Source organism: Lagenorhynchus albirostris, chromosome 8 (genome assembly GCF_949774975.1).
Source record: "Lagenorhynchus albirostris chromosome 8, mLagAlb1.1, whole genome shotgun sequence".
In the NCBI taxonomy this organism is placed as follows: Eukaryota; Metazoa; Chordata; class Mammalia; order Artiodactyla; family Delphinidae; genus Lagenorhynchus; species Lagenorhynchus albirostris.
In genome coordinates this window covers 32,829,915-32,974,093 of record NC_083102.1, presented here as the reverse complement: position 1 = coordinate 32,974,093, position 144,179 = coordinate 32,829,915, and the positions used below count along the sequence as shown (strand labels likewise).

At 38.0% G+C, this 144,179-nt stretch overlaps 2 protein-coding genes, 1 long non-coding RNA gene and 1 pseudogene across 4 annotated transcripts; 3 read left to right on the top strand and 1 right to left on the bottom strand.

The window, feature by feature from the left end:
* Positions 1 to 58,553: 58,553 nt before the first annotated feature.
* On the top strand, positions 58,554 to 75,202 carry LOC132524172 (uncharacterized). Its single transcript, XR_009541809.1, has 3 exons — positions 58,554 to 58,918; positions 68,891 to 68,990; positions 74,780 to 75,202. It is a non-coding gene; the product is annotated as an uncharacterized LOC132524172 (long non-coding RNA).
* A 7,980-nt stretch (positions 75,203 to 83,182) lies between these two features.
* On the top strand, positions 83,183 to 97,391 carry CAV2 (caveolin 2). 2 transcript variants are annotated; one of them, XM_060156813.1, is made up of 3 exons: positions 83,183 to 83,482; positions 83,820 to 84,007; positions 94,596 to 97,391. In XM_060156813.1, coding segments are annotated over exons 1-3 (339 nt in total). In that variant the 5' UTR covers positions 83,183 to 83,332; the 3' UTR covers positions 94,597 to 97,391. The 2 variants fall into 2 exon arrangements, with proteins under 2 accessions (XP_060012796.1, XP_060012795.1); XM_060156812.1 differs by lacking the exon at positions 94,596 to 97,391 and adding an exon at positions 88,445 to 90,406 and having other exon boundaries at positions 83,191 to 83,482.
* Positions 97,392 to 97,627: 236 nt separating this feature from the next.
* On the bottom strand, positions 97,628 to 98,781 carry LOC132524618 (mitochondrial carrier homolog 2-like; annotated as a pseudogene).
* An 8,685-nt stretch (positions 98,782 to 107,466) lies between these two features.
* CAV1 (caveolin 1) lies at positions 107,467 to 141,327 on the top strand. The gene is made up of 3 exons (XM_060156811.1): positions 107,467 to 107,566; positions 108,956 to 109,120; positions 139,114 to 141,327. The coding sequence occupies exons 1-3, from the start codon at positions 107,537 to 107,539 to the stop codon at positions 139,453 to 139,455; spliced, it is 537 nt and encodes a 178-aa protein (XP_060012794.1). The 5' UTR covers positions 107,467 to 107,536; the 3' UTR covers positions 139,456 to 141,327.
* Positions 141,328 to 144,179: the final 2,852 nt, after the last annotated feature.

Here is a 144,179-nt window from a genome sequence, read left to right as displayed (position 1 = left end):
CATGTAGGATATATATCTGCATGATATTATATTACAGCTTATCGGCAACACATACACAAAAACACACACAACCATACACACAATGTGAGTCTTGAATTCTATAAAGTAACATGCTATTTTATGATATAAATTCAAGTGAAGAATGCTCAGTTAATAACAGAAGTAAATAAGATCACATATTTATCACACATTTCTATGATTCTTCAATAAGAGAAAAGCATTCTTTTATAAATAGACATTATTCCCACATGATCAATATGAATGGCATCTAATATACTCATTCAGAGTATAACATTTACTGGTGAAAAAAAAAAAGGTTAGTACCTAAATTGGTAGATAGAGGTAAAACCATTGACTGAAAAACAGAATAAGCATATTTAAATTAATAATGATAGCAAATATTAAGTATGAATAATTATAACAGCTACTATTTTTAAACACCTACTAGTACTACTGTGCTTATCATGCATTATTGCTCATTTATATTTTGACATTGCAAAAATGATGTCATTTAGTTCAGAGTGATTAAAGAAAATTTCAAGATATTGCATCTGGAACTCAAACTCAGATTATCTAAATCCAAAGCTCTCAAACCTGTGCTTACTGTCTATGGGAAGAACTCAAAATATTTTATTTTAAAATATAGTAGTGATTCCAAGAAATAAAATAGAACTTTTGTTTTGCTTTGTTTTTTGCTTTCCTACACTTGCTTGGAAAATAGTTTTTAATCCTAGTTCACCTAGAATTAGGAGCCCATTCTAGCCCTTATAAATTTTAAATAGAATTTCATGGTAGGGAGCACTTTGGATGTACCCTCACTAGATGACAGGTTCAATGTAAATACTTGTGAACGATGGAGCTATGCTAGCTGTCAATCTCTGGGTAATGAAGACACACCAAAATCATCGTTTAACTGCTTAAATTTTCCTCCTAGCATATCACTAAGTTAATACTCCTTACAAAGAAAGCTATTTAAATTATGGGAGTTTTTTCATTCTATTTTAGGATCATAGGCCACTGGCAACAACAGCCAAAGTCAGAGACTATTGTTAATGTACTTGTTATCTACAAGCCAATTCACTCCCTAGATCCCTGAATCACCATAACGTGTACACACACACAAAGTCATGTAACCTCTGTGGGGTTCAGTTTTGTCATCTGGAAAATGGGAATAATGGTTTTGGTTTAACATATTAAAAGTAATTTTTAAAATAACTGAGAAGATATCACACTTATGCCAAGTTTTAGGTGAAGAAAAGACAAGTTGATGATACGTATTTCATTGTATCAAGCACTTATTCAACAAATACTTAAGAAACATCTTTTAGATGTAAGAACCCTTGAAGGAAAAAAGAATGAGACGGAAAGAGTGAGGAATATATAAAGGTGAAACAAAAGGAGACTCTGTGACATAGCTTTCTTAAGTGGAAGATGCTAAACTCATGAATTACTCCAAATAAAAGAACATAGGTAAGTCAAATACATTCTGGAACACATTACAATATCTGATTTTTAATTAAAATTAAGATCGTCTATTAACTATTTTTTTTTATAATTGATGTCATGATGTAATTTTATATTCACTTTGCACAACAACAAGATCCAAAGCCTTGGCAAGATAAACGTTCTGACTATTTAAAAGAATCATCATACTCAGTGTGTTTTAGCTTTTTTCGGTGACTGGGATATGAGGGGCCAAGGAAGGATATGTGTTCCCAACACTATTAGTAACCGCCCCTTCTTTCTCTTCTCCCTAACAAGGTCAGGGAGATTCGTGCAGACTGAGTAGGTTTGAAAAATGTCCTTATCACTGCCTGGTGATCACTGTTCCAGCTGGGACAATGAGGGTTCATCCAAAAGCACTGCTTCCTCTTGCCTATTGACAGGAAACCCTGCCTGTGACTAGCTGCACAAGCCTTGCTCAATGCTGGCAGGGCAGCAGCTAGAGACTTGGGAAGAAAAACAACTTCTAAACCTGGTTTTTGTGCAGTAAAGTATCAGGTGGTGGTGACATGGGAAGGCTAATTGGGGATTTTTTTAAAATACTCATATCACCATAGGCTTCCCCAGATTGTAGAGAGAATTATGATATTCACAAAAGAACTTATTAAAAGTACAAAATAAAATAATTTTCAGTCTAAGACAGCTAGGAACTTAGAAACTTTACATGTAAAGAGATGTGGTGAGGCTCCATAATAGAATGATAAAAGTATTAGGATGGAGTAGCTTTTCTACAGGACCTTCTAGAAATGGGTTTCAAATGCTTGAATTCTTATGTTCAGTTTAGAAGAGTGTGTTGGACCACTTTTTGAAAATTGTCCTTAAAAATGTGTACCAGACTGCCTTAAAAACTTTACCAGGGGAACACTTAAAATGAAAAGCACCAGCAACTGAAGATCTGAATATCTTGTTTTCATGTATCATTTTTCATCTATATTCCTTGAAAAAAATGCATTAATTATAAGACTTTTTTTATACATCTGATTGGAGGCATCAGAGGAAGAAAGTGAACCGCATCTTTGATGTGCTAAACTGAGAAGCTGATGAGAGAACATGGATGGAAACATCTACCAGGTAGTTGGGGATTTGGACCGAGAGTTTGAGAGAAAGATCATTGGAGCTACTGACACAAGAAAAAAATGCCAAAGGAGAGGAAAGATAAGAAGGTTGAAAACAAAGTCTCAAAAAAGGCCTATATTTGGAAAATGAAGAGAGAAGAAAACAAATAATTTTATTAATATCTATATAAATAAAATGATAAGCCAAGAGAATATAATAAACCTAGAGGTGACCAGGACATGATGCAGGTCATCAAAACTGGCAAATAGGTTTTGACAAAGAGAAAACAATTTCAGTAGACTGCTGAGGACAGAAACTAGACTGCTAGAAGAACTGGACTGCAAATGAGTAAGTGGTTAGGCAATGGAGGAAACATGAATAGATAATTCATTCAAAAAAATAAGGGGGAAAAGGAAAAGACACAACCTTCGAGAGGGGAGAAAGCTGGAGGGCAGCTTCCTGCATTTGAAAAAAAAAAAGCTCTAGTGGTGAAATTTGAACAGAGATGAGAAGGATAGGAATCCTTTATCCTCAAGGAAATAAAAAGTCTATTTAAAAAAATTAAAATTCCAAAGAACCAAAAATTAAGGTTTGGGCTGTTCCTGCACACACTCATGCAGGCCACATCCGTCAGCATTTAGGAATTCCCTCCCCTTCTGTTACAGGCGTGGGCTTAAGCCCACGATGCAGGCAGTCTGCTATTTGTTTGCTTTTCCTTTGGTGAGAGCGTCTGAACATCCTGTGGTGAACCAAAGGCATCCCTGACCTCTCCTGACCTCTCCTGCCCTCTCTTCCCTCCAGCACCCCACACCCTCACTCCACCTCTCCCATTTTTTTTCCCTCAAGCTGAATTTGTCTTGCAAATTTGAACCTAGCAAATTGAGATTATTAAACAAGCTAGGCAAATATCTCTGGCAATCAAGGAGGGATTCGTTCTACTGGAAACAACAGCCAAATTTTTAAAAAGAGAGAGAGAGGGAAGGAAGGAAAGTTACATAGGAAATAGAGATAAAACTTGATTACCAGGTGCCTGCCTGGTGGCCCAGTTTCCTGAGTCAACAAGTTGGTCGAAACTTGCAGAGCTGGCTGAACTATAGAAAGCAGCAGAGCCAATCAGCTAGATCACTGGAGGAGAGAATGCTTCCCAACTTTAGGCAAAGCCCTGTGAGTTTAATGCCCCTTACTCAAAATTGGAACCCAATTGGCGTGAAATAGGGTCTGATGAATGGGAGAAATAATGTACTTTTTCAGAAATAACACACACATTAGGATCTTTGCGCCTATGTATATTTTCATCTCAAGTCTGTAATACCTTTCCCTGCCACCCCTTCCTGCTGAAATCTTCCTCAACTTTAAAATCCAAACACTACCTCCTCATCAAATTTTGCAAAATTCACAAAGTGGAATCCTTTCCTAAGTGACAGGAACTTAACTCAATATCAGGAACTGTACACTGATGCTGGGGATAGTCTCCTTTGCATCTCCCTCCCGTCAGTCATGTTCTGACTTTTTCTTTTTTAACTGTATAATATTTTTCATTAATTGATATTATCTTTATCCATTTATATATTTATTCTATGTCTCTTCCTACCACAATATAAGATCCATGAGCACTGGGAATTTATTTATTTCATGTGCAAATATGTTCCCAGAACTTTGAATAGGGTCCAGCACATAGTAGGCACTAAGCATATATTTGTTAAATTAATCAGTAAACCAACCAATCAATCCTGTCATTTAATCCTCACAGCCATCTGTGAAGTAGAAATTAATTTGCACATTTTTTCAGATAAAAATTAATACGAGGAAATCAAGGGTAACAGAAAACTAGTAAGTGAAATAAATCATCCAGGTCCTTCTGATGGCAAAGCCTTATTCTTTCCATTTAATATCACCTACAGCACTTGTCACACACTGCCTTGTTTGCTTACTTATGACCTTATCTGTCATACCCATAGCACTGTGAGCTCCCTGGGTATAGACTTCATTCTTCCTATTTCCTCTCGTATAATCCCTATGACTTGAAGATAATGGCTGTTCACCAAATGTTTATGAGTTGAATTTCCTCATCCCTACTTTAGGCAGTAACTACATTTGAGACTCATTTACGCTTACAATCTTTGCTCACAAAAGGAGTGTGCAGTTTTCCACAGCTAAACCAAGAAAAGTGATTATTCTCTCAGCTAAATGACGGTAATGCAGGACAAAGAGACAGCAGTATATCTATAAAAACAAGCGAACCTGTGGCTGGAAAATAGTCTGTACAGAATAACAAGAGGATAGTTCAGGAGGAGGGGCAGTGAGAACATCAGCAAAGAGGCAGGAAGACTTGGAGAACACGCTTGGAGATTAGGGAATAGATCCAGTTTGGCTGGGAACATTGACAGCCACTGGAGTGGCAATAGATGCTGGATGCTTCTTCTATATTCACCAGAGTAAGTGAATTCTAAACTCTGAGTTCTCAATAGTGCAGTTCATGAACTGTTTCCTATATGTATTAGATTTCTATTGTTGCTGTAACAAATTACCACAGATTTAAAGACTTAAAGCAACGTAAATTTATTATCTTACACTTCTGGAGGACAGAAGTCCAAAATAGTTTTTTTATAAGGCTAAAATTAAAGTGCCAAGAGGGCTATGTTCCTTCTGCAGGTTCTAAGAGAGAATCCTTTTGTTGTTATCTTTTCCAGCCTCTAAAGGCCAGCTGCATTCTGTGGTTAGTGACCCCCTTCCATCTTCAAGTCCTTTTCTGTATCTAGGCAAGCAATCACATCACTCCAACCTCTGCTTCCGTCCTTCACATTTCCTTCTCTGAGTCTGATTCTCCCACCTCCCTCTCCTATTTATAAGGACCCTTGTGATTACACCCAGGTAATCCAGGATAATCATCCCATCTCAAGATCTTTAACTTCCATTTCCATTCATTTAAATCACATCTGCAATCAAATGTTCTACTCCTGAGCTGTACCTTCACAACTGTTAGGATGTGTATCATCAAAAAGACAAGCAATAACAAATGCTGGTGAGGCTGTGGAGAAAAGGAAACCCTTGTGCACTGTTGTGGGAATGTAAAGCTGTGCAGCCACTACAGAAAACAGTATGGAGTTTCCTTAAGAAATTTAAAATAGAACTACCATATAATCCAGCAATCCCCCTTCTGGGTATGTATCCAAAGGAAACTCACTATCTCCAAGAGTTATCTATACTTCTATGTTCATTGCAGCATTATTCATAATAGCTAAGGTATGGAACAACCTAGGTGTCCATCAATGGGTGAATGGATAAAGAAAATTTTATACATTATCTTTATACAATAACTTTACTGTGTGTGTATGTGTGTGTGTGTGTGTGTGTGTGTGTGTGTGTGTATAGAGAGAGAGAGAGACAGAGAGACAGAGAGAATGGAATACTATTCAAGCCTAAAAAAGAAGGAAATTCTGCCATTTGTAACTTGGTTGAACCTGGAGGGCATTATGCTAAGTGAAATAAACCAGACATACCAGACTCTATAGACTAGCCTCCCTCTGTACCTTCTCACCAAAAAGAAAGGAGGATCTGAAAGATACTATTCTGAAGAATAATAACACTGTATTTCTAGCAAGTAAAACTTTAAATAAAATAATACATATGATGCTGTATTTTCCCTTTGCCCCAAATGTATCATTTCTATAACACAGAATGAAACAGGCCCTGAAAATTCTGAGACTCAACTAGTTTGACAAAAGCTGTATGGGGGCTTCAAGTCTTTATGTCAACAGTGCTGTTTATAGAGGTTTGCAAACCTAATTAAATGTACATCTTAGACAAAACTACTTAAAAAATAGATCTGGGCTTCCCTGGTGGCGCAGTGGTTGAGAGTCCGCCTGCCGATGCAGGGGACGTGGATTCGTGCCCCGGTCCGGGAGGATCCTGCGTGCCACGGAGCGGCTGGGCCCATGAGCCATGGCAGCTGAAGCCTGCGCGTCCGGAGCCCGTGCTCCACGACGGGAGAGGCCACAACAGTGAGAGGCCCGCGTACCGCTAAAAAAAAAAAAGATCTAATGACTACTATAAGGAAAATGCTATAGCCACATAACAAAATTGCAGCTGTTCCATTTACTATATAATTTTCACTTTTATCCTTAGGAGAATTATTTGAACATTACAGAAAGTGAAAAGAATTCATTTTAAATAAAACATAATTTTGTAGGAGAGCACCTTTTGCTTCAGGTAATGATAAGGAACCTGGAAATTTTCTCTCCATCAATGGTGATTCTAATTTTTCCCCATCTTTTCAAATTTCTCAGTAGAAAGTGGAAAATCTCTGATCTACACCATCTGTTTGTCTCATCTGGTGGTGCATGCATTCCAATTTCTGCAACAGGAGGCTCAAGACAACCTGCCAGTAAAATTCCCTGAGATTGTCAAGACACAGAATACCTGTGAAAAAGATTAAGATAAGCTTTTTTCATGGTTAAATTCTTCTCACACAACCTCTCTCTCAGGGCACCTCTGGCTTCAGCAACAGATTTTAAGTAAAACTAGAAAATGCCACACAGAGAGAGCTTTCAATGATTTATTACATAAACAGGCAGTTTGCTGGGTTGGAATCCCTGACTCACTCATCTGTGGGACAGAAGTCTGGGCTTTCATTTGCATTCATTTAAATGGCAATAGGCTGATGGCAGGTCACATCGAACTTACTACATTCCATAAAGAATGGAGATCCAGGCCTGCCAAAGAACACTATCTAAGTTAAACCCACAGTGATCACCCTTTGTATTGAACCCAAACAGGGTCACAAAAACAATGTGCACAATCCTTTGAGTTCCACAACCATCATGGAGGTTGAGAAGCTGCTTTCTAAAACAAGAGACTGGGTGTAGTAACATTTTCTAAGCATTTACTAACGTGCCAGAAGCTACATTAAGAACTTTAAATGTATCACCTCAGTTAATCCTTTCAACTACCCAATGAATTATATAATACTATCTGATCTACTTCTCAGATGGAGCAATTGAGGCAGAGGGTTAAGTAATTTGCCTAGAGTTGAATGTCTAGTAATCCTGAAGCCAGGATATTACACTCAGATAGCTTGTCTAGAAAGTCCATATGCTCAACCACTGGGCTTTGCAGCATTTGTACCAAGAAGCTGCTGTTTTTCTATGAAGAAACTGAAATCAAGCAGGACCCTGTGGGGCTCCTGGGCACAGAAGCCTTTCTGGGTCCCCCATTCATTGCTTGTAAGGAACAGACTCCAGCCTCCATGACCTTCCCTGAGTTCCAAAGGGCAGATTTGAACAGTTTGTAATCAGGGAAGGGAGGGGATGCAGAGACAAGGGAGGAGCAGCCAAGAAACAATAGTGCAGCCTTGGGGCAGGGTCCTGGTTCTGCCTCAAGGGATACACATAACAATATCTTTGAGCTCTTTAGGAACTAAACTCCCCAACAAATGGAAAGTGTTAGCATTCTTCATTCCAGAAAAGATCAAAGGCCAGATTAAAAGAACCAGAGAAGCTTTATCAAGAGACCACCTGAGGCCAGATTAAAGGAACCAGAGAAGCTCATCAAGAGATTTCCTGAGCCCAGATTAAAAGAGTGCAGGCCCTGCACACACCCTAATCTTATCAGCAACCCTGTCCTTGAACCATTTCTATAAAACTCCTCACCAAATTTTCCCAGGTGGGGACACACAGTTTTTGAGGGGCATGAGCCCACTGTGTCCCTCTTTGCCTAGCAAAGCAATAAAGCTATTACTTTCTACTTCACCCAAAACTCTGTCTCTGAGATTCGATTCGGCACAAGTGCACAGAGGCTGAGTTTTTGGGTTCTAATTCATTCTTCATACACATTGGGTATGAGTGGATTTTCCAGGAGGTGGTGAGAATTGCACTAATCCATCTACCCATACTCAACCAGTCTCAAGAAACAATTCTGCAAGATTGGCTGGCTGAATCTGGGTGGAGTTGTTGGTTCTAAGCCAGAGTAAATTTATTGGCTTACCTGGGGGTGAATCTGAAACTTGGACTCATTAACATGATGCCTAAATGAAATAAACTAGTAAGCCATAGACATTGTAACAATTTATTTGATTGCCTGAAGCCATATACTTCAAAAGGAAATTAAAAACAGAAATGTTCTCTTCTTTATGGTATATAAGATAAAACAACCTCTTAGTTATTTTTTCCATTTTTTTCCCCTGGAGCCATCAAATTTCCAATGTTGCTAAATACACTGAGCTCCCAAAATTCACAATATATTGCCTTCTAGTGGCTCTAATTCCTTTGAAATGCCTCTTAAAAAGTTCCATAGTTTGTTGTGAGATTAGCCTTAAAGATTAGGAGGAGGTTGCCACAAATTTTGAGCTCTCCTAAGTAATACCATTTCCTACAGAAACCTCACAAACTGTTCTCTCAAATCAATGAATTTACTCTCCAAATCAAAGCACTTGATTAGATAACAATGTGATACTCCTTTAAAAAGTCCTGACAGATTCTTATAGATAAGAAAAAACCAAAGGTGTGAGCAATGATGTACCTACGGGAATAGACTACTCAGAAGGAAATGCAGCCACCTGAAGCCTGTGTGTTTCACACTTCCTGAATGCAGAGGCCGTCTCTTGCTGAGACTCTGATATCTGCAGAACCTTTGCATTTGACTTTGCAGAAGTAGACCATTTATTTACATCAAATAGAGGCCAAATAAGTCTGATTCCTGTGAAAGACGACACTGTTTTAGGAGCGAGGGAAACAACAGAAAGAATGTCATTTATCAAATATAATGGAGGCGTTATCGAAATGACACAGCCATACTTTCAGGATTAGAGACAGAAGTGAGAAGAACTAAATCCATTTTTTCTTTTCGTTTCTACTTAGTACTATGCCAATGAACCATACAACTTAAAAGAGGGGGGTTTTTTCATCATAAAAGTAACAATTGTTCTGTGTACAAAAATGGAAATATAGAAGCTTATAAAGAAGACGGTTAAAATCATGCATAATTACACTATCAAGAGAATTATAATCACTCATATTTGTACAAATAATATTTCAGTATATCCTCGTCCCTTTCTTTCTATGTATTTTTTATATGGCAGAATATATTTACAATTGCAGAATATATTTGCATTGCAACCTTTGCGGTGAGATTTTTTGATGTCATTAGTCATTTATGATATCCCTTTATTGGACATACAACAGTCTAGATGGATATACCATCATTTACTCAAGTAGTTCCAGGGCTATTGTGTTGCACAATTCCACAGGGAATTTGCACTGTATTTGTGCATTTGCATTTCATTTTTAATTATATTTTGAATTTACATTTGCATTGTATCATGCACATGAAGCACCATTATATGGTCAAGCACTTGTGCAATGAGGCAACTCAACCATGACCTATCCCCTATTATTGAACTTCTAAATTGTGTACAATTTTTTTCTATTATAATTATTCCATAATAATCATTCTTATACATATACAATAGTTTAATCTTAAAAGAGTTTTTAAACATTTTCTTCCAGAATTTTTATCCTATACCCACAAACATGCTTATAAAAGTGCATTTATGCCATTCTTATTTACCATCTTTTTTTGTTGTCTTTTTTCAGCTTGGTCTCTTGCAACCGATTTTTATTCCTTATTCAATCTCCTACCTTAAGATACCAGTGCTTATGATTTTGTTGCCTTGCCACTTATATGTATTAGGATATTTTTAGCAACAATTAACAAAGGGCCCAACTCACAATAACTTTGAGAATATACTAAAATATTATTTCACCCAGGAAACAATAGCAGAGAAGATTTAAGATTGTCTGAATCTGAGGCCAGTCACAGAGAGCACTCCACTACCGTAAAATGAAAGGCCAACATCCAAGTGCAATGCCTTCAAGAGGCAGTTTCTGAAACCAAATACTGCAAAGACATCAACACAGGGGAAGTGATTAACTTGAGCAAGCAACCCATGAAAGGAATACAAATTGAAATGGATTTTCACACTTACCCAGCTACATTGGTAGGAGGCTTTATCTTCTTTCTTGGTACTACATATAATCATGAGCTTTATTTGTTATCTTTTCTTATTGAGAAGCAAACTGAAATAGCACCTAGGAAAGCTACATTTACTAAAAATAAAAAGCTGGTATGTCATTGTTTCTTTTTCAAGGGAGCTGTTTTATTTCATGTATATAACTTCTTTTCATCTATATTTCAAATACCAAAAAGAGACTGATAAGTTTTCCAAAACTGAAGATAAAAACACGATTACCAAACATTTATTCATCCATTGTAATTCATATTCTTTTGATGGTGATTGCTCTTGCAAAGAAAAGAGAAACACAGTAAAACATAATAATAAATTTTGAAGGAATTATGAGAGTCTAAAGGCAAGAATTTAAAAATGGTTCTCCTCCAGGATAGAGTCTAAGTGGGTTCCAGGTGGCTGACATTCAGGCTCCACCTGACCCAATGAAGGCAGCAGTAATTTTGAAGTCAGAAAAGTTGGATTCTTATACTAAATTACATATGGACTTTTATAAAGGCCATGCCATGCTTTTAAGACTCTTTGCAGAGAGATCCAGCATGCACACACCTAGGTCAACAAAAATGACCTCTGAAAATAGCCAGCATTCAGTGTTTATCTAAGGACTCTAATGAGTCCCTTGTTTGTCTTATGATACCTGACTACACAGTTTGGTAGAGCCCGGGATGCAAAAGCTAAAGTACAAGTAATCCTGTTTGAACTAGCAAAGACTTATTCAACATCTTGCATTTGAATGGGTCATAAATATTAAAAGTGGGAGCATGCAGACATGTACACATACTGTTCTGGGAAAAGCAAGCCTTTGGAGGATGAAGCACTTTGCAGGCACATGGAAGTGAGAGGGTATATAAAGGACATCAGTTTAGAAAGAACGCACCCACATGCAAACTTTACAATCTACACGATTTTGCCATGGATCAGTTCTACTCAGAGAATAATCATGGGAATATCAACTTGTTTGCAAAAAATAAAATATTCAAATTAAAATTTTTTCAACAATAGGAATTTATTTTCTCACTTCAAAAAGTAATCAGGGGCTTCCCTGGTGGCGCAGTGGTTGAGAGTCCGCCTGCCAATGCAGGGTACACGGGGTCGTGCCCCGGTCCGGGAAGATCCCACATACCGCGGAGCGGCTGGGCCCATGAGCCATGGCCGCTGAGCCTGCGCGTCCGGAGCTTGTGCTCCGCAATGGCAGAGGCCGCAACAGCGAGAGGCCCGCGTAACGCCAAAAAAAAAGTAATCAGTAAGTACAGTTCAAGACATAGCCACTTCAGGGATTCAATGATGTTATCAAGGATCTCTTCTCTATAATTTCCATTCTTCTTTTTTCAGGGTGTTGCCAATGTTTCCCCTCATAGCTCCAAAATGGCTGCAGCAATTTCACAGACTCTTACTGTTTTCACCAATTTCGTAGATTTTATTGAACGAATATTTCTCCATTTGCTTTATCCTCTTAGGACAATTTCCAGAAACGTAAAAAAACTGTTTTTTTTTTTAAATTTTCACCAGTTAAATTGTCATTTTGCTGGGGATAGAGTCCATCTAGACACTCTGTTATTCTGGAAGTCCCACCTTTCAAGGTTTCTTGAGACTAGGTTTCAAAATGGTGCACCATCACTTCTGTTATATTTTGTTGCCAAAACTAGGTCACAAGATCAACCTAAACTTAGGAAGTGAGGAAATAGGCTCCATCTCTAGCTAAGGAGAACCACAAAGTTCTATTGCGAAGGATCTGGATACAAGGAAGTTTAGATAGCTGAGACCACAGTCAGTTCACGATCAGGAGGAACACCTTTCTGAGACTTCCCCAGAAGATTTTTCCTGTGGCTCACTGGACAGGATTAAAGGATTAAATCACATGTCCACACCCTAGCTGCATGAAAGACTGGATAGCCAGAGTCTGACCTTTTCAGGTCCATAATGACAAACAGACTTTTCCACTGTTAAGGGGAAGGGAGAAAAAGGTTGTTTGGTAGGCAACCTACATGTCTTCCAAAATGTCCAATCTTTTACCTCAATTTGAGAAGGCAGTTCTCAGTACTTAGTCAAGAACAGAAGGACCACCCAATGTCAAATATAATAAAAATAAAATATTCAAAAAACAGGAATAAATATTGAGTGTGATATATACTTTGGAAGGTTTGTGATAGATAAGATGCTGGGTTTTAAGACAAGAAAATTTCATATAAAAATGTATATCAAACTATTAGAAGATAAGGAAAAAGCAGGAGAAAAGTACTTCATTTGAATATGATATTTTCAACAAATTACTATCCAGTTAGAATAACTGGACTTGCTACATGGTATCAAAAATAACAACTGACATCTCTCCATCATTTGCAGTATTTTTTAAGCCCCTTCTATGTGCTAGACAATTTGCTAAGTGTATTCCATATGAAATTTCATTTGGTCTTCATAATAAACATATGAAGTGGATCATTATTTTCCTCAGTTTTCAAAAAGAAAAGAAATTTATCTTCATATAAGTTGATAAATTGGGATTTAAGTTAGCCCAGCTAATAAATGACAAAAATCCATATTCAAACCTATACCAATCAGTTTTCACAGTGTGAAATCTTTCTGCCGTGTTATGGTCTCATTACCAAACATATGTGGCTTTAGAAGGGAAAAGAAAAAGAAGGAAAGTTTGCGAAAGTAGTAATTATAACATCACTGAGATGATATCATTTCAGAAGTTTTGCTCTGTCAGCTTTCTATAACTAAAGGATCTTCATAAGTCATGGTGACCATGTGAACAATGATAACATTTGTGCCAAAAGTACTGTTTGTAATACATGCTTTTCACTCAATACATCAAGAACACCTTATCATTGCATTCAGTATTAAAAAATTTTTTTTCTTAACTGCTCAGTGTTCTACTATATGGATATAATTTATTTTAAAGTGTATCTACAATTAAAATTTGTAATTATTACATGTTCACCAAAATCTATTTCTTCTGTTGTCTAAGAACAAAGCTGGAGTACATTTCCCAGCCTCCCATACTGTTGGATAACCATAGACTGTGTCTAGCCAATGAAAAGGAAGCAGAAGTGATCTATGCCACTTGCACACTCAGCATAAAGCATCTTCCATGTGACTTCCATATTCTTGTGATCACATAGATCAGCCAAAGGCAGAGGATCTCCTTCAGAGGAGGAAGGCATCAGGAATCACAAGGTGGAAGGGGTTTGAGTCTTTGAATAATTATATGGATGTGCACTCCCTAAGGACATCCATTTTGGAATTTGTATGAACACGAAATATGCTTTTCTGTATGTCCAGTCATAAAATTTTTGGATTTCTTTTACAGCAGCTGGTGTTACTGTTACTTAATCTAAATAATATATGAACAATGCTGCAGAAGACCACTTTGTAGCTAACTCTTTGTGCAAACGTTGATTATTTACTTAGAATATATTCTTAGAAGTAGAATTTCTGGGTCCACAAAAATGTGTATCAAATTGCCTTCCAGAAAGCATTTAAAATACTTAGCAGCAAATCAATGAGAATTTCTTAAATAATTCACTTTACAACTCAACAATGTTTTCTAACACAGGCAGATAACTTCTGTAAAGAATTTACTAGGATCTTGTACTGGCTCTTCTACTTATGTTGTAAACTAAATCTGTGTAACATACCTATCCTTCCATTTATTTCAAGGATCAAACGTCATAGAATAGTATATATTTTAAATGTTATAAAATATAAGACAATGCAAATTTGACAAGAATCTAAAGAGGCATGGACATATATACACTACCAAACGTAAGGTAAATAGCTAGTGGGAAGCAGCCGCATAGCACAGGGAGATCAGCTCAGTGCTTTGTGACCGCCTGGAGGGGTGGGATAGGGAGGGTGGGAGGGAGGGAGACGCAAGCGGGAAGAGATATGGGAATATATGTATGTATATAACTGATTCATTTTGTTGTGAAGCTGAAGCTAACATACCATTGTAAAGCAACTATACTCCAATAAAGATGTTAAAAAAAAAAAAGAATCTAATTTCATATGTGAAATTAATCGTTGTAGTGTCAATTTTTTTCTGCCTTGAAAACATCATCCACTGAAACCTTGTCCATATGATCTTTAATTAAATTTTCACTTTGCTGTACTATCACAGTAGCATTAGTTACTTAACAGTACAGATATTTCCTTCTTGTAATTTTTATTGGCTCAAAGTGAACTCAAGCTTTAGTTCAAACAAAGGTGAGAGAGTGAAATTTAAATGAGGTGGTGATAGAATATGTACTAGAAGAGAAAAAGAGATAGATGTATCAGCTGTTTGTTTTGTTTTCCTTTGAAAACTGCTGTGTCTCTGCTCCTGATTTGACACTTGGAGGCTAGAAACTTTCCAGCTGTGTTGAACAGAACCTCTGTCTCCCCTTGGGAGCAGCAGCAAGCCATGGTAGACCACAGGAACCAATGAAAATACCTCATGCTATTTACAACGGATCACATTTCACCATTTCTGACAGATGGAACCTTTGGAGAAGAATATTAATGACCATTGGGAGATGACACTAGTCATTTAGGGAAACACTCAATAAATAAGTAAGTGATACTTGACACAGAGACTCCCTGGATTTGTAAAATACTTAGAAGCCAAAGGAAGCTTTTCCTGGGGCTTTGATCATTTTTTTAAGGATAATAAAGCTTAATTCTGAACTCCCTGATGTAGTAAAATAGCCCACTAGTACCATACTACATTTCTTTAAATCTTGAAGAGCTCTGTTACTTTATTTTTTCTTATAAATTCTGGAGTTATATAACTTAGGAGTTATTCAAAAATATATGCTCTGTTTTCACCAATTATAAACCAAATAAGTTAGTATATTACAAAGAATCATGAGAAAGATGCCTTTCTTATAAAGAAGATGCCTAGGATCAAGAAGTTGTGGGTGATATGTTCAATGGAGCCTCCGAAGCCCCTCACAGTTGGTAGCAGCCACTGTGCTAACCATAGGCCTAGAAGGCACCCCTTGGACAGAGGCACAATCATCTCTTACTCGTCCTGGCTGGAAGGCTCATTCACCAAACTGGTGGACTGAGGAGAAGAGGGGTAACAAACACCTGCAAAGAAAACTAAGTCTATGTTTCCTGAAGTGAATAAGTCCTGTTTTACCTCAATCTTTTTTTCTCCCCAAATCTCATGACTGTCAACCTGAAACACTGAAGAACAAGACTAAAATTATTCTGACTAGAACAAGAAGAGATCACATGTAGCCGTAAGTTTTATTCAAACCCCTTGCCCATGACACTATTACTGCCAAACTCCCTTTAAAATGAGTCACAATATTTCTCAATACAACTGATGATGGAAGGGATTCCCCTCTGGCCATTTTGGGAGCCCCATATTTTCTCTGATAAATTATCTAATATATCAAACACTGGAGTCTCCTATCAGAGATTAGTCACTAGAGCAAACAGTCAAAATCTTCCTCCAACAGAGGTTTTTCTGGTGTACGAGACTCTTGCAGTCATCTGTAAAGAAGAATAACAAGTACTCTCCAAAGAACTTCCCCAGGATTATCCCTAATAATCCCAAGAGGAAATCTCAGAAATACTGTGCCTGCAACAGACTGAAATATGTCAAAAATGCTAAGGGTACAGGGTATGTTCACTTTGCTGTTTTGTAAACAGAAAACACACACCACACAATGTTAAATGAACATTTCAGACTTTCATTGGGGGGAAATGAGGTATTTTAAAAGAACGTAAAGGCAAATTATTTGGTTCAGAGGGAATTCCATTGAAAGAAATTATTTAAGAAAAAATGTTGATGAACTTAAATACAAATCCATGGTTAAATACAATAGTGGAAAATCATATGGAATGCTAGATTTTATCATTGTAGTACAATTTCCTTAAAATTAAAACTCTCTAGATAATGCTGGTGACACTGTTACATTCATATCTGGTATTTTAAAGACAGAGGCATATTGAAAGAAATGTTTAATGATCATTGAAATGTTGTTGAAGGAATTAAGCTATGAATGAAGATTAAGAAAATGTATAATTTGGCAGGATAGCAACTAATCAGGAAATAGAAGAGCAAAAATGCCATTAAAATGAGAAATCACTTAAGGCAGTCCATAGAGGAATATTAACAAGGAATGATGACTGGAAAATATGAAAAGGAAAACTGAAGAATAAACACAAGAAAAGTTTCCTGAGAGTCAAACCTTGTCAGCCTCTAGGGAGTCAATGGACAAATCCATCAATTAGGTCATATATAACTACATTGTTCAGAATATTAACCAAGCCTTGTATTTCGACTTCTCAACCTTTCACTCTGAGAAACTATGTGTGCTGCCCACAACAGCAGAGTTCTTTAGGTTTTGGGCTTATTTTCTTTATAAACTCCTCCTTCATCAAAAGTCAATGACAACCAGAAGAACTAGTAAAGATGACAGGTAGCCAAAGTGGAAATGAGAAGTACTCAATACTAACTCCCAGTATCAGTGGATATATGAATCTACTTAATTTTAATCAGAAAAGGGTACTGTTGGTTAATAAACGATTTGTAAGTCTTTCCCAAAATACCACTGAAGCTATCATTTCTATGGCATAAAGATTCATATCTGTAATTGTCTCAGTTCTCTAGAATATATAGGTTAGTTTCAAATTTTCATAATTAATAGAGGAAATCTGATCTCCAGTTCAGATCACAAGAACTCTTAAATTCTCTACAAGTGAAGTGACATTTCCTTCATGATTAAAAATGTTCACCGCAAATGTGTTTGAGTTAAATGAAGTAAATCAGATTTTCCATATTAATATCATTAGATACCATCTTATTTCAGCACAAATAATATATCAGGTTACAATTTAATATTAATATTACTAAATATGAATGGCTTGATACTAAATAGCTCTGATTGTTCTATGATGACAGCAATCTCTGTCACAGATTTCATAATTTTTATTAAGCAATACCTCAGAAGGCTGGGGCAAAGGTTTTCTTACCCCTGTTAAGACTATGTGTGGATGTTACACAGGACAGATGTCTCCAGTGAGTGCTATTTTTCAATCAAATTTATTCTCCCTTTTGCAGGCCAAACTAGTAGTCCAGATACTTTCCATTAGTATCAATATTTGCAAAGTCTCTGACCAATTTGGCAGTTCTACTAATTAGATGCCTCCATGAGTAGACTTTTCCAAAGTGGTTCAGGTTTCACTTGTATACATTTCATCTGCATGACCAGTTACTTTCATTGCTAATATAATCTAAGCAACTGGAAGAGAAAATGAGGCCAGAATAACATTTCCACACTTTCTTTTTTGTGAACAGCCCCTAATTTCCACGCAAAATGATTATTCTGTATAAATTTTCTCAACTTTTTTTAATGGATCATTCACTACATTTAAGCCACTCTGTGGCTCATTTAAGTCACCCCAAAGTCTTTCCCTTTACTATTGCTGTTCACAGCAAACCTGGAGTCCCCTCTCTACTGCTGATCTCAAGTTGAGTTTTGCTCTTCGTAGCTGTGGTACTGAACTCCATTCCTGCTTTCCCTGCCTTACTTATTGGGAGTGGAGGAAGCATAGAGATGATTACACACACACACACACACACACACACTCACACCCACAGAGCACAGTTTCTCAGGCACAGAGACCCTGAGCTATTTGTCTTTCTGACTGTCCTGTGGATGAGGAAAGAAGGGAGATGCAGAGGAAGGAACATGCTAGGTTCTAGGACCCTAGTCTGCTTCTGCTCTGAGAACAGAGAGCTTACGTTTCTGGGAACAGTCTTTACCTCTACTCCTTTCAACACATAGGATGCCAGAATGACCTCGGCAAGCTCTTGTGTCTATTTGCCAAGATGCCCTGGGAAGAGACTCTATTTGTTCATGGAAAGAGGATAAGAGACCTGAAGCAAAATAAGTCTCACTTCACTGTGGAATCAGAGTGCATAACGTGGAAGCATTATGAATTTGCTTCTCTGGAAGGTGCATTAGGATGCATTTATCTACAAGAAAGAATAAAACTGGTTATCAGGGGTTTAAACAAATGAGAAATTATTTTTATTAGACAATAAATTTGAAGGTAAATTACTGGTAGCATGGATTCAGTGGCTCAGTGATGTGATGACTGTTGTCTGATTCATTTACCCTTTCCCTCATAGTCACAAGATAACTGCCACAGCCATAGGGAACATGTCCTCATTCAAGCAGAAAGAAGGGGGGGACAAGGGGAATCCCCACCAGATGTCTCTCTAGCTCTCATTAGTCACATGGCCACCCTCAGTTCTAAGAGAGGCTGGGAAAGCAAGTATTTTACTTTCCAGTCTCTATAATTGGGGTTGGAAAGGAAGAAAAAGTTGAGATTACGTGCTGGGCAAGCCAGTCAACAACATCTGCCACAGAAGGGATCCCAGGCTCAAACTTATCCACTTATTTTTATTTTTCTTGGAAATATCCAGGAAGCACATCATCCTTCCTGAGGCTCAGCAATACCCAACTCCCAATAACATTGTCCACTTATAAATGCTAGTTCTCTCTTGCTTCGTAGAATTTGAGCATGTTGTATGTTCTGGAGGCCTGCAGTTTTATCTTTATGTGCCCTTGCCACCCAGTTTGGTATGATCCAGCTATTATAGAGGTTACATACTCTATACTCAGGCTATATACGCTATACTCAAATTCAAATGCAGGAAACTGAATGAAAAATATATATATATGTTCCTTCTTAAATCATTGTGTTCATTCTTTCATTATATTTTGTTCAACAAACACAATATGACTATCCTAATCACATCCCAAGCTCATTTTTTTTTTCCTTTTGCAATTTCAGATGACACCTGCAAGCCTGAATGTCCAGGTAAAAACTATTTGTCCTTGGTTTTTCCTCTTGTCTCAATTCTTCCTCTAATTCCGGCTCTACCCACCCAGTCTTTCATTTTTCTCACAGAACCTTTTGCTTTTCTAGTTATTCACCTCTGTCTTAGAGAAAGAGCTTCCTCCCTTGGAAGATGTATAATCTTTCTCGAGACCACACAATGTGCCTTTTTGTGTGATGATGGGGGACAGATGTGATTTTTCCAATGAGTTCTATTTTGCTTGCTTATTTATGTATTCTTCAGACTTTGGTCTGCAGTCTGGAACAAAATAAATCAGGTCACTCATTTCTCCTAATTTATACTGAGGTGGGTTTTCATTAATTTTAAATGATTTGTTAATTACACAAAGTTCTTAAGCCCCTTTATTAAAAATCATAGAATATACTAGGCAGGGTTTTAAAAGCACATTTTTCTTTAAAAATGTTTTTTAAAAGCAAGGCTGCAGTACTATTTAATAATAGATTATTTTGCCCAGGACAGTTTTCATAATATTTATAGAAAATTAACATAAGTAAATGCTCCACAACCCATGCATCAAAAAATTTCCAATTATATTTCTCTTCCTTGAAACAGCTATTTTATGTTAATAGAGAAATATGTGATCCAGAAGGAAGTCTAAAATTATCTAGCATTAACTCTTATTTTACAGATGAGAATATGGAAGCCACAGAAGGTGAACAACCACCCAACGGTTTACGGTTTGTGAGTGGTAAAGCCAGGATTGTAAACCAGGTTCCTGATGCCCAATTCTGAGCTCTTTCACAATCACCTACATCTCAAGGGTTCACCCCTATGATAAGCAACTACAAATATCATCCCTAGGTCCGGTGGGTCAGGTGGTATAAGGCTCAAACAGCAGAAATGGCTGCATGGCAGGGCTGTATCAAGAACTAAGTACTGGATGACAGGCAAAGAATGAAAAGAAGGTGTAGAGGTAAGACCAGGAATGTGGACCTGTTAAAGTTGAATGATGGAATACTGGCACTATATTCTCCATATTCACTGAGCCAGATTGAGGGTAGCAGAAAAAGGGGGCAGATCCAAAAGAATGAGAGAAGGGATTGCTTCCAAAGACAAGTCTCCCTTGGAATCAGGAAATTAGACAAGCATTGCCTGGGAGAGGTTAGCTGTAGTTAGTACATTGTTTCACTCATTAATCAGTTTAAAACATGTTATCAATTGACTTTCAGGTAATTTTAATAAAAAGAATGGTGAGGTGGAGTAGGGTAAAGGAAAGCATTATTCCTACAGCAACTTCAGCTGAAAAACATACTCAGAGGACTTGTACCAGCAGCATAGCTAACGGCCCTTTTAGAAGCATGCTTACTCTGAAAAAAAATCCTTTTTAGACTTAGTCTGCTCCTTGGTGATTCTAAATTCTTATTCATTTGTTTACTCAGTTATCACACTTAGGAACCACCTACTATATGCCAAATAACTTAATCATTGTCAATATTTACAAAGTAAAGAGGTGGCTTTTCTTTCATGGGATGGAGGGTTAGAAAACATAAAATCCTTCTTTTAAAGTGTTTGTAAATATTCATTCTGCCAGTTTGAAATAAGTTATTGTGTTTGTGTTCAGAGCAGACAATTCCAATGTCTCATACCATAAAAGCAATTTATCTTATCTTTTTGAATGTTAAATTAGCAAACAAGACACTCCTAGAAGAACTGGCCATGAAAGAATAGGGTGTGTTCAGGGTATACCAGTCCAGAAGGTATGCACTTATTTGAACCATGCATCATGTTATATAAAACCTATTCTCAACTAAGTACAGCACTTAAATAAACTGCAGAGTTAAAATGGTAGCATTAACTAAATAGATTTTTTTAAATGTCAGAGTAATTTCCTCACCATGTTGTATAAAGATATTTTATGTACATTAAATATGGGGGAAGGACTTGCCTTTCTCTTCCATCTCTCCAACCCCAATCCCACTCCTGGTCTTCAGTAAAGTAGATTAAAGAGTAAGCGACTTTGTTAGCATAAAACACATACAAAACACACGAACCATATTAAATGTGTGTCTCCATGTATAATAATCATCCCCCTAGTAGCACCAACACCTGAATTACTCCACTCTCCTCTCCTTCTAGGGTCCTAGCTCTATTTTGGAGTAGAATCATATTCTGCAGATTCTGCATATCCCTGAAAGGGACCTGAGGACCACATGATCTTCAGACTGACATGTGGACAAGAAACAGATCATCCTCTTGTAAATATACTGACTTGTAGCATAACTTGGAACTGTTATTTTATTTTGCTAATAAGTTTATATTCCATCCTACCAAATGATGGGGAGTTGTATTAGAGAAGAAAGCCATGTTTGAATATACAGTTACATGTATAATTAGCTCACATGCAAATTACCTGAACAATTAAATTGTATATGCAATTACAAATGCATTCAGCACACAGTTTGGCTATTGTTTTGCCTTCCAGTGTGCCTTCAGCAAAATTTGTTAATGCCTTAAGCCACAACACGTAAGACCAGAGGAAAGTATGTTTTACACAGGCCCCAATGGATTCTATTGCCCAATCCGTTCCCCATCATCTCCCCAAACCACTTTTATAACCTAATACAAAATAAGTTTGTCTACATTATCATTCACAGGAATTTAATCAGAATGCCACTAGAAAGACCATCATCCCAGGAAGTGAATATCCATTAAAAACAACAACAAAAATCTTCCTCCAAATCAGATGCTGCTAACAAGCCCATAGAAAAGACATTGGCAAAGAAAAAATATTCAAAAGGTAAAATATTTCACCCAGTTCCTGGCACACTATAAGTACTGATGCAGAGGAAATACTCCCTGTGTTTAAATGAGAGGACTAACCTGAACTGTCCACATTTTATTATCATCATCAACTATTGCCCAAATAGTTCTCCAAAGTGGGGGGATCCAAAGAGGCCTTGTGAAAATTTCCAAAACAAAATCCACTAAATCATTTAAAAATGTTTAAATATGAAAAGAGGAGGATAAAGAATTGAAAAATCTAATAATAATATCTTATTATTTGGAAAGGTTAGAATAACTGTCAAAACATATTTCACTTCACATTAGAAAGATACTAGACATTTCCTATATTTGTTCATTATCATCCCATTTGCAGAGAAGTTAGTCATCTTTTGGCATATTTGCCAGATTAGTCTAATCAATGATTATTAACATATGTTTTAATGTCCAAAACCTAAGAACTGATGCTTTGCCAAAGAAATCAGGGTGTAGACAAAAGAAATGTAAGGAATTCAGCCTCACCTTTTAAAGTTTTCACTAGAAATCATTTCATGAGGAAAACACTTGTTGCCTTAACATAGGAAGTTCATTTTAACTTAAGAGTGTGGGGTAGTAGATGAAGCAATGCAAGGATATGGAAACAACATAAATGCAAAAGGAGTGAGTGAGCGAATGTGGAACCAAAGCATAGACAAGAATTAACCACCTTCTCGATCCTCTTCTTTCTCCACTCACCACATCTATTCTTAAAATACAACTTTCCACCTGCATGCCTCCCCTCCACAAAAAAAAGTTCCCTTCAGTTTAAAGTAGTGGCTTAGCAGCACAGATAATGGTGTTCCCAATGTCTTTTTCGAGATTGCTTATTTATCTGCACAGATGTTAGCTAGTCTCTTTATTACTTCTTATATCGAGTCTTCCCTCCATGTTTATTCCTCTGGTTTTAAACCAGCGGAGCAGTGTTATTTCTCTAAATAAAGGAAAAGTACCAAAGTGTAATTTTATAGTGGTCTCTGCTAATTTCCTTCTTTGCCCCCTACCATGTCAGGAGGCTCAGTTCTAGGTTTCCCCACAGGCAGTGGGAACTTTTCAAGGATTCTGGATAGTAACTGACATTTTGTGTGTTATACCTGGTACTATGCTGTGTTTTTTATGTGTTATCTTATTTGGTCCCTAAAATAACTCTGTAAGATATGTACTACTGTTATCCCCATTTTTAAGGTGAGGAAACTAAAACTTGGAGAGATTAATTCACTTGCCAAAGTTGAATCACAGAGTTTGGATTTGAGCTCCAAACCAACTCTAAAACCCATACTCTTAATCAGTTCAATATTCCTGCGTTCTTTTAAGAAAATCTGAAAATCTGTCCAAATTGCCTTCTGAAAAATGAAAAGAGAAAACCCAATCAAAATAATAAATATAGCCATACCTCCAAAAGTTTTCCTGTATCCTTTTGTTATCATTCCCTCCTGCCCCACCCCTCCCAGGCCAACACTGACCTGCTTCCTGTTACTATACATTGGTTTTCATTTCATAGACTTTTCTATGAATTATATCATATATAAGTACTCTTTTTTTGTCTGGATTCTTTCACTCAGCATAATTATTTGAGATTCATCCATGCTTTAACATGTAACAATAGTTCCACTATCAAAAACCATTTTTATTGGTTGTGTAGTATTCCATTGCATTGGATATACTATAGTTTGTTTACTCATTACCAGTTGATGAACATTTGAGTTATTTCCAGTTTTTGACTATTACAAGTAAAGCTGCTATCAGTGTCAGTGTACCAGTTTTTGTATAGATACATGCTATCTTTCACTTGGGTATACCTAGGAGTAGAAAGACTGGATCACATGGTAAGTTTGTTTAACTGCCTAAAAAACTGCCAGATAGTTTTCCAAAGTGGTTGTAACATTGTATATTTCCAGCAACAGTGTATGAGAGTTGGGTAGAAGAATAACCTTGTTTTTCTAAAATCATAATCATTAAGATCCAATGGGTAGGGGACTTCCATTGTGGTGCAGTGGTTAAGACTCTGCGCTCCCAATGCAGGGGGCCCAGGTTCGATCCCTGGTCAGGGAACTAGATCCCACATGCATGCCACAACTAAGAGTTTGCATGCCTCAACTAAGGAGCCCACGAGCTGCCACTAAGGAGCCTGCCTGCCGTGACTAAGACCCAGCGCAACCAAATAAATAAATAAATATTTTTTTTAAAAAAGGAAAGGAAATAAAAAGATCCAATGGGTATAAATTCTAAAAAATACATTAGAACACAGATAGAGATCTCCTTTTTTTTCCCCTGGTGTTGAATTCTACTAAAACTTACATGCTTATGAAACTTAAACTAGTATTCCATTTCAGACTTATCTTCAGAGCTCCATATACAAACATATAATTTACAATCCATCCAGTCACCCACTCTAAAAATCTCAGAGTTGTTCTTGAGTCCATATCCTGCCTTAAACCCCACATATAAATGCCAAGTCCTGCTGTTTTAACACCTTAAAAATATCACCGATCTATCCCATTTTTTCCATCCTTAGCTTAGTATCTCATTATCCCTTGTAAGAGCCTTTTCAATGGTTTCCCTGGTTCCAGAATTGGACTTAAAATCCATCCTCTATACATCAAGCTGGGGAAATTTTTAAAATAAAAATATGAACATGTTAGTCCACCTAACTCACACGATAAGGTTAAAGCTACCTTTTCACATACGGCCCTCCATCTTTCCAGTTTATCATTCATCACTTCCTGCCTTCCCTTATTCCTTAGAACTGCTTGTAAATTCCTCACATACCATGCTGTCTTGCCTCTATGCACTAACACATGCAGTCTACTGTCTCTAGAATGGCCTCCTGCCCACTATTCACCTAATTAACTCATCTCTGTTATCATGTCCAGCAGGAAGTCTTCCTCAAGTCCTCAAGTCAGGTGAAGTTCTCCTCATTGGTAGTTCCATATTTCCATTTACTTCTATGATAGCACCATCAGATTGTTTCTAATTATCTGTTTATGATTCCCCCCACCACCCCCAGAATATGAGCTCTTTGGCACAGTGGTGTATCTAACTCATTGTTGCATCCATGGTGCATAGAGCCATGCTTGGCACTTAGCACACCCTCAATAAATCTAGATTAATGAACAGAAATGTCAAGGTCTGAGAGATTTGGAAAAAGAGTACCTGCCATAAAGTTTTGGGATTCTAGGATATATTGGATCATAATTATAATACCAGTAGAGTAGGGACCTGCAAATCTGCTATTAAATGCATTTTGACATAGTATGTGGGTGTTTTAAATTAAAGTATGCCTAGATTATAAAGACTGCCTGCCTGCACTGGATAGGTGTGGTTTTTAGTCATTACCCCTTTGTGTATGTGATATAATTTCACTGAATAGATTTGGTTTTCAAGAGAAGTCAGCACATTGTCACAATAAAGTCATCACATAGCAAGCTTCTGCAGGATTCTTCCACAATCTTGTTGGTAACATCTGGCCCCTCAGGGAATAGAAAGTTGAGGCCTAGATAATAGTTTCTTAAGGACTTCTGAATTGCATTAGAAAATTATGTGATAAATATATCAAGGGGTCCAAAATGAATCTCATAATACTGTACAAAGACAAAAAATACCTTTTGAATAAATTAAATAATTAGTTCATTGTTTTGGATACCTTTGACCAAAACAGGGAAATGCCTCTTCAGAATGGCTCTCATCTTCTGAGGATGCATCTGCATATGAAGCAGGGCAAGGATGTGTGACTCAGAAATTCCATTCACTGGAAGTCAAAGGCACAATTTTTTTCTATCTGGGCTTAAAGCCAATGATACCATAGCCTTAATGGATCCAGTGTAGCTGTGAGTCTTGTGACCTCAGGAGTATAATCATAAAGATAAATTTAGAATAGCATTCCAGGAGATAGCTGACACTCTATTATAAAATGAATAAATATGGATAGGGCATAGAACTGGAAAAATTGCATCACTATATACATGAAATGGCTACAAAAGAGTCTGAAATTTTCACTAACAATTATCGCCCATCTCTCTCTCTCTCTCTCTCTCTCAAACACACACACACACACACACACACACACACACACACACACAAACAAAAAACTGAAGTTATATGCCCTCCTCCTCAGTCTAGCTTGCTGAAAAAAGAGATCTTGTGATTCAGGTTAAATTAAATTCAATTAAAGAAATAGTTACTGTACTTATTAAGTATAAGGCAATTCTCTAGGATACAATAGTGAACCACGTCCCATGGTATACAGTATGAAGAATTAATTTAGAACAAGGATAAAATGGAAAGCAATGTTAAATTAATATATTCCTTATATTATATATTACCTGATATTAATACTGCTACATTTTATTTCAATAGCCATTAACTGATACATATTTTGACCCTCAATTTTTTTCTTTTTTAAAATCTTTTGTCTATTTCTTGGAACCTCCTGTTCTTATTTTATTGATATGCTATCTCTTGAGTGTCTCTGAAGATAGTAATGATTTTTTTAAAAAGTTTTCTGTTTTCTCCATTAATTCCATTTCTTCAATTTGATTTTTCTCAGTTTTTTGGTGGTTCCTGGTGTGTTTGAGAATCCCTTTTTGCTCTCTGTGGTTACAGGCATTTACTATAGGATTTTGCAATCAGTTATCACAGAGGAAGGATGGTCTGTGCTACCAGGCTGAGGGCAGAGCTAGCAATGTATCTTTTAGGTTTTGGGGGCTTCCTGCTGCTCCAAAAACCTCTCTGTCTCCCTCTGTCTCTGTCTCTCTTTGTCTTATATGCTCACATATGCTCATTATCCTTCACTGTGGGGAAAAACATTGCTAAAAAAAAACCCCTCACATTTCAGCAGAAACGCTGGAAAGGAAAATAGATAACTGGCTCAGTTGTGCCAAATACAGTTTTATAAATATGCACTTTAAAAATGCCAGGGTTTAATCTGATTCTGACAGCATTCCTGACATGAATTTCACAAGACCCTTGCTTTCCAGAGTCAATTATTCTGTACACACATACATAACCTGCCATCTTGCTCTGCTGATTATCATTCTATATGTGTGTGTGCATTTTTCTGACACAATGGTCCACAAAATTCTCAGTGTTGTAAAAATAACTTTATTTCCACTAACAATTTTATTATCTATCATAAGCTCCCATATCTACATGATATTAAAAAAAACCCTCAATTTGGTCAACTTCCATATTTCTCAATCCTATCCAGGGATTCCTTTTAACCAATTCCAAGTTTTTAAGGTATATGTGCTCCTGTTTTATCCCTAACCCATACTCCTTGGTCAAGAGGTGGTCATTAGAGAACGGCCACTGTGTCATGGTGGGGGGAACAGGGAGTCTTTCTCTCAGTCTCCCTTTTTCTCTATCCTGTGTTGAGAACTTTTCTAATGATGTAACTTGACTCACAGGGAACTGGACAATGTGTGTGAAGCATATGTTACACTCAGAGGGCAACTGCCCATGGGTGGATCACCTGGCACTTTAGCACTGCCAATCCTTCTTATCTGTCGCTGGGAAAGCACTCACATCTCTGCTTATTGCTTTCCCAGTCCCAAGACCTCTTAGCCAACTTGTCCCTTCTCTCAAATGTGGATACATCATTTCACTGTCCCTACTAGAGCACCCTGGTAAACAGAGTGTACCACATCCATGACGCTGCTGCCTTCTGAGATGTTAGATGAGTAGTGGACCATGAGACCCTTTATCCTCATATTCCTACTTAAAGTTAATTAGATCATTTCCTCCCCACACCACCCCCCCCACACACACACACCAGACTCCTACGTCGGGGAGTGACAGACTCATGGCCCCTGCGATACTTCTAACTTATTTCCTAAACTCTCCACTTCCCGTGAAGTTCCTTTGTCTAGTATGAAGGGCAGAAAGACACACCTATTCTCCCTGCTAGTGGAGCTGCATCAAATCTTCTTGGTCTTAAACTGAGATATCTTTTGACTGTAGAAGCTTAAAATATAGCTTAGAATAGGATGTAGAAGCTCTTTGTTCTCATGAGTGGGGTTTTCCTTCTCTGAGCAGCAGGTGCACCCCTCCCTCATTGCCTAATAGGAAGAAGGTGGCATTACAACAGGGAAAACAAGAAAGCTGACATTAGTTAGTATTTGAACTGTTATCCCACCAGAGATTAATACTTCCTATGCCATCTTGCCATACATTTCTTGTCTTTGCAATGAGACTGAATGGGATTGTCCCAATGGGCTTTTAGCCTGAGTCTGAATCAGGCTGGAATCATAAACTTCAACCTTCATGGTATACTGTAGTTTGTCTTCATGTCAGTCTTTGAGTAGGCCAAGTGTGGTCAGCTCAAGAGAGGTTGAGATGGTCTGTGATGAAACTCATTGATATAATGTTAAACTTTTTCCCTGTTTTTTTCTGGAATGATCTTTCCTTTGTCTCAATATCTTTTTTTTTTGAATTTTATTTATTTGCATTTTTTCCAGATGTATTAGGTATTAACTGACAAACATAACTGCATATATTTCAAGTGTGCAATGTGATGATTTGATATACATGAACTGTGAAATGATTACCACGATCAAGATAATTAACAAATCTGTCACCTAACATAGTTAACTCTTATTTTGTGGTGAGATCCTTAGTCCAATTTTTAGAAACACAGGTGCAGTCTAATGCCTGTTAGTGAAAATTGGCAGTGGCAAATTAAAACAATCATGCCTATCGCACTCTGTTTTTCATTGCCTCATGTTCCACTTTGTACTGCAAGACTGCATTCCTCAGGGCTTGGCAGAGAGAGATAGAAAGAGAGAGAGACCCAAAAGGTCATATCCTAGGTCTCTAACATTCAGGACTAACAAACACAAGGATAAGGATAGCATTTTTTTTATGTTTTGATGGAATATATTCATCCTCTAGGCAAAGAACAAATAATTGTGAAGGGGAAAGAATCAAAACCCTCTTTGTGAGAAAACCATTTACAACAAGGTACTGCTTGAAAATTTGAAAAGAAAGTCCAATCTCACTCCTAAAATTGTTAATTAGAAGGAAGATTAATACACTCCATAGTAACTAAAACTGTTTGAACTAATTCTGAAATATCACCTAACAACTTTTTAATGTGATGCTTTTTTTAATTCTTTTTTTTGATAGGGAAATGACATAAGCTTTTTATACTTTGTGCATGTTTAAAGTAAGAATATTTATAAGCAAAAGTAGCATACTTCATTGATTCAGAATCAGGAATTATGATCTCAAAGTTTGTTCTTCAATGGAATTTTTAAAAAATCACTTAAGTGTACCACAGGTTTCTTTTGTGAAATACATTTTTCAAATTAATAGGTCAGAAAACTTTAGAGTAATTCAAAAACTCTTCTAGTAAAATTTTATAATCTGAAGTCCAAGTTAGAGCCTTAATTCCAAACAAATACGCTTTCATTTCTTTTTAACCTGGAATTTTGCAGTCAATAATATGCAGATAAAAATATGAAAAAATTAAATTAAAAGTTTGTTATATTCAACTACTGAGAGGCATAAGAATTATCTGGGAAGAAAAGAGAGAAACACCAAATATTTTAGTATTGATTGCCATCATCATAAATAGTATGTTGGAATGATAGCAAATCACTCTTGCCCTGTTAGTACATATCTATATAGAGGGAGAAAAAAAAATAACTAGTACACAATCAATTTCTGGCAATGGCAATTCTCATTTTGATACATGTTGGAAAATCACCAAAGCCAAAATAAACATCCAACTGTCCAAAAAGCACATGGATTATTAAAAATAAAACAAAGTCCCTGTGCCATATTTTGGAGCTAAATACCAATTCAGTACCTGGCCTAGAAAAAGTACTCAAAAAATATTTTTAGAAACAATGAAAGAAAATGCTCATTGGTCTACGTATTGGTCAGACTGGTATATCGGTGAATGATAACACTGGGTTCAAAGATCAACACTATCTCATTTCACAAGAGAGATATGCAAAAAAACTACAATGCACTGTATTAAATGGAACAATAATGTCACATCAAGTTTCATGGAAATATAATAAAGGATAAGTAATTCTGCCTAGACAGTTTGCTGAAGTAGCCACAGAATGAGTAATATTTGAGCTAGTTTTTGATGCATGAGTAGAATGTAGGTAGATGGAGAAGAGCAAGAAAGGATCTCCCAGAAAGAAGGGTCAGCATGTACAAAGCCTTAGCATTAAAAATATCTCTATTTGGGCTTCCCTGGTGGCGCAGTGGTTGAGAGTCTGCCTGCCAATGCAGGGGACATGGGTTCGTGCCCCGGTCTGGGAAGATCCTACATGCCACGGAGCAGCTTGGCCCGTGAGCCATGGCCGCTGAGCCTGCGCGTCCGGAGCCTGTGCTCCGCAACAGGAGAGGCCACAACAGTGAGAGGCCTGCGTACCGCAAAACAAACAAACAAACAAACAAATCTCTATTGAAAGCACAGTGAGGAGTTCAGTAGGGCAGGTTTAGGGGTGTATGTGTGAGAAAGCAGCACAAAATGTGGCTTGGGAGTCAGGTCCAGGCTAGCTTGTGAAAACATTTTTAAGACATTCTAGGATTTTGAACATTTTCCTGTTAATTCTCGGGAAACTACTGAAGTTATTTAAGCAGAAACAAAGTATTTTTGAATTTGAGTTTTATAAAGTTTGCTTTGCTGGTAGAATGTAAAAAGGCTCAGTTACATACAGAGGAGCAAATTAGCCTCTCAGGAAAGAAATGCTGAGAATCCACAAAGAATTCAAATACAGCTAACAAGTACTCAACACTCTCTCCCCAAGTGCTTTGCCCTCAATAAATATAGAATTCACTAAATGAAGGAACAGATGAATGCATGTCTATCAGAGTTTGCTTTGATATCAATTTTAAACATGGCAAATACAGTTTTAGTGAAAGAGAACTGAGGTTGCAATGGGCTGATTAACAGATATTCTACAATATATCTTAACCACTTACTATTCAGAGAGTTTTTTTTATCATTTTTAGTTGTATATGGGCTCACAAAAATATTAAAATCAAATATAAAGTAGTAAGCTATGCTGCCGATTGTATTGTACTACATAGTAGTATATTATACTGTTTTTATAATTACAAGGTGTTATACAATATAAAATATATTGTATATATAATGTATATAATCTCTAAATATACAATGAGAATTAGATAATTATCAGTTTTATTTTCATACTGTTTTCTTTTTCATAATTAACTAAAAATTCTAATTTCTTAGAAACCTTGATTATTTCATATTTTATAAAAAGTATTTAGAGATAAATGCTATTTCCCCAGAAGAGTTCCAATAAGACATGATTTTAAAAGTTTCCTTGAAGAGGTTGTTAGAATTTAGATGTTTATAGCACAAAGATAGATGGATTGCTAAGCAACTTTGTGGTAAGTCACCATATCTCTGAGGGTCTACATCCTCAATATGAGAGATGAAGTAAGCACTGGGGTTCCCTACCTACCATCCACTCCCCAGTCTGCTGGTAATAACCAACCTCAGCTTGCTTGTTCACATGTCCCATGAGGAACTTGCATGCTTCAGGGAAAGCTGACTCCATCCTGGATCTAGAAGTGAGGCAGGCAGCTCCGGCATACACCAACCTGGACAAGTCCATCCATTGGCCATTGGTACTGGAGGCTGTATGACCTAATTTCTCTCTATGAGACTAGAAGAGGTATTTGCAGGGGCTTCTATAGTAGAAACTTTCTCTTCTGGGAAACAACTGGAGACAATGTCTCTTCCCTTTTGGATGATGGCACCTAGAACAACCATAGTCAACTCCCTACCAGTTCCTCCATGTAGCTGATGATGAGGCTGACATCTTGAGAAAGGCAGAACCATGAAAATCACAGGGAACCAAACCAGAGCAAGATAGGCTATTCTAGAGTCTTATATATCTCTGGGGATATTGGTTACCTGAGCCAATAAATCCTCTACATAGTTTAAGCCATTGTGAAATGGGTTTTCTGTAACCTACAATGAAAGGATCCCCAGGGGTATAAGTTGTTAACATAGAAATGACTATAAAGACACCACAAAGGAGCAGCTAATGTGGAGACACTGCCTGGGCTGACTCTCAGCTCTATATCCTCTAGCTATGTGACCTTAGGGAAAAACGTAGACTTGCTGTGCCTCAGTTTCATCATCTGTAAAATGCGGATAATAATATATACCTCACAATGTTATCAGTTAGTAACCATAAATTAATAAAAATGAGTTAATGTATATGAAGTGTTTAGTATAGTGCCTAATGCATTGTTGATGTCTCAATAAGAGGTAGCCTTTATTAAAGTCATTCTAGTCTTAAAGAATCTGTGGTTCAATTATTTATAATTACGGTATCTAATGTTATCTATGTTATCTACTCCTCAAGCCCTCAGCCACTCCCAAATTTTCATGCCTTATCTCTCTCTCTGACCCTTTGCCTTATGACTTACGAAAACCCACTGAACCTACCGGAAACAATAATAGTGATTAAAGGCTCCCTACCCATAAATTCAAATGCTTAGTTGTTTTAATAATACTAGCTTACGCTTACATATACCTCCTTCCATAATGACACTTGTTAAAACCAATATCAGTCTTGCTATATACCTCTCACTACTCATGCAAGGTCAGGTCCCATGGCTGGGAGTTTCACCAGTCTCTGTCCTGCTTACTCCTAGCTTATTCCCTTCCCTTACTACTAGAGTTGTTGAAGGTCTAACATGTTTTACACATACCCGAGCTTTTCTGAAATATTAGAATCAAGGACAAAGGCTTGTGGCTATCTTACAGATTTTTTAAATTCTTGTAGTATTTCATTTTAGTTATGACCTGCATTCTTCTTAATTTCTCCTATAACTAATAGTATTATAGCAAAATTCTAGTTCACTTTTGTTAAGTATGGACAAACTTAACAAAACTTACTTAACAAACTTCCCATTTTATAGACACATCATTTATAGAGAAAATAAACATCCAAAGAACTATCTGTAAATAAATGCAGGTTTGGTAACCACAAATAGTGCTACAATACTCTTATTTTAATTGAAGTATAGTTGATTTACAATATTATATTAGTTTCAGGTGTAAGCATAGTGATTCAATATTTTTATAGATTATATTCCATTTAAAGTTATTACAAAATAATGGCTATATTTCCCTGTGCTATATAATATATCCTCATTGCTTATCTATATTATACATAATAGTTTGTATTTCTTAATCCTATATCCCTATCTTACAATACTTTTTAGATGCTTGTGAATGATTTTTGTTTTGGCTCTTAAGCCTGAATTGTCCAATATGGAAACCACTAGCAATACATTGTTATATCAATTTTTATTAATTAAAATTAAATAAATTAAAGATTCAATTCCTCAGTTACCATAGCTACATCGTAGGTGCTCAACAGCTACTAGGCACATGTGACTAGAGTAATAAGCAGCATTATACAGAATGATGTCTCCATCACCACAGAAAGTTATACTGGACAACCTGGACCTAGATGGTGCTAATAATGGTGAAATATATCTGTAAGAGAGAATAATATGCTAACGACCAGACTAAAGTCTTTTAAGTTGTTAAATCCTGTCTTCCTTGCCTTATGAGTAAAATAAGATAGGTAAATGCTTCACTTTCTTGTTCTTTCTTATCACACAAATAACAAATATTATTGACAAAGTTAAAATACAAAGAAGTAAAAAGAAAAGGAAGTAATTCACAAATCACTCTAAATTGGGTGATGCTTTGATGTAGAAATTCATTTCTAAATAGAGTAATGATTGACTCTTCTACTTTTCTGTTTAAGGCACTTTTTCCCTTGACTTTTTCAGTAGGTAATAAATTGACCTGCAGTGAACCTCACAAAAATCTAGTACAACGTTACATATTAATATGCTCATTTGTTAAGTAATTACAAAAAATTCCTTCAAAATAAAAAAAAAAAAAAAAGAGTTTGCAGAAACACAGGTGCTCCATCCAGGGGGGGAAAATGTAACACTTTAATGAGGAGTAACTAATTTCAACTATTAGGAAATGCAGGGAATCCCATCCTTTAACAAAAATATTTTCACATTCCCTTTGAAGAGCAGAGTGGTAAAATGCTGAGGAAATGAGGCCTTCCTGTTTCTGCCACATGTATATAATTATCCAGCTGCATCTCCAAAATAAGTATGGCTGGGAAGTTCTTTCAAAGAGCTCCTTGCAGCTGAATACCAAAGGAAATTTGCATGTTTCTAAAACTATTGTTCTTGTGGTTCATGATGGAATTATGAGGGCTCTCCTGTTTTTTTCTCTAAATAAAAATAAGTAGAGTTAAGTGATTTGAACCTACAGGATCTCGTTGCAGATTTTCCTCTTTTATAAGATGGCTACGGAATAAGCAAAGAACATTTTGATGGGGACAAGTTCACTTCATTTACCAAGTGACCAAAGGCCAGGCCACTATAAAAACTTTGTTCTACTTGTATTTCTAACTATTCAGATTTTTTTAGTGTTTTATAAAAGCTTATTAAGTACTCTTTATTAATATCTTTCTGAACCTTTTAGAGCTTTTTTCTTCTATTCATATCTAAGAAAAAGTATGTCATAATAATTATGTCATGCTTTCCTTTTCTGGGCAAAATATATTTTACAGATGTTACTCTTTTATTACAAATATTCATCTAAATGAGCTTTAAGTGGTCATTTCTGTCTATTCTGTTTCCAAAGAAGGCTGATGAAGCCTGAGCTGGTGACACCACCAAGACACATTTAATGGCAGCAAGAGGGGCATAGTATTTGAGAGATAAAAAACAGAGCAAGAAAGTGGTTCTATGCTCCAGCTTCAGCACTGTGGTCACCATGCTTCCTCTCTTCGATGGATCGTTTCATTAAGAAAGGGAACTTTTACCCCAACATTAAATTAAGAGTCCAAAACCACTAGGACATTTTTCATATAATGTTACTGAGAACAAGGAAGGGTAATGGTGGAGGAGCAATCAATAAATAAATAGAATCAATACATGCTAATAAAAAAGATGAAATCTTCTAAATGAAAAGAAATTAATTTAGCCAAGAAATTCTTTTATGTAAAAGAAAGAAGTTTAAAACATAGAAATGTGTATTTGGTAGGAGATATTAAAATGTTAATCATCTTTAAATAGAAAATAAAAGACAAACAAAACATTATACTGTTAAAAGAGTTTAAAATAGGCTGGAGAGTGATATGGATCAGAATTAGAATGATACTCTGTGATCTAGAAGCTGGTAATTTGAAAGGAAATTTGGCATCTGAGAGAGTGAAAAAGGGAAGGGAATATAAATATTTTCCACAAACAGTCCTAGATCAGGAATTTATGTGACTAAGGAACGATATATAACTGAATTTTTTTACGTTAGTTTAAAAAGATGTGACTAATTTCTGTGTAATCCTTTTGTACTATATTTCTGTTCATAAAAGTAAAACAATGTCATCTCCAAGTTTTGATATTCAGAAAGTTTCCCACATGGAATATAAAATATATATATTCTTTCACTTCCTTTATTCTTCCACAATTAAATCCTGGCTTCACTTCCCACCTATTATGGGACTGTGAGCAAGTTATGTAGCCTCTCTGTCTTGGCTTCCCCACCTGTAAAATGGAGAGACTAACAGCACGTATGACATGAAGTTGTTATAATGGTTCAATGAGATAATGCAGATAAAGTGCTGAGCACAGTGCCTAGAATATAGTTAAGCCATGCAAAGTATCACTGGCTTTAAGTCTACAGAGATATTTCACAGGAACAAGCAGTGATCTACATAGTTGATCAACCCGTGAAAGGAAAAAATAGCAAATGTGACAGAAGAGGGTAAACATCCGTGTCCATCGAGGTATGGCTCTAGTTGGCAATGGACTCTACACCTGTGGATTTCAGATGACCAACTGAACAAATATAATTCCTAGTAAGTATACTTGTCTGCTCACAGAGCAGCACTTTGTTGAACAGTGTTAAACAACAGAACTTTCTCTAATAATGGAAATGTTCTATTCTTCTGTGTCCAATAAAGTAGCCTCTAGCCACGTGGCTATTCAGTAATTAGAATGTGGGTAGTATAAGTGAGGAACTGGACTCTCATTTTACTTTTTAAAAATTTAAGTAGCCACATGTGCTATGGCTACTGTTTTAGATAGCACACCTATAGAATAATATAAATAAACAGCATACTGAAGTCACATATTTAAAACAAACTTCTTTCATCACTCTGCATTACTCCAAAAATAATAATATTTTTTAGAGGTGAGTTCAAGTACTTTGCATCACTCTTAAATTACAGCATGCTACAACACCCAGCACAGATATAGGTAAATGTTTAAATCAACTAATCCTAAAATGTGGTATAGCTACACTTCTTAGATCTATAGCCACAGACCATTTGTGAAGGATTTAGTACTTATAAAAGAGATAAATTGAACACATAGAATTTACTATTTACTTGCTGAGATACAATGCTAATTACAGAAGCAAGTTAACTACTCTAGCTCTATGTATGATAATACAAATTGAGGATTCCCTTTCTGGTAATGGCTGAGGAGCTCCTATTGGATCAATCCTACTGCAGATAACAACTATACACTCTGGACAAAACACAGAAAATAACTGCTTGAAAATACTGATAAACAGGCCAAAGCAGGCAGAATCTGGATGTGGGGGAGAATCTACACAAAGAAGACATCAGCACTAGGTGGATTTCCCATTTTTTATAGCCTTTTATCTGAGGGGAGGACCCAGTGTGGCTCAGTGTTGGATGTCTAGAACTCTGATAGATTCCGATGGTCTTTCTGGTGTAAAGAATGAGAGAACAGAGTTCAGGTAACCACAGCAGCTGGAAAGTGGTGGTAAGACCTGAAAAGGAGAGAGTAAGAGAGGGGCAGCTCCAAATCCTGTTCATAAACTCTACCCAAATTTCTGGCTGAACCCTGTACTATATAAACATAGGGCAGACTGCAAGCAGCCCTGTTAGGGCTAAATAGAAAGAACTAAATAGATACTTTAGCTGTTACCCATTATAGGGGAGACAGGGCTGGAAGTATGAATCTAGACAAGTTTATTGCCTGCTAAAACCGAAAAATGAACACTCTTCTGAGGAATATAAGAAAATCTCAGAGTCTCTAGAACACAGCTTCTGTAAAGTCCAGGATGCAATCCCAAACTCCTAGATTTATTTATAACAGAAAAACATGACCCATGCTCAAGAAAAACGGCAGTCAATGGGAAGAGACTGAGATGACCCAGATATTGGAGTCAGCAGATAAGTATTTTAAAGCAAGTATTGTAACTGTGCTCAATAAAAGAAAATATGTTCATGATGAATGAACAAATGTAACAAATTTCATCTGAGAAACAGAAACTATAAAAATGTATCAAATGAAAATTCTAGGAGTGAAAACTACATATCTAAAATAAAACTTCCAGCAGATTAGAGATGACAGATTAACTTTAATATTTATTTAATACTTCTAAATTACAGAAGTCAGTGAACTTTAATATAAAATAACAGAAATTCTCTAATCTGAAGAAAAGGAAAAATATCTTAACAGAGCCTTAAGAATCTGTGGGAGAATAGCAAAGATTTCCTGTGTGTGTGTGTGTGTGTGTGTGTGTGTGTGTGTGTGTGTGTGTGTGTGTGTGTGTGTGTGTGTGTGTGTGTGTGTGTGTGTGTGTGTGTGTGTGTATTTGTAATCCCAGAAGGGAAGGGAGAAAGATAATGGGGCAGAAAAAATATTTAAAGAGATAATGACAAAATATCCCAAATTTTGTCAAAGATATAAATTTAAAGATTTCAGAAATTCAGCAAATATCAAGCAAGATATATACACAAAAAACTAAAAAATGAAAAAAAACTAATAAAATATAGTAAAATAGATTTCATAGTACATGTATTATGCCACATACATTCACACACATCACATCATGTATCATTTGGTGATAAATATATTGTCACACTGTGTATGTACTGTCACATATGTTGTATTGCAGGGCTCCCCAACCCCTGGGCCGAGGACTGGTGGTGGTCCGCAGCCTGTTAGGAAGCGGGCCGCACAGCAGGAGGTGAGCAGCGGTTAAGCAAGCGAAGCTTCATCTGCATTTACAGCCGCTCCCCATCGCTCTCATTACGCCTGAACCACCCTCCCCACCCCACCCCAGTCCGTGAAAAAACTGTCTTCCACGAAACCGGTTCCTGGTGCCAAAATGGCTGGGGACCGATGTTTTATTGTACTAGCTCTGCCTTCCAAACCAAGCTGTGTGTTTCCCAAGGTAAGGGATTTTATTTGTGTTTCTACTTTAGTTCCTGGTACATGGTACAGGATAAACATGCATGAATTGATGAATAAAGTGTCTTGACAAGTTACAAAGAAATTTAGTGGTAGAACCAGAATTAAATTGAGTTTTTAGTATTTGTCCTGCCTCTACCTCATCTTCTCTCCTTTACCTGGTTAGGGATACAAAAACTTCCCTCTTAGACATTTAGAAATTTGTTTACTATGTCAAGTGAAGGTTAAACAGGTTTTATGAAACTAATGTACATGTTAATTCACTGAAGTCAGCTTTAAAAAAACAGGGATTTAGATATAAATAAGCTATATACAAACTTGACCTCCTAAGTGGGGGAAAAGTTAAAGTTGGACTTAATATTTCTGCCTAGTGCAAGTAATCCCCAAAATAAAAATCATGTCCATAAAGTGAAACAGGAAAAGTTCCTAATATTGAAAAGCTATCCTTAGGATGTATTTTAGGTCCTCAAAAAACTTAAGGGGTACTTCTGTGTGCTCAGACAGATTAATACTTTCAAATAATTACTGTTACTAAGAATAAAAATAACTAACAATTAATGTGTATGTAATAAGTGTGGGCATTTTGCTATGTTTTACATGTATTATTTTATTTTAGACTCTTGGCAGCTCTCTAAGGTAAATATTGTTAATATTCCCATTTCACAAGCTTCAAGGGAGTAAATCAAGTGTCTAAGGTCACCCAGTCAGTAAGATGATGAGCCAGGACTGGCACCCACTGCCTGCTCTCCAAGCCAGGCCCCTTCACCACCAAGCTGCACTGCCTCTCTTTTCTTGAAGTCAGCTTTCCAAAAGATCACCTTCAGTCCAGGATAAAGCTGGTACATCAAGACATGCCCCGAAGCTCACAAAGTGGTAATGAAAATATCCAAGAAGATTGTACTATTAGAGGTCAGTAAGAAAACAGGGAGACGTAAATTTGACATACTTAAAAAAATGAATCATGCAGACATTGCCTTTATTGTAGGCAATGTGTTTCAGGCTAGCTGAATTTTGTGAAACAAAATTATTGGGACTTTAAATTGTGTATAGACTGTAGTTACGTTGCTCTCTTGGTTTTAATTTATGAGTATATTTTATTTGGAATCACAATTGTTTTCATAATACAGCAATAACAAATCTGTTACTCTGAATAAACAGGAATATATGTTTATGTTGTATAGTAACTTGTTCCAAGGAGTTATTGAAACTCTAATCCAGACTTCACAAAAAGCAGAGGCAAGAGGAAAGCATTTTAGTATCTTATCCTGCAGTGCAGATAAAGATATCTAAACAGGTAGTTGCCTGCCAGGTGTATTATAAACTGTAGTTGAAGAAGAATGAAGACTCAAAATATCATGCCAATACTTTAAAAGAAAGGATCTTTGTTTTCAATATATTTGAAGAACGTCAAAGTAAGTAAATAGACAATTAAAATTGATGGTCAGTTTTTTAGGCTTCATTAAATTTTCCAAAGTGTGGATTTGCTTTTCCAATTTGCTTTCTCAGAGTGTTTTGGATTAGAACATTTTCTTCAAAATTTAAAGAAATAATGAAACATTAGACTGCAGAAGTAAAAAGAAAATATGGATAAAATGTTGTTCCAATAGTATATTACTGGAAATATGAACATCTAGCTAAATTATTGCTGGTACAACACTTCGTTGCATATGTATCAGGAAAAAAATTCAAGTAAAAAAGTAGCTTCTGGTGCAAGATGGTAGACTGAGCTCATTTGTTTATCCTCTTTCCTTCTCTAGATCTTATTAAAAGTAAAGAAATAAAGAAGGCATTAAACAAAAAGAACACAAAAACAGAGAAAACCAGAGACAAACCATCAGCAAATAAGAGTTTTCAATGAATTTTCAGGAGACAAAAAGTAAAATGAGATGGGATAACTAGTAGAGTTGGCCAGAAAAAAAAAAAATCACAGCCCAGAATATGTTGATTTTCAAATCAGCCTGAATATACGTCAGAAAGGTGTTAATTATGGGTGCGGAACAGAATACAAATCCTGAAAGGTATAAATAATGTAATTTGGGAGACAGAAATAAGGAAGAGAGTTTAAATCAAGGGTAGGGGCACTAATGTTCTTTTATAAAGTGAGGAGTCTAGAGATACTGTCTGTAATTGGTAGAAAACACAAATAACCAATAGAAGTCATAAACAGTGCTGTAACAAAAAACTGGAAGGTGGTAGTGATGGTGGTGGAGGTGGAGAGGGGATTACCTAGGCTAATTGTCATCTATCAGAAAGTCAATGAATAATGTCTACATGGAAAATTAGGAGATAGTGACATAGTATACACAGTATACATATATATGAAGTTAACTAGGAAAGAAGTTTAAGATGGGAACACTTAAGAGAGAAGAAAACACTTGCCTCTGGAAAACAGAATTCCGTGTAGGAAAAGATGGGGCAGGGGGCTGATTCTTTTAACTATAAATTCTTCTATATGTTATTTTTAAACATGGACATGTATTATGTTTATAAGATTTTTCAATGTATGTAAGAAAAAATAAAATGCTGTGAATATCTATATGTTCAGCTTATCAATTTAAGCCTGATATGCAAGGCGGAAAAGCAAGGCAAATGCATTAAAAATTCAGAATCTTCAAATGCTGCATTAAAGAGTGTAGAAGCTTCTGTTTAGGACTAAGTGTTATGACATAATGGTGTCTGTTTCTATTCTGGCCAATAAAGCCTGGCAGCTTGTCAACTATTATCCCGTTAAAAGGTCTGGAGTGGAAGAATTAATTAAATGTGTTTTTCATAAAAGATTTGCCAGCAAGACCAGAGAGGGGCTCCACTGGCAATTCCATTTCACAGTCTTTGCCTTCTTTGGGCAATACAGACGATGCCAGTGGGCTACCATATGGCCTCTAAAATCTTTTCCTTCTCTCCTCTGGGTACAAATCACTACAGTGTAGGAACACTCTGGATAATTCTGTGGTTCAATTATTAGTACTATTCTTAGACATGTTTAGAATTGTAACAGCAAAAATAGCTTGATTTTTCAGAACGTGGCAGCTTTACCATATAGCATCTACTAATTTCAGAGAAAATGGTTTTTATAGATTCAAAAAGTTAGAAAAGTTCCAATGATGCATGGATTTAATTGGTTAATTATTGCTAATTTGAATTAATGAAAAATATATATACACACACACACCCCACCACCATGACCACCACCACCACCGAAGCAAATATCTGTGTTGTTCAATTTTGTTCCCAAGAGAAATGATAATACCTAAGGCAATGGAGATTGCAATAGCCTGTCAGGATCCTAGGTACGCACTCTGGGCCTGACAGCTTGTGTCACTGGGTTGATATATTAGGAGACAACATGTGATTCTCTAGTTCTTTTCTTCCCCTGTTTTATGAACGTGGAAACCATATGTCTCCAATGCAGTTAACAATATGGCAGCTTTAGTCCCTGAGTATATGTCTGAAGCAGAGCCCTTACTACCTGTTTTAAGTGTACCATGACTGAGAAGTAACCCTTTGATGTGTTAAGCCACTGACATTTTGAGACCTAGCATAATTTAGATTATCCTAAGGTAGATGTTAAAAAGACATCTCAATCTTACTGTAATTAAAACTGAATTTTTTTGATGTTCCTCCTTAAAACTTACTCCACCTGCAGGTTCCCTATGTGAGCTGATGTCAGTTCCATCATTCCTGTTGCTCAGGTCAAATTATTTGAACAACCCTGACCTCTTCACTTCCTCTCACATCCTACATCCAGTCTATTAGGAGATGCTGTTGGCTCTGCCTTGAGAACACATCTACAATTCAAGCACTTCATCCCACTTCCTGTCGTGGCATCTTAGGTGGTTTTCTTTTTTTGAAATTTGTACCAAAGTTTAATAAAATGCTCAATTCTTCAAAACTGCCACAGGCTTTTCAGCTTTGGACACTCAAGTTACACAAAAACCTTGTGGGACTCATTCAACCAGAATCTTCACTAGCACCCTAGGTTGATGTTGGCCTGTTGGCCAACATCATCTCTCTCAGATCCAATAGCCTCCTAATAGTCTCCTTTCATCTACTCTTGCCCTATAATATACTCTCAAGACAGTCGTCAGAATAATCCTTTTAAAATACAATTCAAATCATATCACTCCTCATGAAATCCTCCCAAGTCTTCTCATCTCCCCCTAGAATCAAAGCAAAATCTTAACCATGGCCTACAAGACTTTGTATAATCAACCTGTACCCCAGTCCTCCTTATCTCTCTGATTTCTACTACTCTCCCCCTCACTCCATTTTAGTCACACTGGTCTTCTTGTTCTGCCAACTCACCAAACATGCCTTAGGGCCTTTGCCCTAGTGAGTCTCTTAGCCTGGAATGTTCCCTGATGGTTGCCTCCTTTATGACTTTTGAATTTTTTCTCAGATGCCATCTTCTTTTTTTTTTCTTTTTTTTTTTTGCGGTACTCGGGCCTCTCACTGTTGTGGCCTCTCCCGTTGCGGAGCACAGGCTCCGAACGCGCAGGCTCAGCGGCCATGGCTCACAGGCCCAGCTGCTCCGCGGCATGTGGGATCCTCTCGGACCGGGGCACGAACCCGTGTCCCCTGCATCGGCAGGCGGACTCACAACCACTGCGCCACCAGGGAAGCCCTGCCATCTTCTTAATGAAGCTTACTCTGACAATTCTATTTTAAGTTGCAAGGAACCCACCCCTTCCACCAGGAACTTCCTGCCTTTACACTCTATTTTTTCTACTGCTTCCCATCTTCTAGCCTGTTATATGATTTATTTATTGTGTTTATTGTGTACACCCTTACTCATTTGTTTCTCTTCTGTTATGTAACATAAATGCCTGGAACAGTATATGTCCCATAATAAAAGCTAAATAAATATTTACTGGATTAACCTAGCATGGGTGAGGCAGACATGTTTTTACATTTCATAAGTAAAAATACAAACTCAGAGACAATGTAGCAACTTGCCCCAAATCACTCCAGTTAATAAGTGTATCCCCCCACAAAAAAAGACATAAAAGCACAATTTCCCAGAATCACAGAGGTAAGTGTCTATGTTCTCTAAATTCACTGGATAGTTTAAATCTTGTAGTTTCATCCCAATACTGAGTATGAACCTACCTAATTGGCTTGTTTATACTCTGGATTAATATGCCAGAATGACACTGGCTTTAACAATTAAATTTATCAGAGGATTTTATGTAGATAGAAAACAGTTTCAAGACAAAACTAGTATAGTACATGCATTAAATAAATTTATGTATCTATTTCTTGTACCATAATACAAATTGCTCATTTGGGGGAAAGCTACAATTGGCTCATGATCTAACTTTCTACTCATCAAAGTTTTCACAAGGGATGGAAATCATAGACAAGTTCATATTAGTCATTAGTGATCTGTGCTCATAAACCACATGTGAAGATCATACATCTGTTAAGATTTTGCTTTTATGATGCCTTTCTTATATCCAAGATTAAAGTAAAAAGCAAAAGAAGATTTTAAATATGTTGACCATATGCAAAATGTTTTTCAAATTGCTCATTAAAATTTTTCTTCACCCATATGAAAAAACACTTGATTTAATTAATTTCATACAGTTTTTGTTAGGCAAAATTAAAAATAAGGAAAAAATATTGTCTCTAACGAAAATTAAGCCAATAATAGCAAACAATAAAAATAACATACCAAAACCAAATATCTGAAGTCTAAGAGGATAGAAAAACCAAAAGCTGCATTGGCTTTTTTGGCAAGACATGAGCATTACCCTCTAAAAGTTCAGTAAAAACTGCATAAATATAAACAAGTACCAAAGACTAACTATTACACATGTAAGAAGTTGTTTTGTATACCTTTGCATTTGCATTTCTAATAATGACGTATATTGGATCCATGAAATTCTGGATTTGGTGGGAAGGGAGGCACAGTATAACATTCTAGAGGTTCCAAAGCTGGCTTCCTATAATGTTTATGTTCTATAATAGCTCTGTGTCTGTACTCTTAAACTTTTAGTCTTGGCATAAACTTGACTCATACTTATTAAGTCACATCTTTGAGCCAAACTCTTCATGAGACATCATTAAGCCTTTGCCTCAAAAATGTCAACCTTTTGTGGAAACATGTATAGAAAAAAGAAATTAACTGCAGAGCAAGGCAGTGCAAGCTTAAAGGGGCATTCAGAGCACAAATGAAGAATGGATTATTTCTGACTTCAGGACCAGGGTAAGGAATTAGGAATGAAAAGACTTTTGAGCTAAAACGATTGTTTAATTTCAATCATTAGCATTTCATCAAATGCAGCCTAATTTTCGAGGTGAATATAATTAAGAGGAGTTTTCCTTTAGGGTCATGGGACTTTTTGCCTCAAACAAACTGAAATAGATTTAGAGCCAAATAAATGTGAATACCCTGACAAGTTTTTTTTTCAATATGTAATTACTGGCCCATACAATATTGGAAATAAGATGGTTCCCACATCTTAGCTGTGCTAAACTAGGTGTGAAACTCTCAGTTATGCTACTGTTGGGGAAATGTTGACTAGGGTTACTGCACAGAAGTTGTTTTTCATTTTGCTAAATTACGTAGAATTCATTTTCAGCTCAAGCCCATTTTGGACATTTCTTTAACAGGGGACAGATCTTGAAGAATTTGGAGATTGTACCAAAGAGTTCATGTTTTATTCTAAAGGCAAAAAAAGGACATTAAATAATTTTAAGCAGAAAAGTAAATTTGCTTTTCAGGAAGATCAAACTAGTGGCAGTGTGAAGGACAGGTTGGCAGTGGCAAAAGAGGCCAATTGGAGGCTGGTTTCAGTAATCCAGGAGAGAAATGGTGAGTATCTGGAGGCAATGACAGAGAAGATTCAAAAGAGGAGGTGAACTTGAGGGATTTTCAAGATACAGGATTGGCAAGACTTGGTTATGGATCAAAAATAGAGAATTACAGAGGGGGAGAATCACTTTTTTTGGATAAAATAATGTATGTAAATAAATAAAATGTATGGAGCTGCCAATAACAGAAAATACTGAGAATCAGATGGTAGGGTCTGATGAAAGGGAGGGAAACATTTAAGTTAAACTATTTGTGTAACAACCCATGTGGAAATATCTTGTATCAGATATGAAGGTCATTATGTATAATACAACTAAAGAAATCCTAGATCAAGAGCACAGGGAGCAGGGTGAGATATGGAAAGTGAAGAATTAATTCTTAATGTAAATTTTGAGCAAATACCTTGAAAGAGATTGTGGATTTTCTGCAACTTGCAATAAGGAAAGATAAAATCAATAAGGAAGCAACATCCCAACATTAAACACTTGGGGTGGGAGGTGCGGGAAGCATAGAATCCACAGAAGCTATAAATTGTAATAGAAAATGGCAGAATCTGGGACAGATCAGCAATTGTATTGGGCAAAATAAGATAGCAGATGTCACAATAAACAAACTGTGATATCTCAGTCTCAAAAATTTTCAACAAATATGAGCCAACCAGATGCAGCAAAATAACGATATTAAATTAAGACCAAGTTAATTTTGTCCGGAAATGCAACGTTGACTCAAAATTCAAAGATCAATTAATGTAAATAACCACACTAACAGAATAAAGAAAAAAAGTCATATGATTATTCCAATAGATGAAGAAAAAGCATTTGGCAAAAATTAAACACCATTCATGATTAAAAACTCTCAGCAAACTACTGGAAAAGAATAAAGCTGAAGGACTTACATAACCTGATCTCAAGACTTAAAGCTACATTACTTGAGACAGTGAAGTATGAGGATATACTATAGAGCAATGGAACAGAACAGTGTCCAGAGAGAGACCACACATAGATGAGCAACTATTTTTTAATAAAGTCACCAAGATAATTCAATGGGAAAGGAAATTCTTTTCAACAAATGTTGTTAAACAGTTGCATTTGGGCATGAAAAAATATGAACCTCAGTGCTTATTTCACATAAACAACAATTAACTTGAGATGGATCACAGACTTAAACATAAAAGCTAAAGCTATGAAACTTCTAGGAGAAAATATATGAGAATATATTCAGAATATATTTGGGGTAAACAAAGATTTCTTAGGAAGGATACAAAAGACATGAACCATGAAAGTTGATAAACTGGATAAAATTTAAAACTTCTGCTCTCTGAAAGCTATGATTAAGAAAAAGAAATGACAAGCCATAGACTAGAAGAACATATTCACAATACATATATGACAAGGGACTTGTGTCAAGAAACTCAGTTTAAAAAGTGACAAGTGCTGAGCAGATATTTTACCAAAATAGGTTATGAATTGTGAATAAGGACATAAAAATGTTCAAAATAATTAGTCATCAGGAAAATACAAAACCACAATGAGATACCACTACTCACCCACTAGAATGGCTAAAATTTAAAAGACACAATGCCACGTATTGGTGAGTGTGTGGAGCAACTGGAACTTTTGTACATTGTTTCTGGAAGTGACAAATGGTCCAAATAAGCAGTTTGGCATTTTCATATAAAACTAAACATCTATTTACCATACATCCTTACAATTCATTCCTATGTATTTATATTAGAAAAATGAGGGACTTCCCTGGGAGTCCAGTAGTTAAGACTTCACCTTCCAATGCAGGGGGTGTGGGTTCAATCCCTGATCAGGGATCTAAGATCCCACATGCCTCACAGCCAAAAAGCCAAAACATAAAACAGAAGCAATATTGTAACAAATTCAATAAAGACTTCAAAAAAATGTAAACACATTTAAAAAAAAAGAAAAATGAAAACATATATTCCCAAAATAGGATTTGTACATGAGAGCTCATAGAAATTTTATGCATAACAATCAAATACTGGAAATAGCCTGGATTTCCATCAATAAGTGAATGGATAAACAAATTGTGGTATATTCATGCAATGGCATACTTCTGGGATATGATACAGTTTCCAGGAGCACCTCTGTAAGTTCAGCCTTATTTATTAAATATCTTTCCCACTAGAGTGGGAACAATAAAATATGCTGTGCTTCAAATGATTTAAAAGGAATTTCCATTTTGGTGCTTACAAATTATTTGACATATTCCCTATTTACTTAAGTCTGACCCCAAAGTTTTACTCCAATACGATAGTCTTCTAAATACTTTGCTAAACAATAAATCAAGGAATCAGATAATGTGGTATATATGACCACACCCTCATGTTGCTATGAATATTTTAAGTATTTTAAATAGCTCTTGATTTTCATTACAGTCAGGAACACTGTGGAGATTTCTAGATTTATGCATTATTTTTACTTATGTAACACAGAAGGTTTTCCTCATGTTCTCTTTTTCAATACTTAAGAAAACAACCCTACGTGTCCAAAAACTTTAGAAGCAATGTACATTTTAATGAATATTTCTAAAACAGAGAGACACAAATTCACTCAAATATTACTTGTTAACATGTGTCTCTTTTCCCATGCTCTTCAGCTGTCAGCAGCTAGTACTTCTCTCAGCCTCAATTCCCCACCCTCCCCAGTCACCTGATCTCCCTTTCTATCCATTCATTTCTCCCACCAGTCACTCCATCTCCATTCTGGTCTCATTTTCTTTGATAATTTTCTCTATTAGCCTCCCTCATACAGAATCATTTTACTCCCACTCACCCTCAATCCTGAACTTGAGTATTTCACCCTCTACCTAATACTGCACATTAAGCTGGATCTTTCACTGACCAATACCTCTGGATTTGGAATTTTTTCCTACTTATAAAGAAGCCAAAAACATTGTTGCAGTATGGAGCTATCATTTCCTTCCTTCCTCCCTCCCTTCAATAAGTAATATAGTATAAAAGAAATAAAATATGTGCTATGTGCCTTCATAGGAGATGAGACATGCCTATATAAGTCTAAAGAATTCTAAACAGTTTGTTTACAAAGGACATCTAAAGGAGAAAAAAATGGACTAATTAGAGTCTTGTTTCTGCTGTACTATGAAAAATAACTTGTTATTTAAGACCTTGTGTTTTACTGGAGAATTTTTTTAAGTATTGACTGAGATTGAGTTTTTGATAGGCAAATCAATTGTACAAGTCAAACATAGCTATTCAATTTAAGTGCATTTTTCTTAAAACCATAGAGCAATGCTTATAATCAGGCTTCATAGACCTTGAGTCAAACCAGCAAATAATTCTAGTTCACAACATAAATGCCCATAGACACCAAATAATAAATTTTCTAAAAGCACTATTTTATATATGTTTATGATATAATTGCCTATAAAAAACTAAAGCAAACAAAACATAATAAACTACAAAATAGATACTAGGAATAGAGGAGATGCTAACTATAGGTTAGAAATATTTTCTTGGAGTAAATGGAGTCTAAGAAAGTACTCAAAGGGAATTGTATCAGTCTGGTAGGACTGTCATAACAAAATACCAGACTGGGTGCCTTAAACAGAAATGTACTTTCTCATAGTTCTGAGGGCTAAGAAGTTGAAGATCAAGGTCTGGCAGGGTTGATTTCTCCTGAAGATTCTCTCCTTGGCTTGCAGATGGCCACCTTCTCATCGTGTCCTCACAGGATCTTTTCTCCAAGCATGTGCACTGCTGGTGTGTCTTCTCTTCTTATGAGAACACCAGTCTTATTGGATTAGGTCCCCACCCTTACTACTTCATTTAACCTTAATCACTTCTTTCAAGGTCCTATCTCCAAAAACAGTCACCTTGAGAATTAGGGTTTCAACATACACATTTTGGAGGAATACAGTTTAGTTCACAACACAAATGATAGGCACAAAGATTGAGGTTTAAATGATAGAGGTGAATGTATTTTAAGTATATTAATATATTTTTCTTAGGAAAGACATGCTGTGGTACTCTAACATCATGGTCACTTTTCTTCACCATCTGTATTTGCTGAGAATTAAAAGGACATTCCAGATGAGGGAGTAATATAAGCAAAGGCACAGAGATGGGAACAGGAAAAACAAGCATGAGAAAGGCAAGAAGCCCCATCTAGGGAGATACAAGAGCAAAACGGACAGGGACAGAGTAACAAAAAGCAGAGAGAAAGGACTATACTTTAAAATTCAGCATCAGTTAAAAACAGCAATTTCAGCTTAAAAATCGAAGCTTTTGCCTCCCACTAGTTTTGTGATTTGGGACAGTAATTTCATCTTCCTTGGCCTTAGATATTGGGAAAAGTAATTTCTAGGTGTTTACTGTTCTAAGATTTCGTTACTTAATTATTCCACTATGTCTATGCTTATGTTCACACATTATTTTATTGTTTTAATCCAGATGTTGCAATAGACACTTAAGTTAGAACAGACTACAAAACACAGCACCTGTTTCTAAAATGAGCAAGAATAAGAGTGCCAGGTTAGTTCAAGGTTGTTTTCACTTCCAACCAGAAACAAGCATTAAAAGGATACAAAGTAGCGAGCGGATGCAATTCCTTGCTTGCTATAGTTACATATTTTTGTACCATGTTTCTTACAGTAAACAAGCTTAAAGCAGGCCTGGCCAAGTCTACCACAGGACTCTAAAATGTTTCCACTATTCAGCAAAATAGAAGTAAATTAATTACATTTCTGTTTCATTGATGACATATTTTTTAACATCTTTATTTCACTATAATTGCTTTACAATGGTGTGTTAGTTTCTGCTTTATAACAAAGTGAAACAGCTATTTATATATATATATATCCTCATATCGCCTCCCTCTTGAGTCTCCCTCCCACCCTCCCTATCCCACCCTCTAGGTGGTCACAAAGCACCGAGCTGATCTCCCTATGCTACGTGGCTACTTCCCACTAGCTATCTATTTTACATTGGTAGTGTATATATGTCCATGCCACTCTAACTTTGTCCCAGCTTACTGTTCGCCCTCCCCATGTCCTCAAGTCCATTCTCTACATCTGCATCTTTATTTCTCTCCTGCCCCTAGCTCCTCAGAACATTTTTTTTTATTAGATTCCATATTTATGTGTTAGCGTACAGTATTTCTTTTACTATTTCTGACTTACTTCACTCTGTATGACAGTCTCTAGGTCCATCCACCTCACTACAAATAGCTCAGTTTCATTTCTTTTTATAGCTGAGTAATATTCCATTGTATATATGTACCACATCTTCTTTATCCATTCATCTGTTGATGGACACTTAGGTTGCTTCCATGTTCTGGCTATTGTAAATAGAGCTGCAATGAACACTGTGCTACATGACTCCTTTTGAATTATGGTTTTCTAAGTATATGCCCAGTAGTGGGATTTCTGGGTCGTATGGTAGTTCTATTTTTACTTTTTAAAGGAAACTCCATACTGTTCTCCATAGTGGCTGTATCAATTTACATTCCCACCAACAGTGCAGGAGGGTTCCCTTTTCTCCACACCCTCTCCAGCATTTATTGTTTGTAGATTTTTTTATGATGGCCATTCTGACTGGTGTGAGGTGATACCTCATTGTAGTTCTGATTTGCATTTCTCTAATGATTACTGATGTTGAGCATCCTTTCATGTGTTTGTTAGCAACCTGTATATATTCTTTGGAGAAATGTCTGTTTAGGTCTTCTGCCCATTTTTGGATTGCGTTGTTTGTTGTTTTGATATTGAGCTGCATGAGCTGCTTGTAAATTTTGGAGATTAATCCTTTGTCAGTTGCTTCATTTGCAAATATTTTCTCCCATTCTGACGTTTTTCTTTTCCTCTTGTTTGTGGTTTCCTTTGCTATGCAAAAGTTTTTAACTTTCATTAGGTCCCATTTGTTTACTTTGGTTTTTATTTCCATTTCTCTAGGAGGTGGGTCAAAAAGGATCTTGCTGTGATTTATGTCATAGACTGTTCTGCCTATGTTTTCCTCTAAGAGTTTTATAGTGTCTGGTGTTACATTTAGGTCTTTAATCCATTTTGAGTTTATTTTTGTGTATGGTGTTAGGGAATGTTCTAATTTCATTCTTTTACATGTAGCCGTCCAATTATCTCAGCAGCACTTATTGAAGAGGTTGGCTTTTCTCCATTGTATATCCTTGCCTCCTTTATCAAAAATAAGGTGACCATATGTACGTGGGTTTAACTCTGGGCTTTCTATCCTGTTCCATTGATCTATATTACTGTTTCTGTGCCAGAACCATACTGTCTTGATTAAGGTAGCTTTGTAGTATAGTCTGAAGTCAGGGAGCCTGATTCCGCCAGCTCCATTTTTCTTTCTCAAGATTGCTTTGGCTATTTGGGGTCTGTTGTGTTTCCATACAAATTGTGAAATTTTTTGTTCTAGTTCTGTGAAAAATGCCACTGGTAGTTTGATAGAATTTGCACTGAAGCTGTAGATTGCTTTGGGTAGTATAGTCATTTTCACAATGATGATTCTTCCAATCCAAGAACATAGTATATCTCTCCATCCATTTGTATCATTTCTAATTTCTTTCATCAGTGTCTTATAGTTTTCTGCATACAGGTCTTTTGTCTCCTTAGGTAGGTTTATTCCTAGGTTTTTTATTCTTTTTGTTGCAATGGTAAATAGGAGAGTTTCCTTAATTTCCCTTCCAGATTCTTCATCATTAGTGTATAGGAATGCAAGAGATTTCTGTGCATTAATTTTGTATCCTGCTACTTTACCAAATTCTTCGATTAGCTCTAGTAGTTTTCTGGTAGCATCTTTAGGATTATCTATGTACAGTGTCATGTCATCTGCAAACAGTGACAGTTTTACTTTTTCTTTTCTGATTTGGATTCCTTTTATTTCTTTTTCTTTTCTGATTGCTGTGGCTAAAACTTCCAAAACTATGTTGAATAATAGTGGTGAGTGTGGGCAACCTTCTCTTGTTCCTGATCTTAGTGGAAATGTTTTCCATTTTTCACCATTGAGAATGAGGTTGGCTGTGGGTTTGTCATATATGACCTTTATTATGTGGAGGTATATTCCCTCTATGCCTATTTTCTGGAGAGTTTTTATCATAAATGGGTGTTCAATTTTGTCAAAAGATTTTTCTGCATCTATTGAGATGATCATATGTTTTTTCTCCTTCAATTTGTTAATATGGTGTATCGCATTGACTGGTTTGCATATATTGAAGAATCCCTGCATTCCTGGGATAAACCACACTTGATCATGGTGTATGATCCTTTTAATGTGCTGTTGGATTCTGTTTGCTAGTATTTTGTTGAGGGTATTTGCATCTATGTTCCTCAGTGATATTGGCCTGTAGTTTTCTTTTTTGTTACATCTTTGGTTTTTGTGTCATGGTGATGGTGGTCTCGTAGAATGAGTTTCAGAGAATTTCACCCTCTGTTATATTTTGGAAGAGTTTGAGAAGGATAGGCGTTAATTCTTCTCTAAATGTTTGACAGAATTGCCTATGAAGCGTCTGCTCTTGAGCTTTTGTTTGTTGGAAGATTTTTAATCATGGTTTCAATTTCAGTGCTTGTGGTTGGTCTGTTTATATTTTCTATTTCTTCCTGGTTCAGTCTCGGAAGGTTGTGCTTTTCTAAGAATTTGCCCATTTCTTCAAGGTTGTCCATTTTAGTGGCATATAGTTGCTTGGAGTAATCTCTCATGATCCTTTGCATTTCTGCAGTGTCAGTTGTTACTTCTCTTTTTTCATTTCTAATTCTATTGATCTGAGTCTTCTCTCTTTTTTTCTTGATGAGTCTGGCTAATGGTTTATCAATTTTGTTTATCTTCTCAAAGAACCAGCTTTTAGTTTTATTGATCTTTACTATTGTTTCCTTCATTTGTTTTTCATTTATTTCTGATCTGATCTTTTTGATTTCTTTCCTAAAGAAAGAAATCCTAACTTTGGGGGGTTTTTGTTCTTCTTTCTCTAATTGCTTTAGGTGTAAGGTTAGGTTGTTTATTTGAGATATTTCTTGTTTCTTGAGGTAGGATTGTGTTGCTATAACCTTCCCTCTTAGAACTGCTCTTGCTGCATCCCATAGGGTTTGGGTTGTCATGTTTTCATTGTCATTTGTTTCTAGGTATTTTTTTATTTCCTCTTTGATTTCTTCAGTGACCTCTTGGTTATTTAGTAGTGTATTGTTTAGCCTCCATGTGTTTGGATATTTTACAGATTTTTTCCTGTAATTGATATCTAGTCTCATAGCATTGTGGTTGGAAAAGATACTTGATACGGTTGGTTCAGTGGCTTGTGTAGGCTTCCTGGTGGAGAGGGCTGGTGCCTGTGTTCTGGCGGATGAGGCTGGATCTTGTCTTTCTGGTGGGCAGGTCTGCATCCAGTGGTGCATTTTTGGGGTGTTTGTGACCTTACGATGATTTTAGACAGCCTCTCTGTTAATGGGTGGTGGTGTGTTCCTGTCTTACTAGTTGTTTGGCATAGGGTATCCAGCACTGTAGCTTACTGGTCGTTGAGTGGAGTTGTTTCTTAGCGTTGAGATGGAGATCTCTGGGAAGAGCATTCACTGCTTGATATTACATGTAGCCGGGAGGTCCCTGGTGGTCCAATGTCCTGAACTCGGTTCTCCCACCTCAGATGCTGAGGCCTGACACCCGGCCAGAGCACCGAGATCCTGTCAGCCACATGGCTGCACACCTATGTAAGTCATGTGCAACCAGTGCTTTTGGGTTGTTTTTGGTTTTCTCCCAACAATCACTCTTGGAACACCTTGCCAAGTATGACACTCTGTGCTCTGCTTATGCTCACTCCAGTATGTGGCCTTGGTCCACCTCCAATTTCTGTCCTCACAACTCTCATTTGGGTGCTGAAATCCTGAAAGGACTGTGCTTTTCTAGCTTGAGATGAGTTGCATTCCAGGATGTACTGTTCTGGAGACTAGAAGTCCGAGGTCAGGGTGCCAGCAGTGTCAGTGTCTGGTGAGGCTCTCCCTTTGGGTTGCAGATGGTCTTTCTTCGCAGCACGAGAGTGAGGAGTGAGGGGAGAGAGCTGATGACATATTTTTAATCAACTTTATTAAGATTTACATATATATAAGGTACCCATTTTAAGTATACATTTTAATTGTTTTTAATAAACGTATATACTACACAACCACTACAGTCAAAATATGATATATGTCTGTCATCTCTGAAAGTTCCTGTGTAACTTCTAAATCAATGAACCCCCTACCCTCAAACCTTGTTTCCAGGTAACCATCGACCTGTATTCTGTCACTCTAAATTAGTGTTCTATTTTTTCTGTAATTTCATATAAATGGAAACATATAGTATGTACTCTTTGGAATCTGGTTCCTTTCACTCAGTGTAGTATTTTTGAGATTCATCTGTGTTGTTGCTTGCACCATTACTCTGTTCCCTTTTATTGATGAGTAACATTCTGTGTTATAAATATACCATCATTTGTTTATCAATCACTTATGGATGGACATCTGGGTTATTTTCATTTTCTGGCTATTATGAATAAAGTTGCTATGAATATTCATGTGCAAGTCTATGTGAACTTCATTTCTCTTGGGTACAAACCGAGGAGTGGAATTTCTAAATCACACTGTAAGTGTACACTTAACTTTTAAGAAACTGTCAATCTATTTTCCAAAGTGATTATTTTATTTTTGTTTAATTTATAGTGATTGTTATTGATTTAAGTGATTAATTTAAGTGCCTGTTTAATTTATATTGCCCAAATCAATATATGATAGTTTCAATGGTTCTACATCTGGGCCAGCACTTGGTATGGGCAGTCTTTGTAAATGTAGACAATCTAGCAGGTGTGTAGTGGTATTTCATAGTGGGGTTTTTTTTAAAATAAATTTATCTATTTATTTATTATTTATTTTTGGCTGCATTGGGTCTTTGTTGCTGCGTGCAGCTTTCTCTAGTTGCGGCGAGTGGGGGCTACTCCTCACTGCAGTGTGCAGGTTTCTCACTGCAGTGGCTTCTCTTGTTGTGGAGCTTAGGCTCTAGGTGCACAGGCTTCAGTAGTTGTGGCTTGCAGGCTCTAGAGCTCAGGCTCAGTAGTTGTGGTGCATGGGCTTAGTTGCTCTACAGCATGTGGGATCTTCCCAGACCAGGGCTTGAACAAGTGTCCCCTGCACTGGCAGGCGGATTCCTAACGACTACACCACCAGGGAAGCCCTCGTAGTGGTTTTAATTTACATGTCCCTAATGACTAATGCTTTTGAGCATATTTTCGTGTATGTCTTGGTCATATGCATATCTTCTTTTGCTTCTCCCTCCTCTCCTTTGTGCTATTGTTACTATATATTTTACTTCTATGTATGTTATACACTCCAAAATACATTGTATTATTTTTACTTTAAGCAATTAAATACTTTTAAAAATCACTAAAAATTAAGGGGAAAGGTCTTTATATTTAAGCATATATTTAGCATTACCAGTGCTCTCCATTCCTTTTTATTGATCCATATTTCCATTGGTATCATTTTTTCTTCACACGATAAACTTCCTTTAACTTTTATTGTGGTTCAGCTCTGCTGAAAACAATTTTTTTCAGAAAATTGTCCTTATTTGCCCTTATTTGAGGAGCAATGCCTCTGTTTATAGACTTTTAGATTGAAGGCTTTTTTTTTTTTTTTAGCACTTTAAAAATGTCATTCCAGGACTTCCCTGGTGGCGCAGTGGTTAAGACTCTGCACTCCCAATGCAGGGGGCCCGAGTTTGATCCCTGATCAGGGAACTAGATCCTACACGCATGTCACAAGTAAGAGTTCGCATGCCACAGCTGGAGCCCATGTGCTGCAACCAGGGAGCTGGCAAGCCACAACTAAGACCCGGCACAACCAAATAAATAAATTAAATCAATATTCAAAAAATAAAAATAAATAAATAAATAAAAATGTCATTCCACTGCTCTGGCTTATATAATTACAGATGACAAATCTACTGTAATTTCTATCTTTATTTCTCTTATCTAATGTCTTTTTTCTTTAGTTGCCTTTAAAATATTCTTTTCAAGTGTTTCCAGAAACTTGATTATGGTGTACCTTGATGTAACTATGTTAGCATGAGTGTGTTCATCCTGCTTTCGGTCCATTGTGCTTTTAGAACCAGTGGGTTCATAATTTTCATCAAATTTGGAGCCATCATTTCTTTATTTTTATGTATCACATTTTTATTTCTATAAATTCCATTTGCCTCTTTTTTAATAGTTTACATTTCTCTACTTACTGTGTTCATGTTTTTAACATCTTTGCTAATTCTAATAACACCTTCATTTCGTGCTTTTCCTATTGACTAATTTGCTTCCTGGCTAAAGGTCCCCTTTTCCTTCTTCTTGGCTTATTAATTTTTTTCTTGGATGCTGGATATTGTGAGTGTTATGTTGTTAAGTGTTTGCATTGCATTCTTCCTGTACAGAGTTAAATAACCAGGGCTCGAACAAGTGTCCCTGGCATTCGCAGGCGGATTCCTAACAACTGCGTCACCAGGGAAGCCCTCATAGTGGTTTTAATTTACATTTCCCTAATGACTAATGCTTTTGAGCATATTTTCGTGTTCCATCACCTCTGAGGTCTATTTATACATTTTGCTAGGGTGGGTCAACAACAGCATCCACTCCAATGTTGGTTCATTCTTACTTCTAAGGCAGGAATCCTGGGGTCTGCATTAAATTTCCCAGATGATCATTAAGAACTCTCCATTCTGGATGGCCAGAGCTCAAATGTCTTCTTGCCCTTTGTGAGCTCTGAATATTTCCTCTTACAGACCCATAGTCATTCCTTCTCCATCTTTGTGGAGCTTTATTCTCTATGTGGGTAGCCTAGTACTCAATGAAAACTAGAGGTGACCCCATGCAGATTTATGGACTTCTTTTCTTATAAATGCCCCCTTTCCAAAACTCTGCCCTGTAACTTCCAGCTGTCTCAGCCTCCCCAGACTCTGATCTTCATCTTCTCAAGTTAGCAAGCCTTCCAGGATCTGTTTGAGTTTCCACCCCTGTGTTCCCTCCCTTGGTTTTGACTCCAGGCAGAGAACCAAGAAGATTGTATGGGTCACAGTTGCTTCCTTTCTTACAAGGATCACAATTCTATGCTGTTTTTTCTCCGAACATTAGAAACAGTTGCTTCATTAATTTGTTCAGTTTCTGAATTATTTACTGTGGGAGGTTAGAGCTGCTCTTTGACACTTCGATTTTAGCATACCCCTCGTATAGGATTTATTCCCGGGTGGGACTATATGGGTACAGACTCAGACTAGGTGGAGTTTATATGACAACTTCTTTTATAAATTGCTACCTGAAGCAATGTGTTGTAATTACTACTTGAATATTTCAAAAAAACATTTACTGTCATGTTATAACTGGTTGTAGATAGTCACCTCTGACTAAACATTAAGCTTGGAGATCCAGAGGAGATCTTAAAGATGGTGGAAGAGTAAGATGTAGAGATAACCTTCCTCCCCACACATACATCAGAAATACATCTACATGTGGAACAGCTCCTACAGAACATCTACTGAATGCTGGCAGAAGACCTCAGACTTCCCAAAAGGCAAGAAACTCCCCACATACCTGGGTAGGGCAAAAGAAAAAAGGAAATACAGAGACAAAAGAATAGCGACGGGACCTGCACCACTAGGAGGGAGCTGTGAAGGAGGAAAGGTTTCCACACACTAGGAAGCCCCTTCACTGGCGGAGATGAAGGGTGGGTGGGGGGGAAGCTTCGGAGCCACGGAGAAGAGCGCAGCAACAGGGGTGCAGAGGGCAAAGTGGAGAGATTCCCGCACAGGATCGGCGCCGACCAGCACTCACCAGCCTGAGAGGCTTGTCTGCTCACCCACCGGGGCGGGTTGGGGCTGGGAGCTGAGACTCGGGTTTCGGAGGTCAGATCCCAGGGAGAGGACTGGGGTTGGCTGCGTGAACACCGCCTGAAGGGGGCTAGTGCGCCACAGCTAGCCGGGAGGGAGTCCAGGAAAAAGTTTGGACTTACCTAAGAAGCAAGAGATCATTGATTCAGAGTGTGTGACGAGAGGGGATTCAGAACACAGCCTAAACAAGTTCCACAGATGGGCATGGGCTATCAGTGTGGACACCAGAGACGGGCATGAAGTACTAAGGCTGCTGCTGCAGCCACCAAGAAGCCTGTGTGCAAGAACGGGTCACTATCCACACCTCCCCTCCAGGGAGCCTGTGCAGCCCCCCACTGCCAGGATCCCGTGATGCAGGGACAACTTCCCCGGAAGAACACACGGCACGCATCAGGCTGTTGCAATGTCATGCTGGCCTCTGCCGCCCAGGCTCACCGCATTCCGTACCCCTCCCTCCCCCCAGCCTGAGTGAGCCAGAGCGCCCTAATCAGCTGCTCCTTTAACCCCGATCTGTCTGGGCAGGAACAGACACCCTCAGGCGACCTACACACAGAGACGAGGCCAAATCCAAAGCTGAACCCCAACAGCTGTGCGAACAAAGAAGAGAAAGGGAAATTTCTCCCAGCAGCCTCAGGAGCAGCAGATTAAATGTCCACAAAGAACTTCTCCACAATAAACTTGATGTACCCTGCATCTGTGGAATACGTGAATAGACAACAAATCATCCCAAAATTGAGGCAGTGGAATTTGGGAGCAATGGTAAATATATATTTTTCCTTTTTCTGTTTTTGTGAGTGTGTATGTGTATGCTTCTTTGTGTGATTTTGTCTGTATAGCTTTGCTTTTACCATTTCTCCTAGGATTCTGTCTGTCTGTCTTTTTGTTTGTTGGTTGGTTGGTTTTTTTAGTATAGTTTTTAGCACTTGTTATCATTGGTGGATTTCATTTTTGGTTTGGTTACTCTATTCTTTCTCTCTTCTTTTCTTTTCTAATTACTTTTTAATTTTTTATTTTTAATAATTAGTTTTTATTTTAATAACTTTATTTATTTATTTTTCTTTTTTCTTTGTTTTCTTCTGCCTTTTCTTCTGAGCTGTGTGGCTGACACAGTCTTAGTGCTCCAGCCGGGTGTCAGGCCTGTGCCTCTGAGGTGGGAGAGCTGAGTTAGCACATTGGTCCACCACAGACCTTCCAGCTCCACTTAATATCAAACAGCAAAAGCTCTCCCAGAGATTTCCACCTCAATGCTAAGACCCAGCTCCAGTCAACGACCAGCAAGCTACAGTGCTGGACACCCTATGACAAACAACTAGCAAGACAGGAACACAACCCCAACCATTAGCAGAGAGGATGCCTAAAATCATAATAAGGTCACAGACACCCCAAAACACACAACTAGACGTGGTCCTGCCCACCAGAAAGACAAGATCCAGCCTCATACACCAGAACACAGGCCCCAGCCCCCTCCACCAGGAAGCCTACACAACCCACTGAACCAACCTTAGCCACTGCGGGCAGACACCAAAAACAATGGGAACAATGAACATGCATCCTGAGAAAAGGAGACCCCAAACACAGTAAGTTAAGCAAAATGAGAACACAGAGAAACAAAGAGCAGATGAAGGAGCAAGGTAAAAGCCCACCAAAACAAACAAATGAAGAGGAACTAGGTAGTCTACCTGAAAAAGAATTCAGAGTAATGATAGTAAAGATGATCCAAAATCTCAGAAATAGAATGCAGAGAAACGTTTAACAAGGACCTAGAAAACTAAAGAGCAAAGAAACAATGATGAACAACACAATAAATGAAATTAAAAATTCTCTAGAAGGAATTAATAGCAGAATAACTGAGGAAAAAGAACAGATAAGTGACCTGGAAGATAAAATAGTGGAAAACACTACTGCAGAGCAGAATAAGAGAAAAGAATGAAAAGAATTGAGGACAGTCTCCTGGGACAACATTAAACGCACCAACATTCAAATTATAGGGGTCCCAGAAGGAGAAGAGAAGAAGGGACTGAGAAAATATTTGAAGAGATTATAGTTGAAAACTTCCCTAATATGGGAAAGGAAATAGTTAATCAAGTCCAGGAAACACAGAGAGTCCCATACAGGATAAATCCAAGGAGAAACATGCCACGACACATATCAATCAAACTATCAAAAATTAAATACAAAGAAAAAATATTAAAAGCAGTAAGAGAAAAACAACAAATAACATACAAGGGAATCCCCATAAGGTTAACAGCTGATCTTTTAGCAGAAACTCCACAAGCCAGAAGGAACTGACGGACATATTTAAAATGATGAAAGGGAAAAACCTACAATCAAGATTACTCTACCCAGCAAGGATCTCATTCAGAATCGACAGAGAAATTAAAACCTTTACAGACAAGCAAAAGTTAAGAGAATTCAGCACCACCAAACCAACTTTACAACAAGCGCTAAAGGAACTTCTCTAGGCAGGAAACACAAGACAAGGAAAAGACCTCCAATAACAAACCCCAAACAACTAAGAAAATGGTAATAGGAACATACATATTGATAACTACCTTAATGTAAATGGATTAAATGCTCCAACCAAAAGACAGAGTCTGGCTGAATGGATACCAAAAAAAGACCCTTATATATGCTATCTACAAGAGACCCACTTCAGACCTAGGGACACACACAGACTGAAAGCGAGGGGATGGAAAAAGATATTCCATGCAAATGGAAATCAAAAGAAAGCAGAAGAAAATTCATATCAGACAAAACAGACTTTAAAATAAAGACTATTACAAGAGACAAAGAAGGACACTACATAATAATCAAGGGATAGATCAAAGAAGAAGATATAACAATGGTAAATATTTATGCACCCAACATAGGAGCACCTCAATACATAAGGCAAATGCTAACAGCCATAAAAGGGGAAATAGACAGTAACACAATCATAGTAGGGGACTTTAACACCCCACTTTCACCAATGGACAGATCATCCAAACTGAAAACAAATAAGGAAACACAAGCTTTAAATGATACATTAAACAAGATGCACTTAACTGATATTTATAGGACACTCTGTCCAAAAACAACAGAATACACTTTCTTCTCAAGTGCTCATGGAACATTCTACAGGATAGATCATATCTTGGGTCACAAATCAGGCCTTGGTAAATTTAAGAAAATTGAAATCGTATCAGGTATCTTTTCCAACCACAATGCTATGAGACTAGATATCAATTACAGGAAAAAACTTGTAAAAAATACAAACACATGGAGACTAAACAATACACTAGTAAATAACCAAGACATCACTGAAAAAATCAATGAGAAAATTAAAAAATACCTAGAAACAAATGACAATGAAAACACAATGACCCAAAACCTATGGGATGCAGCAAAAGCAGTTCTAAGAGGGAAGGTTATAGCAATACAATCCTACCTTAAGTAACAAGAAACATCTCATATAAACAACCTAACCTTACACCTAAAGCAATTAGAGAGAGAAGAACAAAAAAACAACAAAGTCAGCAGAAGGATAGAAACCACAAAGATCAGATCAGAAATAAATGAAAAAGAAATAAAGGAAACAATAATAAAGATCAATAAAACTAAAAGCTGGTTCTTTGAGAACATAAACAAAATTGATAAGCCATTAGCCAGACTCAAGAAGAAAAAAAGGGAAAAAACCCAGATCAATAGAATTAACAATGAAAAAGGAGAAGTAACAACTGACACTGCAGAAATACAAAGGATCACGAGAGATTACAAGCAACTATATGCCAGTAAAATGGACAACCTGGAAGAAATGGACAAATTCTTAGAAATGCACAACCTTCCAAGACTGAACCAGGAACAAATAGAAAATATAAACAGACCAATCACAAGCACTGAAGTTTAAACTGGAATTAAAAATCTTCCAACAGACAAAAGCCCAGGACCAGATGGCTTCACAGGCGAATTCTATCAAGCATTTAGAGAAGAGCTAACACCTATCCTTCTGAAACTCTTCCAAAATATAGCAGAGAGAGGAACACTCCCAAACTCATTCTATGAGGCCACCATCACTCTAATACCAAACCAGACAAAGAAATAAAACTACAGGCCAATATCACTGATGAACATAGATGCAAATACCCTCAACAAAATACTAGCAAACAGAATCCAACAGCACATTAAAAGGATCATACACCATGAACAAGTGGGGTTTATCCCAGGAATGCAAGGATTCTTCAATATATGCAAATCAATCAATGCGATACACCATATTAACAAATTGAAGGAGAAAAACCTCATGATCATCTCAATAGATGTAGAAAAAAGCTTTTGACAAAATTCAACACCCATTTATGATAAAAATCCCTCCAGAAATTAGGCATAAAGGGAACTTACCTCACCATAATAAAGGCCATATATGACAAACCCACAGCCAACATCATTCTCAATAGTGAAAAACTGAAAGCATTTCCAGTAAGATCAAGAACAAGACAAGGTTGCCTATTCTCACCACTATTATTCAACATAGTTTTGGAAGTTTTAGCCACAGCAATCAGGAAAGAACAAGAAATAAAAGGAATCCAAATCAGAAAAGAAAAAGTAAAACTGTCACTGTTTGCAGATGACATGACACTGTACATAGATAATCCTAAAGGTGCTACCAGAAAACTACGAGAGCAAATCAATGAATTTGGTAAAGTAGCAGGATAAAAAATTAATGCACAGAAATCTCTTGCATTCCTATACACTAATGATGAAAAATCTGAAAGAGAAACTAAGGAAACACTCCCATTTACCATTGCAACAAAAAGAATAAAAAACCTAGGAATAAACCTACCTAAGGAGACAAAAGACCTGTATGTAGAAAACTGTAAGACACTGATGGAAAAAATTAAAGATGATATAAACAGATGGAGAGACATACCATGTTCTTGGATTTGAAGAATCATCATTGTGAAGATGACTCTACTACCGAAAGCAATCTACAGATTCAATGCAATCCCTATCAAACTACCACTGGCATTTTTCAGAGAACTAGAACAAAAAATTGCACAATTAGTATGGAAACACAAAAGACCCTGAATAGCCAAAGCAATCTTGAGAAAGAAAAATGGAGCTGGAGGATTCAGCCTCAGTGACTTCAGACTATACTACCAAGCTACCTTAATCAAGACAGTATGGTACTGGCACAGAAACAGAAATATAGATCAATGGAACAGGATAGAAAGCCCAGAGTTAAACCCACACACATAGGGTCACCTTATTTTTGATAAAGGAGGCAAGAATATACAATGAGAAAAGACGGCCGTTCAATAAGTGGTGCTGGGAAAACTGGACACCACTTTGTTTCACCAGGGTGTATCTATGCACATATACATACACAAATTGTGATAGCTCCATTAAAAATGCTAACCTATTTAAAGTGATCTCTGATTATTTCTACCACTCCCAAATGGAGGCCACCAATATTTCCATTTGACCAATAGCTATTTTCATTAGCTCTAGTCACCTAGTGGCATCCAATGTCCTTTCTTCTCCCATTTCATTGAGCCTCACTGAATGCACCCACAGATAATGCCCACTAACCCAAAATCTGCGCCATGTGCTGAATCCTGAAGCTCTCAAAGCCATCAATCTTTGGGATATCAGAGCAGGACTGGAATCCACAAAGAGCCTGAAAGAATGAGTACCAAAATAGCTCCAATATATCCAGAATTTTACATCTTTTAAGAAAACAGTTCTTCCACCTTCTAGTTCTTCCCTTCTAATTCCAAGGTCTCAATTCTTGTCCAAAGAGCCAGACTGGGAACATATACCATGTCATCCCTTCCATTTTTCTACTCACCCCATTTCCTATGACTCCTTCTTCAACCAGACTCAGAGCTTGGGGAAAAACAAAAAGCCTCTCCAAAGAAGATATACAGAGTGCCAACAAACACATGAAAGAATGCTCAACATCACTAATCATGAGAGAAATGCAAATCAAAACTACAATGAGATATCATCTCACACCAGTCAGAATGGCCATCATCAAAAAATCTAGAAACAATAAATGCTGGAGAGGGTGTGGAGAAAAGGGAACCCTCTTACACTGTTGGTGGGAATGTAAATTGATACAGCCACTGTGGAGAACAGTATGGAGGTTCCTTAAAAAGCTACAAATAGAACTACCATATGACCCAGCAATCCCACTACTCGGCATATACCCTGAGAAAACCATAATTCAAAAAGAGTCATGTACCAAAATGTTCATTGCAGCTCTATTTACAATAGCCCGGAGATGGAAACAACCTAAGTGTCCATCATCGGATGAATGGATAAAGAAGATGTGGCTCATATATACAATGGAATATTACTCAGCCATAAAAAGAGACGAAATTGAGCTATTTGTAATGAGGTGGATAGACCTAGAGTCTGTCATACAGAGTGAAGTAAGTCAGAAAGAGAGAGACAAATACCGTATGCTAACACATATATATGGAATTTAAAAAAAAAAAGTCATGAAAAACCTAGGGGTGAAACAGGAATAAAGACACAGACTTACTAGAGAATGGACTTGAGGTTATGGGGAGGGGGAAGGGTAAACGGTGACAAAGCGATAAAGAGGCATGGACATATATACACTACCAAACGTAAGGTAAATAGCTAGTGGGAAGCAGCCGCATAGCACAGGGAGATCAGCTCGGTGCTTTGTGACCGCCTGGAGGGGTGGGATAGGGAGGGTGGGAGGGAGGGAGACGCAAGCGGGAAGAGATATGGGAATATATGTATGTATATAACTGATTCATTTTGTTGTGAAGCTGAAGCTAACATACCATTGTAAAGCAATTATACTCCAATAAAGATGTTAAAAAAAAAAACAAACAAAAAGCCACCTGCATCCCAATCTAGACAGTGAAAAAGACACTTTTATAATAGGGCATTAAAACTCATCGTGATTTCAGAGGCCATCAAAATGATGCCTACATATTTTATATTTCATAATGTGTACCCTTTTAACATTGTGGAAATCTCAATTACCATTTTAAGACACTTAGAATAAGCAATTTAGATGCTCAATACGGCATCATTTTTTTGTTTGTTTTTGTTTTTGTTTTTGCGGTACGCGGGCCTCTCACTGTTGTGGCCTCTCCCGTTGCGGAGCACAGGCTCCGGACGCGCAGGCTCAGCGGCCATGGCTCACAGGCCCAGCCACCCCACGTCCTGTGGGATCTTCCCGGACCGGGGCACGAACCCGTGTCCCCTGCATTGGCAGGCGGACTCTCAACCACTGCGCCACCAGAGAAGCCCAGGTGTCATTTTAATACAACTGATTAAAATGGGTTACATAATGCATGAGTTAGAAGATTTTTAAATGTAGAAAATATGTAAGAGAAAATAACTTTCGTAGAACCACATAATAAATTCTACAATGCCGATAATTAAAGTAGATAAATACCAGAATCTACCATGCCATGTAAAATGAAGAAGACTGCCTAATATCAATTCTGCAAAGCATTTACACTGTTTACAGAAAATTTACAACACATAAAATCTTTTAAATAAAACTTCTCCTATCAATGTTAGCCACAATTTGATAAACAGTAACTCCCAAAAAACTATTGTCATTTATTCACCACTGATTTCAGTAAATCAAGAAAATGGAAATTTATGATAATATATTTTCTCCTAAATGTGAGTAAGCTTAGTACATTGACACTAAAAAACAAAATAATTTAATTGATAAGATCAGGTTACGACAAGATAGGTCATCACACAATTACTCCAGGAACTGGGAGGACAAGAGCACAACCAGGGAATGCCCTGTTCTCGCGTATGATTAGATAAATTTGCCTTATAAAATCATTTGTCACAACCGGAGTACATAAATGTTACAATAAAAGGTATGTGATCAAACTTGCATATGCAAATAATTTAAAAGGAGGGGATGATAAGTTTCTAAGTCAACAAAATATAAAAGATATGCATTAATTTTCTAAGAAATGTAACTAAGTACAAGTGAATGCTAGCAGGAACATTAAAAGACAGAAATAACAAAACACATCCCTTAACTTTTTAGGACTTTCTTCACCAAGCTTCCACTTAATTCTTTTCTCATACTATTGGGATAGATTTGTGATCTTTCCCCTTTTTAATGCTCTTTGATGACCTTTCTCCAGATTCTAATACAGCACATTCCATCAACCATTTTTTAAATGCACAATCATTCTGACACATTGAAAATAATCTGAAGTTTCAAATTCTATATAATTAAGTATATTCCGCATCTCATTGTTCAATTAACTTCACTCAGCATAAAACACTCATGAGTCTCTTCTACTCACTCCCTACTTCACTTATTTCAGCCCCAAAAGACTGGCTCTTCCTTAACCTGTGCTTCCAGATTACCATTCTTCCTTACTAATTGTTTCTTTACCCACTTCTCAGGATCAGCTGGCTAGATTAAACCAGGTTTGCCTCAGCCTCCTGTCAATGTAATTTGGAATACTTCTTCTAATTCCATCCACACAAAAAGCCTGTTGTGGCCCTGAAAAATGCACCACTCAGATCTCTTGCTATGGGGAACATAGTATATAGATGGCCCTAACTGCTGCTTTCTGAATCCACCCCCCTGTTCCTGCTGAGACCACACTTTCCACTGGTTGCCCCCAGCCAATGACTGAGCATGGGGATGCTGAGGCCAGCCCAAGCTTTCTTATAACTCTGCTGCAGTCTGAGACTCTTCCTAAGCAACTCTTCTTCCTTTCCTCTTTCTCTTACACGTGTTCCCCCCAATAAATCTCTTGCACATCTAGTATATAATGCCATTTTGGCATCCGTTCCTAGAGGACTCAATCTGGTACACCTCCAGCTCCATAGCCAGCCCATCTCTCTCAGCCTCTCCCAGTCCAGCAGGCCCAACATTAACCTAGTATGAACTCTCAGAGTTTCTTATTGCCAAGTAGTTATGACACTAGGAATTTTCTCACTTGAGGTACCTTCATACTAAAAAAGGTATCTAGTAGACACTCAATGAACATTAATTCTATTTGGTTGCCCTCAAAGCTGCACAGATTAACTTGAGGTTCTGAGAAAAAACCTGAAATTTACTCAGGAAACATAAATTAACTACACATTGTATATCTAGCACTGTGTTAGATGTGAAAAATTTGAAGTTCATTAAGGTATGGTTGCTGTCTTCAAGGAACCCCTGGGCTATTTGTAATAAAGGTAACCCTTAGAAAGCACTGTAGAGTTTGCAAAGCAATTTAAGATACTTTTCTTCACTTATGCCATGCAAATCCCTTTATATGGGGATAAACAAGGATCCCCTCCTATTAGTTTACTTTTTCGTGAGCCTGGACCCCAGAGGGAGCAGGGCAAGTGCCGAACCACAAGAAAGGGTCAAAGGCAGGAAAACCCCATTTTGCCACATGGAGGACTGAGTTGTATGAGTGATAAATCCAAGTCAAACTATTAAGAGAGACATATATATATGGACACTGTCAGGAGTTTAAAACTGACCATATTTGGCTTGAAAAGATGAAAATCCTACCCTCAGTTAAAGCTTTGCTCCTCAGCCGCCAAATCAAACATTGCAATACACTTACCAACTTGCAACACTCTTATGTTTAAATGTAACCACTTTTCTGAAATTTTACCATCTATAATTTAGACATAACGAGGGTTTTCTTTTAACTTGAAAATATTTTTAAATGCTTTTAATATTTTGACAAAAACCCTAAGAAATTGTGAAAATCAGTCTGAGCGGAAAAGATCAAGGGCCTTCTCAGAAGGTCTTGAAAGCAGACTTGGTTCACATCACACTGGAATCATTGAGGAGCATCTTCTGGGATGACTTCCAGCAGCAGAATGTGCTCAGACTGGACAGCTGCTGCTCTGTTTCCTCCCTCACCCTCCCCCAACATCAGATTTTTCAGATAAAATCAGGACCAAAATTAATATAATGGGGAAAGGAAGTTACAAAAACGAAGCCTGTGCAGTTGGAAAGTACCTTACCTTGAACCATAGCAATATTCTTCTCTTTATTCTTTTTTTGCTCAATACCCCATGAAAAAGTTTAGAAAAACTTTGTAAATTTCTAGGTTGACACATTAAAAAGTCTTTTTCACCACAGTTTAAATAGCTGCAAAGAAAGTAATTTCCAGAATATTATAAATACTAACATTACTGTTTTAAATGTAGCCAATGGCATATAGGTATCATCAATTTGATACCATCATCTATTTTATTAATAAATAAGCAAATACATGACAAGTTTTTAATTATAAAAAATTTGTCTTTGTCCTTTTTCTTCTTGAGAAGATTATTTCATGTGGCTTCCCCTTCAGCATCTATAGAACATGATTTTAAAGTAATTGTTTTATGCTCGAAACTACTTTTGATCACCTTAGCATACTTCTTTGCTACAAAAATATGTCTATAAATTGAAATTGATTTTTATTGCCTGTGATTTTAAACATCTAAGAATTATAAGTTTCCTTCTGGAATGAGGTATTGCTATAACAATTACATCATAATAATAAATAATAATAATTACTATTAAAGGTATTAGTAGTAAATAATTGATCAAGACAGTGTAAACGTTTCACAAATTTTGGTGAGTAATTACTAAACATAAAAAGAAAAATGCATTGGAAATGTTTATCTTAATAAGATGAATTAGGGGTAGTGCTTATGGCTTCTTGATTGAAGAAGACTGCTAACACCAATACTTTGAATTTGTCCCTTCCCCACTCTCCTCTCCAGAGGCTTTTACAGCACTGGGCACAGCAGCGTGATAAGTTCAAGATGGATGAGAGGTCTGCATTTCTTTGGTATGACATGGAAAAGGAGCAACTTTGAAAGGGTAAGTGGGAATGGAAAACAACAGATGAGTTATCAAGCAAATCAATTTTGTTAGAGTACATATGGAAGTTGAACAAATGAAAACTGATACCCTTAAAACCACTTTTACTCACATACGCCTTGTTAAGCTTCCAAATGCCTCCCAGTATAATCTGTGGATGTGGTTCTATTTGTCTGACTGATAGAGATGAAGAAAACTCCCCACATCACTCTATGAAACAGCAGCACAGGGCCCCTGTGCAACACCCTCACCTCCACAGGGAATCACCCCCAATCCTCTTATCTTAGGGATGCTACTGTACTTAATTATCAAGCTCTGTTAAGCTATGAATTTAAAAAATTAATTTGGTAAAATCCTAATTACCCAATACTTGATGAAGTTTACATTTTGTGAATATTGGTTCATTTACATCTTTTTAGCTTTAAGACTTCATTTAAACTAGCCTAGCAAAAATGAGCGATCAGCTGAACTAGTCAATAAACAAATTCTTAGTGGGTGCAAACTACATGCTCAACTTTGTATTAAATCATGAAATGGTCTCAAAATAAACGAGAAGCATGGACCTTATCCTCTGAGAGTTGCAGTCTTCCTGGAGAAAATTATATAGTGCCCCTAGAAAAGATGTAACTAATAAGACAATACCCTATAACAATACAATATATAAATACGATTTAATGCAATATAATAAACACACTATAACTTAATTGCCACATGACAAGTCCACGGGAAAGACATAACTATGGAATAGGAATTACATGAAATGAACAAAGAACTTTTACAGTGGAGATAATATACAGGGATTTGTAATATTTAGCCAATATTGCCCCTGAAGGGCATATATATTGGCTAACATTCTGGACAAAAATGAAATCTATAATTAGCTATCAGAAAAATGCCAATCAATGAGTGCTATGGTCTAAATGTTTATGTCCCCTGAAAACTCATATGTTGAAATCCTAATGCCCAATGTAATGGTATTAAGTGAGGCTCTGAGAGGTGCTTAGGTCAGGAGGGTGGAACACTCAAAAATGGGAGTGATTTTATGAAAGACCCCAGAGAGCTCCCTAGCCCCTTCCAACATGTGAGGACAAAGCAAAATGACAGCTGTCTATGAACCAGGAAGCCCTCAATTAACATTGTCTGCCAGCACCATGATCCTAGACTTCTCAGCCTCCAGAAATATGTGAAACAAATGTTTGTTGCTTATAAGCCATCCAGTCTATGGTATTTTAGTACAGCATCTCAAGAGGACTAAAGCAGTGAGATACTACTTACCATCCACTAGGATGACTATATTCAAAAAGATAAATAACAAGTGTTGGTAAGAATGTAGAGAAACTGGGCTTCCCTGGTGGCGCAGTGGTTGAGAGTCCGCCTGCCGATGCAGGGGACACGGGTTCGTGCCCCAGTCCGGGAAGATCCCACAGGCCGCGGAGCGGCTGGGCCCGTGAGCCATGGCCGCTGAGCCTGCGCGTCCGGAGCCTGTGCTCCACAATGGGAGAGGCCACAACAGTGAGAGGCCCGCGTACCGGGGGAAAAAAAAAAAAAAAAAAAAAAGGAATGTAGAGAAACTGGAACACTCCTACACTGCTGGTGGGAATGTAAAATGGTGCAGCCACTTTGGAAAAATTTGGCAGCTCCTCAAAATACTAAATATAGGGTTACAATATGACCCAGCAATTCCACCCCTAGGTATAGATGCAAGATAAATGAAAACATGTTTCTACAAAACCTTGTACCCAAATATTCACAGCAGCATTATTCATTATAACCAAAAAGGAAAAACAATCCAAATGTCCATCAATTAATTAATAGATAATATTAGTAAAAAGGAATATTATTCAGCAATAAAAAGAAATGAAGTACTGATGTTTAATGCAACATGGATAACCTTGGAAATATTATGCTAAATGAAAGAAGCCAGTCGCAGAAGGCCACATATTGTATAAATTATTTTATATGAAATGCCCAGAATAAGCAAATATACAGAGACAGAAAGTAGATCATGGTTGCCTAGGGCTGGGGAGATGGAGGGATTGGGGGATAATAGCTAATGTGCAAAGAATATCTTTTGGGGTGATGAAAGTGTTCTAAAATTTATTGTGGTGATGGTTTCAAAATGCTGTGTATATACCAAAAACCATTGAATTGTACACTTTAAATTTGTAAATTGTATGGTATGTGAATTATAGCTCAATAAAGCTGTTACTTTTTTTAAAAAAGGAAGCTTCCTTTAAAAAGGAAGTCTAAATTTTTTCCACATGGATTCTATCTTCTTTTTGGACCATTCTCTCAAGTCATACAAAGACATGTACTTATTTCTACTCTTTTAGTCCAGTGTTTTCTGAGGCACTTTAGAACTATTTGGGCTGAACCTGCAGCCATGTGGGTGGCCCCATCCCACCCTGTGCTCAGGGTCAGCCCACTCCCCTTGAAGAAGCATGAGCCACTCCCATTGATTTGGAACATTGTCCATCTGTTTCCCCTTCTTTCTTTTGTTGTTGAATAGCAATGTCCTGACTATTAAGCTCCAAAGGTTTTAGGATTAACTCTAGCTTTCTCATACTATCAGCTGAAGAATGTGGTGGAAAATAATGCTAAAACATAGTCGGGCCCTGATTTATTTTTCATTTCCCTTTGAAATAATTTATGTGCTTTATATCACAGATTGAAATTATTAATTGTATTTTGGATGTAATATCAGCATTCCCAGAGCATAATACTCTCACTGAATAGACGGTTGATGGAAAAATATCTGAGGTGTTTCTAGTATTCAGGGAAAAGCAACTGCAGAACTTGTTTTAGAATAACCATAAAATGTGTGACACATATGCAAATAATAAAAAGTTAGTGATTTTTATCCTTTAGCTGCTTCCAGAACTATAATCAACACCTCACTTGTGTCAAAAAATAAAGCAAAGCATATCATACAAGCAATATACCTTAAATATTTTATTAAATGGTTTCTTTCAAACCAGTGTCTTATCTCAAGCCTGGGGACCATAGTTAATTAATTACCCATCCATGCACCTGAAAAAGGCAGGAAGAGCCAGACATGTTAAAAAAAAAGTCCTAGACCAAGATGCAAGAGACCTGAGTTTACATCCTGGACCTAACATTTAATAACCATGGCAATTTTGTCAAAACTATGAACATCTCTGAGCCTCTGCTTCTTTGTCTCTAATATGGGTATAATAAAAATTGCCCTGCCTTTACCACAGGACAGTTCTTAGAAACAAATATAAAAGTATTTGGAGAAAAATATAAAAGATACATACAATATTAAGAGTTATACGTTGGATGAGAGAATTGGACCGTATTCAGTATGAGGCCACCTCCTCTCCCTTTGATTACCTTCTTATTTGCAAGCATTGACTCCCTTGGAAGAGTAATATGTATTGAGTATCTTTCCTGGTAATGACAGACTTAAACACTTTCTCTGGCATTTTGGTTCATTCTTACATCATTGCATTTTTCATTGAAGAATCCAAGGATAAAAGAGATTGAGTAACAAAGCTACATGGATAATGATTTTAGAACAGGAATTAAAACTTAACCCTAAATTCATGTTTTTTCTACTACATGATACTTTGGGGTAGGGGGCAGATTCTCCTTTCCTAGATCTCCTTTAAAGCAACCAAATTACAGTGTCCACCATCCATAGACCAGGAAATGGGAAGGCAAGATTATCTGAAGATTGTTATCAAGCTCGGATGGCAATAGGTCCCAATTTGCTCATGACAATCTCTGTCTTTGCTGGTTGTTCTAATATAATTATCAACAGTGCCCCCCTTTCACTCTCAAAAATGTTTTGGTTTGGACCTGAGATGCTAACACTGTCTTTACACCATGAAGGTTAATCAGGATCATCAAGGAATTAGATCAGTACTTCTCAACTGTCATTACTGGACATCAAAATTGTAGATTTGTAAATGTGCTACAGATTTAGATATTTTTTTAAAGTGGTATGAAGTTAAGCTAAAAGGGAATATAGATGTTTGAGGAAGATAAAAACCAGGTGAGCAACTAGACTGAAGAGACAACAAAGACAAGAGAAATAAAGAAGTCATGGAAATGTAAATGAAGAATTGCAATACTGGATGTGTCAACATATTTGTAGAAAAATAACTCACTTACTCATAAGATATTTTAAAAGACTGTTTGTAAAAGCAAGGTACTCCCCTAACACTTGATATTATCCCTTCCCAGGAAGCAAGTACAGTGAATAAGAATTCATTTCCCACTCCCCAAAGGGACATTTTAGCTAGGTTGACTTTTTTGGCCCCTGTATGGTTTCCAGTGACCCACCCCTCAGAAAGAGTATCAGTCTCAAACCAGTACTTGGTTTGCTTCTCATCTACCTCCTGATTTTAAAATAACCACAGGGATATGTCACTTTTTACTCTTGATGTTGCCAATCTTAATATTTTCTTCATTCTTGCTGAATTATCTAATTCTTACAACGCTTTTGCTATTTAAATTCAAAGTTGTAGGTACACATGGTGATGATGTGGAGCAACTAGAACTCTCATTTACTGCTGGTGGGAGTATAAATTAGTATAATCACTTTATAAAATTCGATGTATCTACTATAATTGAACATAAATTACCCTTTAACTCAGTGAATCTTCTCCTAGATATAAACCCAGCAGAAACGTGTCCATATCTGCACCAAAAGACATATTCAGAAATGTTCACAGCAGCATTATTCATAGCAGCCCTTAATAGCAAACAACCCAAATATCCATCAACGTTAGAATGGATAAATAAATTGTGGTTTAGTCATATAATGAAACACTATACAGCAATGAAATGAGATGAAATGAAAATGAAAAAAACTACTCCTCCTCTATATAACAAAGATGTACTATTCACAGTCATGTTTAATGAAATGAACTGGACTCAAAAAAAGTTTTATGTATGATTCTTTTTATGTAAAATTTGAAACAGGCAAGTCTAATGCATCATGTTAAAGTTCAGTTACTTTGGGAAGGAAATGAAGTTGGTGAGAGACATGGCAAGAGAGACTTCTGAGGTCTGGTAGTGTTCTATTTCTTGATCTGTGTGGAGGTTATAGGGTATGTTTTCCTTGTGACAACTCATTGAGCTGCATATTTATGATTTGGTATATATATATATATTGCTGTATATATATTAAGCTGTGTATATATTATACTTTGTAACAAGAATATTCATTAAATACTTCAACAAGAATATTCATTAAATTATGCATTTTTTCACAGTAAGTCTAATTAACATCCATCATCACACATAGTTACACATTTTTTTCTTGTGATGAGAGCTTTTAAGATCTACTCTCTTAGCAACTTTCAAATATACATTATTATTGACTATAGTCACCATGCTGTACATTACATCTCCAGAACTTATTTATTTATTACTGAAAGTTTGTACCTTTTGCCCCCCTTTACCCATTTCATCCACTCCCCACCCTCTTTGGCAACCACCAATTTTTTCTCTGTATCTACAAGTTCTATTTCTTCTTTTTAGATTGCACACATAAGTGAGATCATACAGTATTTGTCTTTCTCTAACTTATTTTAATTAACGTAATGTCCTCAGGGTTCATCCATGTTTTGCCAATGGCAGGATTTTCTTCTTTTTATGGTTGAATAATATTCCACTGAATATATTTGCCACAGTTTTTTAATCCATTCATCTGTTGATGGGCACTTAGATTGTTTCCATGTCATGGCTATTGTAAATAATGCTGCAGTGAACATGGGGGTGCTGATATCTTTTTGATTTAGTGTTTTTGTTTCCTTCAGATAAATAACCCGAAATGGAACTGCTGGATCATGTAGTAGTTCTACATTAAAAGATCCTTTGGCTGTTGTGTGGAGAAAGCAATTTCTGGGAGAAGAGTGGATGCAGAATCAAACATGGAGCCTGTTGAGATGGTTCAGTTAAGACGTGAACTTAGACCAGGGAAGGGAAGTGAAAATGGAAGAAAGTGAAAGCACTGGTTTTGAAGATTGAACTAACAGACTTGATGGGAAAGGAAGCAGTGAAGAAAATGAAGAAAATAAAGCTGACTCATAATTTTTGAGTTTGACCAACTGTGTGATGAGAATGACCAGAGGGTTGGATATGGGGGTGGACATCAACATCTAGTTTTTTGGAAATATAAAGTGTGAAATGTCAAAGTTGTCAGAAGGATATATGAATTTGAAGCTTGGAAACAGCAACAGCTAGAGCTATAAATTTAGAAATCATCTCTATTTATAGCCATTAAATTGGAATGCTTCATAACTTGGTTCTCAACCCTGCTTTTTTCAAAATTTTATCAGTGACTCTGGAAAAAGGTATAAGCAAAATCATGGTTTAACAGTAATTTAAGACACTGAAAACAGTCAAAAATAAGAAAATAACTCAAAGCATGACACTATTTAATAGGAATAATATAGTTATCCTCTTAGATTCAAATCATTAATTACTTCATACTAGCAGTGTGACCTAACCAAAATACAAATGAGTATGAAAGACTCAGAGATTTCAATATCCAATAGGATTAATTTGAATCAGCACTAGGAGAGAGTAGCCAAAAACATCAAAACAGTCTAGTGGCCAATATGAAGAAGGTAATATAGTATTCTTGCTCTACCCTGCACTGCTCAGACCCCAGACCAAGTGTTATACTTTAAGTGTGGTTTTTGAGATATGGAGCAGGTCCAGAGAATAAGAAAATTATAAGAAGCATTTGGTAACAGTGACACGTGAAGAACAACTGAAGGAAATAAATCTGTTTAGCTAGAAAAGAGATTCAGTAGGGACAGGGGTTGGTGTTCAGAAACTACTTTCAAATACTTCAAGAGCTGACATTTCACACTTTTTTTTATCTGTAGAAGTCAGAAGATGATAGAGAGATAAAGAAAAAGAAAGAAAGAGATAGAAAGAAGGAATAGGAAGGAAGGAAGGGAGGAAGGGAGGGAGAGAGGGAGAATTTTAGGTAGATAGATGACCCTGGCACATATGATGAAGAATGTTATAACAACCATATTGGGTTGCTTTATAAATTCCCCATTGCTAACTATTCCAACAGAGCCTGTATGCCACTTATGAAGATTCATTGATGGGTGATCATTAGTCTAGAACCTCTAAAGTTCTTCCCAACCCTGAGATATTGTTAGTAAGACTGTGACTGGGGAAAATAACACTTTGAAAAGGAAGAGAGCAAGAGAGCAAGAAAGAGAGAGGAAGGAGAGGAAGAAAGGGGAGAAAAAGGAAAACAGTTCTGTCATGGAAGCTCTTTCTCTGGCAGGAAAAAACAAACCAACAAGAAAACACTGAAGAAACTTAGGGGAAAATAAGATCCATGGCAGGAATGTAGACTTCTAAAGTAGGTTTTAATAGCCCAAAACATCTCCCTACATCTAAAAGAAATTTAACTGCATTTTAATCTTTTCCTAAAGGATAGTCCAACTCTTATAGATTATCAGCATCCTATAGCTAAAAATAACTTAAGCCTAAACAGTTTTTATTTGTCACCTCTTGCTTCTTCTATTATGCTATCTTTTTAATAAAAAAGACTTGCAATACATACATGGTGAAATTGGATAGGCTTTTCCAAGACAGTAAAATAATAACTCTATTTTTTGGCTCAAACATTTAGCTATTTGTGCTCTACTCCTTCAGAAAATACTTTGCTTTCATAGTAAGAGTCTTCAGAACCAAGTAATTTGAGTAGCATGCCCTTTACAGCAACATTCTGCAAATTCTACTATTTCCAAATAAAGTAGTGTGCAGTTTTTCAGGACCACAGTGTTTTACTATCTAAGTTTATTTTCAGTGACTTGTTTATCCAAGAGCTTCCAATGACCATAATATTATTTAAAAAGGAAAAAAAGCGTATTTGTTAGTAAAATGTGTAATTATGTGAATATATATAGACTGATAATAAGTGAGAAGCAAGATTTTTATATTCACTTACTATTATTAAGGGGAAAATAGTCACTCTACCTATCTGGTAAATAATTGTTATCATATCCCCAAAGTGAGATGGTGACATAAATACAGATGTTACAGGAAACTGTGTATATTTCAATGAAGTTTGTTGTTTCTCTTGAGGTTAGCATGATGAGAATGTTCTGAATGCTTCAAAGAATTCCTATCTTTTTTTTTTAAGAAAATGCAAACATCTACTAAAGTTGCTTTTGAAATAATACATTTATTCATTTAGTAATTATTTAACTAGAGAAGAATTACCTTATTCAGACATACAAGAATGTCAATAGTCCTACTGGTAATGAATTTAATAAAGTAACTTTAAAATCTATATTTGGATCCAATCCTCTCCCTATTCTAACAAGGAACCTGGAAGTTAATAAGCAGTTGGCAGGCAGTGAGGGTCTAACTAGGCTTCAGTGGCCCAGAAAGAATGGATACAGACACCTGAACTGACTAATTTATTTCATGTCTTTATGTAGTGTAGAAATGTGCCTTACAGTTTCATGTAACCACGGAACAAAAATAGACATTCTTTTAGTAAACTCTCTGGAAACAAAATTCTTCCCAGATATTTATTGATAGGAAAATATAATCTAAAAATTCTTCTGCCCAGCCCCTTGGCAGTTGCCCAGTCTTCCATCTGCCCCATGCAATTGGATTCCCTTTGCTTTTTTGCTTTTTTTTTTTTCCCGTTGCGGAGCACAGGCTCCAGACGCGCAGGGTCAGCGGCCATGGCTCACGCGCCCAGCCGCTCCACGTCATGTGGGATCTTCCCGGACTGGGGCACGAACCCGTGTCCCCTGCATCGGCAGGCAGACTCTCAACCACTGCGCCACCAGGGAAGCCCTCCCTTTGCTCTTGACTCCCAGATGACTCTCGCAAGAATTAAAGTTCACCTAACAGACACCAAAGCAGTAATTTACAAGAACCAGGTAGAAGGCATTCTGTGTTTTTGTCTTTATTCTTCTTTTGGAAATATGCAATAAGACTAAAATTTATTAAAAACAAAAACTAACAAACAAAACAAGCAGACAAAAAACTTCCCATACTTTTGACTAATGTAAATTCACTGTGTCATTTTTAAAGTTGGCATTTACTCTAAATGAAAAGTAGAATAACATTTGCAAAAACAAGAATTACTAGAGAAAACAAAGGCTTCAAATTGAACTAAAATATTTTTTTGTCCAAAATAAAACCCCAAATTAAGAAAACAACCTCTTGATCTTTTGTTTTGATAACTAGTAATCTTATTGTGCACATTTCAGCTGGTATTTGAAAAACATTTAACTATGCAGAAATATGTTCCCATTTGAATGTAGAGGAAGTTGTACTTAATAAGAGTTTAATTTGAAAGTTAGTGCTCACCAACACTTAGTGCCTACTTCATGTTCTGGAAAGATAAAATACCAAAGTCCTGGGGAGATGTCTTATTTATACATACAGTATGCCAGAAATCAATGGGATGCTCAAAAGATTAAACAGGAACATCCTTTATTTATGGAAGACAGGATAAAAAAAATCCAAAATTAATTGTCATGCATTGTTTTGAATGAGAATAGAATGACGATCCTATCGGTTCTAGTTATGAATATAGACTTTTCAAGAGTGTACCTTCTTCCTCGTCTATTTCTAATAGCTAAGTATTCCCAAACAAAAGTTAATTCTGGAAATTCTTGTGTATGAAAAGAGGTTATGGCCAGAGGTGGTACTATTTGAAACAGCCAGAAGATTAAGCTGGCAACAATTACAAACTAGCTACTGTGCGTTAATACTAAACTCAGAATTTGCTGGTTCACTCAGAATTTGCTGGTAAAGGCTAATTTTACCCAAAATGTGAACAGAGACAAGTGATAGGTAAGAAAAAAAATGAAAAAGCTTTTATTAAATACCATACAACTCTCTGGCACCAGTCCACAAAAGTTAATTATTGAATAACTTTAATAACAGACATTTTTTATCTGTTCCCTTAAACTTTTTTGTGGGGGCCCTGGGGAGGGGATAATTGGAGAGTAGGGGTGAAGGGGGGAGAAGATGAAAAGATACATGTATGAAGATGGAGTATGGGACAGGAAGTTATGGAGGGAAGTTTATGCAAAGCCCACTATCCACAAAGAGAATGACTCATGCAAGATACTGCAGGTCTTCCAAATTTCTCAGGCTTTGCCTTGCTGCCAGCAAACAAGTCTGGGAAGGGATGCTTAAAGGACTTGGTAAGCAACCATCTAGCTGTTCCACCAACAAATCCATGAACTTCTCAGTTAAGGTCACCTAAAGCTTGCAAAAGTGCTGAAGAGTGTCAAAAATTACTAAGCTTTACAGCCTTAAGATGGAATCAAGAAGTCCCCAAATCTCATTTTTCCAGCTATAATCATTCAAACAGCCCTGGCCTTTGTAAGGAAAATGTAGGAGGCTGCAAGGTAGATAGGGCCTAGCAGTTGTTTCTTTTTGGTCTCTTAATGAGGTATATGTACATCCCTCAAATAATACCAGCATTATATTGAAAATCTGCAATTTAACTGATGATAATAAGTTCTGAAATTTTTACAGGGCAAACAAGTATCCTTAAGGTTAATTTTAAAAATCCCTGGAGTTTCTGACAAATTGGTATTACAATTCTGAGCTTTAAGCATGGGTTTGTAAATAGACAGCTGGAGCTTAATTATTCCCATTCACATGAAGACCTGTTTCAGCAGTATCTTATCCAATGTTCTCACCCCAGGAAAGGAGGGAAAAGGTGATTTTGGCCTCCAGGGGACATTTGGCAATGTCTGGAAATATTTTTGGTTTTCACGACTGGTGAGTACTACTGGCCTCTAGAGGGTAGAGGCCAGGGATGCTGCTAAACATCCTGCAATGCACAGGACAGTCCCCACAACACAGAATCGTCTGGTCCAAAATATGAATAGTGTTGAAGCTGAGAAACCCTGCCTAATCCAAATGCTTTAAATATGATCAAACCATAATAGTGAAATCAAGAAGTCATTATTTTCATTAATAACCAGTTTTCACAAAGGTCGTTTGAACAGAACCTGCCTAAAGTTGTATGTAAGCATACACAGGGAATATATATATATACATATGTGATCTGGAAAAAATTTAAAAACTGAAGAGAAAAATAGATATTTTTATTCATAAAAGTATTCACACACAATTTTCAAGGAACCAGAAATATAACCTTCTTTCTTAGACACTATGCTGAGAAAGGTGACGAACAAAATGGTTATAAACTATCCTACTCAAAAATACTAATACATTATCAAGTTGTTATTCTTCAAATATATTAATAACCATTGGAAAATCAGCCCTCTTGTACCAGTGCAGAAAATAAATGCACCGGTATGGTATTTGTTATGAAATTTTTTAGTTCCTTGGGTTATAGGGCAATTTTAAAAAATTAAAGAGAGCTTACTGGAGAGTTATTCTGTGGTATGGAAGATCTAGAGAGTGCTCAGCCATTTAGCTCCCGCCCACCTCCTCTCTTCCCCCTTTTCTGGTAGATCTCCCACTTAGAGGAAGCAGGATACTACTTGCTGTGGTAATCACTCTGGTTTAAACTCCTTGGGGACAATAGTAGCTAAGATTTTCTAAGCATTTACTAATAAGATAAGCAAAATCATTGTTACAGCTCATCTCAAAAAATTTTATGTATTAGAATGGTGAGGTGGACAAGAATTTCATCCAAATAAGAACCTTCACTGCAGCACTATTTACAATAGCCAAGATAAGGAAGCAACCTAAATGTCCATTGATAGTTATATAGATAAAGAAGATGTGGTATATATATACAATGGAATATTACTTCACCATAAAAAAGAATGAAATAATGCCATTTGCAGCAACATGGATGGACCTAGAGATTAATACTAAGTGAAGTAAGCCAGACAAAGACAAATATCGTATGATATCACTTACATGTGGAATCTGAAAAAAAAAAGATACAAATGAACTTAAATAAATACAAAACAGAAATAGACCCACAGACATAGAAAACAAACTTATGGTTACCAAAGGAGAAGGGGTGGGGGAGAGAGAAATTTGTAAACAAATGGACAAATAAATTGTTCTCTTTTAAGCTCCACATTAAATACAACAAATCTAGATGAGTCTGGATGAGTTTCTTTTAACTTAGGTTTTAGAGACACTTTTTCATCGATACCTACCATTTTACAAATGAATCTATAAGCTACCCCATTAAAACCAAGTTAATTTTACCTTCCTTTTGGCCTCCTCTCCCTGCCACCTGAAAAAATGAGTCAATTACTTGTGATAACTATTGCAAATGTCTTACTAATCCCACTAGAAATGTAAATGTGGCAAGAGGACAGAGAAGGATAAGGAAAGAAGCCCTAATGCCAGATTTTCAGCCACTGCTTAAGCCCACTCTAGCACTATGGGAATGACTTTCTTCTTTGGATGAAACATCTGGAAATCTTAAACTTCAAACTTGAATTTTAAGTTTGAGGAAAATAAGTTTGTACAAAATGTTATTTAGCTGTAAACTCTCTCTTCTTTTCCATCTCCTGGTAATTGATATAACGGATTTCCTTAAGGATTAATGTTTTCTATTCACTTTGATAAACAGTTGTTGGGCAACAACTCTAGAAAAGTCCCAACTCTCAGAGTCAAGTGTGCGTTGGTGAATAGAGGAAGTAGAGAAATATAGAAAAAGCAATAAGAAGAATGTCTAAGTCATCACTTTGGAATTAATTGAACATAGATAAAATTGGGAAAGAAAATAAGAAATAAGGGAATGGGCAAGCAGAACCACTTCTGGGAGAGAAGGAGCAAAGTTTGCATAACATTCAACTATGTTAACACTCTACAGCGTTACAACACTGCCATCCATACGCAGTAGTAGCAGTACGTAAACTTTTTATTTAATTATTAGACTATTGAGTTTTGGCTCCAAAGTATTTTTCCAATTCGGATCCTGCTGTTTTTTCGTATATTTTCAAAAATAGTCTTTTTCTTTCGGAAGAAGTAATTCTTCAAATCTAGTTCACACAAGGGGATTTGATATGTTCAGTGAGTTCCTGTATTCAGCAATACCTACGGGGTGCCTACTATGCCTTAGGCTCTGAGCAAGCTGCAGGCACCCCCTCAAGTCTAGGACTCATTATTTTGCTTTCAGCAAATTTTCACTAGGTGCTTTTCCTCCCCCATGTGTAAGTCCACCAGACCTTAAACCCTTTACGAACGTGCAAGCTCCTCCCTTCTGAAAGCGTTTGTGTGAGTAGTTCACAGGCTGGTTCATCTACTGCAGTGTGGCTTTATGATAGGGGTTTGTTTACATGGTTCCTACAAGGTAGTTGCAGATGTGACTGCATCTTAGAGATACCTGAAATCTTTCAACAGGATCTGATCCAAAGGAAAAGTAAGTTATAATTTAGAGAGAGAGTGGGAAAAAAAAAAAATCAGACCTCCCCTTATGGTCTGAAGATGCAAACCCATAGGGGTTAGGAGGCTCACGTACCAAGTTTCATATTCTCATGGTGCCTCCAGCTGACTCACATACTCTGGGTACTGGGATAGCTGAAGAGCTGATGTGCTTGCGGGGTCCCCTGGCACTTGCAAGGTTGCCTGGCATTCAGGTGTGTTATGGCTGCTTATCTCACAGTGCAGCAGTAACAACGTTGATTGGAAGCGTACTGTGTGTAGGGACCACGTAAGAGGTTTACTTGAATTAATTCATTTAATTCTCACGGGACAACACTGTGAAGCAAGCACCACTGCTCCCATTTTACAAGGAGGCAGCTCCTTATAAGGAGGCTTCCAAGAGGCTCGGTACCTCGCTCCGGAGCACACAAGGTAAACGGTAGAGCCTACAGGTGAACACAGGCCTTCATATTCGATACCTCCACGCTCTTAACCACCAAGCTGCCTCGCTGTAGTGTGTCCGTTATCCCTGGGTCAACCTGCCGGCTCTTACACATACAGTTCTAGGTGTCGTGCAATGTGACCCAAGAAGCCTTCCTGCCCCTTGTGGGCCGAATTCGGGTCCTCATCCCCGAGACGCGCTTCGCCCACCTGGGCAGGGCCGGGATCTGCCTGGTTGGACATCCCCCTGATCCCTCTCCTGGCCTGGGCCGGACTGGAACCCGACCAGGGACGGGCGGCAGGGTGCGCGGGGAGGGAGCCATCTCGCGGGCTGCGTTCGGCCCCCGCCCCCTGGCCGGGCCGAGGGGCGGGACTCGGGTCGCGCGGGCCCGGGAGCAGAAGCCGGCAGCGGGAAGCTACCGCCGTCCGGGCCGCTCTGGGAGAGGCGAGGCGAAGAGAGGCGGGGCGGGGCCGAGCGCAACGGGAAGGCGAAGCTGCGCGGGCCGGGAGCCGCGCTGCGCCAGCCGGGCTGCAGCTGCCGCGCACCAAGCGCTGAGATGGGGCTGGAGACCGAGAAGGCGGATGTCCAGCTCTTCATGGACGAGGACTCCTACAGCCGCCACAGCAGCGTAGATTACGCCAACCCCGAGAAGTTCGTGGATCCAGGCAGCGACCGAGATCCCCACCGGCTCAACTCGCATCTCAAGGTGAAGCCTGGGGCGGGCCCTACCCTGGACCTGAGGCTGACCCAAGTCCCCGCTAAGGCCTGGGAGTGGGGGTGCCCCCTCTAACTTGCTCCGACCCCAACTCCCACCCTCGCCACTGGGTCAGCGCCGCAGGGTACGGGATCCGGATTCCCTCTGTGGGGCCGCCTGAGTAGCCAGGAATTCTTAGCCAAATTCCTGTCCGCCCACCATGACCCTAAGAGAAGGTGGGGCACCGCAGCCAAGTCTTTCTTTCTTGCTTCTCCCACCCCGAGCTCTCCCGTATCCTGGAGAGGCAGGTTGGGCGACAGTTCAGGATCCCTGAGTCTTGTCTCCGCAGGTGGGATTCGAGGATGTGATTGCAGAGCCCGCGTCTACGCACTCTTCTGACAAAGTGTGGATCTGCAGCCACGCTCTCTTTGAAATCAGCAAATACGTGATCTACAAGTTCCTGACGGTGTTCCTGGCCATTCCCTTGGCTTTCGCTGCGGGAATTCTCTTTGCCATCCTCAGCTGTCTGCACATCTGGTGAGAAGGGGCACACTGGGGTGGGCCAGCTTTCTGAAACGTAGGAATGTTCTTTGCCACCTGCCCCCTGCCCTCCCCTTCTCCCAGGCCGGCTTGCAGGTGAAAGAAGGCGCATCATCTCTGAACGCAGTAGCAGAACTGGGAGGCCTTGAAGGGTAGTGTGCTTTCTTTAGAATTGTAGGTTGGGTTAGGAGTTTAAACAGAAGAAGGAAGGTCCCTCTGTCCACGGGTGTGATCTTCCTTCGAATGCTAAAGCCCAGCTGACTGTGGAGGTGGAGATCTGGAAGCCATGCTTCCAGCCACAGGCTGCTCTCTCATAGGGCCCTGTTTTGACTTGTGCCCATGGTTCTGGGCAGGGCTCTTATTTCTTTCATCACCTTTTATTCAGTCACCACCCGTGCTTGGGGTAAAACAAAAGAGATCTCTGAGCAGAATGCCAGTGACAGTATCATTAAAGAGGGATGTCAGACCTGGTTAAGCAGTGCTATGGAGAGGCGGCTCCAATCCTGTCACTGGCAAATGGCAAGGATGAGAACAGAGGAGAGGCAAGATGTGTGCAGTTAAGGTGAAGGGGTCCCCAGCACAAATGAATGAAACTCAAACTGCAGGATAATGAAATGAGAAGGCTTCCAAGTTACTTTTTCACCTATGAGGCACTAACAGGAGTGGCATCTAGTAAAAGGGGAAATAAATATAGAAACCTATTGGACATTTTGGGACATTTTGAGTAACTTTATTCACACACGAAATGCATCATAAAGCTATAGAGAACATTTCTAAGCATTAAAAAATTTAAAAGGAAATGTCATATTTTACCAAGAAGTTTTGTTATTGTTGTTTTTAAAAATGTCCACTTTATTCTGAGAGGAAGAACATTCAGATTATCCCCTGTATGGCAACAATTGCCAAGCTTGTCTTTTAGGGCAGTCCTGCAGAAATGTATAACCCCAGATGTCTCCATGTCTTTCATAATCACTTTATATGGTATTGCCACACCCTAATACATGTTGTGTTCATTGTTAGAAGTTATGAAATTGTTCTCCATTCCCCTTTACCATCTGAATCAATTTCTTTAGTCAGTTAGCTAGCTAGTTAGTTCAACCAAGAAAATTTATTGAGTGCTTAGTTTGTGCTGGGCACTGGGCCCAGAATGAATAAGATGCAAGATCTGCCTTCAGCTTACTCACAGCACATCAGGACAACTGGCTAGGTACAGAGGTGGCTGCTGAGGAAAACCCAGCTAGATCTGTGGAGGAGGGAAGCACAGGGAAGGCTTTTAAAAAGAAAAGGGTCTACAAAGGCTTTTAAAGGATAAATTGAAGTTCACCCAACAAGTAAAGGATAAATAACAAACATCAATTTAATTTGATCACTAAAAACTGTAAACAATTAAACTATATTGAAAGTGCCAGAAAACTGCCAGAGGAATGAAAATCTTTGCCTGTTTACATGAGCAGATCAACAAAGGATATATATAGTTAAGCTTATATTTTGACATTAGCACATGAATTTTTTTTAAAGATGCCCAAGTCTGCATAAAATTTTGGATTCCTAATTGAATAAAACCTGTCATCTAAACTCTATGTCCATTTTCTCACCTTCCAAAATGTGAAAAACTGAATGACCACATAACATATTGTGAAATGTTGGCTATGAAGCTATTTGGAAACATAGAGTGCCAGTCAACAAAGCTAGGCTTTCCTAAAGCACTTGTGGAATAACTGACAACAAAAAGGTTTCCATTTACTAAATGGCGGAGAGATATAAGTAAAACTACAATTAACCAAATGATGCTTCTCTTCACCTGGCTCTCCTGAGAATGTTTTTTGTGTAGTGCTTCCAGAGGTGAATCATCAAACCACTTCCTTTTCAGCCACAGAAAATGTATTACTTAACTATAGCTTATTTTTCAAATTACATTCATGTGGGACATTAATATTTAACTGTCATACATTTGTCATCAGGCAGCTGTGATTGCAAGTAGAGGAGTAACTTCAAACAAAAATGTTTAAAAGTTAGTTTATACCTTGATAAAATAGATTTATCATTAATGGATCACATTCCAGTGACACAATAAGACCAGATCAAGGAGAGGCCTTATAGAAGAGCAAACCCATTGGAGTAAACTTTTTTTCTTGGTGATCAAAGCTATGAAAATATGCAGTAATAAGTTCTTTGAACCACACTGCATGGTCACAATGGATCTGACTTTAGATTATTTAAACAAACAAACAACAAAAACAAAACACTCAGAACTCAGTCTGGTGATGCTGGATCCTAGGCCAGAAGTACAGGTCATTAGGGACCGGTGAATTAGTTTGAGTCCATACCATAAACTGAGGTATATGCCATTTGGCAACCACAGGTTATTGGTCATAAGTGGATCATACCAAAGAAATGCGGCTTGGACCCCTCTACCTTTTATTTTTGCTGGGATGCAATTCAAATAAATGGTCCAACTGATGGAAATTCAGTAGTAGCAGACTCATTTCCCAGAAGACTTTTTAATACAGCAAATTGCTGTGACAAGGCAGTCTTATGGAACTATAGTTAATACAAAGCTAAACAAAAGTCCCAGTTCTAATGGATTTATTATCCAATGGATAAATATATAATCTTGCTAATTATAAGATTTATTTAAGCAATATTTGGTTGGTCACATAGAGCCCCAACCAAGTTTTGAGTCACTCCAAATTGCCTGGAGTTTCAGAAAGGAAACTAACTGGGATGTTGAGAACACAATTTTAGTTTGTTGTCAGTGGATCACTGGATCCTCTGATCCAAAGTGAGAGAACAACAACTTGAAGAAAATAAAATTAAAATGAGTTCACCACATCCTATGAACTGAGTCCTCAAATGTGGGCAATTGCACTTTGCTGCACTTTTGTCCTGTGTTTAATTCCCTCTTAGGACATGGAGATCTAAAGAGTTAGGGGAAAGAAAATTTCTCAGCCTAAGAAAGAATGGAAAGTGCATTATATTCTGAGGGAAGTGAATTTGGCTAGGAAGCTTTCCAAACTAAACTTAAGTCAAATTGAGATTATTTTGTCATAATTGTTTCATTATATATTCTGACTTCAAAATAGTTCTATTTATTATTCATTATAATGACAGCATCATATGGACCTGTCAGGGATGCATAATAAGTGTTAATCCTGATAGCTGGTCTATAAGATTTCCTATTCTTACTTTAATTTGTAGTGATTTGCCCAAGGCCACATATCAAGTGAGAAACATAATGGGATAAGAAGTTAAAAGTTGCTATCATTCAGGTTTCTGTTCAACTATGTAATTCTGAAACACCTAGTAATTAATTTTCTTTAAAAAATTGCTTCAAGTCTTTAGCACTTGGAACAAAACACAAGATAAATATAATCTATGCAGGCAGTCAATATGAAAAATTCAGTATTCTAAAAATATCTCAATCACTCAAATGCCTGATCTTCTCTTTACTTTGGGCTAAATACAACAGACCTTTATTTAAGTCACATTTTAATAGTAAACCAAGAAAATCAACCTTACTTCTTTGTGCCCACCCGAGTAATAATAAAAATTCTATTGAAGCCCTCCAACAATGCCTGAGAGTTCACAAACACTTTTGTGCCCAAAAAGCATTACTATGACAAAGAACATTATTCAGAGGACTACAGAAAAAATTAACCAGCCTGAGAAATATGAAAATATGTGGTTATCTTAAGAAAAGGCATAAAGAAAAAAGAAATTTAGGATACTCTAGCTTTTCTTGTCTAAGAGTTCTGACATAATTGAAGGGCTCTTTTAACTGTACTACACAACCCTTTTCAGTGTGTGTAATTACTGTGGAAAATTAATAATATAAAGCATATGAGAATACTAAATTCACTTCAGCTCAAACATTTATTAAGGGTAAAGGATTTCCTAACTTAAAAAGCTTACATTCTAATAGGAAAGACAGAAATATAAGCAGTTAGCATCCATTATGATATCTTTTGGTAAATTTGAGGATTAACAAGTTTGTTGCAGTACTTTAGACGCACAAAAAAGGGGTATCCAACCCAGCCTGGTCCAATGGGGAGGAAGTGGGATGAGACAACAGGAAAAGCTACCAGGAAGTAGGACCTCAGAGACATATGAAGATTTAGGCAGGTTAATGTTTAGGGGCAGAGATCAGGTATATAAATTTACTATTTTGTTTATCTTTTGCTTTACTATTTTAGATTGCCTATTACCAATAGAAAGAATATTGGTGTTTATCATGTACATTCTTGTTTATTTTTTTTAAGCAACATATTTTCTGTGCATCTTATCATGATGTGGGTCACTGTTCATTTGTTTCAAATGCTTAATCCGGCTTAGGTGAACTGGGCCATTGTTATATCTTTTCATGCATATGCAATAGTCAGTGGCCTTATTTGGTAACACTAATAATCTTTACACATCTCTCTTCCTCCATTCCAGGATTATAATGCCTTTTGTAAAGACCTGCCTAATGGTCCTGCCTTCAGTGCAGACAATATGGAAGAGTGTGACAGATGTTGTCATTGCCCCATTGTGTAGGAGCGTAGGACGCAGCTTCTCTTCTGTCAGCCTGCAACTGAGCCATGACTGAATACTTGGACCCCAGGTCCAGAGATTTGGATACTGTAATACTTCTTTGTTGTTATAACATAAAGGCACTACTGTTCTGTTAATTCTCCAAATGTTCAAATTAAGAAAGCTATTAAGATGGGCAACCACATGTAGAAATGTTTATTTTCAGATCTTTTCAAATAATACTTTTCTATATTAAAAGCCAAGGATTTCATATCTAACTTTATAACCAGAATTACTCAGTAGGTTGGCAACACTTAATTTTGAAGGCAGACAGTTCTTGCTTTAGTATGTAAGTATACATTTTGTAATGATGAATCTATAATGATCAAGGGACATTTCTCTCAAACACTACAATAGTTTTGTGTACAACTGCTCATAAAAATATGGAATTTCTTATTTTTCTTTTACTTTAGAAGTAATACTTTTTAAATTACCTTTGCAGGTAAAGTCATGGGGATACTTAGAGATAAGATAATACAAAGATTCTAGAAATTACAGTAACAAAAGTATACAGTGATGATAGGGGCTCTCAAATATGATAAAACGTGAAAATAGATTCATGAAAGTATGTTCCTTTAAATAGGGCATAGTTAACCTACAGGCATATTTAACAAGATGTTTCAATTTACTGTATATTTTGTACTTATTGTAAATGTTTCTCTAATCAGATTTAAAGAACTCATTATATTTGCTTTAAAGAACTCATTATATTTGTTATCTTGTTGAGCTAATATATAGGAGGAATAAATGTGTCTTCCACAAGGAACTTCACTGGTGAGATTGCACTGTCTTGATTACATAAGCATATGCATCTTCTTTGGTAATAGAATGGAAAAGAGATATACAAGGCTTTTCTTTCTAACTTTTCCAAGCAAAATCCTGAAGTGTTTTATGGCTGATGTTTATCTGGCTGTGATCTTAATACAAACCCAACTGATATTTCATCTAGGAGATGCTTTCTGTCTTGTAATTAGAAATTAAACCTGTATTCTGCATTCCTATTAATGTTTCGCTTTACCTTCAAGTAATATTGCTGCTATTAATAACATTTTAAAATAAAGGCTATTTCTGACACTTAAGTACAATTTCAACTACAGTAATTCACGTAGTAATTTCAGGAGAGTTGTCAATTTACTGGGTCCATGCTACAGAGCTACGTATATATAAATTAAAAACTAACAGCTGCAAACTTTCAAGATGTTATCTAATATGAGTCTTGTTACACAGTATAAAATTATTCTTATTATTTTTGAACTGTAGAGTCCTATTTCAGTGTTATGAGTCACTGTTGTTTTAAAAATCTCTATTGCAAAATGATAGGCATGTACAAAAGATGTCTCTGATGTGAGTGGTTAACTACAATTTGCATATCTTAAAAGTGTATAGATGCTCAAATTTCAGAATTACTATTAGAACTCGGATTAACATTCCTTTGAATATCTTCATAGAGGACAACTCCTCATTCAATGAAGATTAATTTTATTTTCCCAAATTCTAAGGCTGGTGAATATACAGGATGACTGTACTGGAATACTATTGGGGACCAAAGCAAATGAATGATCAGATTATGAAACTCATATCCTTTTGAAGGTAGCTACAAAAGAGATTTTTTCAAAGCTGCCTTAGGCCATTCATGCTTAGAAAACACTCTCATGATCATTAACTTCAAGCATTACTACTCATTTGACTATATAGATGTTACTATATAGTTAAAAAGGTCAATAAGTCTCATGACTTTATACCTTATATTTAAGATGTTTTTAAAAAATATTTGGATATGTTGATTGGGCAAATGTATTTGATCAATAAAATATCTATTTAAATAAATCATGAGCTTCTATCTTCTAGTTATTGGTAAGTTTTAAAGCCAAAATATATACACAGTCATATAACAAAACCTATTAACTTGCAAAACGTAGAATATGTGATTTCCTTATTTCTGAATAACATTGATCATTTTCAAAATAACTTTTTATTGAGATTTGCCATTAACTATTTTATTTCAAAGATTGAAATTTTGTACCAAGTGAATCCAGGTTTCATGTGCAAATATGCTTGTTCTTTTATTTGGGGGTAGGGAAGAGGTGGGTGATGATGGGACTTTCCCAGTATCCATAATAAACTTTTTAAAAACTCATAAAATGTGTTTATTGCTTTTACTACATGTCAAACTCATCAATAAAGAACATTTTAAAACTAATTTTTCCTTATTTAAAAAACTCATAATATATAAAAATACATGAGTTATTGCTTATTCAGGAATGTATTTGTGGAAAATTACAAGATTGGTAATTTAACTTTTTTGTTTTCCCAGCATTTAAGAGGTTCCCTATAAACATTTCTATCATTTGATGAATATGATAGAATAGCATGTTCTTAAACCAACCATACTTCATATTCTTCATGAAATAAAGTATCTTGCTAATGCTAAATAAACTCATATTTCTGTTTTCAATTTTTTAAATAAGAAAATAAAACAATATAAGTCACATGTTCTTGGATACCAGTACCATGAAGCCAGACCAGAGTCCAAAATTATTTTTGGAAAGTCAATATGTGAAAAGTAGTTGCTGATATTGGCATAGATTTTCTTGTTGTTAGTTAATCTGGAAAAATGACCAATCTCCAATAATAAAACATGCGTTTAGCTTTTTAAAGTGCTCTTTAAAGTTGTGAAGAACTTAAAAGTCCCTCTTTTCAATAGTTGTCTACATCCCATGAATTTATTTAAATACCTTTCTTGGGAAGCTGTTGGAGTTTAGTGAAAAGAGCCCTGCCCTCCAGGTCAGGCATCTGGATTCCTGTCTCAGCACTGCCATTACTGAGGTGTGTCACCTCCTGCAAATGGTTTAATCTCAAGGTCTCAGTTTTCTTATCTTTAATGAGAGGATTAGACTCAAGGATCTCTTAGGAACGTCCCATCTCATTGTTTCCTGTGACTTCTGTAGAATGAAGACTTGGCTATGTACATGCATGTATATGCAGTCTTGCTGTTCAGTCCCGGAATTTTTTTAAAGGCATTTTTTAAAATCATGAATTTTTTATCAATTAAAGGACTGGCATGCTATAAACACAGGAATTAATGCATTCACTTTTCACAGTTCTGTTGATTATGAGACTGTATGTGGCTTTGATTCTTCATGACAGGGATTCCTAGATTTACAACAATTCTAAGTCTTTATTATTGTGACAGTTTCCCCCCAATAATATGTTACTCTATTTTAAATTAATTACAGTTTATTTTATTTATAGATTTTTCTACCCAAATCACTGCTATACCACCATAATCACGGCCATCTTCATCTTTTGCCTGCCTAGTTGCCACAGCCTCTTAACTGGTCTCACTCCCAGCTTCAATATGATCTTTTCCAATCCATCTTCCCCTTCAAAAAAGAAGTGATCTCATGAAGACTCCATGTCATTCCCCTGCTTAAACTATCAATTATATGCCATTGCCCTTAGAATAAAATCCAAACTCTTGAGCAGTGTTCACAAGGCCTTCACTATCAACCCACTGTTGTCTTCAGCAACTATCTTCTGCAGCCCTCACTGAAGTGCCCAGCCCTCTCCTGTCCATGGCAGCATCACTCTTCCCCTCATGGCCTGTCTAACCCTTCCTGTTTCCAGAACCCCACCACATTAAGTGCTTCTTCTATGTCTTCATATAAAATCTTGTACAAACCCCCATTATCACTTACCACATGGTAAAACTAACCCTGTTAAATAACCCCACTAGACTGCTGGTTAGGTCTTTGAGAACCAAAAATATGACTTCATCTTTGTTTCCTGGGGTTCTAAAATGGTGCCAAGCACTTAGTGAGGTCAATCAATATTTTCTGAATGAACAACTACATGAATAAATAATTGAAGAAAATTTGGGATGATTGCAGAGCTGGAGTGGGAATCACATTTTGACATCATAATTTTCTTCATTTGCATGAGGGGTTTGAAAAGTACTGATCCAAATAAGATTTTCCTTCTCATCATTTTCTCACTCATGAATCATTAAGTTGGGAAAATGAAAATGTATGTAAAGCATATCAAGTATATTTCATCTTTTGGGGTAATGCCTATCTTTACTCTCAATTTTCTTGCCTGAAATTTATTTTCACGGCTTCAGGGGTAGGAAATGCTAGTACTTAAAACTGGTTTGGAAACATTCTCTCTGGCATTTTAGAATGTTGCTATTTCTTTTACTATCCTGTTTCCCATTTTGAAATTTATACTAAAACATTGTTTTTATCGAGTTTTACATTTTAGAAAACACAGTCCCATACACTGTCTCATTTGAATCCAGGACAAATTAAATAGCATAGTGGAGAAATCACATAAATAATGGCTCAGTTTCTTTAGCTTGCAATTTCATCATTTTTGAATGTTTACTTAAGATAACAAGAGCTTAAAGAATTTTTACAAGATTACATATTACTTTCAGATAAAAAAAAGTAGGTAGTGTTGCAATGAAAATGTTGCACCGCTAATGCAACTTATCATAAATCAGGATTTGGTATATTTCCTTCCTTCACGGTATATGTGTATGTAGGGAGGACAAGAGAAGGAATTGAAGGAGGAGGGAGCAGAAGATAAGGATATACTAGATATCTAGGTTATATGTTTTAGGAATAAAAATAATTTCGGCTTCCATAGCTAATCTTCCCAATTTCTTCTCCCTGTTTACTACCAAATGAGCAAAAGAAGGCACCTGTTGTATTTTAAAACCATTTTTGCACCCACTCTTCAGCTTCTTTCTTCAGACTATATCTGAACTGCTCCCACTGCAGCCTTACACCTTGATGCTTATTTAAATGAATGATACCTTTGGGTGAGGTAACATTTCAGTCTACTAGTAGACATCCATTACTTCACTGTGAATGGATGATCTGAGAAGGGGATGCTGAAAACTATATAAGGGGCCCTAGCATGAGGGCCTTGAGTGGAGTGCCACCTGAGAGCATCTTACACTGATTAAAAGACACGCCACCAAAGTGAAAGTCAAGACAGAAAAGGGAGAACAGGAGGCTCCAATGACACAATCTTTACCCTTCACAGTTTTGCTTTTGGACACCTCTGTTCAAACCCCTAGCGAAGGGGTCTGAACAGGGTGGAAGGAGTTGAAGTCAGCTAAGACCATAAAGGAAAGTTCCTTATGTCTTGTTAAATGAAAAGGGCCTTGGGAGGGGGCATGAGGGCTCTCCTAGAACCCTGTGCCCTAAAGAAAATGGCAGAAGAGCAAAAGTTAAAATGAAAACTGTACTACAACTTGTGACCATCTGTCTCTCTTCCACCTCACCTCTCTGTGCTGTTGACTGTTGCCGTGTATCTGTGGCAAAGAAAGAAGACCATGCAGCAGTCAGAGAAATCAGAGGACACCACTTCAACAATTATCCAAAAATAGGACAGACACCTATCTGCCTGCACTTGGACGTGTCAGGTCATTCAGCTTGGCTGCACAGCTGGAGAAGTTGTTTTGCCATTATAGGAAAAGGTAGGGGTGGAGAACGATGAAAGAAAGGAAGAGACATGACTCAGAGTGGGAAAGAGCATGTAACCAAGGGCAAATATTTCTCCCAGACATAAATGGTTCAGGAAGAGATAGGAGCTACAGGTCATCTTTGGAGCATTCTTTTCTCTCCCTGCCTCTGAGTAGCTTGTCATCGAGCACCTGCCAGTAACAAAAGGGGAGAGAAGGGCAGGAGGCAGGACCTGCCTCTAACTGAATGGCACACCAGTTCCAGCCAAGTGCTGGCTCAGCTAACTGGGACAGTGAAACAAGGAGTCATTTGGAAAGTTGCAGGGATAAACACAGCATTTCCCAGGGAGGCAGGTGGCAAAGATAACATGTTTCTTTTACTGAGGAGGACACCGGTTGGAATCCTTCATGCATTACAACAGTGGGAGAATCCTGATCTCTGGTACAAATAATAACATTTCCATTTGTTAAGCATTTATTACTTGCTGGGCATTTATTTAATCTGCACAATAACTCTATGATGTGGGTTCTATTATTGTTTTTCAGATGAGAAAACTGATGTCCTTAAGTTGAAGAATTTTCCCAAGATCACATGGGAGTCAAGATCTGGGCCAAGAGAGTCTGACACCAGAGTTCAGGCTCTTAATCACTACAGAGATTATCGGCTATTTCTAGGATGTGGGTATGGCTGTTCTAATGACTAATTCTGCCTTCCGACCAAAATCTTCTTTTTTATTCATTGTTCAGTCATGTCACCTTTCCTGCTATGAGAAGCACCTTTTTTCTTTCCTTTCTCCCATAAATGGAGTCAGTACAAAGTCCTCAGTGGTGGGAGCGCCCTACAACCTGGTATCTGGGCTCCCTGTACCTTCCTCACTCTGCCCCCTTCTGATCCCTGAGCCCTCCCCCAGCCCTATTCTCTACTTTCCTGAGCACACCATTTCCTTCCCTGTATGATCTGTGCCCTAGGCCCTAACACTCCAGCTAATGTCAGAAAAATATCTTTCAGGAACTTCCCTGGCAGTCCAGTGGTTAAGACTTCGCCTTCCAATGCAGGGGGTGTGGGTTCTATCCCTGGTCAGGGAGCTAAAATTTCACATGCCCCAGGGCCAAAAAAACAAGACATAAAACAGAAGCAATATTGTAACAAATTCAAATAAAGACTTTAAAAATGATCCACACCCAAAAAAAAATCTTAAAAAAAATTTTTTAAAAATAAGATTATCTTTCACATGCTATTATTCCCATGTTTTATAAATTTCATAAAATTGTACTACCTTTAACAAAAACTTTCTTATTATGTATCAGAAACACAATGATGATCTTTCTCCTCAATACTAAACACCTAGACATGTAAAATTTTAATAATTACAGTAATAATTTCTCGTTAGGCTAAGCATATACCTTTCGAGATAGGGGCCATATTTCATATCTTCATTTGGTTGGAAATTTCTTATCAGTTTGCACAGCTTTTAGTATGTTATCCAATCCTATTGTCATTTATTTTACCTTGAAAATTCCAGGGAAAACCATATATAATTTTATTTTCCTCCAATAAGATAATTTGCTCACGAGAAATTTTAAAAACAGAAAAACCAGATTGGCGTATACAATCATATTAATGGCTTGGTTGTATATTGTCATACTGCTTTTCAATAGGCTTGTACAATTTACAATTGCAATAGCAGTGTATGTGTCTCCACACATTATCAGCATTCATGTGTATATATGTATATCAGTAAAAGTTACATATATATGTAATTTTTACTAAGATATTAGGTGGTATTATAGAACAACATTATAGTATTCCATTTTGCACACATAAAATTTTAACAAACATTTTTCTACAGTGATAACTCATATTGTGATCCCCACACTCATTTTCCCCTAATTTTTCATTCACTTTAATATAGTAATGCTGTCTGTGCTTTGCAATAACAGTTATGCTGAACACCTATCATAGGGCATGGTGTTTATATTTCCCACTATTGGCAATGGCGAGCAGAGATCCACCCACTCTTCTGCTCTTCCTTCCCTCTTTCTCCTCCTCTCTGCTCTCATCCAGTCCAATGAACTGAATATTTTAGATGGCTTTGAAGGGTGAAGGCTTACAATGTTTTGCTATGAGACAAAGAAAAACTCAGTGGATCACACATGATCTTGATTTCTTTAGAACTCTGTCTTAAATGATCTCACAAAGTTTAATATTCTTTCTGATTGAAACTTTGCAAATAGTGCACCAAAATAAAGAAATCACCAAATGAACATGTCTGCAAAAACAAACATTTTTTACATACATATTTTCTCACAAAGCAGTTGTGGTAAACTAGTCAATATCATAATAGGGAGCCATATGGAAAATGAGAAGTCATCACACTGGAATATATAAAAAGCGTAAGATACAAGCAAGCCTTCCTTCCCAGTTTAGATATGACTGTGTTGAGGCAGTCACAGAAATAGCACACATTATTTAGGGTTAGGTAATATAAACTAAATGAAATCTCCACAGAGTATCTAGCATATTCGATCAATTTCATGGTAGCCTCCGTGTGCAGGGGCCATGAAGAGGGCGGAAGGGGTGAGGGAGGGCCATGATCAAAGCATTGGAAATAAAATATCAAAAAAAAAATTTTATCGTATAGAAAAAACAAGTGAGCAATCAACTGAATTATTTATGTACATTTTATTTAGACAAGAGAAAGATCTTATGAAGATTATAAATTTGAAAATAGACCCCTGAAAAAGAGCCAGAGTTGTTGATATTATGTATTCTAAAGGTGAGTAAAGGGCCACATAAAAGATGAAAAATATTGTACAAAGAACGATTTTATTAAAACTATTTTTTTTTCTGAGAGAGAGAAAGACTAAGTGGGGTCATCTTAAGTGATAATTTTATTAGAGTAGGCACATGCAAAAAGAATTGTGATCTTAAATATACTGAACAAGAGGAAATGGCAAAAAAGATCATAAACTACTTTTCATGTTAGAACTTTTGGAAAGATGAGACAGATCAGATGCAGGCAGTCTCTATGCTGCATGATGAACTAGGGATTCATGTAAAGATTTCCATGATTTCATGATTCTTAGAGTTGAAGAAATATTCAGAATTGGAAAGGAAAATCCTCCCAGTCTTAAAATCTTCAATGAAGTTGGCCCAGCATGACACGCTTCTAGTGCAGGGTGGGTTTGGGCTACTTTGAAGCCCTCCCTAAGGCCAGTGCTGCCTCAGCTCTTGCCACAGCCAACACGTTTTGGGTGTGGCTAATGGGAGAATTTAATACAGCTCAACTCCTTTCGTAGCAAACAAACAAAGCAAAAAAAGAAACCAACAACAACAAAAACCCATTCTGGCTGCTGTCCAGTTTGTAATTCTTGATTTCACATCCCAAGAAGACTTCAGTTTATAGAAATGGAAAGAACTGCCAGTTCCCTGTAAGCAACTTGGACAACTTAGCCTGTAGGATTTCCCCTTAAATGATGCTTCCTTCAATTTCCTTCAAATATTTCTTTAATAGTATGTTACTTCCTTTTTGGAGTTGGGATTCCCTGTAAGTCATCCAGGCTGCCTTACTACTGCTCTTCCTATGATGATGTACAAGCTCTGTTATGCATGTATTTGTGGAGGTTTTTCTTCATCCGTGGTTCTTATATATGAGGATTTTTTGTTTTGTTTTGTTTTTTAGTTTATTTGCTGACATAACTTCTGCCTTTTTTTTCATTTTCCCAAGACTGAATGATTATTTAATAAAAAGCATTCCACACTGTATAGAAACCAACACTCTCTCCCATAATTCTGTGTATATGGGACTACAGAAATGTCACTGTCCCTGTCCCACATCTTCAAATTGACATTCTCAGGTCACAACAATAAGTCTTCCTAAAGGGGACCTTCTGGAAAAACAAGCTATTTCCTCGGCTCATATTTCCCTCTTTTTGTAGCAGGCACCAGCCATCTATCCAAGAAGTATATATTGGGGAGTAAGGAGGGCATCCATCAGCAAGCCCACAGCTGTTGACAGCCATAAGATTAGAGACAAGCACAAAGGGACAGATCAACACACTGGCAAAAAAATCCTGTGACAGCTAGGGAATAACTCATTTCATTCATAGGGGAAACCCCACCGTTTGGTGCAAGGACATTGATGAGGTAGGCCACTGAGTTACAGAGCCACAAAGAAGTGATGTCACCTAGGAGGCGAGGAATAACACCCACAAAAATCCTAGTATGTCCTCTTCCTGATAGATAGTTACTATGGAGTCACAAAGTCCATGGTACTTGGATTCTCTGCCAATGAATTGTACCATAGATCTCAGGGTGCTCACGTGAAAGGGATGAGTGATGAGAGTAGCAGCAGAAGAAGCCATCATCTCTCCAGTTGTCTCCTTGATAACTCGGTCAGAGATGAAACTTCTTTCTGTACATTTCCAAATCATGACTCCTCAACCTTGTCACACTACTGGTAATGTTGTAAAACTTTACCATGGACCACAGTTCCAAGGACCCCTGAACACAGTCTTGGAGTTAAGCCTGTGCACAACCCACACTTTCCATGGATGTTTGCAATGTGCTGAGCCTAACAAAAAAGACCAGGAAGCTGACATACTTGCCACCCCAAAATATTTTGTCCAACTGTTGGAGGAAGAGGCTCATATCCCACCTTCACATACAGAGTGGCTGGGACAGGATGGTGAGACGAGAGCCCAGGAGCACCTGACTGGTAGCGTCCACCATGATGGCACCCACTGAGGGACATACAGACTGAGCCACCAAGCAACGGAGCCGGTCTGGGATCATGTGCCAGGGCCACAGGGTTCACTGGCCCACCCTCGTGTGCGCACACTCACTCCCTGCCCAGCTTCTGCCTAACACCTCCCTAACACCTTCAGAGAATAATATTTTCAAGTTTCCCCTAGAATGCTGCTTTTCAAAGTTTAATGTGCATACGAATAACCTGGCGATCTTGTTAAAATGCAGATTCTGATTCAATAAATCTGGGATTGGACCTGAGATTCTGGTTTATAACAAGCTCCCAGCTGATGCTGCTGGTGAGGCTGCAGGTCCCTTTGGGTAGCAAGGCCCTAGTAATTAGCTTGAGTAAGACATGGAGAGAGATGAAGATGAAGTAGCTAAAGACAGAGAAAAGAAGAAACTGAAAGAGAGATTATTTGACCCTCTGAAAAGATTCTAAGGCTTAACTGGTGGCGCAGTGGTTAAGAATCTGCCTGCCAATTCAGGGGACGCTGGTTCGAGCCCTGTCCGGGAAGATCCCACATGCCTCAGAGCCACAACTACTGAAGCCCCCGGGCCTAGAGCCCGTGCTCCTCAGCAAGAGAAGCCACCGCAATGAGAAGCCCATGCACGGTAACGAAGACCCAACACAATCAAAAAAGAAAAAAGAAAAGAAAGATTCTACAGTCTGTCCCATAACTGTAATCCCCCATACTGGGTTTAAAACACATTCACATTCCCTCTGAAGTAAGTTGAATTGATTGACAGCAAAGCCAGCAGTGCCGAATTAAACCCATCCTCCAGTATGTACAAAAGCTCATGTTACAGACCAAAATTTTCCCTGGAATTGGTTAAAAAAAGAAAAAACCTTCAATATACTCAATATATAATTATAAGAAAGTAAAGTTCTCTATAAAGACCAGACCACTTAATAAATGGTCAATATGAACTGATATATACTTTTTGAAGAGTGAAATATTTTATGATTAAGCATTGTTGCCTCAAAGGGAGTGGTTGTAGACATAAATTTCCCCCAGGTAAAAGCAACTCCTGGTAAATAGTTTATTTACTAGGGAAAGGGCCAAAAGGAAAGAGAGTTTCCTTTGTTAAATAATGGAGCTCTGACAAAGCCAGATGGGTTGGTTACAAAACAAAGGGCTTTTGTAAAGGACTCCTCCCAAATATTTACATTAACTTAAGAAAAATATGAAAGTTTTACAGTGTATATCTCCTTATAATTTCATGGTAGTATTCAGGGACTACTACCAGTTTTGTTCTTTATCACTTCATTAAAATAGAATTTTTAAATTAATTATTTGTTAAAATAAAATATGTGATGTTCTAAATTTAGATTTACTTGTAGGCTGTTCAAACACTCTACTAGTATACTATAAAATGCCATTTATCTCAGATATATATTATATTACATTATATATTATATTACATTTTGTTGTCCTATTAGGTTTGCTGAGAGTTAGTCACACTTTGAATAAGATTTATGGAGTTTCCATATTTATAAAGGGTGATCAGAATTTTGTTTCACTTGAATAGAAGGAAATGTAGTCATCGTCCACATATCTAAAATTCTACTTCTCTCAACTAGATGTAATGTAGCAATCTGGCTCACCACTTGACACCAATTTTTCTGAAACATTGCTATGCCCGAGCCTCATATTAAACATTTTCAATCTTGGGTTAGTTAGGACTGTAATTAGCATTACTTTTATTATTTATATAAATCTACCTAGGTAAAAAACAAAATGAGCCAAATGTTGATATTTTTACCTCTCTTTTCACGTTTTCTGAACATATTATTCCTTGATTATATCAGTGTTTGGACTAAGACTTCCTCTCTTTAATAAATGTTGGAACAATTATTTTGGTAGGGCTATTATCCAGTTATTAAAATAGTCAAGGTAGGTAGAGCACTGCTATCATGATGAAATGATGAACTGAACCTGGAATTTTAGCACAAATAAGAAAGAATTCAATGTGATTTGTGTTTGCTTACATTTAGCATTTTCTCAATATTTAGATTTACTTGTATGCTGACAAATCAGATTGTATTATGATTTTGTTTTTAATGTAATTTATGGGGGAAAAACTCAAGGAAAAATTTACATATAAAAGAAAAAGGAAGTCTGTAGATTTTGAATACCTACTCTTAGAGACAAAATTTCGCTGCAGGGCTTCCCTGGTGGCGCAGTGGTTGAGAGTCCGCCTGCCGATGCAGGGGACAAGAGTTCGTGCCCCGGTCCGGGAGGATCCCACATGCCGCGGAGCGGCTGGGCCCGTGAGCCATGGCCGCTGAGCCTGTGCGTCCGGAGCCTGTGCTCCGCAACGGGAGAGGCCACAACAGTGAGAGGCCCGCGTACCACAAAAAAAAAAAAAAATTTCGCTGCATTTTCAAGGAAAAATCACAAGTTTCATCATATTGAGTTCTAAATCCGGAACAATAATAATGATGATGACAATAAGATGGCCTAATTTTTGAAAGTAAGGTAGATTGTCAGCTGCTTTGAAAATCATATTCTGCTTAAAGCCAAGAGAATTTATTTTGTGACCTGCTGTGCCCCTTGATCTGAGGCCCTCTGTCAAGCATTGTATTTGAGAATCCTCATATAGAAAATTTGCATTTAATGTAAGATTAAGAGATTTAGTTATTGTTGTTACCAACTGTTTAATACAAAGATTTTTAAAACATATTTCTGAGAATGAAATAACAGATAGCAAAGGGTATATCGCAGAAATTAGATTAAAACGTGAAAAATTGAAAGCCAGTCGCTGAAGACCACACACAGGTGATGTAGATTTGGGCTTCTCACATCTTGCTGCATTCACACCCTCACCTTGGCCTCATCTTGGTGGGATTTACTTGTCAGTCCCTTGACTTTGGGCTGAGTCATATGACTTGCCTTGGCCAACAGGACAGAAGTGTCAGTATGTCATTTCCAAGTGTAGGCTTCTAGAAGTCTTGCACATTTTATCTTGTCTCTTGTGCCTCTGCTGCTCCTTGGAGCATGAGAAGAACCTGCCCTAACTAGCTTGCTGGTCCAAGGAGGGTGAGAGACATACGGAGCAGAGCCAGCACAGGCCTGCCATGGGAAGCAGAGTTGCCCCAGCCATCCCAGCCTAGACCAGCTGAGCCCCAGCCAAGCCAACCCATGAATCTGTGAAAATAAATGGTTGTTCTTTAGAACCACTGAGCTTTGTAGTACTTTATTTGTGCTGAATTATTGTAGCAATAATTGATACACCCTAAAATTCAATTTTAAAATATGTGTTAGATATATGATGACAAAGAAAGAACCAGTTCACTGCATCTTTTGCTTTTAATTAGCTGTTGTGAATTCAGACATAGTCATCTGTACTGATTTAGTACTTACAACTATATTTTTACCAATTTTACTTAGGACACAGACAAGAATTGTACTTTTCTACACAAGATTTCCTACTCAAAACTTTTCCCAAGAATTAAACTTATTTCAATAATACTGAATAACCAGTCAGATTGATTTGGTCTTGAATAACAAAGATTTTACAGGAAAATTATATAGTAAACTGATACAGTAAAAGCTAAAGGCTAAAGATATTATTCCACCATCAATATTTTGAGCTAATTAGAAGGATATAAGCCTTAATATAAGGCTATCAATGAAATATAAATGTTGGCAGAAGTTCTAAAGTTACATATTTGGAATTTGAATTTGAGGGTTTGTTATAATTCAGAAAAACCAGATAGATCTTATATGTCACCAGCAAAATCTTACCAGGATTATGTTTTCTTCCAGTTTATTGAGATATAATCGATACACAGCACTACATAAGTTTAAGGTATATAGCATGATGATACATACATCATGAAATGATTATCCCAATAAGTTCAGTGAACATTCATCATTTACTATATATATAAAATTAAAGAAATAGGAAAAAAAGGTTTTTCCTTGTGATGAGAACTCAAGATTTACTCTTTTAACAATTTTCATATATAACATACAGCAGCGTTAATTATGTTTATCACTCACACATTACATCTCTATTACTCTTATAACTGGAAGTTTGTACCTTTTGACTAGCTTCATCTAATTCCCCCTCCAAGGGAAAGAGGAAAACTAGTGAATGATGACACTTTTGAAATGTTTACTGATGTTCTTTTCTGGATGCCCATGGAGCCTTCCCCTACCTCACCTTCCACCATACCTAGGGAAGGATTATTACAACGAAAAAGCAGAGATAAGGCTTCTCTTGATTCCAAAAGCCTTGGTCCTGGGGGAATTCAGGGCATTAAAGAAATTGAGTGATATATGAGCAAGGCTTCCTGCTCAAGGGAGACAAAATTAGGAAAATAAAGTAATTTTTGACACATGTGTATCCCTAGCATGAACCCAGATAAAAGAGGATCTGAGAGCAGAGGTACTTGTGCCTCCTGCTTCTGAGTAGGGCCTGTAGAGATAGCAACCCTCTAGAGTTCCTCTGCACGGTGGTAGGGCATTTATTCTGTTCTCTACACCACATTTACCATAGGAGGCTCCATGATGCTGCATCAGGCCTGCCCACCCAGATTCATCAGACTTACACAGAGCCCCAAGAAAAGGACAGAAGTAGCAAAAGGTGTCTCTAGCCCTAAGGGTCATATTGAATCAGCATGAGGACATTATAGCAGCATCCTGAATGGACCAATGACAGACAGGATATGTACCTATCAGCAGATCCAAGATGTACAACTAAGGAAGAGACTCTCCTCCACAGACCCACCCTGAGACTCCTTGGCAATAAGCCCCTGGAACTTAGATGCAATACAACCTTAACAAAATGGAAGAAACTAGGACTTGATTGAGGTGAAGGTTCTGCCACCTGAAGGAATGGGGTTTGTAAAAGAAATTAAGTTCAGTTATTAATAAAAGAGAAAGTTATGCCTCACAGGAGACCAGAATAATATCTATGTTTTCCACTTTAAAAATCTGAAGCAAACCAGGCAAAACAAAAGTATTTGATCAGGCTTATGGTGAGTGTTCATTACACTATTTGGTATATCTTAGATGGTTGAACTATTTTACAATAAAAATACTATAAAAGAAAATACACTTATTTCAATCCTGAATCTGTGGACTGAAATTTGTCTCCTTAACCCTAGCATCTGTTTTGATTTAGGCAGTATCCTCAGTGGTTTAAATGCATCACCTCATTGAATGTTCACAGCACCCCTCTTGGGTAGACGTCAATTATATTTTTCATTTTACAAATAAAGAAAGTAAAGCTAATTTAAAGAAACAGTATAAAAAGAATACTTTTTCAGCCATCTTGATCAGATTTTTAAGATGTAGAAATAGTTGTCCTTTTTTTTTTTTAAGAAAATAAATAGAAAAAATCATTTAAGAGAGTCAAAATGTAAAGACCAATGAATTCCTCAAACTGAGGAAGATTCCAGTGAGGCCTTCAAACCAGAACAGGGATAGGAAGGGACTGGGTGATGAGGCAAAGTCTTCTTCTAGAAAGCCATTTCTTTCCATGTATAAAATGGAAGGTATGGAAGAAGGTATGGCAGGTATGGGAAGAAGGCCTGAATGGGATCTGGGTTATGAGGGTGAATAGGGGAAGGTATGAGAGGTGGTGATGGTGAAAACAGGGTAAATACTCAGCTGAAACACAGATTGTAAAAATATTGCCATTTATGTACTTGTGTATAAATAGTCACTGCTCTAAAATGTACTCCCTCCCCTCCTGTCCTTCTCCCAAGGGCCCCCAACTCCCAATAAGCCAGCAGCTAGCTGGCAGGACACTAAGGCACAGCTCCAGAGCTGTGACTCAAGCCTAGAATGACTGCTTGGTGGCTCTGCCATACTAGTTATTAAATTGTTTTTATATCACACCTAGTGATAATTCTTATTATAATCTAAGCTACACTCACTTTTTTGAACTCATCAACAAAGGCACATTTGGGCAGTATCAAGCTTCTGAGTGTTGAGAAATCTTGGAAAGATGACTGCTTTTTTAAACCTTCATATCATTATAAGCGGTCAAACCTTAGACTCCTAATCCTGGAGTGGGAATGAGATGAAGCCAGCTGAGAGTATGAAGAGGACCTAGGGTGGAAGGGATGGGAAGAGGAAGCTGTGCTCAGGGGTTAGGGAGCCTAGAGAAAGAGATGAGAGAACACGAAAGGCAACAAACGTCACAGTACTGCCACAGCCGTCCTCATTACACTACTTAAGAATCCCACGCCCCGCAAGTTGTTAACAGGTGCTATAGTTATTTATGAATTTTAAAATGTTTCATTGCCCCACAAAACTCCTTAAGAACACATCATTTTCACGTATTTAAACTTCAGTTTCCTTATTTCGAAGACGGCCGGTTTGATGACCTGTGTCCTTTCAGCTCTCTATATAGTAACATATAATGCATGAGCTGACCTTTAAGGCTGCTTCCTAAAAAAAAAAACGTAGAGGGCAAATGAGTTGCCATTTACCCTTTTTTTTTTTTTTTAGTAAATGATTTGGAGAAGTTATTAACTTGCCTCTAAGCCTAAAGTTATATCTGTGGGTATCAAAAAATATATATATCTCTTTACATCATCTATTCATTTCAAATCTCTGCTAACAGTGTTCTACTTCATCTTTTCTTTGTATCTCATGAAGTTGGATGGAGCCAGTTATCCCAATCAGCTATTATAACCAGAATATGATCTGTTTCTCTTTGGTGCCAGCTTCTTGTTGGGGCAGGTTAATGAAGAGTTTGTGGTTTTTCTTCTCATTAGGAATTCATTTTGGCATTGACAACGCTTCACTGATCATTATGATTCCATGTGCTGTGCTGACTTTGGGGTGGACTTCCCCAGGGAGGCTGCTTTCCCTCCTTTGAGTGCTAGTTAAGCATTCACTCACAGGCCTCCCCACAAAGTCCATTCCTTGCTGGAATGCAGGACATGCTCTCTCCCTGTTCCTGTTGACTTTTTTCACAGTCAAGATTACTCACTGCAGCTGAAGACTGAATAACAAAAGATGGGAAACAGCTTCCACATTTTTCCATAGAACAAAACTCAACTGCTTTGCAGCCAACATTTTTATGAAGGAATTAGAGGAATAGCAATCTTTTCGCAATCATTAGAGGTAGACTAGGCACTACACAACACACTGAGCCTGACACCTCCCTTTTCTAGAATATTATGTTTGTTAACATGTAATCTGTTCAAAGCATTTAGAAATGCAATTTGGCAGAAGTAAAATTAAGAAAACCCAACTTTGGGAAGATCTTTAGTATTCTAATGATGACTAGTCAGCATAAGTAAAGTCATGCCAACATTTGTGACATTTTCTCTGCCATCTAGTTGAAATTGATCTTTTCTCCAAAAACTGTATTGCCTTTCTGCTATCAACAATAACAAAAACCTGTGCTTTGTCATTCTCTTTTATATGTTTATGTCTTCTCTCCACCTTGATAATCAACTCTAGGAGTTCCATCCTCTAATTCCCTTTCTCCTCCTCCTTTTGTGTCCATCCCCATTTTCCCTCTTCTAGACTGCCAGTATTTTTAATGTATCCTGTGCCCTTTCAGGTATAGTACCAGCTTTTTCATTTCAAATCATAATTTGACTTTCGATCGCATGTGGAACATAATGCAAAATGTCCTTTCCGTTTTAGGATAGTGAATCTCCTTATTATTGCCCCAAAGTAAAATGACTGATTATTACTCAATTCATCTTGTGCCACTTTATAATAAGGTAAAGAAAACCCCGATTTAGGAACAGATAAAATATTTTCATTGCTAACAACTTTTTTAAAAATTCTAATCAATTACTAGAAAAACTAAGCCTCCTCTAACTCACAGCCAAGCACTTAAAGAAAAAAATCTTCTCTGGTAAACTTGAAACTCCAATTAAATATTTGTACAATTGTAAATATTTTATGTATTTCGTAAATATGGCATCACCTGTTTCCTTAGTTCCAGGGGGGAAAAAGTAATAAATTAATAGAAGAGTTAAACATTTTTATTTCTTATTTCAAAGCATTTGAGAGACATTTCAGAAGCGGTTGGTAAATGTTAAATTCTGCATGCCTGCTTCTCCAAGTTTCCATCCACACAGACTAGATGTAAACCAGTGTCACCAAAAGCACACCACACACGCACCCACACAGATTCCTTCCTTGTGTTTAGATGTGAAATGCACCTAAAGGTTCCGGGTCATTTTTCATCCCTTCCTCTGTGAAACAGGGAGATAGTTGTGTCTTAAGCAGCGATGGAACGTGGGCGATGAGAAGAAAAGGCTTAGAACAGGGCAGAATTCTTTAAGAAGCTCGGTTGCCCATACTGGGCATCTCTGCAGGCAGTCGACTTCCTCCACTCCCCACCCCTGCTGGGATGATGCACTGCGAAAACATTAGCTCCCCTGCCCGGACGCCTCTCAGTGGCTTATAGTTGGAAAAATGTTGCCCCAGGTTTAAAATATCTGCCCAAGCAGCCCAGACGGTGAAAACGCTTTCTCATTGCTCTTTATTCCTTGCGAGCGCTCCCCGCCCTCTGCTGCCAAAACCTTGGGGATGTGCCTAGACCCGGCGCAGCACACATCCCGGCCAACCGCGAGCAGAACAAACCCTTGGCGGAGAGCCAGGAGGCTCCCTCCCAGCCACCGCCCCCCCCACCCCCGCCAGAGCCTCCCCACCCCCCCACCCCCATACAATACAAGATCTTCCTTTCTCAGTTCCCTTAAATCACAGCCCAGGGAAATCTCCTCAGAGCCTTCATCCAGCCACGGGCCAGAATGTCGGGGGGCAAATACGTAGACTCAGAGGTAGGCTCGGGTGGCTGTGCTCCGGTATCGCGGCGCGCAAGAAGTGCTGCTTCTGCTATCACCCACTCCAAATATTCCGACTGCTTTGCTTGCCTCAGCCCTCTCTCGACGTCGGAGCACTCCTCTCCCCTGGCATTGCTGAGGAATGGGTCTGGGCGGGGAGGTGAAGAGGAGGCAGGAATGTTTTATGTTTTCCTGTTAGGAAGGGGGTCAAGGGAGCCCCTAAGCTAGAGGATCGCGGAGAAGGGGGTCGTCGGGGTCCTCAAGTTGGGTCTGCCAGACCGAGGGCGCGTTTCTGAATGGCTCAGGGGCACTGCCTTATTGCGGGACCCCCACGGTCCGGCCCCAGTCTTCTGGGAGGCAGAGAGCCAGAGCAGAGGGTGGGAGCTCATTCACTCGCAGTCTTGGGGACAAGAACAAGGCGCCTGAACCGGCTGGCCGGGGCGACAGCGCGCGTCTTGTTTGCACTTTCCAAAGCTCTTGGCCACCTCAAGAACTCTTCCTGCATCTCGGCGCCTGGCAGGGGTGTCTGGAGAGGAGCGGACCTCCCCTTCCCCTAACTACCACTCCCCCCCCCCCCCCGCCCTTCCAACCACCTCTCGGCGCTCGGTCTCCGCCTGGGTGTCGAGACCTCATTTTCCCAAACTCAGCCGCCGTTCAGCGACCGGCCGGCAGCCTGGGAGTGACCTGAGGGTGGGCCGGGGGGGGGTGTGCAGGTTAGATACCGTTCTAGAGAGCTTAGGAGGGTCTGACACTTGGCTCGACCCAAAGATGGGGGATGCGGGATTGTGAGCACCAGGGGAGTGGTGGGAGCTGCGCAGGAACAGAGACTGCAAAGGGAGGGTGGGGGACGCGGACAGATGCGGAGGATGTTCCATGGGTCGGGGGGTTCCAGCTGGGTCTTAAGGATGAAGCTAGAAGGGATTATGGAGAGAAGGGAAATGGAGGCCAGGGACGGGAACAGGTGAAGAGCTCGGGTAGAGGGTGGCGTGGCGGAGAGAGGGGCTGGAGAAAAGTCGGAAGTCTGGTCTTCTCCCCTGCGGGGGTCTCCGCGGGGTGCCGCGGGCAGGGCGTGCACAGGGCTGAGGCCGGGGCGGACCGCACGGCGGGGTCTGCCCTGACCCCTGGCGGTGGCGGGCGGGGGAGGCAGGAGCTCCCTGCCTGGTACCGAGGGGTGTGGTGTCCTCTCCTCGATCCTCTTAAAAAGCTTGCGGCTCCAAGGAGTTTACTGTGCGCGGAGCCACCGCTTCCGAAGCGGTTAGTTCGATTTTGAGCCTCGAGGTTTGCCGCGCTACTAGGCTGACTTTTCTGATCGCCGGTTTTTCTTTTTGAAATTTTCTTCCTACCGCCGGTGCCACCCTCCCCCTCCTGGCCGTCCGCCCTCCGCAGGGACATCTCTACACTGTTCCCATCCGGGAACAGGGCAACATCTACAAGCCCAACAACAAGGCCATGGCAGAAGAGATGAACGAGAAGCAAGTGTACGACGCGCACACCAAGGAGATCGACCTGGTCAACCGCGACCCCAAGCATCTCAACGACGACGTGGTCAAGGTAAGGTGAGGCGGCCAGCAAGGAAGGGATGTGCCCCGAGAAGACACTGAGAGGGCTGGGACAGCTCTCCTCTGGCCAGCAGCCTGTGTATCTTTCCCTGTCTTTGCCACACACTCACCATTTTCTGGGCTTGATGTGCGGGAACTCCCGCGGTTGTCAGAAATGTCACATCTCCCCTCCCCACTCCTGCCGGTTAGTTCAGCTGGAATTTAGCTAACTTGAGTTTTGTAAGAGTTCATTTAACTGCACCCTTCTCCTGGCAAATGAACCTCTGGATCTCAGCAAGAGACAGCCCCACACTCCTTGAGAGGGTGAGATGTTTGCGCTGCAGGTCACCCTTTTTCCGTTTTCAGGTTGAAAGTCTAAGTGAAGGGTGGCTCTCCACTGTATATAGAATTAAGCAGTGAGATCATTTGGTAAGGTCTTGTGCCAAAGGTGACAACCGGAATACTAAGTGAGCAGGTTCCCTCAGCTAAAATTAAGATAACCTGAAGTGATTTTCTTAAAAATAACAAAGTAGGTAGAAATACTTCTGACTAAAGATGAAATATATATATATATGTGTGTGTGTATGTATATATATATATATGTATATATATACACACATATATATACAGAATAGAATCAAATATTTAATATTTATATGAAGGGTATTTAACTGGAAAAACATGGCACTTGTTGTACACAGCTATGCATAGTTACACAACCAAAATAATATGTGCCTTTTGATTTCTCCTATAGACCTCTAGTTAGGTGTGGAAAGTTGCTTCTTTAGTGACTGCTTGGGTAAGCCTTCCCTGAGCTAATGGGATGTTCAGGTTGGAGTTCCTTTTCATACTTTAAGGATGTGCTTGGTGAGATTAAAAATAGGTTAACTGAATGGGTATTGGCTAAACTTAGATCTGACTGGATGGTCACTTTTTGATTATGATTATGTTACTCAACTTTGACCCTTTGAACAAATCTCGTCAGAGGAATTTGTTGCTTAAACCCATCTCGATTGGGAAATCATAGGCCTGAGCCATCCTTGGCAGAGGGTTTTCTCTCAGGAAGGGGGATGACCAAAGAAATTCCTGGCCTGGAAGATTAAAGTGTGAAGACCCCCAGAGCAGCCAATGGGGTGGATGAGCAGTTTCCGCCCACGCAGCCTCCTATCCAGGATGGGAGGGGCCATAGTTCAGAGACTGTTCACATTTATGAATAATATATTTCAAAAAGGGGAACAATTTAATCTGCAACTGGAAGGAAAATGTAACTGTCAGAATTGACTCTCTTGGCTTGCTGGTGGAGGAAAAAGGAAAATTGGAGCCTTAGCAAGCTTTTCTACTAACCAGATTATGGAATATTTAAAAGCAGCAGCAATAACAAAAATAGCTTATAAACTGGAAATTAGAATTGCTAAAAACTATTTACTAAAAACATTGCCTTAAAGGAGGAAAGGGCATTTTTGCTTGTTTCCCTTCTCATGTAGCTTTGGACAAGAAGGAAAAGTGCCAGGAAAAGATGCAGATTTCAGAAGGGCCTAGCTTCATTAGAGCCTCCCTGTTGTTCCACTGCAGCGTTGAGTGGGATTCCTGAAGCAAGTGAACCTCCCAGGATGAGTCAGAGAAGCCAGCAGTGTAGATGCGGGTCTCCACACATAGCATGACTAAGCTGAGAAAGAAAGGTCCCAGTGGGAAAAGAGACTTCAACACAAATGGAAAAAAGGCATAACAGACTTAGAGGAAATAGTTCACATAATAGCATTTCAAAGAGCAAGTGTGGGGATCCTCATATTAAAGAAATTAAAAGGAAGAGTTAGAACAAGCTTCTGCTGGCCTAGAGAAAGCAAACTCCACCCACTTGCTCATAGAACTGTGAGCAAAACAAGACAATCAGACAGAAAAAATCTACCTCGAGAAGAATTTGGTAGGCCCACTTACTCAGATGTCTTGCTTAAAGAGGCCTTCAGAGAATGCCCTGCAAAGAGAGACGCAAAGAGTACATCTGCCAGTAGGGCCAGGAAAGGGGGCCTACACCCAGTGGAGACTCCTATTTTATAATTTTTGTTTTCTTTGAATCCAAGCACAAATCTAATGATAGAAACAGTGATGATCCTCTCCATGTTACCGAGACAGTAAATAATAAATTTCTCTAAATTTTACTTTTGATTACACAGACTTCTTAAAATAATAAAGACACCCAAAGCTTCACGCTTAATGCATGGTAGCTTAAAACTTCACATGATAATAAAGAAACAGTGGCCAACTGAATCTACTGTTAGAGTTACCAAATCAGGTAAGAAAAGGTCTGTTCTAAAAGCAAGCAGCTCTGTAAAAGCTGCCAATTCTGTCCGATTCTATAGTCACTAACCACTTTTGGCTATTTCAATTTAAATTCCAAGTAATTAACATTAAATACAATTTAAAATACAGTCTTCGGTCACACTAGCTACATTTTGAGTTCTCAGCACTTAAGGCTAGTAGCTACCGTAGTGGACAGCACAGATTTAGAACACTTCCACCTTCATGGAAATTACTCTTGGACAGCAGAGGACTAGAGTGTTCATTCTCTCTATATTAAAAATGTCCCCATATCAAGTTTAGAAACTTGTAGATGGAGATGAAATGAAACACTGATGTACAGTGTGAGGAGCAGCATAGTGTATCTGCACAGTATCCTTTTAGTCCCATAAAACAGCTATTTAGGGTAGGGAAGAAAACTCAGAAGATGGATGTGTTGTGATTTTATACTTCAAGAAGGTAGAGTATTATCACCTATTCCACTAGTGATAATGACATAAATTAGACTGAACAATTTAGTTCCAATAAAGTTGGTTTCTTATTTCACTAAAGGTTTGCTACACGATATTATGAGATATCTGTATAGACATTTATCGAAAAAAAAAGAGTAAGTTATGAACGCTTTTTAAAATTTCTTCTAATTAAAATGGTCATACCTTCAGACTGTCCATTCTCCCTCTGAGATTTCTGTTTTCTTATGCTCACATTTCATTCATATGTTTATTATGTACTATTTTGATTTTCTAATAAAGAAAATGACTTCAAATTTATGATTCTGATATCACATTAGCCATCAATCAATTTGTTAAACTCATCATATGCTAGACTAGACACTGTGCTACGTACTACAAAGTGTAATTCCTAAAATAAGTCCTAGAAATCACAAAGATTAGAGTTAGTGAAGACAAGATGCATACAGATTAAAAATACACACACACATACATACACACACACACACAATATCACAACAGTAAGTCACTTCCAAATGCTATCTAATTGGTCCTTTTTTTATTTGCCAGGAAACATATAACTAGATTTTTAAGTTTCATTAATCCGTGTTACTTATTCTCTCTCACATATGGGTTTGAACTTTCTTTTTCAACTGGCATGCGTTTTTATGCAGTCTCTATCATAAGGTTTCTCATTATCATTTTGGAAATATACCAAATATATACTATAATAAATCAAAAGTAAGTAGTATTGAATATTGCATAATAAAAAGTTTATTTAAAAGTGAATCATTAATTATCTTGATCTTGGTAATCATTTACAATATGGATGTATATCAAGTCATCATGTTGTACACTTTAAATATTATATTTGTCAATTATTCCTCAATAAAGTTTTTTTGAAAGTGAATGGTACTGATATTAAGTGTTAGGGAGACCCTACTTGGATAGGGCATTAGGGTGAGAGAAGGATGCATTATAGATAGTTTAATGGAGAAGGGCATGAAGGAGGTGCAATGTGAGTTGGGTCATAATCGACAGATGGAATGCAAATAGCTGAGAAAAGTACAGGAGGTAATTCTAAATGACAAGGCATGGAGATGGGAATGTCACACACAGGGCATAAGTCTGGAAGGTTTAGCAGCCCTTTTTTTTTTTTTTTTTTTTTTGCGGTACGCGGGCCTCTCACTGTTGTGGCCTCTCCTGTTGCGGGGCACAGGCTCCGGACGCACAGGCTCAGCGGCCATGGCTCACGGGCCCAGCCGCTCCGCGGCATGTGGGATCTTCCCGGACCGGGGCACGAACCCGTGTCCCCTGCATCAGCAAGCGGACTCTCAACCACTGCGCCACCAGGGAAGCCCTAGCAGCCCATTTTGACTGAAATTAGAGTTCATGTGGCATAGTGGTAGGTCATAGAGATGAAACGACTGATCGTGGCCAGATGATAGAATCCTGAATCCAGTACTCCTGATAAGTTTGAACTTTATCATGTCAGCAGTGGGAAGCCAAGAAGACTTCAAGCTTAGAATGACATGATGAAGGTGGGCTCTTTGGAAGATGACTGGTTAAGGTACAGGATGTAATAAAAGATAGCCAGTCTGGATGAGGAGCAAACAGTTACGATGTAATTGCATCATGGTCTGGACATGAAATGAGAAGAACAATATGCAGTGGCACTGGGAATAAAACCATATAGGTGCAAAATGACAGAATTTTAGAATTGGAAGAGAATGTAATGGTTACCAGGTTAACCTCCAATTCCCAATTCCTTTTTTTAACATTAAGAGAAACTTAAGGGTTAAAAAAGTTTAAATTTCTATCCACGTTTTCACATGGTTAGTGTCCAAAACAGATATTTTGAAATATAACATAAGGCATGAATAGATAAGATAATGTGATTTTCATGGATTATTGTCATGAGAGGAGAAATGAGCTGAGATGATTCTGAGCCTAGCTCTGAGACAAATCAGTACATCTGAGAGGAGATCTTTGTTAAAAATAAAAATACGCATTTGTATCTTTCTTTCCTAAAATTTGAATTAATGATTCTTAAATATACACAGATACAAAATTTTCTTTAGCAGTCAAGAAAAGGGATGCGCAGGGTAATCAGTTTGGGTTTCAAAATAACGGCCTGATGCCGCCATGATCCCTTTCAACTATAAAGCATTCTAGAGCAATTAGTAATTAATATTAATATAACAGAGATTTTAAATTTCATGTTTGCTTGATATAATCAAAGCATAAGATTTAAAAAGTCAGACTGGCCCAAAGCACTCAGCGCCATGTTAATAGTCTCTTCTGTTGGAATTGGTTTTGCTTATTTGTTTGTTTAGGAGATAGCCTCACAAGATGGTGACTAATACTCTGCCACACATGAGAATATGCATGGAGTTCAGAATCCCCAGCTTGTAAAACAGCACTATGGTCATGTGTGGTGGGAAATTATTCTCACATCACTGAGCAAATAACAATATTAAAATGGGGGACATTATTCATTCATAACCATCTGAAACACTTTCAATTTCAGTCAACAGTGACATACCTTTTAAATGCTTATTAAAAGAAAGTATTTTTTCTTTCTCCACCTCCAAATTGTTGTCCAAAAAACTTGAAGAATTAGCTCAACTTTGGTTCTAACTGAATAAAATTTCATATTATTTATTAAAATTTAAGATAAGATACACCAAATATTCTTGAATTATGAAAAAGTTCATGATGTGGGTTATTCTTCCAATCGACAGCAGTGCTGGCTACCTTTTAAAGGGGTTTGAAGTAAGAGCAGCTGCAAACTATTGCATCTGGAAAGTCCAATAACTTCAAAAACCACCTGCTTATGCATCCTGCCCACTCAAGTTCATAAAATAACAGACACTTTCATATTCTAAATTAAACTGCTTTTTAGTTTGCCCTACTTTTAACCGTAAGTTATTGTTCTCTATGATGAAATATCCAGAGTGAGCTGATCCCTAGAAGAATAGGGCTGTGTGCACTGGGCTATGGGCTCCTGGGCCCTTTCATGATCCTCCTGGCCAGATTTGCAGCGGGAAAAGGGTAGGGCTGTTATTTTCATACAAAGATGGTTTAGGCCAAGAAACACACACTCGTCTTCCACTCTCTGGACCCTATGTATACTATCTAAGTTACTATACACTAAGGCCCTGGAGGAAAAGATTTGCATGCTATACTTTTGTTAAAAGAAGTTTTCTAAAAAGGTAGCCCTTAGCCCCTAGAAATATGCTTAACCACAGGTGCTCAGAGGCACCTGGACAGAGTAGAAAGAGTACTGTGCCAAGAAAAGAAATTTTTGTGACTTTTGTTAACTTTCTTTTTTAAAACTTGAATGTTAACGATTCTTAAATATATAGACACAAAATTCTGTTTCTTTAAAAATCAAGAAAAGGCATGCACATAGTAATCAGATCAGTTTTGGTTTCAACCTAAGGGCCAAACTAGAAAGTGTCTAGTCCCATATGTGTGGGACACCAAGGAAGGAGGGGGAAGGATGTCAGGGCAACAGATTTCTCTTCCTCAGCAGTCCCTGAGAGTGGAGCTCATAAGCAAAAAGCAAACTTGTTTAACTAATCAAAGCTAATAAACACCAGCCTTGAAAATATTTTGAGCAAGCTATTTTACGTTTCTATGCTTCAGTTTCTCTAACTATAAAGAAAAGAATGAGAGTCATTCTCATATAATAGCATTCCCCTCCCAAACCCATTCACCTTTCAATAAATGATTACTATATATCTATTATGTGCCATGCACTACAATATGGAACAAAGATAGATATGAGCACTGCCCACAAAGAGTTTATGACTATCTTCCTTGTCTCTCTTCATTGCAGTTTCCTTTGAAAACTTTTGCTGAAATTCCTTTACCAAATTCTACTGTATGGTAAAATCTTAAAATCTTTAGGGCATAGTTTAAAACATGCCTCATCTCTAATGCCTCGAATTGTTCCTGAGCCAGTAAGTAAGGCTAGGGGAAAATAAGGAACATATATTTATTATATTTATATATATATATATATATATATAAAATATGTAATATATATATATATATTTTAGAGTCCAATGTACCACTTTTATTTAGGAAAACACCAAAGGAACATATATTTTTTAAACAATTTGCCCCTGTTTGGGTCCTATAAAAATTATAATTAACTTATAGAAAATATTTCAGTTCTTCTCTAATATTCTCCCTTCCCATATTGTTGCTTGACTTTTAAGCATCCTATTGAAAATTTAAAATTTTCAACCATTTTAAAACCTCATATCCTCTTTACAAACCCAAGAGGGCTCTCATATTCACCTGGGCATCAGAATCATCACAGGAATTTTTAAAAATACAGATGCCTAGGCCCACTACATAGTTACTAAACTAGAGTATCTAGGGATGGGGCCTAATCTAGGGCCTCTAAGCTCCCTAGATTGTGAAGTCAGGTTTAGAAATTATTGTACCCAAGGCTGGCTTAAAGATATACACTTGAATGGTTCTACCCTAAGAGAACAGTTCAGTCACACTATGTAATTCTAGATGTTCCTCCTGCCAGAAGAACACTTGAAGGTTAGGCCAGTTTAAACTCTGCCAAGGAGTTCTGAAACACCATAGAGGGTTCCCAAGTCAGCCTTGCTCAGTGGTCCTCCATCCCTTGAGGCCACTTGGGCTTACAGCCCACTGCAAGCTTAGAGCCTCAGAGTGGCCTAGGGGTGGGGTGGCCATATGTTCTAGGTTGTCCCATGCAGGCAAGTTAATAATGGTCAATAGCTCTCCTGAATAACTATTAATTATTTTTAATTATTAATTATAATTAATTATTAACAATGCCCCTTTCATTCTCAGAATTGTCCCAGTTTGGAGAAAAATTATATGGTCATGAATGAATTGGCAATGACCTGTCACTGATTCCTGTACCTGAAATACATTGGAAGTCCCTACTTGCACTATTTTTTTAGCAAAATGGGCAAAATTTCCATTTAAGAATGTCATGCTTTTCTTTCCTCTCCAGTCTCCAGTGTCACCTCTCTCCTATCCTTCATTGGCCACCAAGCTGTACTGTAACTTGGAGGAGTTGCTCTTAAGTGCCAATCTACTCTACCCTCAGACCTTAGTTTCTTTCCCTGCAACACAGGGTTAATGAAACTGACATCCTTCCATCACATATTTTGTCAACTACTCAATCAAAGATTAAAATGTTTAAAATAGTTTTAATTTTTTTCAGTTAGTCCAGGAAACATAAAATGGCATGCTTTCACATGAGCCATTGTTTAGAGTGGGGAAGTGCTTTTAATTTTGTCTTAAAGGAAATCTGCATGATCCATGTACTGAGCAACTACCAAGGGAATTTAATTGGTAGAACAGATTTACACCTGCACAGAATACATATTTCCTGCCTCTCCTATGCTGATGTTTTAGATATAAAATACATTTTGTTTTCTTTATTAAACCTTGAGAAGATGTCTCTTGTTGGTCATTATTTCATAGCAGGGGAAGTACATATTCCTAAAGACACAACTGAGCTTCCCTTTAGCCACTGTTAGTTATTTAGGTAATTAAGAAGCAGGCATTTTTAATTTTGAGAAGGCTTAAATAAGTTTTGATGGTGTATGTATGTGCTTAATATATTATTTCATAGCAATTTAAAAATGAAAATTTTAAAAGGTGCATTCAGTATTTAAACCTTTCTTGAGCCCAGCAAGGACATTATAATACAAATGGACATTGATAGATTCTATGTAAAAAGATAAATTGCATCCTGAGATTACACCGGGTCATCTCACTGATGTAGGCATCAAACACAATTACGGTTTCTCATTTATAATGAAGAACTGAGAAAGATTCTGATTTCTGAACCCAAGTGAGAAAGTAGGAAACTGGGAGGAAAAGAAGCAAAGACAAAGAAAGGACAACAAGGCTCCTTCTCCCTGCCCTGCCACCCACCCTGTGCTGGACTGGGCTTTGCACGTGCCAACTCCAGGAGCCCCCCACATCCATTGCTTTGCACGGTGCTGTCATGTCTGATGACACGATCAGGTTCAGGCATTGATTGAGTATTAACTCTCAGCTCCTGCCCTGAAGAGTTTATCAGGAAAGCAAATATATAAACAAATCTGAGTGAGGTCACTGTAACTTAGGGATGCGCTATAGTTGGACACAAAGCAGAGAGTTCTCAACAATCTCCAAGGCTGAGCACCAGGCATGTGTGGCAGGAAAGGGATGCCAGCAGAGGGAGCAGCAGGAGCAAAGGTACAGAGACCTGAGGGCACCTAACATGTTCTGGGCACCAGTGGCAGGTCAGTGTAGCCAGAGCAAGGGACACAAGCAGGAGCCAGATCCGCATGACCTCCTGTGCCCAGTCAAAGCACCTGTCCCTGTGTAGGCCACAGCAACCCACAGAGGTGTTTTTAGGCCAGGAAGTGACCTGATGAGATATGACATCTGCTAACAGAAGGGGCTAACTTCAGTGCAACGGGGCAAACCAAGGGATGCCAAATGTGCAGGTGGGACATGGAAGCCTTCCTCCAGCACTTTCTACAGGCTAGCTTGCTGGCACAGATTATTTTACTTACTCCTCCAACGGCCCTTTGAGGAGGTGCTATCATTTTCAGTTATATTCATCTGGCAGATAAGCAGATTCAGACCTGACCATTTGCTCAGGATTTCATAGGTAGGAAATGGTACACTCAGAATTTGAACCCAGACAGTTAGACCCCAGGACCAGGGTTCTTAACCACTGTGCTCCAGTGCCTCTCTGTAATAGATCATGATCCAAGCAGACAGTGGTGTCTCCATAGTGAGGAAAGACATGACTGTGTTCTCAGAGTGGCTGAGCAGCATTTGGCAGGGGGATTCCAGACATGGTCTGTTTTGGGAGTGACAGGCCTACAGTTCTAAGGTCAGACTTTAGATTCTGGTAGGTGAGTTGGGAAAGGAGGAGGAAGGACCAACGTAAAGACCAAGATAAAACCCCACACACCTCAAGAAATATGCAAGCTGGGTGAGCTCCCAACAAGGCAGGGAGGGTCAAATCCCAGAGACAGAAGTGGGGTACAAAGTGGGGATGTGTCCCAGTGATTAGAAGTGGAACACACACTCAGGACCAGACAAGCTGCAACGCTGGCTTGTGTTGAATTACCTGAGTCTTTAAAGCACGCTGACTGCCCAGGTTGGCCACGGCTCCTGGGCTGCAGCTGATCCTGCCTGGATGTGCAGGGAGGACTAGGTGTGAGAAAATGAAGCAGGTCCTGACAGGCACTTTGCATCTAATAGCTTCATTTAAGGTTCTTGATTTTTCTGTCCAGTTTCTACAGATATTCGTGCCATTATAGCAATACATTGTAAAAATAGGAAACAATTGAGAAAAATCCTAGTTTTATGCTAGTGGGAGAAATGCCTATTTAATCCTGAAAGTAGTTTCTATGAGACTTCCTCCCTAATAACTACATATTTGTTCTCAAAAACAAATACCAGAAGTGAGGAACAGTGCATTTTTACAACGTACCATTAATCTCTCAGAAGAACAATTAAAATGTTCCATCAATCATGGCTCACTGTTTTTTTTCTATATTAGTAATAATAATATATAGCTGGAAGTGGGCATACCAAAACGTGTCAAGGAAATGCAACTGCATTCATTGGATTTCATTGCCAGTTATTTTGGTTAGGTCAACAGAGCCCTCTTTCTCACTTGTTCTTAAGTGTCAGGCTTTTTAGTAGGGAGAGAAATTGTTTGTCTGAAATGGTTAATAACCACCAGTTCACCAAAATATTTTGGGTAAGCCTGTTATTCTAGTTATAAAGGTAGGAATGAGAGTCATTCTCAGATGGGTGCTCCCTAGAAAGGCCATTCAGCAAATATCTAGGAAGCACTTACTCTGCACTATGCATGGAACTTGCCATGCATCCTTGTGCACCAGAGCCTGCCTGACAGAACCACAGCCATCCACCAAGGCTCACCTCAGATATCTGGGCCTCTGTCAGCCTTCCCTGACTGCCCTCATCAGAACTGGTCATCTCTGTTCTTGGCTCCCACCACATTCTGTTTTTGTTTCTATTTTAGCATGTATCAAAGCCCTCTAAGCATTCTGCTTCTCTATCCCCATGCCTCTCTCCCCTCTTCTCTTCCCACATCATATGCAAGTCCTTCAGGACAGAACAGTGGCCCCTGGTGGCCCCAGGACTGTGGCTGCCCAGTGCCCACCCAGGGCCCCACACGGAGTCTGCTGTCAGAAAATGGATGCCAACATCATCAAAAAATCTACAAACAACAAATGCTGGAGAGGGTGTGGAGAAAAGGGAACCCTCTTGCACTGTTGGTGGGAATGTAAATTGATACAGCCACTATGGAGAACAGTATGGAGGTTCCTTAAAAAACTAAAAATAGAATTACCATATGATCCAGCAATCTAACTACTGGGCATATACTCAGAGAAAACCATAATTCAAAAAGAGTCATGTACCACAATGTTCATTGCAGCTCTATTTACAATAGCCAGGACATGGAAGCAACCTAAGTGCCCATCGACAGATGAATTGATAAAGAAGTATATATATGATATACTCCATATATACAATGGAGTATTGCTCAGCAATAAAAATAAACGAAATTGAGTTATTTGTAGTGAGGTGGATGGACCTAGAGTCTGTCATACAGAGCAAAGTAAGTCAGAAAGAGAAAAACAAATACCGTATGCTAACACATATATATGGAATCTAAAAAAAAAAAAATGGCCATGAAGAACCTAGGGGCAAGATGGGAATAAAGACGCAGACCTACTAGAGAATGGACTTGAGGACACAGGGAAGGGGAAGGGTACGCTGGGACAAAGTGAGAGAGTGGTAGTGTATATATGGACATATATACACTACCAAATGTAAAACAGATAGCTAGTGGGAAGCAGCCGCATAGCACAGGGAGATCAGCTCGGTGCTTTGTGACCAGCTAGAAGGGTGGGATAGGGAGGGTGGGAGGGAGGGAGACGCAAGAGGGAGGAGATATGGGGATATATGTATATGTATAACTGATCCACTTTGTTATAAAGCAGAAACTAACACACCATTGTAAAGCAATTATACTCCCATAAAAATGTTAAAAAAACAAAACAAAACAAAACTTCATGTCTAGAGGAAAAGTGGACATGCAAAAAGACCAATTAAAGAAAAATATGCATGTACTTTAGTAAAAATAAAAAAAAAAGAAAGAAAGAAAGAAAATGGATGCCAAATTGAATCTGCTGCAAAGAATCTGAAATTTTTTTAAGTAATTGAATGTCTTCAGTGAGCTAAAAGACAGTATGATTATGTCATTGAGTGTATTCCTTTGCTCCTTTTCTCTGAAGCTGCCACATTTACAGCCTTATAAGGAAAAACATATCCAAATAATTAAGAAAGAAATCCAAAAACATTCACTCTGTTTACTAAGGTAAAGAGACAACCTGCTCTAATATGTATATAAATTTATTATTTAGAATGTTTTAATCTCCAGTTTGAAGAGGACATAGATACATCTCTCCTGAGCCTTCCAATAAGCAGGCTGAGGCACCTGGATGACTTCCCAGGGCCTGCAGAATAAGGCTAATCTCCTAAGTATCTCGCAGGCAGGGCAGGCAGATTCCTAGAATGCCAAAAGATGCCATTGCTGCTGCTTGGCACTGCCCCCTGGGGCCAGAAGTATGAAGGCTGAGAGTTGGGTCTCAGGCCACATGAGAGCTCCCTTGCCAAGAGAGCAGTAGAAGGACTCCCTGTCAGACTCCCCATATACCTTTGGACAAATGCAAACATCAGAGAAATGACTAGGTCTGGAGACAGTTCTGAAGAAAAATCTAAAACCTTTCTCAAAGCCTAAAGGAGACAACAGCTTTGAGAAACCCAAGCCTCTTCTTCCTTCTCTTTCGCTTTATTACTTCTAGATATTAAGTACACAGAGATCTGAGATTTTACTAGCTGGGATGTGGTATCCACTGTTTCAAAAGCATAGAAGTTTCTTTGTACCTCATAGGTGGTCTGTCAGATCTCAGATCTCTTCTCAGAAGAAAAAAAACAAAAAACAAAAAACAAGCAAAACACTTAAATGTTTCTAGAAGGGGTCAGACATCATTTGTTTCATTATTGATGTCTGGGCCAAGTGAAATGAATGTTAGCTTCTTTTCCAGATATGCTTCTTTCTATCATTTCCCGTGATAGGAGGTTGATTTACTATAATAAGGATAAGAGTAAGATGTGTCAATTTGACCCCAAATAGTTTTCTCATCAATAAGCTAAGTATAGGAAATCAGGGTCATTATTCAGTTAAGCATAGGTAGGACTAGAAATTGCCATTAAAAAAGGGTGATGATGTGTAATGTGAATTTTAGGTGTGACTGATATCTAATATACAGCCAAGACCACAGTCGTAGCACATTTAATGCTTTATCAATGACTGGAATGAACAAGTTAAAGAGGACTCTCAACTTACAAATGACACCAATTACAATGACCTTATTAACATATATAAAAAATAACATCAAAGTGATTTTTGGCAAGTTACAAATAGCCCATAAAAATAAGATAAAAACCAGTACAAAGTAAGATAATGTTAAAAGACTAGGAATAAAACGTATAGCTATTAAGTGGGAAACAAATAGGTAAATATATGAAAAATAAGAAAATATCAGGAGAGGGTTGTCATTTCTGTGGGAGCTTGTGATGTGGAAAATCAAGATGCTTGGTAAACACAACGGATATGGAAACCCTTTGTAATAATTCCACAGCCCCTAAGGGACCAAGATCTCCTGGGTGAGAATCACTATTGTAAACACACCCTTAAATGAATCCAACATGCTCCACACCCCTTGAGCAATAGGGGACCAAAATTAAGTCTATCAATTGTGTCTGAACATTAAACATCTCAATAATTTAATGATATTTTAAAGGAAGCACAATGAATGGAATCAAAAGGAGAATGTAATCCAGAAAAAACAAAAATGTCACAGACAAGATTCTCTACTTTATTTGCTATTGGTCAGACTTATTAAATATAGGATCTGTTTTGATCTTATAAGGAGGTAGAGATGCTGGAAAGATCCTAGGGAAGAGCAAAAGGAAGGAGATAAGAGATGAAGAGAAACACCCAGGTAGGGCTGGGGAGGGACTGTTTTGTCTGGCAGTTTGTTAGAAGAGTTGAAAGTGAACATAAAATGACAACTGCCTTTAGTTTACTGCTAGGTTCTTATGAGACTTAACAAGGAAAATACTGCTCAGACACAATCACCATTCAGGACAAGGAAAAAGGAAGAAGGGGTTAGTTGAAAAAAAAAGAAAAGTTAGGTTACATGGGAGAAGAAATTCCAAGTAATAAGAGCAGTTAATCCCAGGAATGTGTCACAAGAGGTTGTTCTGTAAGAGTGGTGTGTTAAATTACTTACTTGTCTATGTAGCTTCTCAAATCCTTCTACCTCTACAGCTACAATTTGGTGTATAAGAATACTGACACAGTCTCATAATTAAGCACAAGCATATGTATGAACACTTTCCTCTATTCCTGCAGGATACCTGGTTTGTTTGGGGGCAAAGAGGAGTTGATGTGGCATTGTGTTAACAGTGGTTGAGAATGCAAGTGGTAAACATCTGAAAGTAGAATACTACAAAATGCATGCATTGTATGTACCAAAAGGTCAGTATGAAACATTATCTTTATGGCAAGCCTGCCCATCCAATCCCTCCTACACATTGCATAGTCACACAATTTTGCAGCTTGTATAAATCCCTATTGTGATTTAAACTCATGAGAGAGTGTGGCTTCTGCAAAGGGTGGCTGTTTTGTGACTTTAGACCAGTGGTCCTTTACCCTAGCTACAAATCATCTGGAGAACATTTAAAAATACTGTTGTACACGCTCCATCCCTAGAAATTCTGATTGAATTGGTCTAGGATGGGGCCCAGGCCCATGTATTCTTTTCTCTTTGGAAAGCTCCCCAGGTGATGCTAATGTACAGCTGGAATTGAGTCTGGTTTCGACTCGCAGAATTTCTTAATAATAAAACTGTGTATCATGACAAAACTTTCAGGACTGTAAGGGCTACAGTGGGGAAATTATTACTTCTCTAGGTCCTCATCCTGCAGAGTCCTTAGAATTTTTATTAGAATATGATATTTATCACTCAAATTCCTATTACAAAAAAAAAGTGCTTTCTGGAACTCTGCTATAGCAACTACATAAGATAGACTTTGTATGTGGGATAAATCTCATATCACTTATGTAATTCAGTCCTGGTGTTTTTCCCTTTCCTTTGCTCATTCTTTCTATTCTCCCCAAGAGGAAGATCAGCAGGTTAGAGTGTCAGAACATCATCCCTATCCCTCTTTTTCACTTGGGTCCATGGTTCAGGCATACTAGGAATGGAGCTGACAACATGCACTGGTTTTTCTCCTAATGGTGCAGAGGCCACAGGAAGCTTCACTGGACCTAGGGATGGCAGGTGTCCCACACTTCTCCAGGGCCTGGCACAGAGAAGAGAGAAGTCACTGAGAAATGCTTTACTGATGCCAATCACTCCTCAGAGCAGATGGGGAAACTGAGCCTCAGATGAAACCTGAATTCCAGATCTCTCTTGGACACTGACCTCAAGTGTTACCTTGGGCCTCGGAAAAGTCACTTGGACCCTTTGGACAGCAGTTTATTCATCTAACAATCAATAAGTTGAACTAGAAGATCGCTAAGTCACTTTTATTTCTAAAATTCTGTGATTCCAGTTAACCAGTATTCATAAAAGTGTGGAACGCTGTAAACGTGCATAAAAGTCCATGCAGAGATAACAGTGGAGGACCCCCTCATCAATACTATTTTTATTACCTTCTTCCTAGATCTTACCAATTGTCATTCTTACTCTTAATATTAAGGCTGTGGGACTTAACTAAATCATCTTTGAAATACTGAGCTATCAACAGATGGCATGCTGAATGCAAATATACTGCAAATAAATATTTGGTCCTGAAGAAGATCAAGAGCTGGAGTTCATTTCCCCTTCTCATTTGGGCTCAGAACTCTGCGGTCTTTCCTTTTACTGCCCTTGCCTCCAAACTGGCTGTTTGTGTTCAAAGATGGATCAGAAAATCAGTTCCAAAGTTGGTTACAAACTTTCAGTAATTTTTGTTTTTTATTTTTTGTAACCAGCCAATTTCTCTTAGTTCACATAACAAAGAAACTCATAATTATTTGCAACTTTAGTTAGAGCAATGGTCTTAAAAATGTCTAGCTAAATAGAAAATGCTCAGACTTTCTGAGTGCCAACAGTTATCAAATTCACCTAGTTCATACATGGCCACATTTCTGAAGTTCTTTTAACAGCCCAACTGTGAGCAATAGGATCAGATGACTAAGAACTACAGGACGGAAGCACTATTACGTTGAATCATATTTTCCCATTACCCAGCTATAAAGAGTCTGTTTCTCTCTGACCCATATGAAGTTCAGAATTTAGGACCCTATGTGATTTTAATCCCATCATTTAGCACCCCAGCTGTATGAATCTGAAAGTAAAAATGAAGTTGTTTGAATTCCAGACCCCCTGAACATTCTCAGGGAGCTCATCAGCTCCCTAAGCTAAGCTATAGGTTTAAATCTAAACCTAAATCTGTAGGTATGAACCCAAATTTCATGATAAACAAAAACTGAATAGCTCTGTCTTCCCTGTCATTACTCACCTTTTGATCATTCTTTTACCAAAATTACTATGACTGGGTTAGAATAATAGAATGCAATCAATAAATGCAATCACTAGCCCCTGGCCAGATAATAACACATTCAGAACTTTCTTTCCTAAAGGAGATTTTATCGTGTTTGTGCTCTTGTAAATAGGAGAAAGAGAGAAATATAACTTAATAAATGGAAGCATTCACTAATTTATTCAACAAATATTAATTTAGTATCTACTAGATTCCAGGGAGTTTACAGCCTAGTAGCAGAAATAATCTCACACACATACAAAATCAAACCATTAAATAAGTGTGGGGTGTGGGGTAGGCGGGATGAAAAAAATGGTCTGGTCTAAATTCAAGAGGTTAGTGATTTGGGGAGGGGCAAGAAAGTGACTTCCTCTATTACCCTAAAAGTAAGCTTGAGCAGCCAGAGGCCATGTCTATTTTATTGGCACTGTCCCCTTTTCAGTGACACCTGTAGCCAGCTCATAGACCCTATCCTGGCTCTGTTTGCTTGGTTCATTTATTCCATCCTCAAAAAGTAGGTATTTCCTAACTACTGAATGAAGGAATGAATGAACTCACAAGGCCACAGTACTGTAAACCAAAAGTGCCTGCAATAAATATGCATGCATTCTAGGCTATAAATGTTTCTAAAGTTCAGGTACTGTCTCAGCAAATTGTATTCTGATTTTCTAGAGCACCAGTTTGCAACCAGGGATTATTTTTTGCTCCCCCTCCCAGGGGACACTTGGCAATGTCTGGAGACATTTTTAGTTGTCAAAATTTAGGAGGTGCTACTGGCATCTGGTGGGTAGACGACAGAGATGTTGAGAATCACCCTACAGTTCCCAGGACAGCACCCTCACCCTAACAACAAGGAATTATCTGGCCCAAAATGCCAACAAGTGCCCAGATGGAGTAACCCTGTGGTAGAGCTTGGGAGCTATGTCTTGGGAGCCACATGATGGGCTGTGATTATCCTTGCTTAGACCTTACAAGGACCCTAGTGTAAATCCTTTTCCTCACTAGCCAAGCAATGTTCAAACCTACAGAGATTTATTTCATTAATTTTCTATTTGTTTAATAAACAGACTTAAAGCACTGGAGGGAAAAATATTCAAGCAGTGAGGTAAGACGAAAACTATTAGTAACACTAGGTTGACTTAAGTGAATGGTAGGAAACAACCTCTGCCATCAGGAAGTGAGTTGTAGAAACTGAAAAAAAGTTAAGAGTGTTTAAAAAGCTCTGGTTCAAACAAATGTCTATGTGAACCAATGGGTAGCTTGAAAACAGTGAAGACATTTCCGTCTCTTATGTCTTTGATAGAATGGAAAGAGCTTTTATTTTCTTTAGTGCAGTGATCATTCATATTTTTCCCATGACATGCCCAGAAGTTTAAAGAATAACAAACTCCCAAGCGTAAACACAGAATTTTGTGAGAAAGTGAGCCCTCTGGATGAATCCTTATCATTGTATGTTTGGATAAAATAAGATTTCCATGCATTAAACAATACAGGACTTTCTATTTGAGAAGTAAGCTTCCAACACTTTGAAGGGCTGCAGTTATTTCTCCTCAAGGATGACAAACATAAGCGCCCCCAAGGTATGGCTCCTCTCTGTTCAAGTTCAATGCTCTAGTCTCAGTGCTCCTATCACTGGCCCTTGCTTGGCCTATTTTTACACTGTGAACTGTTCCATGTCACTTGTTTGGTAACACTCAACATCAACAAGTGCCACCAAATCAATACCAGAAGACTGAAGATTAAAAGAAAAAGGAATCAAAAAATATGTAGCCTGCTTTGTACCAAGCCACCTGAAACTAGGTGCTTTTTGTAATAATGAAAATGTGAGGCCATGTGGACAGGAGAGATAGTTCCAGATTCCTGAAGAAGGCTCACGGCCAATTGGTCTCAGGTACACCAAATGTGGTTTTAGGTTCCTGACTGGGATCCCCAGAAGAAAGAGTGCACAGCATACTCAAGGAGGTATGAAAATGCTCTGGAATCCCCAAATCATCTCATCATCAAGGACAGTTTTTAGCAATTTCAAAAGGATGTATATTCGTTTCCAAGGGATACCTTAAAAAGTATCACAAACTAGGTGGCTTAAAGCAATAGAAATTTACAGTCTCATGGTTCTGGAGTCTGGATGTCCAAAATCAAAAGGTCAGCAGGGCCATGCTCCCTCTGAAACCTGCAGGGGAATCCATCCTTGTCTCTCCCTAGCTTCTGGTTTTCTGGCAATCTTTGGCATTCCTTGGCTTACAGATGCATAGCTCAAATCAATCATATGGCCTTCTCCTTGTGTCTTCACATTACCATCTACTTATAAGGATGCCAGCCATCTCAGATGGGGAGCCCACTTCTACACCAGTGTGACCTCATCCTAATTATATCTACAAGACCCTGTCTCCAAATAAGGTCACATTCTGAGGTACTGGGGATTAGGACTTCATCGTATCTTTTTCAGAGGAACACAATTCAATGCATAACAGGATGTAAACTAGGAGTGTATATTTTTGTTATCAGAGCAGGGAAATTTAACTTAAATTTTCAAAGTGTAATACAAACCCAAGGATCATTTATTCTCCCTCCTAAGAAGAGCAAAAGATGGAAAAACCTGGTGGTTGCCTTCAGGTGAAAGGCAAAAGGAAAGGAAGAATAAGGCAAAAAGGAATTAATCTAAAGCAAAGAGAGTCTTGTCTGCTTGGTGTTGCTGCCACTTTCAGACACATTCGGTCACTCAGTCAGCTGGAGCATCTTCTCCCCCAGGGCATGTATGCCTCATGTTTACAATAAACTCCAGAAGGCTAACACACATGCAAGAGATGAGCTAATCCTTCTTATTTGCTTAATGGCAGAATGGAAAATAAGCACCCACCTGCACAAAATGGTTTCAGGAATGCCAAGAGGTTCTCCTGTTCCAAGATAGCTCCTCCATCCTCCCAACACTGCTACTGAAATCCCTGACACTTCCCCACTTCTCCTGGTTTGGGTGCCTGGGCCAGAAGCTCCTGATGTAGTATTGACCATTGCCCCTGGCACTGTCCTAAATATTTTGCATAAGTTAAGTCATTTAATACACAGAATAATCTTATGAAGTATGTACCATTATACCCACAATTTACAGATAAGAAACTAAGGCACAGGGAGGTTTAGTAGCTTAGCAAAGCTGAGATTCAAAGCAGCCCTCATGCTATCAAGCAGGGTACCATATTGCCTTTCAACAGTAGAGAGCAACACAGTAACTAACTTAATATCATGCCCACTCAGATCTGAGTGTTAGATTTTTCAGATCCTCTCACCTAGCAGAGAGCTAAGACAGCCTAAGACAGTTTTTTTTTTCTTTCTCGAAGTGTCTTACCTATAACCACTTGCATCAAAATGAGGGAGGAGGTACAGACACCAGGACCCTACTCTCAGACACAACCGACTCAGAATCTCAGTGCCCAGAAATCTGCATTTTAACAAAGAAATGAGTGGACTAATGTTTGAGAACCACTGGCCCTACAGGAATGGAATAGGGAAAGGTACAATGTTATGGTAAACCAGAAAAAGCCACAGAGAGGTGACAAGGCAATGGGGACCCTCGTAACCAATGGTCAATGACTCAGGGGGTCCTGACCAGAGAAGAGCTTGGTTGCTGGAGAGTGAGGGTAATGCTGAGCATGGAGGTTTGACAGCAGAAGGAGGCCAGCCACATCCTCTGGCTTGGATTCACATGCCCTGTCCTGGTAGAAATGGTTATGCTGAGTCAGGGCAGCATTATCTGTTAGTTTGGATGGGAAGCATGGTTGCAGGCAAGGGAGAGCAACCAGAGAGCACGTGGATTCAGAAATTCCTATGTGATTCTGATTGAGCAGGGCTTCATAAGCAGAATAAGGACTGGTGTGGGGTTAAAGAGAGTTGTGTGATGGAGGATCCAAGAGACCTAAGTCCTGCGTTTGGTTCAGTCACTGATTACAACCTCCCTGAGACTCAAGTTCCTGGTCTGTAAAATGGGGAAAATAATACCTGCCTTGAAGGTCCTCACATACAGGATGTGATGAACCAATTGAGGCATATAGTACTCTATAATGTATGTCATTGCTTTTCCAAAACCTCTGTACAACTCTTCTGCCTCAGAATATATCCGCCACACTCATGCCCTAAGTCCATTAATGACACAATAAAGGACAGTTGGAGATGATGCTCTGCCTTGCTCTGTGCATCCCCCTATACCCCTGCCAGGAAAAAGAACATAGTCACCTAAATTCATTATAAAGTACAAATTACAATGTAGGCCTCCTGCACTGGGGAAACACACACACACACACACACACACACACACACACACACACACACACACACACACACACACGCACACACACACGAAAACATGAGGAAAAGTGGAGACTAGAGACACCAAAGAACAAATTCACTCTCCTCACTCTATCTCTTCCCCACTGGTGTGCTCTACTGATTCCCCGAAGAGCTGGGCTGCTACTTCTGCTTCCACCCCTGCTTCCCCTCCTCAACATACTCCAGTGCGTGCCCCCTGCTTTGGGGCCAGATCTACACAACTGTAGTTATTCAGATCATTGAGGCAAAACCCAACAAAGCAACAACATGCTTTAACCAATATTTTCTAAATCATTCTTCCTTAAAGCTGAAGACTTCTGAGTTTGAATTGCCTCCTCCTCTGTAGGCTTTCCATGCCGTTCAAGTAACTTAAATGATAACCAACCCTACACTTAATTTTGATCAGATTGTGGTATTATAGAGCTATGGTGAAAAGAACATCTCTTTTAATAAAATGGGATACCAAAAATATCGATAAATAAAAGTGCACTTGTGAAATTGGAAAAGAATTCATAGTAGATAATATGATAGTTAATGTATGCCTACATTCTTTCAATGGACATTTATAGCTCCTTTAAAATATTATACATATTGAAGGAATATTTGCTAATTAATGTGTGCATAGTACTACTAGGAATTGTGGAGGATACCAAGATGGGTACAACAGATACAGACCTACCCTAGGTCCTGGTTTGATCCATTCATTTATTAGTTAAGTGACCTTTCCTTATTGGGGAAATAAAAGACTATTTTCCTTTCTTGTTATGAAGATAACCTAGAACTTCACAAGTTTGTGAAGAGAAGCAGATGAGTGAAATAGGACACTATATGTATAAAATATCATTATTCTGAGGTCTCTGTAATGTCTGAGAAGCAACAACAGGGAGGTCAATCCAAAGAGAGACACTCAAGGGTCCCAGCTAGAGGCCCAGGCCAGGGACTGCAGGTCCCCTCTGCACCCCTCTTTCTACACCCAGCCCTCTTCTCTCACTCAGAGGTAGGTATATACCCACCTTTCTGTCCTCTTTCAGCTTGAAACCCTGGTTAGTAATGCAGCCCTCTCCCTTCAGGCAATCCTGTGCTCTCCCACAAGGTGAAGTTGCCTAGCACCTGCTACCCCAAAGCAGCCCAAGAACACTTCAATGTTCCCACCCCAGGTTTACATTTTTCCTAGGACCGTGTGTGGATCCTCTGGAAATCCAAGCAATCATAAGCATTAAGAATACAGTCCAGGCCTCCTCTTTTCAATCGGGGCTGGAAGAACACTGCAGCTTTTTTCCTACAGTGGTGCTAGTTCAGCCCAGTAAACAAATGGGTATTTTGCCTTTGCCCCTGAGAAAACACGTAGGCATTAGAGCAAAGTTCCTGTGTTCTGGTAACATTTAATTGTGCTGGTTCTCAGCCCTCTCTACACCCACACACTCATGGACAACATTTATTTCACTGACTTCAAAGGCTGTTCAACATGTTGGAAATATGTGAGAGAACACTGAGGGGAGTTTGAAATTAGTCTCAACCCTCCTTCTGTATGTGTGGGTTTGGTTCATGTGTTAGGATTTTAGAAGTACGTATTTGATTTTTAAAACATTCATTTGTTTATACTGGGTTTAGAGTCATGAAAAATAAATCAGGATTTCTATTGCCAGTTTTTGTGTTTTTCATAATAAATAGTAGTCATTCATCCTTGTCCAATAATAAATATTTATAGGTTTAAATTAGGAATAGCTTTTCAAGAGAATTTCCATTCATTCATTATCCATCAACTTCCAGATGCCAGCCAGCACATGAGGAGTTTCCAGAAAGAAGCAGGAAGCAGACTAGGGCTTCCAGGCATGGAGGGGAAAGAGTATCGCAACAAAAAGAAGTTGTCACTAAATCCAAATGGATGTGTCACTCGCTAGGAATCATTTGCATAAGATTCCCCAGGCCCCAACCCAGAGAGTGTGATCTGAGTCTGAAATGGGCCTGAGCATCTGCATTTTAACAAGCATCCTCCCTCCAGTTGATTCTTTTGCAACACTACCCCTGTGCTGGTGCATTCAAGACATTATATTCAGAAGTCAAGATTCAGTGATGCGTCTTCCAGGTGGAGCTAGCTCTTAGTCCTTGGTGCATATCTGGGTAGAAAGCCAAGCACTTTATGGATATGCGCTGATAGCACTATCAATTGCCTAAAACTTTTCTAATATTCAGTTTGATATGAATTGTAGAAAGTTGAAAATGCTGCATTTCCTTCTCATATATTTCTAGACTTTGCTCCAGGACCAAATTCCAGGATATTTATGTACATTCATTATATACATTTTTCTATAAGCTTAAAAATTAAATTATCTAACAGAAAAAAGAGCAATGTAATAGAAAATAGAACATGATCATCAAAATAAAGATGGTTTGTTTTAGTCATCTCTAGCTGCATAACAAATGACCCCCAAATTTAGTAGCTTAGAACAACAAATATTTACCATCTAACAGTGTGTCAGAAATCCAAGTGTGACTTAGCCGAGTAGTTCTGGTTCAGGGCCTCTCACAGGCTGCAGTCCAGGGGACAGGGCTGGAGTCATCTCAAAGCCCGACTAGGAGAAGACCCATTTCCAAGCTCACTCGCATGGCCAATGGTAGGATTCAGTTCCTCCCAGGCTGCTGGATTGAGGACTCAGTTTTTCAGTGGTTGTTGGCTAGAGTTCTCCCTCAGTTAACTTCCACACAGACCTCTCCATAGGGCCGCTCACAACATGGCAGCTGGCTTCCAGCAGAGCAAGCAAGCAAGAGAGCAAGAAAGGAAGCAAGATGATGCCATGGTCTTTTGTAACCTAATCTTGAAAGTGACCACCCCATCACTTTTGCCACATTTTACTATTTAGAAGCAAATCAATAAATCCAGCCCACACTAAAGGGGAGGGTGTTACACAAAGCATGAATACCAAGAAGTGGGGGAGGGGGATCACTGGGAGTCATCTTAGATGCTATCACAGAATACATGAATTTGCTTTTTCATAGTCAATTTATCATCCTACTTACACTTTGCTAAAACTAAATGTTAATGTAAAACAAACTCTTCTGATACAGGTTAAGGAGTACATTCTGGGGGTAGAGTCTAGTAGTGTTGAAAAGATATTTTGAGGTTATTAGTTGAATTCAGGTTTCTATATGAGGAGCTGTACACCTACTATGCCAACAATAGGAAAGAGTGTTAGTTACTATATCACTTAAGAATGCTCTCTGCTATAGGTAATAGAAAATCTGAAGAGCTGTGGCTTAAAAATAAGAGCATAAGGAGAAGTCTAGAGGCAGACAGCTACTGGCATTGTTTCAGTAGTTTGGTAATAGCAAAAGCAGCATCTTCTATTCTCTTAATTATACATGTCACCTCATGATCACAAGATGACTTCTCTACACTAAGGCAATACATCATTTTCTAAGTAGGATGAAAGGGGCAAAGGGCCACACCATATATCTCTGCTTCTTTTCATAAGGAAGATAAAGCTTTCCTGGAAGTCTTGCCCAGCAGACTTCTACTTAGATCTCATTGGCCAGATTTGGGTCACATGTCTACTCTAAACTGACCACTCACCAAGGAGACTAAGATTACCCTGGCAAGTCTATAACCAACTATAACTTAACTCTGAGATAAAAGAATTATTTCCAAGACCTGAATAAACGGAGATTCACTTGGCAGAGAAGTGGGACTGTGGATTTAGAGCAGGCAACACACATCTTCTGTAAACATCTTGTTTGTTATTATTTATGTGCTCCATATATCCAATACAATCACAATTTTGTGATTTTTTCACAATTTTGACAAAAGTCTAAAAAGATATTTTCCCACAGAAACAGACAAGGCAAGCATCATTGCTTGTTAAATCTCAAATATACTTAAAGTTTCCTTCTTGAAAATTCCTTATTCATAAATAAAATGTCCAAATTTTGAGATAAAAAATGACCCCATGGTTTTTTAATCCTGTGTACATATAAAATGTTTTTAAATATTTCCATTGCATACATTTAACAAGATGAAATCTTCTGAGACTTACTGTATTAGCCAGCTATTATTAAACCACAATGAGACAGATTGCTTTTCTTGAACATCTGCTGATAGATTTTTGTTAACTTACATTTCCAAAATTATAGCATCATAAGTCAATGTTGCACAAAAGTATTTAATGTCATTTATAAAAATCTAGTTATATAAACTGTTGACTCCTTATAAAGCATCTATTAAGACACAGAAATATCACTGAAGCATATTTATGCCTTTGATCTTGCAGTCTACATAATGATTCGGGCCAGAGGCGCAACTTGTTCCATAGATCACAGAACAGAAAATCAGTTCTTGGAGAAGCTGTTCAACCTCATCTGAGGCATCCCATTCTAAGAAACTAAATGGCACCTGCATGTCTTGGTTTTTGTGTTTGTTTAAAAGCAAATCTCTAACTGCTGTTCTGCTCCAAATCTAGGTGAGCAGATAAAGTTCTGCTCTGAGCAAGACCTGCCCTCCTATAGAGGGATAAGAGGAGCATATCCCTGAGGGAACGGGACGCCAGAGTGACAGCTTTGATAAGGGATAAAATCAAACCAATGATGCATGTGAACGATGAGCACACTGGAGATTGTCAGAAACAGGCATCATCATTCATTCAGTGATGTTCAAATTCACATACAAGCCTAGCTGCCTTTTACATTGACTACAGAATGTAGCATCCAGATGATTGAGGATGTATGGTGACAGCAGACAGCTGTGGAAGAGCCTAGGAGAGTTTCTAAGTCTGAATTCCAATCCTGTGCCTGCCATTAAGTGGGAAAGTATTCTTGATCCAGTCATCTGACAGCTTTGCCCATCGATTTCTCTATCTCAAATGGGACTCCTTTTCTTTAAGGATTCCTTCAGCTTTAAATACCTATGAATCTGCTAAAGCAACTATGCTTTGATGGATGGAATTGTGAACTACCTTTAGATGGAATGACTGATTACTAACAGAACTTTGTTGGGTTCAGTGCATTATGAATACATATCAAAATGTACAATAAGGATATTTTTCAAAATATTCCCTCCAGTTTTCTTTAGCCTAGATAAATGTACAGAAATGTCTGTATTAGTGTTGAGAAAAGGACACTTCTCCTAACCTCACACAGAGATACATTTCAAGTCTATGTCTTAGAAAACAGTGAGAGACTTACAGGAGACCTAGAGATATGAATGGGGTAGGCAGAGAAGGGACCTGGGGAGAGAGATGTAAGTTCCTAGGGAAATTATGTGGAGGGCAGGGATGGATCTAGGCCTGGGAATCAGGAAGTTACAGTTCTAATTTCAGCCTTTCCACTGATTCACTTGGGACCTTGAGAATGCCTGGCCCATTTAAATCGTGCCTCAGTTTCCTTATCTGCCATTTAGAGAAAGTCCTTGGCTAGGTGCCCAGGATTGTGAGAACATAATGTTCAGGGCCATGGAAATTCAATCAGTACCAAAAATGCAAAACATCCTAGTTACTAGATGTCCTAACTTAAAATGGAAACATTAACAAGAGTAATTCCTTTAATAATCAAAATGTGAATGTTTTAGAAAGCATATCTATATGGGTGAAAATTAAGCGAATAAGGCTACTGGACGAGCTTATAGTCCTAGGGATACATAAGCAGAAAAAGGTCAACTTGGGGTAGGACAAGTTCCAGTTTTGCCACTTATCATCCTTGTGTCCTTGGGTAATTTCTTAACCTCCCACAGTAGCCTCATATGTAAAATGAGAATAAGAGCACACATCTCAGGGGGTTGTGTTAAAGATGATTACAGATGGAAGTTAGCTCTTTTGAAGCATTGATGAGGTTTGAATTCACAGCCACCATATACTTTTCAGCTGATAGTTTCTCTTATTGCAATTAAAAAGCTTAGTCACCCAGAGCAAGTACTTTTTTAATGCCATTTATTAAGCATTTACTGTATTGCAATGCTCTATCCCCATGCTAAGCACTTTGCATAAATTTTCTCATGTTCTCTTCACAAAAACCTATTACTATTACTGCTGCAGAAATGGAGGTGGAGAGAAACGAAACATTATTTCTGGCTTCATTGTGTTTCCTTAACCTGCCTTTTTTTTTCTCAGCTGCATCTAATTGGTTCTACTTTTAATATTATTTTAAGCCACTTAAAGTTTTTAAGACTAAAGCAGCAACTAACTGAATATATTTATATAACATGTTAGTTTTGTCAAGTTGCTGTCCACCCCTGGAGACCTGCTCTAAATTTACTTGGATATTTGAGGATAAATAAATCATGCTCACTGCAGTTTCTGGAAAGCATTAAAAAACACTAAACTTGCTTTGAAATAATCAAAGCAAGTTAAAATAAAGCTTAAGAATTTCCAAAATATTCATTGAAAAAAGCATTTATATTTATGTTTAGAAAAATTAACTTATCATTGAGAAATCTTACACACATGCATATGTTCATAGATCTTCACTAAGGACCAATTGTGTATATATGTGTATGACCTCATCGTAACACGCTCCTCAGAGACCACACTGTGGGAATTCTTACAGTTACCAAAGGGTTAAATTCAATAAACTCTTTTTTGTTAATGTACCATTTAATTATGAAATACTATAATCGTCTTAGAGAAAATTTGAAAAATATTTTTTTAAGCAATGTGGTATTGAAGAAAGAGTCGGTATCTTTCAAACCAGATTAGAAATTCAAATCCACCTCTTATTTACCTGGACAACTTATTAAACCTTACATTTTTCTATGAAATGGGAATAATAAATTACAGAGTTGCTGTAAGTTAAATGAGAACAGTGTTTGATCATGATAGCCAATCAACAAATGTTAGTAACTATCCATTCCCTTGGAAAAGAATCTCTAGGCAGACGTGCTTAAATTCTGTTCTGTAAAGAGATAGGAATCCTCTGTTCCCATAAAGTGCTTACCAGCCTTCTTTGGTAATAGACTATTTTCTAAGAAAAAGCAATGGACCCTTTTCTATTGTACATTCAAAATGTATGCACCCACTTCAGGGCATTCGTGGACCAACACTGCCCATCCTTTGACTCAGATTAAGAACACCTGCTCTAGCGCATTCATTCTGACTTCACCAAATCCTCTTACAAAATAAGGTCATCTTTAAAAAATACTCAATTCTTTGGGTACCTTTCAGTTGAATGAAGGAAAACAGCAGGGCTTTATTTTTAATAGCTCTAGGAAAATACATTATCTGAGCAAAACCCCACAGTAGACAAGTAAACTGCACAGAAACTTCATTAAAGGACTGATCTGACTTGCCACATATTTAGAACAGCCTTTGAAAACACACAAGTAAATGTTTACTTCTGAGTCTGGATCTAAATGAAGAAAGAAAACATTAGAACAACAATAAATTTACTTAGCTTCATTTAGATAATTGTGGACATACCATTTTTATATATTACATATTCTTAGGACATTGGACAACAGATCAAGAAACAGAATGTTCTAGAAAATAAACCTTAACTATTGGTAAGTATTATGTACTTTTTACGAAAGAGGTTTTGTTGTGTTGAATCAAAAGTGGCTCCTTGGCACTGAGAGGCTCCATGAAGTCACCCAAGTCCTAATTCCCTAATCCTGAGATTAGCTGGATTGCTGCTAGCAGTCATCAACTTGTTTGGATTTCAAACTACATTAGATCCCTTCATATTGCTGCCACCACCAAGCAGTTAAGCTGGCTCTGTCCTATTCTTTTGGTGGTAATTTTTTTACCCTATGCTTCAGTTTAGTCTATATAATCCTTCCAGAGGGATAAAAGCTCCTGGGAATTAATTGCTTAAGGGAACACGTACTGTGGGAGAGAACGCTATTTGGGAAAGGGGCCAACTTTGCATTCTGTCCCCACCATTGCTTTGTGTTTGACTTCAGCAAGTCACCTTCACCTCTCTAAACCTAAGTATCTTCTTTTGTAAAATGACAACCTACCTTCCCAGATTGGTTTGAAATCCCAGATCACATGGAGACAATGCATGTAGAAGCACTTGGTAACTGCTAAGTGCTATGTGACTGCAAACTCATTTGATTACTTCCTAGTGGCCACCAAAAGGGACTAGTACAGGTGTGGATCACTGATGTTTGCATCTGTCCTTATTCAAAACCTTACTGTTTGCTCAATTCAAAAATTAAGTTCTCTCTTAACATTTTCTTAACTGCCTTCCTAATTTTCTTCTTGCTTTTAATGTCACCTCTGCTCTCTCTAGCAGGAAAACCTGAAGCTCAAAGCTCAAAGCTCACCTTAGGCTTTTCTCTCTCCCTATCCTTGAAGTAATTAAGTCCTGTGGATTCTTCCTTTAACATCCTGAAATTCATTATTTATTCTTTTCTTTTTTCTTTTTCATGGCCTATTCCAGTTTTGGCCCTACCATCTCAAACTTGAGATACAGCAAGAATCTCTCTGCCTTGAGTCTCTTCCTTTTTTCTCAGGCTGGACACTGATATCAAATTCATGTTGATAAATGATTGCATTGACTGTGGCTGTATTCCTCCACTCCAACATCTTCAATAGACCCCCACTGTATATAAAATAAAATTGAATCTGGCCTCAACCCATCTTTCCAGCCGTGGCCACACAGGTCTATCTGTCTGTGACACTCACTGTATCATCCTTCCTTGTTCCTGGGGCCTTGCTCACTGCATTTTCAAGATCCCTTCTTCCTTCCTTTCCAAATCATACTCCATTTTCCAATCCCTGCTCGGGTCCCACCACCCCATGAAGACTTCTTGAATCCTCAGAGCTCACGATGATCTAATTTCCTGAAGATATTCTACCAGTTGAATGTTTGAAGAGTTGATAATCAGTTATGAACTAACTACCATTTAACATTGTGTGTGTAGTTGTCTTGGAGTCAATTAACTTAGGTCATGTCATTTACATTTTATTGAGTGCCATGTATACTTATCCATGTTGCTGGGTTTTACTTGAAGGCAGGAATTTTATCATATCCATTTAGTTTCCCTCAGAGCAGCAGTTTTCAACCTTTCACACAGCAAAGAAGCACCTGGAGGACATGTTAGAAAATCTCCTTGATGCCACTCCTAGGGATTTTTGTGGGGCCCAAATCTCTGAATTTCCTACAAATTCCAAGCGAGACTTATGCTGCTGGGTGCCTTTTAGCATCTTACACAGAACCTGTACATAAAAGCTAATATATATTTATGCATACTCAGAAATGTTTTTTTTTCTTTTCTTCTTCTATTTCATGCTCATGTTCTGTCACTTCTTCCTTTTAGATTGATTTTGAAGATGTGATTGCAGAACCAGAAGGGACACACAGTTTCGATGGCATCTGGAAGGCCAGCTTCACCACCTTCACTGTGACGAAGTACTGGTTTTACCGTTTGCTGTCTGCCCTCTTTGGCATCCCAATGGCACTCATCTGGGGCATTTACTTTGCCATTCTCTCTTTTCTGCACATCTGGGCAGTTGTACCGTGCATTAAGAGTTTCTTGATTGAGATTCAGTGCATCAGCCGTGTCTATTCCATCTACGTCCACGCCTTCTGTGACCCGCTATTTGAGTCTATTGGCAAAATATTCAGCAATATCCACATCAACACGCAGAAAGAAATATAAATGACATTTCAAGGATAGAAGTATATCCGATTCTTTTTTTCCCTTTTAATTTTCTTGGTGCCAATTTCAAGTTGTTAGCAACAATATATGAATGAATTTTCTTGGTTCAGAGCAAAGAAATCACTCAGTTTTCATAACTTTTATTTGTCTCTTCTGAGCTATGTCTTCTATTTTTGGGGGGGTATGAATTTTTAAAACCCACTTAAAATATTTTCCTTACATTTGGATCATTGTTTTATTGGCTGAGATATGAGCCTATCGTTGAAAGATAATTTGAGAGAAATATGAAGAACTGAGGAGGAGAAAAAAAAAAAAGAACTAACAACCTCAACTGCCTATTCTAAAATGTTGATCATTTTATGGTAAGGGAAGAATTCCAGGCTATTGCCATTGAGTGTACAGGTATGTGGGCAGTTTTCAACCAACTCTTCCCTCTGAACTGTTAGTGAATTGCTGCCATTCACTTTAATGATCCAGTGGAATCTAGTGATCTTTATCAAGTTAGAAAATATAATCTGCACATGATCCGACTAATGCCTTACTCTCCTGAAATTTTAACCTGTGATACTTTCTGTGCCTGAATATTTGTTATATAGATGGTGACACCTAAGTGCCTTCCTGTTCTTCAGGTTTTCCTTTTCAAATAGGGTCCACCTCATCAACTTTCATTAGGTCAGCAGCCTCCCTGAAGACCAAAATTAGAAAAATCCATTACCTAGTTCTTCACACTTGTTTCTGACTCTGAGATACAGAATCAGATGAAGTTCATGTCTGCACTTGATGACACAACATCTTTACCCATATCGACTATGGTCCACATCAGCCCCATTAAACGAATTAAGGTGGATAAATGGGGCCAAGCCCTCTCTGGGCTGGCAGGAGTAGAAGCCAACTGTCCCCGTCTCTCACCAGCTGAATGAGGTCAGCATGTCTATTCAGCTTCGTTTATTTTCAAGAATAATCACGCTTTCCTGACTCCAAACTAATCCATCACTGGGGTGGTTTAGTGGCTGAACATTGTGTTCCCTTTTCAGCTGATCAGTGGGCCTCTGGGGAAGGGCTCATAAAATGGAGGCCATTGTGTGAGACTGTCAGAGTTGTTGCAAATGTGACCTCTTCAAAGTAAAGCACTTGCAACTGTCTGTAATGCTGTGACACATGGCCCCTCCCCCTGCCAGGAGCTTTGGACCTAATCCAAGCATCACTTTGCTCAGAGAGAAGATGGGGGAGGAGGCAGTAATAAAAGATTGAGGTAATTTTGCTGGAATAAATTCAAATTCTTCTGAACTCAAACTGAGGAATTTTACCTGTAAACCTGAGTCATACAGAAAGCTGCCTGGTACATCAAAAAGCTTTTTATTCCTCCTGCTCATATTAAGATTCTTCCCAGGGGGACTTTATTTTTAACCTTCAGTTATGCTTTTATTTTTATTTCCATACAACTGTTGGAATTCTGCTTGTTTTTTTGTTTGTTTGTTTGTTTTTTGGCCTCTTCCAGTTCTCCTGACACTTTAATTGCCAACCTGTTACCTATTTAGGTTTTTTGCATTTAAAACAGACACTGGCATGGACATAGTTTTACTTTTAAACTGTGTACATAAATGAAAATGTACTATACTGAAATATTTTTAAGTGCAAAGATATTTTTATCTTTATATGAGGAAAATCACTTGGGAAATTGCTTTGTGATTCAATCTGTAAACTGTGTATCCCAAGACATGTCTGTTCTATATAGATGCTTAGTCCCTTGTACAAATCAAGTGCTGGTCCAAAAGACAGCTGAAATTTTATATGCTTACTGATATTTTACACTTTTTTATCCTGCATGTCCTGTAAAGTTATAAGTCTGCACAATAAAAATGTTTAACAGTTTGTCAGCTTTATTATTTTTCCTCAAAACAGGTCTGTATGTGTTGATTTCTGTGGTGTGTGTGTGTGTGTGTGTGTGTAATGAGCATATTCATGGTGTGTGTACATATTTGTAGTATGTTTTTGGGGGTGGTGGTCTTCCAGTTTTCAAGACCACATTTTCCACATTTAGTTGGGCTCTTTCTTCTAAGGCCATCAACATTCATGAGTTACTTCAGGTGAAAGTTATAATTAATAAGAAACATTTGTTTAGCAGTTTACTCAATGTTTTGTTTTATGTTATCTAATTTGAGCTCCCAACAACTTTATGTGATAGATATTAACTTTCTCCATTGATAAATGATACATTCAGGGAGGAGGTTTTGCTTTGAATTTTTGCCATTTCTTAACTGGAATTTTTTAAGATGCACATTTCAGAAATAATTTATTTTGGCCTTGGCTAAGTTTACATTAAGAGCTTCTGTATTAGTCACGGTGCTCCAAAGAAACAGAACCAATAGGAAATACATATATGAAATATACATATATGAATATATTAGGAAACTACATATAGAGAAAGAGAGAGAGATTAAGGAGTAAGAAACTGGTCCATACAAGTTAAGGAAGCTAAAAAGTCTCAAGGTCTTCAGGGTAAATCAACAAGCTGGAGACCCAGGAGAACTGATGGTATAGTTCCAGTCCAAAAGTTGGCAGGCTGAAACCCAGGAAAAGCTGATGTTTCACTTTGAGTTCAAAGGCAGGACAAAACCAATGTTCAAGTACAAAAGAATTCAAGCAGTAGGAATTCTCTCATACTCAGGAAACGATCAGTCTTTTTGTTCTATTCAGTCCTTCAACTGATTGGATGAGGCCCACCCACATGAGAGGGCAATCTGCTTTACTCAGTCTACCAATTTATTTTTTTTATGTTTTTTCTCCTTATTAGTCATCCATTTTATACACATCAGTGTATACATGTCAATCCCAATCTCCCAATTCATCACACCACAACCCCCACCTCCTGCCACTTTCCCCTCTTGGTGTCCATATGATTTTTCTCTACTTCTGAGTCTCAATTTCTGCTCGGCAAACCAGTTCACCTGTACCATTTTCTAGGTTCCACATATATGCATTAATATACGATATTTGTTTTTCTCTTTCTGACTTATTTCACTCTGTATGACAGTCTCTAGATGCATCTACATATCTACAAATGACACAATTTTGTTCCTTTTTATGGCTGAGTAATATTCCATTGTATATATGTACCAATCTTCTTTATCCATTCGTCTGTCGATGGGCATTTAGGTTGCTTCCATGACCTGGCTATTGTAAATAGTGCTGCAATGAATATTGGGGTACATGTGTCTTTTGGAATTATGGCTTTCTCTGGGTATATGCCCAGTAGTGGGATTGCTGGGTCATATGGTAATTCTATTTTTAGCTCTTTAAGGAACCTCCATACTGTTCTCCATAGTGGCTGTATCAATCTACATTCCCACCAAGGTGCAAGAGGGTTCCCTTTTCTCCACACCCTCTCCAGCATTTGTTGTTTGCAGATTTTCTGATGATGTCCATTCTAACTGGTATGAGGTGATACCTCATTGTAGTTTTGATTTGCATGTCTCTAATAATTAGTGATGTTAAGCAGCTTTTCATGTGCTTCTTGGCCATCTGTATGTCTTCTTTGGAGAAATGTCTATTTAGGTCTTCTGCCGATTTTTGGATTGGGTTGTTTGTTTTTTTTTAATATTGAGCTGCATGAGCTGTTTATATATTTTGGAAATTAATCCTTTGTCCGATGATTCACTTGCAAATATTTTCCCCCATTCTGAGGGTTGTCTTTTCGTCTGGTTTATGGTTTACTTTGCTATGCAAAAGCTTTTAAGTTTCATTACGTCCCATTTGTCTACTTTTGTTTTTATTTCCATGACTCTAGGAGGTGGATAAAAGGATATCTTGCTGTGATTTATGTCAAAGAGTGTTCTTCCTATGTTTTCCTCTAAGAGTTTTACAGAGCCCAGTCTTACATTTAGGTCTCTAATCCATTTGGAGTTTTTTGTGTGTATGGTGTTAGGGTGTGTTCTAATTTCATTCTTTTACATGTAGCTGTCCAGTTTTCCCAGCAACACTTATTGAAGAGATTGTCTTTTCTCCATTGTATATCCTTGCCTCCTTTGTCACAGATTACTTGACCATAGGTGCATGGGTTTATCTCTGGGCTTTCTATCCTGTTCCATTGATCTATATTTATGTTTTGGGGCCAGTACCATATTGTCTTGATTACTGTAGCTTTTTAATATAGTCTGAAGTCAGGGAGTCTGATTCCTCCAGCTCCGTTTTCTACCCTCAAGACTGCTTTAGCTATTCGGGGTCTTTTGTGTCTCCATATAAATTTTAAGACTTTTTGTTCTAGTTCCGTACAAAACACCATTGGTAATTTGATAGGGATTGCATTGAATCTGTAGATTGCTTTGTGTAGTATAGTCGTTTTCACAATATTGATTCTTCCAGTCCAACAACATGGTATATCTCTCCATCTGTTGGTATCATCTTTAATTTCTTTCATCAGTGTCTTATAGTTTTCTGCATACAGGTCTTTTGTCTCCCTAGGTAGGTTTATTCCTAGGTATTTTATTCTTTTTGTTGCAGTGGTAAATGGGAGTGTTTCCTTAACTTCTCTTTCAGATTTTTCATCATTAGTGTACAGAAATGCAAGAGATTTCTGTGCATTAATTTTGTATCCTGCAACTTTACCAAATTAATTGATTAGCTTTAGTAGTTTTCTGGTGGCATCTTTAGGATTCTCTATGTATAGTATCATGTCATCTGCAAACAGTGACAGTTTTACTTCTTTCCCAATTTGTGTTCCTTTT

Excerpts from the sequence above, each read along its gene's own strand:
- CAV2 (XM_060156812.1), top strand. The coding sequence starts at position 83,333 with ATGGGGCTGGAGACCGAGAAGGCGGATGTCCAGCTCTTCATGGACGAG. Across the intron at positions 83,483-83,819 it reads GGCTCAACTCGCATCTCAAG|GTGGGATTCGAGGATGTGAT; the intron begins GTGAAGCCTGGG and ends TTGTCTCCGCAG. Across the intron at positions 84,008-88,444 it reads CTCAGCTGTCTGCACATCTG|GATTATAATGCCTTTTGTAA; the intron begins GTGAGAAGGGGC and ends CCTCCATTCCAG.
- CAV1 (XM_060156811.1), top strand. The coding sequence starts at position 107,537 with ATGTCGGGGGGCAAATACGTAGACTCAGAG. Across the intron at positions 107,567-108,955 it reads GCAAATACGTAGACTCAGAG|GGACATCTCTACACTGTTCC; the intron begins GTAGGCTCGGGT and ends CGCCCTCCGCAG. Across the intron at positions 109,121-139,113 it reads TCAACGACGACGTGGTCAAG|ATTGATTTTGAAGATGTGAT; the intron begins GTAAGGTGAGGC and ends TCTTCCTTTTAG.